This window comes from Centrocercus urophasianus, unplaced genomic scaffold (assembly GCF_019232065.1).
Source record: "Centrocercus urophasianus isolate 14NV4802_14NV808 unplaced genomic scaffold, USGS_Curo_1.0 seq_34, whole genome shotgun sequence".
NCBI lineage: Eukaryota > Metazoa > Chordata > Aves > Galliformes > Phasianidae > Centrocercus > Centrocercus urophasianus.
Window position 1 is genome coordinate 2,424,269 of NW_024884911.1, and position 144,179 is coordinate 2,568,447.

Sequence of the window (144,179 nt, forward strand, 5' to 3'; positions counted from 1 at the left end):
TTTTTAACAGCTAAATATACATGTTCCGTTGTGTATGGATGTACTCAGCTATGCCAGAAACGGGAACAGCAGACACATGCACAACCACACTTCCCAGCACGAAAATATCAAGCCATCCACCAGTGAAAAGAGATTGGGAGGTGTGGTGTTCACAGCCACCAGCACTTCTCACAGCCTTTGGGAGTGCTTTGGAAAGAAAGTACTTTATCCACTTGGATAAAGTCTTGGAGTGCCAAGACTGGAGTCTTGCAAGAGTGGAAGTAGCCCAGTAGGTGGAGGACTCTGGGTGACACTGGAAAGCACAAAGAGCAAATAGTGACAACTTTGGCTTCTGGACTGATTGTTTTGTGAACACCCCTCCTGTCCCACCACGGCACATCCACTTTTGTGGGGATGCCTGGCAGAATGGCATAGGAACAACACCAGGAGTGTTTAATGTGCGCAGAACCCAACACTGACTTCCTTGGCAAAGCTTTTGAGGTCTCCTGAGGAAAAGTACTCTTAGCAGCCAGGTGTTGCTTCCCACTGATTGAAAAAAATCTAAGGAATAGTTATAACACTTGAGGATTTTTCTGTAAGTCTGCATACCTATTCCTAAAGGAACACCTTTATACTCAACCATCCATCTTCCATTCTCACTGTGCTAGCTGCTCTTGTTGTGAGGACGATCCATGCAAAATTATGTCCCTCTTAGTTTGGTGCACTGTCAGACAACGTTTTCCCTGTTTCCATGTTGCTGCCACATCCCGACCTCAAAGAAGCGATCTCAGTGTGTCCTCTTCATAAAACTACAGTTGTGTTCCCTCCTCTGCTTTCTTTTATTTTTTTTTATGGCTGATGTTATCTTCTATTATTTTAATTACATGCTTTAAGGATGCCTGCTGCACAGATCATTGATGGAGTTTGATGTTTGTTAATATCACGTTGCGTTATGGAAATCTGGTACATTAAGACCTTGGTGTCTTTCCAAATTATTCTGAAGATATAAAAAACTTAATAAGCAACCCACTTTAACTAATGCAGACTAATAGGTTGAGAAGAGAGGAGGTGAGCCTGAGAGCTTGATTGTTTGTGGGACTGTAAGTAAAATGATTCAAAGAGCCCTTGATTGAAATTTGTTCTTTAAGGTCACAATTTGGCATCAGAATTAGGGGTAGGACTGGTGGGGATAGTAGAAACCAGTTTGTGGTCAAATCAAGTCAACCTTCGTGCTTGCATTTAATTTTTCCCCAACCAGCAATTTGTCATTAAAAGCCAACACTTAGCTAAATCAGGTGCAGATGGTTGTTTTTATCAAATGAATGATGTTTTATCACTTTAAAAGCTTTTGTTTTTAGTCAAGTGAAGGAAGTGGGCAGCACTCCCTTGTTTTTGAAAGAAGAAGAGCATATGCTTTTTAATTTGAAATGTAGCACTAATAGCATTATCCACAGGGGATAGGCTGTGCTATTGTGGGTTGTGGATAATGCATTTATGCTCAAATATCCTTTATTCCCTTCTGAGTGAAAGAATTTAACAGCATATTGTATTACCGTGCCATAGAGAGTATAGTTTACTCTTAGAATGAATTTTTTGACAGTCTCAACTCTGTTTTTGTTTCTGTTTTGTTAATTATGAGGGAATTTCTTGATGAATTTGCAATGTTCTTTTAACACCGTGCAGAAAAATGCCTTCAACCTACCATGAACGATGAAAAAATACTGTAGAGGGGAGATCTGGAGATAATGCAGTCAAGAGCCAGAGACAGTTTCAAAAATAGCTTTTCTGACACATCCCTTTTTTGCATTTCTCGGTCTCTGCTCTCTTCTCAACACAAGTTGGTGCTCATGCTCACAATGGTGCCAAGCTGAGGATGCTGCGAAACGCAGAGAAGAAAGCTTGAGATGAGGAAACTCGGTCCATTAGTGACTTTCTGTAGCAAACTCATTTTCCCCGGGGCTGTAAGACAAATGGTTTAATAACCCAGAATGCTGTGCTCTTTGCTTCTGCAAAGTCGACTCTCTGCATTCAGCTATATACCCACAGGTATCTCCAACAACCTTCTGGGAAAATGCTGAACAAACGGAGATCGCGACTTGGAAGCCCGGGGCTGGCCTTGCATTGTTTGCTTTTTATTGTAAGGCTTATCTCACTGTGTCATATGGCTAAAAACTGGAGCCTTGCCTTCAAGATAGCAATGGGAAGGCAAGAAAGCTTGTGAGCATTTGTCTTCAGGTCAGTTTTATAAATGAATATACTGATGCAGACCTCAACAGAATGCAAGGGAGAAACTCTGAGCATGAAAAAGCAAGTACAAGTCCTGACTTCTTTTCTGTCACGTGGCTTTCTGGAAATGGAAAATGTGAACACTGCTCTCACGCGTTGTCATCAGAGAATTGGCTGTGCTCCAGGAATATTGTCAAGTGCTGGACTGGTGCTTCCAGGCTGACACAGCAGGGATGGGCACAGCCAGCCCAGCTGCAGGCACATCTGGGAAATGCTGCTGAGTGCTGTTCTCAGTTCCCATCTGCTCACAAGATCTTGGGATGTAGTGTCAGAGACACCAAGCCAAACTTGCTGGAGATGCTGGAATAGAGTTAGCTTACTCAGGATGGAAAGAAAGCATCACCGCCCATGTGCATGGTGTCCAGGTGGAATGGTGGAGAAGAGGAGGGAATGGGTTTTTGAAGACACTCTTGGCTCTGAGGGCTCTGAGTGCTCTATGCCCTACAGCACTGTAACAGAAATGCTAAGTCAGAGCCTGAAGCAGTGACTGAGCACCTGGTGGGAAGGCAGGGCCAACCAGGGGAGCTCAGCTGCATGCAGTGCACCTGAGTGACTGGAGGGGCTGGAGCCAGGATCCATCCCTTCCCAGACCTCATTTAAAGGTTGGCAGTGGAGGTAAGATTTTCTTGCTGGAGATCCTTGCCTACCTGTGGCCTTCCAAAGGTAAGAAATTTTCTTCCTTTGTTTTTGTGTCCATGGCTGCTGTGTTTGTACTTGTTCTCATTTGCTGCAGCTTAGGAGTTTGCCACCCTGCTCTTATTGCTGTACTTTCCATTATGTTATAACATTACAAGCAGGAAACAGAAAGTAGGGCTGCTGTCTCTTAGGAGAGTTCAGCTGAAATCAAGCCTGAATGTGGGCTGACCTGCTGCTGGGTAGCAAGACCTTCACCTGCCTCAAGCATCCTACAAATGGAACAACAGTGGTGTGGTATCCATCCTAGTGCTGTTCTAGAAAGCATGCTAATATCTGTGTCTTCTTCAGGAAAGATTACTTGTACCTAGTTTTAGCCATTTAAAAGTTGAGGTGTTTAAGCTGGTGAGCCAGGTTTCATCTACAGGCTGTGGAGAAAAAGGGTGAGTCACCTCTACCAATGTGTCTAAAGTGGGTGGCATGATTCATCCTTCGAAAGCAACAGCCTCTCTTTCTATGGCTTAAATGAGTAGCTTCAGCTAAAAACCTAACTTTCTGGCAGAAAAAAAATCCAGTTTCATTATTACCCAAATTTGCCCTGAGCTACTTTCAAAATTCAGAGCTACATATGTGAGAAAGTTTACTTCTTGGCCCTTTCAAAGGACTGTTTTGTTCTTCCTCCTGGGATCGGCAGATCTTTGTCCTTCAAAATGGTGCTGAGATGGTTTTCTCAAGTTTCATAGAGTCAGAGAAACTAAAGCCTATTGGGAGGATAAGTAGAAGTCACTTAGCCCATCCCCAAACCCCAGGCAGAAAGCTGCAGCTAAGTTGTGTTATCCTTAGTGCTTCATCCTTTCAACAATACCTTCCAGAAGTCAGTGAGAAAATTCCAGTTGTCTTCAATGGGCTTTCATCCGAGCCTGCAGAGAAAGCAATAGAGAAAATTCAGTTGGAGAGACAAATCAACAGAGGGGAAAGGTAATAGCACAAGAGAACTAAGGGATGTAAACATGAGAGGGGGAGAGGGAAACCAGGAGAGCTGCTTTAAAGGCCCAGCAATGGAGGAACACAGAGGCAAGGCTCACTGGAGAGGAGATGTGGGCAGGGCGAGAGGGACAAGCTTGTACCCTTGAAAGAAGCGTCTCTCCAGTGCTGCAGTGTCACATCCATTTGAAAATGCCTAACTGCTCTTCAGTTTAATCATAGCTGCGCTTTTGGGTATAAGATGAATAATTAAGCCTGGGAGTAGAATACAGCAAGTGTTAATAGAGCTAAAGGTACTGCAAAGCCCTTATAAAAAGCTGTGCTTGCAGTGCCGAGTGGCTGCTGTTCTCTGCGTCCCCAATCACAAAGTGAGGAGCATGAAAGTACTAAATTAAATGAAGTGCATCTGTATCTATTCTGCTTGATGTTTTTCTCTTCTGTGTTTTGTACTACTGCATGCTAAATAATACCCTGTCTCCCACAAAGGTTGAATGGTCTAATTCTACATCTTCCTCCCACATCAAACAAGGTCAGACAATCTGCACATTGTAGAATTATAGAATTGTTTGATTTGGAAGGGACTCTTAAAGGCTGTCTTGTCCAACTCATGCAGTGAGCAGGGACACCCAGAGCTCCACCAGGCTGTCCAGAGCTGGACCCTTCATGCCTGCCCACAGGTACATTCTCTTACATTTTCATTTTAAACATTAACTTACATATGAGGGCTTAAAGAGATAAATGAGTATGAAGTGGTGGTGCTAGGGACTCATTTTTTTCAGTGCCTTCACGGTTGCTTCCTATTGCTGTCCCAATTCAATCCATAAGAGGTGGTAATTAAGCAGTGTCTGAAAAGACCCTGTCCCAGCTACATTGGCAGCACCTGGCTCTTGCAGAGGACAGTGTGCAAGGGTTCACTCCTGTGAGGAGGGATGAGATGGAGTTCCATGTTAAATAGCAAACACAAAGATCCTCTTGTAGGTCCTTGTTTTCCATACGCACCCAGTTAAACTAATGTGAACTAATCAAATTAGGATGGGAAGGAAGAGAAGTGGTTATTTTTAAGTACTTGAGAGATGTTTGGGAATGGGAGGTCACTCAGGTGAAGAGGGAGGTCAATAAATAGAAAGAAGAAAATTATTTTTACCCATAGCAGATAAGGTATTTTTAGAGCAATCACCTGAAAGCTCCCTGAACTACGCAGAATGATGAGCACTGCTCACACAGCAGCAGTAATGGGAGCTACAACTGGCACGGATCCATGGTCCCCAGCTTATTTCAAGTGAGATTTCAGTGTAATGATTTTTTTTTTTTTCCCCTTTTCGCCCCCCTCCTGTGCTTACTGCCATCGCTGGGGTTACCTCAATGATCTGACTCTCGTATGGGCATTTGTGGAATTTTTCCATTCTTGCTATGTGGATATTTCCTCTCTTCTTTGGCCTGTGTTTCATCCATTTATCTTGACTGCTCTGCTCTCACTTGTGTGAAATGGAAGAGACAAAAAGCTGAACCTCCACAGGCAGGTGGGAAAAGGGCTCCCTCCTGCAGGACTTGTGTGTGTTGGTGGTGGGAGGGTGAGACGTCACTGGGTTTTATTTTCACTTTTGGCCTTTTTGCACACTACCCCACGTGGTTTCACCAATTTTCAACATCACACTTTGTCAGCAAGAAGACAGGACCAGCGCCTTCATTTCTTGCAGTCAAATTTAGGGGAAGGCAAATGTCTTTAGATGAGGATAAACTTAGAACTTGCCTCCCACAAACATTCCTCAGGGATGTCATAGACAGGACCACAGGATGCACCAGCCTGAGTATGCAAAGAACACTATTTGATCTCCAGCCTTCTTAGAAGGGGCCAAATCCTCCAAGTGAGGAAGGTGTCTCAGTGTATCCCTCAACCTGAATTGGTATTTTTTTCCTCCCAGACGCCGGGCTTTTGAGTAATTCAGTACATTGATGTATTTCTGCTGTTTGGGGGAAGCAGCTGCTTGAGAGGCATTTTCCTATCTTGCATTATCTGCAACCTTGAGCTGGATGTCTTGCTGCATCCTCCCTGGCCACTCCATTGAAGATGGTGCTGCTTTGCCTTTGTGGTTTTCCCAAGTGAGGGCAGTGAAAGGGCATTTTTTCTTTCAAGGATCAGAGCAAAACACGGAAGATGCCAAATGATAAATATTTGACTTTTGAAAAAAGATGAAAAAAGGAAGAGCAGCATCAAGGGAATCAATCTCTTGGGATGTCCTGTGGTCTGAATGTACATTTTGTATCGCTGAGGTAGGAGCTGGGGATGTGGAGTGTAAAAATGTGAGTTTTACAAGGAAAAAGAATCATCCAGGAGACCTCTGGGAAATCACAGGATGTGTGTACACCTTATGGTTTGTATAAAATTAAATGTTTTTTTCCTCTCAGAGATATTGATCCTTGTTCTTTTATTATCATGATTATGGTTTTTTTTTTCCACTTGCTTCATTTTCCATATCCCTGTCTTTCAGATCCCTTGTTTGATTTGGTCCTATTTATCTGAACCAGGTTGGTAATCCTCATTTCTTTTCTCTTTTGCTCTCAATAATTATAGGTCTCCTAGGAAAGCTGGCCTTCAGTAGAAATTTTGTTGAAGTTTTGAAAGATTATATTAGAAAAGATTTGGATCCTGCACAATTATCAGTTCTGAAAGGTGCTTTGCCCACCTCCTCCAGTGGAAGTGCTATTGATCATGTCACAAAAGGATGGCATGCACTTACAGAGAGAAAAGTTGAGGTCTGGTTGTCTTTTCAACATCAATGATAAAATTGCATCTAATGTTCACCTCATTCACCTTAGCTCCACTGGTCTGCACTAATTAAGGTGGAGCAAGCCGTGCCAGTTAATAAAGAACACTGTAATTCAGCTTGTGCTAGTCCATGATTGCAACAAGAGGAAAAACCCAATAAATGATTGCAAAGATGGGCTTTGATTAATAGAGATAGCTGGGGCTTTTGTTCCCTGATTGTATGGCATAGACTGCAAAACCCTGCCACTATCAATGGCTTAGATGTAACACTCGAAATATCATCTCTCCCTTTAAAGCTGGGCTCTATCTTGTAAAATCCCGCTGTAAAATATTGCAGGCGATTGTCATAATTCTTTTTTTTCCTCCAAAAGCACTGTTCTGCTTGGCCAGATGAGCTGCTGTTCTGCTCCAAGGCCTTGCACCCAGGGAAGTTGCATCCCATGAGAGAGATGACTTTTTGGAGCATCACCTCATTTCCTGTAAGCTAAACACCAGTGGAGTTTACAGAATATTTTGCTCATAGGTCTATTGTAGATGTCCATAGGTGTATTAACTTTGGTTCCTTCTATCCAGAATAGCTCTTAATCGCTATCAGAATAGACTTTACATACGTCACAACCACAAACCCCGCTACATGTTCCCGTCTCCTCTGTGCTGTGCCACCTATGGACCACAATCCTGGGAAATCATAGGAAGTATGTACACCTTATGGTTTGTATAAAACTAAACAATGTTTTTCTCTTGCATACTTGATCCTTGATCTTTCACTTTTTTTTTTTTTTTGTTTGCTATCTCTGACACCAGGTGCTGTGTGATGCCTTCAGCCTCAGCTATGGGGAATGTGATGCACACCAGTGCTGGCAGACCGGCTGGAAGACTGAGGTGTGGGACAAACACTTGGTGCAAACCCATGAGCTTCACACAGCCCAGCCTGATCTGAACCAGCACGTGTGGTGAGACACTGGAACAGGTTGCCCTGTGAGGTTGTGGATGCTCCCTACCTGGGAGCACTCAGGGCTAGGCTGGATGGGGCTGTGAGCAACCTGGTCTATGAAAGGTGTCCCTGCCTATAACAGGGGGATTGGAACTAGATGAGCGTAAATGTCCCTTCCAACCCAAACCATTCTATGATTATAGCTGTGTAGACAGGAGACAGAGCAATCATGGATCAATCCTTCCTCCCAGCAGCTCCCAGGCTCTCTCAGGAACACTAAGAGTGGTCTGCGTGTACTCAGCAAGGCCAACTTTTCACACCCCATTAGCCCAGATGTGATGAACCTCACTTTCCACAGCCAATTCTGCTGATGGAGCTGACCAAGATTTTTTTATTCCCAGCTGAACAGTCTTCTCTTAAAGAAAAGCAAATTCAGCAAAATATATTTTTGGTTGACTTTTTTTTTACGGGAAATTACTGAAACACTTCCATTTTAGCATTTGGCCAATTCTGTCTCATCTGGCATGAAGTAATCAAAATCCAGCAGAGAAGCCCTCACTGGAATTACCTCTTTCAATCATTTAATGCAGTTCCCCTTCAGGAAGGCTGTTCTGAGATTCCCAAGCTGAAATAGAATGGGATGGGATGTTGCCTCTTACCCTACACTTTGACAGTGCTTTTCATTTAGCTTTGGGGCTTTCCTCCACAGCACACAAATATTGCTCCAGAAAGCTGCATTTCTAAGGAGGAAGGTTGTCTTGTACCAACTGAATCATAGACAGGATGGTTTGACTCAAGGCATGTAGGAATTAACAGTTGCCACAGCAGAGCTCCTCATGCAGCCAAGGCAATGCAGAGAGGAGTTGACGAAGGGAGACCTGTCTGGTTTTATAGTGACAGATTTCTTTGCATAATGCATTTTGGGTGAAGTTTCAGGTTTATTTTGTACTTATCTGATGTCAGAAGAGTACAGATTAAGTCTTCAAGGAAAAAAAAAAAGGTTTTCTTATAATCAGCTTATTGCAGCCTTCCATGTATAATAACACAGTTATATGGCAATAAACCTGGAATCCTACTGGAGTTTGTTGTAAAGTGACAGATTCAGGTCAAAGCTGTTAATGAGCAGCCAGGCTGATGTGTTATGCATAATGAAGAAGAAAATGACATTATTGTTTTACAGGTGAGCTCAGAAAGTTAGGATATGCCAGGTCCATTAGAGCAACTGTGTATCTTGAAGTTTAATACCTTGCCTCTGGCCAGTACTTGATAGTTCAGACAAACTTGGGCATTTTATTGCTGATAACTATTGCTGTAGATACGTGGTTTTTGGCTACTTAGCTTCCTCCTCCCTGGCAACAAACTCTAGATGTCCCATTTGACTCTTCTGTAGGTGCAGACTTGGAAGGGTGCTGATATGGGGTGGGTGTGACCACTCAGACCCATATTTTCTTCTTTGCTCTGCCACAATGAGACCCAATGCAGCTGTTTCAATGTCTGTTCTGTCTTTCTTATCTGAAATGAATGCTTTTTGGGGAATGTGTTTCTCATGCCCCTCTTGTCTAGTTGGCTTTTTGTTCCCTAATGTTTCTTTGTACTTATTTTCATTAACTGGAGCCTATAATGAATGCACAAGTAATACTGGCCTGAAAAAAACAAACAACCAACAGAACATTGCTCATCCCGTGAGGAATATCAAAGTAGTAAAAAAGCACTTTGGAAATGGGAAGAGAGGCAAAAAGACAAAAGCAATCATTTCTGCTTCAGCATTTCCTAGGAAGAAAGGGCAGCAAGCAAATACCCTAACAAACGGATGACAGGCGGGTCCTCCTCTGTGAGAGTGACCCTTGAAAACTGATTGGGAACTTCAGCTGTTGTCACATGCGTTCTCTTCTTAATTGGTGCTCTCCTGAGATGCTTCTTGAAATGAGGTCTCCTTTCTGCTATGTCTCTAAAATGCCATCCGCTCTGGTGTCTTGGTGCATGACTGAGGTCCCCCAGTGCCACATCTGAGATATTAATTCTCATTAAGAAGTAATGCAATTTGTGTCTATTTGGATACTTGCTGTGCTTTTCACTGGCTGTTCTGGGTGTGGTGTAAGAGTTCATATCTGTCTAATGCCCACTGCTTGGGATGACTGAACCCAACCCAGGCACTGAAATTAATTCAGTAATTCAGGCTAGCAAGTTGCTTTGGGATCTCAGCACTCCCAGGCCTTTATGTCCCTGAGAAGTGGGACTCCCATAGAACTCAACACCCACTACCAGTTATTGACAACTAGGGATCTGAGCCAGAAAAATATGTTGTCATGACCTTAACTCACGGTTTTGAATGGTCCTTTTGGCTTTCACATACACACATGCTCAGTATTGCAACCCTCAGTGCTCAGCACTACGCAGGACTGAGCCCCTCACTAATCCTTCTGAACCCAAGTCTATTGACTTTCAAAGCAAACCGCAAGGGCTTCTTATCTACATTTCCTGAGCAAGCTGCTTGCTTAGGCTGAGCCTTTTGCATTAGTCTTCACCAGAGTTGATTTTGAGCAGCGAACATGATTAGATTTTCATATCAAGAGAGACTGAAAGTATGGAGATGGTTGCCAAATATCCAGGAGTAAGTCAGGAGCGAACTCCCTTCTTTCTGTAGTTTGTGAAAGCACAGCAAGATCAGAATTAGTGCCTAATCCCAACCCAGACAATATCCAGGTTTTGTTTTCTCACTCTGGAATGAAACTTAACAGAACCCTGAGTCTGAGTGTCTTAGGAAGCATGAAAACCAGATCTCAGTTGTTAGCTGCATGACATTTGTATAATCTGATCCTGTCATCACATTGCAGAACAAGATTCAGCCCTAAATTACACCACAACCCAACTCAGACAAGCTGCATGTTGTCAAGAAGCCTGTCCCAGAAAACAGGCTGAAATAAGGATTGTTTTGCCTCTAGAATATTTCTGTTGCTGGCTTCTCTTTGCACCAAAATCAGGCAAAGGCAGTGCTTTCAGGCTTGACCTGAGTGTTTGGGGTGTTTTAAGATTAACACTAAATCCATGCCATGGTAGCACATTGTTGTGTATCTTTGTTGAGGTCACTACTAGTGCCTGTGAGAGTGGGGGCAGCAAAGCTGTCAGGGAAAATAAAAGCATATCTAGAATAGCACCTCCTGTCCTGATGTCTCTCCTGTTGATATAATGGTCTGATGGCTGAGACTAAAAAAATGATGAAATATTCCTATACACATGAATATACACATGCTTTTTTGTGTTTCTGGCTTCATGATATCAGGTCTCTTGACTTCCTTGAATTTAGCAGCAGCTCTTTGCTCTGCTCCTGACAGCATCTTTGAGCTCTCATGACTTCAGGTCCCCTTGGCACACCCTGTCCTAAGAGACTGAGCACTCTGCAAAGCCATCAAAGCTGAACTCCTTTTTCCCGTTTAGACAAGTCTATGTTCTAGATGAGATGAATGACAGGTATTCAAAAGCAGGTGTGGCTCAGATAACTGAAAAGTAACATTTACTTTCAGCTCCTATTTCCATCAGAAATACTGAATTTAAAATTCTCTCTTTTTTAAGGCTACTTTTAGAATTTCAGCCAAAATAATTCAGTTGGCCATTTTCTACTGCAGGCTGTGGTGCCGGCAACTCCCAACACAGCTCACAGCAATGTATCACTAGCAACATAAGGTGTCTTGGTGATTTTCCTTTTTCATTTTGTTTCTTTGTTCAGCTAAATTTGTTTGCGTTTTTCCGTGGCATTAAAATACTATTTTGAGCTGTACTTACATGGTGTGTTTTACATATGGAGATAATGGACTGGCGTTGTTCATTATTGAGCCAAAAGTGTTAAGAGGGAAGGGTCAGTGACAGGATTGGTTTGGGGAGTACGACAGTCCTCCTTGCGCAGTGAGGTCAGTAATCCAATTTCTTTTGCCCTACTGTTTCTCCTCAGGGTCATCTAACCAGATCCTTCTCCTCCGCAGGCTCTGCTGCAGTGATAATTTTTTTCTAGTAATAGTACCTTTCGGAGTTCTCTAGGGGAGGGACCCATGGCCTGTTTATTCTAGGTCTCTCCACGAGGTCAGATTTCTTTCCTGCCTGTGTTGTGAGGAAAGCAAGCACTGGAGGGCAATGGGAACCACCCAGTAGTTGCACTGCTCTGCCGCACACCACTAACAGTGAGGGCACAGAGTGGTGTGGCTGGATCCGTGAGCCTCGTGGAGATGCATCTAATGGCACGGAGTTGTTCCTGGTGGTCAGGATTGCTATTGGCAGTTTTGAACGTGAGGTTTGTTTTGTGCATCCTGAGAGCGCAGATTGCACTGAGTTGTTTTTTTCTTGTTACAAAAAAGGAAAGTCATCTTGGCTTGAAGAGTGGACTTGTATCAAGCACCCATCTCATGCCAGGAAAAGTCACAAGTTGGAAATTCAAGATGGGGAGATGAAATTTCTAACAAGTTTTCTTATAGAGCTTTCAGTCCTCGCTGTTTTTCAGGTTTATTTGATTTATAGAAAATTAATAATTCTGCTGACAATTCTGATGACACTCAGAGAAGTTAGTTTATGCTTAGAAAAAAAGAAAGATTACTGGAAGAAAGTGCAGAGAAGATGGGAGGGACTTAGTTGATGTGTGGTTTTGAGAAAGGATCTTGAACAAGGACCATGATTTGCCTGGGTCCAGCAGCTCCATTTCAAACCATTCAGGCTGGAAGGAATGTGGAAATGTCTTGTTTGTGACCTCCTTATGCCCTGTCTTATCTCCCTCCTGCCTCTCCCCAGACACCTAACTGCTATCACCTCCTGTGTCTCTGCTGTCAGACAAGAACCTGCAGCACCTGAGCCTTGTGATGCTTTCCCTTCAGCAAGGTTCATCAAGGAAAATGCTTTAGCTGGAGACAGGAGAGCACAGTCTGGGTTGCCGCTCAGCACTGAGAGCTGAGCAGTCGGACTGGGGATCTTGCAGTGTGCTCTGGTGCAGGAGATGCCATCTGCCAAACAGCCTCCCGAGTGGTGTTTTAGCAAGTGGGCTAAAAAGAACATCCTGTGCGCGGCAGCTGAAGTCCGTCACAGCTGTCACGGGAACTTGCATGCACAGCCCGGGCTGGAGGTGGATCTGGCTCTGCGGGGAGGCTGGGCATGTGGCCAAAAACCTCCCTTCTTTGCCTATGTTTCCTTTAGGGGAAGGGAAATGCTGGCTTAGCACGGCCAGAAATTGCTCAGAGGAGCAGGATAGCACTGAAAAGCATTGGCATTCTTGGGTGCAGCTCACCCAGGCAGACACTGACACCTCTAACTGAGCTTGTCAGAGCCTCGTGGCCAGCCCTGCCTTTTTTGAGGTCACAGTCATGAGTACCATTGTCCCCAAAAGCAGCACATGTTCTTGTCTGCAACAGCAAACAGGCTTTCTGAGAAGAGAAAAATAAAAGTGGGAACAACATCCCTCCTTTGTTTATCCCTATCATCACCTCCACCTTAGTTCTTGTGCACCTATCTCAGATGCTTGCAGGACATGCTTGCTCCAGGACATGGCTGTTGGAGCTACAGAGGGGAGCCTGGGGGTCAGTAGGGCCATGCCCTTAGCTTCTGAGGACGGCAAAGCTGCTGTGGTCCAGACTCTTCCTGATGATTTCATGTGAGAGCTAATTAATGGCCTCCCCACGTCTCCATAGCAACTCCATGCTGTGCTCTTCGCCCTGATCCAAATGGGCATTCTGTACACTTCTGAAGCCGTAGCATCAGCATATTAATAAGATTTGCTGACGTCCTTTGCTTTCTGCCACATTGGCTGAGAACTCTAAATTTGAATAACTTTTAAAAAGCACTTTTCTTAATCAGCTCCTCGTCCATTCTCTCATGTGACTTGAAGCAACTGATCCCGTAAGTCTTCTGGATCTCGGGGCTAAAAGTAGGTGGAGTCTGCTCTACCTGCTGGTCTTTGCCATTCTTAGCCTTTAGGATATCCGCTGTCTGGCTTTTCTTTCTGTCTTTCTCTGTGTTTTTGTTTGTTGTTGGTTTTTTTGTTTTTTTTTTTTTTGGAAGCTCCAGCTTCCACAGAGTCCCTAACTGCAGCAGGTGACAAGCATCTGCCACGAGTCAGTAGGACCACCCCAGTACTATCTGGGATGGACCATCTCAGGGATTACTCCTTATCTTCCGCTTATATGGGAGAAGGGAGTTAAGCTCCATTCTCATCACCAGTCAGATGATGATTACCCACATCTAAAAGTCTGAGGATCCCTTTCTAACACTGTACCAACATTTACCAGCCATGCTGCTTAGTGATCCTAATGTAACAGGTGAAAATACTCTCTCACTGCAATCCTCCTCTATTAATTACCCTCCAATCTTACATTGCCTTGTAAAATCTTTTTCTGGCTGGGTGGAGGACTTGGACATGACTACCTCAAAAGACCATTAATATCACTGCAGCCCTGGTGTGCCCTCTCTGGTGTCTCTTATCCCAGCCAGAAGTATAGGAGATGACTGCATTGCTTGCAGATCAAATACCCAAAAACAAATTTGTGTAATCTGGTTCTGCACCTGGTAGTCACAGGTCCTTCTTACCAGGTAAGGTTTGATGGGACTGAGCACTGCAAGCAGACTGTGTGCTCTGAGGTGCTATGAACATTTCACATTTGAAAGGTAGGGCATGAAAATTTTCTCACTGTGTAACCTGGACCCAGACATCTGTTTCTGTCATCAAAAGCAGAGGACAGTGTGGTCCAAGGCACAGTTGATCACATTATTTGGTTTTGCTTTTCCTTTTTATCTCTGACACACATTTTGAGCTCAGAACATTGTCTCATTGCACAATAGCTACATTTTCCTCTACCCTGAAGGACAAGAGAATTGATCCATGACATCTCATCTTCATTCCACCTCCAAATGTCATCCAGCCATGCTGCAACAGCTTTACTGCACAGATGCTCTACATCAATGTTGTGATGTGCCATTATGCTTTGATGGCATGTCACCAGATCAGGAACTCATGAGGAACTTCCTATGCTGACGGTCTATCTGTGCTAAATTTCCTTCATGTTCCTAGTCTGATTTTCAACACTCCAGCTTCATTATCCCAGCCACGGTGGAAATGCTTGTCTATGTCAGTCAGGTGACCCATCTCCAACCCCTCTGCTGCCTACCGTGGCTTTGGTCATGTCTGGACAGCAGTGACTTAAAGTTCTGTTGGCTCCCAATGTCTTGTTTAAAGTTCCTGGTGTTGCCCTCCTTGTCAAAGCACAGTATGATCGGGGTTGATCGTGCCCAGGCATCATTAGAAATACATGAGAGCAATCAATTTGATCTCTAACAGTCCCACAAACACCAGGCAAGATTTAGCTCATGTGTTGTTAGCTACCTACGAGATCTGAGATTTGATTGCAACTTCTCTGGCTGCTAGTCACTAGAGCTGGATACTTATCTCATAGGAAAGCAATTTATCAAATTAATTTCACTTTATATAAGCACATTCACTATTCCCAGCCACGAACAGATCCCATCATTGAATGCAGACTGCATCTCAGGCTATAGGTTGCTCATAAGCAGTAGTCAGTATTTTTAGAGTAATAACTATAGTTCTTTTTCAGTGTCAGCTCCTCAGGTCATACATGTAAATTAAAGAGTATATTTGTATTCCCTGCTTGGATGGATGAAACTGCCAGGAACATTATTTTCACTCATAATTACTAATTTGACATTCATTTCCCATGAATACTCTTCACTATTTGCTTAAAACTAGCTTCCATGCATGCCATTGCCAATGAATTTTCCCTCATTGGAAAACTGACATGGAAATGTCACAGCTATAAAGAAACGTTTGAGTGGTGGGGTTCTATAAACATGAAACTCTGCTATGCAAACAAGGACCATTAAAAAAAATAATAATAATAATAATCAAAAAACAATTGAACAAATTAAGAAAAAGGCAACCTTGCAACCTCTTGCAGGGGCTGATCAGTAAAGACAGAAAGAGATCTCAATATGTGTTGGGGAAAACACAAAGCCACAGGTTACTACCAGCTGAAATGGATGCATGTCCCTAGAAATGTGTTTGTTGAATTCACTCAGATCTTCCTCAGGCTCATGCAGATCCCCCATTTGGTGGACACACAAGGGCTGATGTGTTCGTTTATGACTAGGATTCTGTTTTTTGTTTTCTCACTAACTAGACAGTTTCTTGTATGCCCTCAATCATTAGTTCCGCAGGAGAGTTCAGTGAATGTTTATTTTCCTTAAGGTATCCAACTCCTTCTCAGCTTTGATTTGCATCAACCAAAATCTCTCAAATTGAACAAAACCTGAAGCCAGACTTAATTGCCTAAGTCCCTGGAGTCGTATGAGTAACACCACAATGCATTTAGCTCTTTCCAGAAGAACTGATGTTATTCTAAGAATCCACAAATAAGATCAAAACCTGCACAATTTGGAACGTGGCTGAACCACCATGTGAAGTCGTGAGCCAGATCTGAATCTTGGGTGTTGGGCCAAGGCCTCCTGCTCAGCCCTGCTTTTCCACAGGATGCTCCTCCAGCTCTACAAGTCTGAAGGATGAGAGTTTTGTTTATTCCTTCTGAAAGGGCAGAACTGTCACTAGCAGTTTTGACAAAGAATTTTAACTAAGAATAGTGAAATTAAGAGAAATAACCCACTACTCTCCTCCCATTGTGTTCAGGTTTTATCACCAGCTCAGCTGATCCTACATCCATTCACTCTACCCTGTATTTAAAAAAAAATATATCCAAACACACATGCACACACACTGCAAAACTTTACACAGCTTTTGGCTATTTCAGGTTTTTTGTCTGTCTGATAACTCAACCCTTTTAAATCTGTCTTTATCTTTGTAAACTGAGAGCAGATTTTCGTGAGTTCTGGAGATACTGTAATAAAATTTTTCTCATCTGTTTTCTGTTTGGTTTCGTATGTTTGTTTGTTTGTTTGTTTGGTGGACAAAGAATGTGAATGAAGGATATTCTTCATAGCTACAGAATCATAAGAAAATATAAGGGATTTTTCCTTCCCCAAAGAACTAAAATCACCCATGTACCCCTCAGCATCCCCAGATTTCCTTGGAAATACGCTTTCTTTACCTATGCTTTGGGTTTTTCTGCGGTGATGGCGGTTTCCCAGTGTTATCAGACATACCAGAACATAGGCTAAAAACCAAACTCAGATTTGCCATTAACTCCAGGTTTTCCAGTGTGAAATATAGTTTTGCCTTTCTCAATTTTATGGTATTCAGACACCTTAAAGAGCAGTGACTCAGGAAGTTTTACAGAGGTTGAGCTCTGGCCTCACTGAAGGCAACAGCCTGCTGGCAGGCATGGAGTGAAACGAAAGGAGACCTGACCCATCCTTCTCTTCAGCAAGAGCTGACACTACCTCTGGTGAGAAGTCTTCCAAAGTGAAAATGCCAAAGTGATGCCACCTCAGATCTGCATCCACCCTTCCACCTGCTGTGTCTTCTCCCCAATGAGGCCCTTGCTTTACTCTCAAAGGACTGCCATCACCTTCTGTCCTTCAGCAAAGCTCAGCATGGGCTGGGTGAATAACTCAACATAAAGCTGGCATAAATCTCAACAGGAGAAATATCTTTTATCTTTAACCATTTACTCCCACTAGGAATAATGGCAGTTCTCTTACATTTACATATAACTCTTTTTTGTTTGTTTGCTTTGAATTTTTTTTGTCTCTTTGTCTTGGCACCTGCATAGCAGAAATCTTTACAGTTCATTACAGAAATTTGCCCCTCTCTCTGCTCCTCCCTTTATTTATTTACCCTGCTGCCCCTGAGGACTAGCAAGCAACACCTCCAAGGTCAAGAGAGAGTAAGGTGTTACTCTTTTATGACGGATTATAGAAATAACAAACATGCCTGACAGTTTTATACAGCTGCTAGAACGGGTTTAGTTTTCAACAAATGAAGAATTTCCTCTTTTCTTTTTCTCTTTTGTATATTAATTACATTTTACAAATTTTGTTTTTCCCCCTTCTTTGCTTTTTCCCCCTTTTCTTTCTTTCTTTTTTTTACTTGTTTTTTTTTTTTTTTCCCCTCTTTTTTTTTTTTTTTTTTCCTCTTTTATTTTTTTACAGCAAAAGGATCAGTCACCAACGTGTCCCACTGAAAAGTCCGGGTTAGCAGAGTTTGGCTGTCATCTGGTCCGACTGTTTGAGGATCTCGGTGTTGTACAGGTCTAGAGCGTGGTTCACACGGATGATTTCACTGTTGGTGAGCTTCAGGCGGTGCTTGAGCATACAAGAGAACAGATCCAGCTGGGGCTTCCCCGGGGCCACAGGAGGTGCCAGTCTATTGATTCGGTCCCGAATATCCAGCAGCAAGAGCATGACGGAGGAGGAAGAATAGAACTGCCCACCTTGCGTGTACGACTGGTTGACCTGCTGCACGGCGCTGCGCAGAAGGTCAGCGTTGAAGCGCAGGCTGTAGCCGTACACCTGCACGTCCGAGATCTTGATGTAGAACTGGCGCTTGCTGGGGTCAGAAAGGTCCACGGGCCCTTGGCCCGTCTCGTTTCGCAGCAGGGAGGGCAGCCGTGTCCGGCTGCGTAGGTAGATGTGGACAGTCTCGAAAAAGGTTTTCCACCGGTTGCCCAGTAGCAGGGTCCAGTTGTAGCACTGGCTGTTTTGGAGGCGGATTTTCTCCCAGCGTGGGTAGCCGTACTCCCCAAAGGGCATGTTCCAGCCCTCGGAGTGACTCCCACTGAACGGATTGACATAGACAAAGAACATAGGGTCCAGGCTGCTGTTGCGCATCTGGCAGATGCGCATGGAGATCCCAATCACCATGTGGATGAAGTCCATCCTGTTCTTGTTGCTCTTCAAGGTGAGGGACATGCGTTTGCGCCACCTGGGGTCAAAGAAGGTGTCCAGGCGGATCTCGTTGCTGATGAAGGTGGTATGCACGTACAAGCGAGAGTCCATTTTCTGCAGCAGGTACTTCAGCTCTAGGTCCTGGAAGTCCAAGTCCGTCTCGAAGCTGATGAATTGCTCACTCCGCTCTGAGTCTACGTTCTGAGGCTCACAACGGCCCCGATAAAGCTTATAGCCCTTGTTGCACGAGCCACAGAGAGAGATATTGGCAAGGCTGCACATGGCACAGCTGTTGTTGCCCCCAATGATGCAAGGGATGGGACGCTGACACAAGCTGGTGCCACCGTGGCAAACACAGCTCCGCTGGCTTTCTAAAAAAGTGCCCCAAAACCCATTCTCATTGCAGTAGAGTAGGGACTGGACCCGGGTAAGCCATTCCTGTATTGTCCTGCAGGTAGGAAGAAGAGAGAATTAGCATCATAGAGCCTCACAGAATCTTTAGTGTTGGCATCTTTCTATGGTCATAGTGCTTTTAGGGATATAACTGGAGCAGAGCTTTCAGGGCATTGATATCCTACTACAACATTTGGGAACTATTCCAGGTTACTTCTAGGCTAAATCTTACATCTGGTGTTTATTCCTCCCACAGAGAACAAAAGCCCTCTAAGAAATAGCCATAAGTTAGCACTGATCATCTAAGGGCTCTGTCTTCATGCTGCTCTAAGAGCTGAGACTGGCTCAGCCTTCTGACAATGCTCCCATCAGCATAGTGCTGAGAAAGTTCAACCATGGGAACAGAGCTGATAAAGCAGTGCCAGAGGCTGAAGTGTTATCAGGTATTGCAGCATAACTCCTAGACTGGCAGGAGGCAGGCGCCCATCTCCATATCACAGGCAATTCCCTCCACTCCCCAAAAACAGATTCTATAATGGGATGACACAAAGCCAATAGTAACCTCTTCTCGTGGTGCAGAGTGCAAACCCCAGCAGAAGAGTATGCAAGTCAGGGTGCACAGAGACCAAGCTGCTTGAATGGATTCTCCTTTAAAAAAATCTGCTGCTAATTCATGTCCTCTTACAGCCTCTCATCCAGCCACGCTTACCCATTCCCAGGTCCCACCACTCCCATCACTGCTCCATGAGCACCCTCATCTCTGCATCCCACAGCCCTGCATTGGCTCCTAATGAATGACACCATAACCCACATTTGCTTTTCATATGACCGCCCTGCAAAGCTGCCTCGCTGCCCCTTCTCCCCCCTCACTGGGAAATCTCAGCACAGCAACTCCTTTCTCTGCAGCCTCCAGCAGAACGCCTCGTTCAGCCTCGTCCAGCTCCCTCCTCCCCCCCGCCTTCCCCTCAGCTAATGAATACTTCATTGTCTCTTCTGGGCAAAAAGTTCTTGGTAGCACTGCAGTGAGAGGACTGGCTAATGACAAATTAGGATTCAGTCCCTGTAGAACAGGAGGAGTGATTATGGACAGAGGCTCTCAGAGCTGGATTAGTGAAATTCATGGCACCTGCATCGCCTGACCTCCGAATAATCATTAAGCTGTAGGCTGTATCAAAGAAGGCATTAAATGATACAGCAGCAAAGAACAGCAAGATGATTAGGGGGAGGGAGTGAGAGGAGGGATAAGAGTGTAAAACAGAGGACAGCACTGGAAGGAAAGAAATAATCGAGGAGCAGAACTAGAAAGGGAAAAGGAGAGGAAAATGTGCAGGTAACGGGAAAAATAGGTAAGAAATGCAGAAGGCTTAGGGATGCTGAAATGAGCAATAACTGAAAGACAGAGAAACGGCAGGAAAGAAAAGAAGCACAAAGAAAACTGAGAAAAACACAGTGAAGGGGAAAAAAATGAAGTGAATCATCACAAAAACTCAGAAACCTTGAGTGCGGGAAGGGGCAATTTTCACATTCCTCCTGTGGTACAGGGCTGTCAGGGTTGCCTACCTATGCTCAGAGCTAGCAGGAGCTCTCCTGCCAGTGGAAAAGCCTGGTCCCTAGAAAAAGGGCCCATGACATTGCCTGGCTTCTAGGATGGTTCTGCTTGGAGCACTGCAAGTTTGAAGCTTTATGGTACAGATTTCATATGTTGATAATGACAGAGTTCTTGAGATGTGAGCTGTGCAGAAGGGATGCTACAAAAATTGGAGTAAGATGACCACATCCTATCCAGCTGGTGTGTTCTGTCCTAGGGAAGAATAAAAAGGAAAAAAAGAGAGAAAAAAAAAGAGCTCTCCTTCCTTCCTTATCTTTTACCAACTGTTGGTAGAGCAAAACAACAAAGGAGTTTTGGCTGATATTTTGCAATTGAAACTAGTAATTTTCCTGTTCCTCAGATCAACTTAGTGGAGGAAAGATGGAAGGAGATCTGCAGGAATTGTTCTGTGTGCACATCTTAGCGCTCAGCAAAGACACAAGTAGGACACAAGCGAAGAAAAGAACTACCCACCATCTGCTGATGGCAGCAATAAAGGATGTAATTAAATGAAAATGCAGAATCCAGGGCAGAGCTGGGCACGGACTACAAGCATGACAATGGGAAGCATGAGAGAGAGAGAGAGAGGAAAAGCGGTAAAATTACCCCATTTTATCCTCCAGCTTGGTCAGGGTAAGCATATACACAGAATCAGTCAGAGCCCTTGGGCTGACAGGAGGCAACTCCTTGAAATACTGCCCTTGATGGCTCAGCTCATGTGAATGTAACCAAGACAAGACAGAAGGCAGCTGAAAAGAGCCACTGTTTGAGAGCTGAGAGTCAGCAGCAGAGTTGCCATTGACTTTTATTTTTATTATTTTCCCTTTCATTAAGCCGTCATCAATTTCTCTTTCTCTCCCTTAATAAGATTGCAAGAGTTATTTTGCTTAGTGTTTGCTACCTCTGCTAATTTAAATATGAAGTACTGGAGTATTTGAAATTAATAAAAAAGAAAACAGTCTACAAAGGTAACTGGAAGCAATTTTACATTCAACTTTAATATCTGATGCTCCAAACTTAAATGAAAATAATGACATCCAGGCAGAACTGCAAGCACTAAGCTGCAATGGTTCCTTGCAGTTGCGCACGGGAGTCATGCAGCCTGGCAATGCTGGGGACTAGGAGCCAGGTGGTCGTGTTTCACCATTTAAAACCTATTGCACAAGAACAACAAAACCAAACCACCATCCAGCAGAACAGATTCTTCTTTCTTTTTCCTTCTTCTTCTTTTTTTTTTTTTTTTATTTTCTCAATTGCAAAAACAAAGGTAAGAATTTAAGAAGTTCTCCTTTACAAGCTCAGCTTTCACTGTTCCCAGCAGCACTAGCTGCTGTGCAGATACCTTTGGGCTTTCTGTACACAGCAGTGAAACAGACATCGCTGTTTTCATTCTCAGCAGCTGGGAGGAGTATTTTAACTAATGACGATATGGCTGCAGCCCAGAACACATATCAACCCCCTCCTTTGGTGTTATTTATGTTTTACATCCAGAATTTTAAAATAAAATACAGCTGTAGGTGCCCATTCAATATTGAAGCTTTAACAACTGGGGAGTGGTTTCTTTTTTAGACCAACAAACTTGGCATCAAAGAGGTGCTTTAAGTAAAATGTAAGCAAATATAGATATTTATATTTCTTTTTTTAGCTGTTACAAAAGGTTATGGAAAAGTTATCCTAATTGCAAAAATCCCTAATCTTCCTTTCTGTTGGAAACACCACCTCTTCCTTTCCCTGAGGGCAGTGGACAGCAGTCCTATTTCTTTTTTTATGTTGCTTTTGAATATATAATGTGTATAAAAGAAGGAGAGAGGCTTGCTCTTAATAGAACCTTTCCATCCTTTCAAAGCCACGGGCATGCTCAATAAGCGTCTGTTGTTCTGCACGGTAACAATTAGGAAATCAGAGTATTTCCAAGCTGTGTGAAAAGAGCAATGACATGCATACCTCTTCCACCACAGAGCTGTCTACCGAGCCCCTCCCCTGCCTAGCTACAAATGCAGAATGACAAATAAGAAAAGAAATGATAATATGCCTGGTGGTGTTGACTTAAACAAATCAAGCACATCAGTCAGTTAAAAAAACCCAGCTGCCATCATCCATTTTGTCCTCCTTTCCCCAGATTCTATAATACAAGTTGGAGGCTCCCTTTCTGCCTGGCTGACTTTTTAAAATAGAAGAGAAATGCTAAAGACATATTTAGCTAAATGCTTGGAGCAGCGTGGATCTCTGCTCTCTGCTGTTGTGGCACAACTCAAAATAAAGCCTGGACTTGCTTGTGACTCCTCCACCCATCGGCTGGTTTGTAGCAATGGGGCCAATTGACAGGAATGGGCCAACTCCAGGAAGTTCTCCAAAGTCTTCTTTTCATAAACACTTAATAGGTATTTCTCCTCATCCTGGGTAACACCATCTAGTCTTTGTCCAGTGACATCAAAATTTGGGATAATTAAAAGAGACTTGAAACCCTGGAAGAGTTTCCTGAGCTGCACCACAGTGGAACGAAAACTTAGCATGCATAGCAGCCAGTGGGCAGGATGATAATAGGACACAAAAATCAGCTCATTTTCTCTTGAGTTTGAATATATATGCAATAAAGGAGCTAAAACCCAGTTCTACAAATGTTAACCTGGCCTGACTACTTCCAGAGATGCGTGGAAGAAAAGGGCACTTGGATTCTTTTTTTTTTTCCCCAAGATTTTCAGTGTTACTTCATTCCAGAAAATGTGGAAATAAACAGCAAGCAATATTTAATAAAAATCTACAGATGCAATTCTGCAGAAGTGTTGAGAAGCAAACAAGCTTAGCCATAGGGCAGTGCTGAGAAGAGCCAGAGGGAGGTGACTATTGGACATCAATAGTTGTTGTTGGCGTAATGGAAAATCTGCCCTCTGCACGTGTAACGACATCACAGGGCTTTTGGTCAGCACCCGTTTCAAAGTTTTCCACCAAACCTTTGTACCAGCACACCCGCAATCAATTCACTTTGCCTGCAGGTCCCCGAGCCCAGCCCTACCCCACCGCTCCCATCCCCACGAAGGCTGAAGGTTACCTTTCTCTAGGCAGCTGGTGGTTGGGGTTGTGCCGACATCGGACACTGAGGCCGAAGAGTTTGCGGGCAGTGCGCTGGATCTTCTGGCGCTGGGCTTCCAAGGAGCTCTGCAGCAGTTTGTAGCGGTTCTGCAGGTCCCAGTCGTTCCCCCAGTGCTGGTGGATGCTTGCAATGGTCAGGAAGTGGTTGCTAGGTAGCCTTTTCATGAAGGATTTGAACTCATCTGGAACGCACAGGGAAGTTGAGAAATAGAACTAGAGGACTATCATGAAGTTGCAAGGAGTTTCATGTGCAGGATGGCAGGATGGAGAAGCAGCAATGATGTATGGGGTGCCAAGTGCTCTGCTAAGGGGAGCTGATGGCTCTTAACCCACTGGGATGCTATTGTGCCCCAGGAAACCCACCACTTCCATTGCTGCTATGGTATGGGAAGTGAAATCCACAAAATAATACAGTTAATGTGCACAAGGCGGAGAAAGACAAGACCACGTTCCCTGCAGCATGGGGGTATAGTCTGGGGCCTGTGAAAAAAAGCAGGGAGCTGTAATCACCCTCAGCTAGAGTGCTCATTTCAGTTGTTTTTCAGATGCTCCTAAAATGCCATTTGTTGCTGGAAGTCAAATCACTTTGGCTGTATCATTAGGAAAAAAGGGGGAAGAAAGCTTCAGAAAATCCCCAATGGAATGGTTTGAATTGTTCTAAAATGTCCTGCTCTCTCTCTCTTTTTTTTTTTTTAAAGACACTTCTTTTTCTTCATTTCAAGTTAAATGAGTCACTCTATGCAACAATGTGAACAAAACAAAATATTTTGCAGGGCTAAAGTCAGAAAAAATGCATCAGTTTTAGCCAAAGGAAAAAATCTAACCAATCTAAAAATATGCTCTTAAATGTTATTTTGTGATCGTTTTATTTCTGTTTGATTTTGCTTGATAATAATAATAATAAAAAAAACTTTATGTTAGATCTGGGTGTTGTTTTGTTTTTTTTTTCTCCCATCACAGAACAGAAAATCTGATCCTTTTTGTTTTTATGACCATTCCTGTTTATGATCCTTTTTTTCCAAACCAAGTAGGATAGTTTGCTTAGACTCTGATTGCCAGGCTGGGACATCCTCATGTGGATGAGACAGATGGTTCCAACATCCTCAGTAGAAAATAGCCCATTTTTTGATACTAGAAAACTGTTTGGCACACTGGGACCTTGAGAAACTTGAGGAGTGGGCCAACACAAACCTCGTAAAGTGCAATAAAGAAAAGCAGAAAGCTCTGCGCCAGGGCAGAACAGCCCCAACATCAGCACAAGCTTGAAAACAGCCAACAGCAGCTGGAATGGTCCCAGCTTTGTGGTGAGCACCGTGCTGAAGGTGGGTCAACAACATGTTCCCTCTGCCCTTGTAGCAAACTGCATACGGGGCTAAATCCAGTAGATAAGGGGAAGTAAAGATTCCCTATTTCTTGGAACTGCTGAGGCTGCACGTCCAGTTTTAGGGACATCCAATTAAAAATGGGTGTTGAGAAACTGGGGAGGACACAGCTGAGAGCTACAGAGGTGGTCAGGGGCCTCAGCACAGGTCCTGCCAGGTCAGGTGCAGGGATCTGCACTTCTTTAATCTGGTGAAGCAGAAGCCAAGGGGCAATCTAATGACACTTCTCAGAAGACAGTTACAAACATGAAGGAGAGAAAGTCTTCTTATTAAAGGTAGATGACATAACAAGGACACAATCTGCAGCTTGAGAAGTTCAAGCGACTTGTTGGAAAACTTCACTTAGAGGTAATGCAGTGCTGGAATGGGCTGCCCAGAAATGACGAAGAATCTCCTATTTTAGACCAGTGGACAAAACCACAGCTGACCTGATTACCGCTGGTGATGGTCACTGCTTCTAGCCACAAGTTGGATCAAACACCCACCCCAACCCACAATGCATTCAGTGAAAAGACACAGCCCTCCTTTCCAGTAATGTTATCAATGCTATCTTTCTTCCTTTCCTCATTATTTAAAAAATTTTATCTTCATCTCACTTTCAGAAGGAAAAGAGAAGAAAAAAAAAAAAGCAAAAAAAGAAAGCTTGAAAAGGCAGATATCTAACAAGAAGAAATAATCCATAGTGTTACATAGAATTATCAAAGCAGATAATTTAGAGCCTATTGTACAAAGCTCGTATATGTGAATTCATAAGACTATATATATTTGCATAACAGTTTTCCTATTATTTAACAATCTGCAATTCATTCTTAACTGCTTAACAAAGAATATCTCTGCATTAGTTGGTGGGATCACTACATAGATGGTAAATGGATGATCATGTCTTACTTGTCACACAGTGAAACTGAGCACCTAATAAAAATAATTATCACCATTGTGCTATCATGATCCACGGGATATCTGCTTGTCTTCTTCCCCAAAAGATAACTGGGAGATGCTTTTTTAATCCCTCAGCTTTTCACTCCATCAGTAATGCTGCTTTCAGTGCCCTTCTCCTCCCCAAAAATGATTCTCTCCCGTGCAGTGGTCCTCTGAAACTATCATCATGTATAATTGCTTCTGTTGACCATGCTGATTACTTCTCATACCTTTCAGCAGTAAAAGCCTTGCATTTGCTTCCCACCCCTTATAAATCAATTTCCTCAAAAGCCTGTTTGTGCAGAAGACCAAGCTTTTTTCCCTCCGATGATGAATGTGCTACATTTTTCATAGAGACGGGTAAGGGAGAAATTTCGGTGCTGTGTGCACATTTTGATACTGCAGTGCAACGTTGGGGGAAAAACAAATGAGCACAGAAATCTGGCAAACTAACAGCTGAACGGTGTTGTTTTGTAAAAAGGGGGAAAAAACAAAGAAAAAGAAAAGACCATCCAGAAAGTAATTCTTCATTATTTATTTACATTCTAGCCATCTCCAGGGGCTCCCCAGCCAAGCTTGTGCTAAGCCTTGTACTTTTCTGTATAAGAATAGTTCATTCTTAACCCAGAAGATCCCAATTCACCGATCAGGTTATTTTCCTTTTCTTGCTGCTGTATTTCTTGCAGCAGAGGATATTGCTGACGGTAGGGCTGGGACTACATCTCCCAGAATGCCCCACCTTTCTGCTGAGTCACTGCACCGCTGGCCATGACTCATCACTGCAGGCAGTGCAGGTCTGCAGTCCCACCTCTGGAGGAGCTGCTCTCCCATATCACACCATCCATTTATTTCCCCCTGCATGATTTTTGCTTTTATTTTCTATTTTTTGGTTGGTTTTTTTTTTTTGAATTGATGTAGGAATCCAACACAGATCAGAAACAGAATACAGATCTTTTAGGCTATCAGCATCTTCCTGCACAAATGTTATTTGCTTTCATGTGCATTTCACCCCACTTTATTGAGAAAGCCTTCAGATGTCATTAGAGATTTTTCTTCTGCTGTTCATTATAAAGAAAATCCTCCAGTTATTGGGAATTTTTATTAAAACAAAGAAGCCAAACACTAATACTGTAGTCTTTTGTGACAGCAACTTTCATCTCAAAGAATGAGTTCATGCATGATGCAACAAAATGATGAACGAGATGCAGCAGCTTTAAACATAGAGATAATCACTCCATCTAGTCCTGAAAAGCCTCCAGTACTGGGTGGAATATGGCCACAGTGCAGCAGAGAATTGCACTGCAATGTGTCACTTTAACATGGCAAATGAAAAACACCCTTTCATGTTGAAATCTCAAGGCATGGGAGACTGAATATAATTATCTACTGCAGTCTTTGCTTAGATCAATTGCAACAAGTGCCCAGTGCAATAGTAAAACAGTCACTGGGGCACTGTAATTCTTTGCTCTCCATAGGGCAAACCGTCAATGTGTCTGGGTTAGAACCCCTGCAAAAGGATTTGATGAGTGGTGGCCAATGTATGGCTCTTGAGCTGCTTGTGTGGAATTCCCATACCAGAGGTAGCAACAAGTAACATGGGTTTTGTACAGTACTGAGCAAGCAGAGCTCAGTTTCTGCTTTACCCTGCTGTTCCCGCTCCATCCATAAATCTGCAGAAATAACCTGAAAACCACTGAGCCCTTCAGCTAGTAGGCTGCTTCTGGAACTGCCCCGGACTGTGGATCCCCATAGTATGTGCCCTGCAGCAGTCATCTATCAGCCTTGGGCCACTGGCTGCTGCTCTGACTGCTCTCCCAAGCACAAGGCTATTTTGTCTCATGTTGCATGAGAAATGTAGCAGCCTTCATTATGGGTTTTGCCAGCATCACAGAATCAAAGAACACCTTGGGTTGGAAGGGATCTTAAAGATCGTCCAGTTCCAACCTCCTCAGCATCAATGCACTGACACTGACAGCACTGGGAGAAAGCAGAGGAGGAAGAGAAATGTTCACACCAACAGACATCAGTGCTGTAGGAAAGAGAAGTCATTTTCCCTTCTCTCTGTCTCAAATGAGGTGTCATCTGGCCTGTGCTCTCCCCGTGAATTGCCTTTCACCAAAGCAGAATAAATCATTCATGCAAATCTGAAAAGCAATTTCTGCATCATTCATATTGTGGAAGTTTCTCTGTAGGGCTATTAAAGAGAGGTTCTGAGCTGGTTTGGATTGAAAAATCAGATTTTTAATTTAAAAAAAAAAAAAATCTTCCATGGAAAATATCTCTTACACATATTATTATGCACAGTGTATGTGGTCTTACATGTACACACATAGAGAAAAAACAAGAATCCCTCACTATCAAGATCATGCTTTGGGGCTCGAGATCATCTATTTTTTATCCAAACCGTAACACTATACTGGAGAAGAAAATGATTCTCAACTAGTATAATTTGTTTGAAAGAAATCAATTGGAAAACGTGTTTTGCTTGGTTACCTGAATTCTCCAGATCTTTATAGGCTTCTGTCCAGGTCTTGGCCATGTTGGCTAGAGTGTACTCCATGATCTGGATGTCGGTGATGGGGCAGTTGCACTGTGGGAACTCCTCTGCGCATTGGCAGCCACACTGGCTGTTCCTACAGATGTACTCGCCCTCCCCATTGCACATGATGTAGCTCAAGGCAGACTGGACAAACTTCTCTTGTAGGTACTGGGGGAAGATGATCTGGAGACCTGGAAATGAAGCATGAATGCCGGGGGGGGGGGGGAAAAAAAAAAAAAGGTCATTTCAGGCATCTGCTCTGCTTTCAAAACCTGTTTCATTAACAGCATGGGGAAGTGATACTGAGGAATTAAAAACTGTTGGGAGATTTCTCTCAGCGCTGTCATGGGTAAGGAAGATGGTTAGAAAATATACGCCTTGGGTGCAAGCAGTAGATGAGCTGAGATCAATTCCCCTCTTCCTCCCAGTCCTGGGTCCCACTGTGGTATGAAGCAGCAGAGAGCAAAGCATCCCTTACCCCATGTATTGGTTGTTGTGCTTTGCAGCCAAGCACTAGCTCCGAAGTGATGAGCATCATGCTGTTCTGGGAGAGACTAAATAGGTTTGGTACCACAGAAACAAAAACTATGCACCGAAAAAAAAGAAAAAGGAAAAAAAAAAAAAAAAAAAAAAAGAAGAGAAGAGAAGAGAAAGGAAAACAGAAGAATGGAAAATAATACGGGGAGGGATTTCTAAAAGAGCCTTGCAGAGTTAAGTGCCCAGCTCCCACGGCATAAATACAGGAGCCGGGTACCTGACTCTTTCCAGCTCACTCCCTGCTAGGAGGGCTACTTGCCAAATCCTATAAAAGTGCAAATGGATTTAGTGCCAGGGATTTCAGTGGTGCTCGGAAGGTTTACATTAGCTGAGAGATCAATCCCCAGCTCTCTTTCTCTGCAGCAAGTGTTTGTGCATCCATCCATCTGTGCAGGCACACGTGTGGGCGGATGCCTGCTCGGGTACCCGAGGACGTGATGGCAGTTTCCCTGCGTGCCCTGTGTACAACACATACGCCTTTGCAGCCTCTCCTCCTCCAGCCGCCATCTCTGGGCTCCCTGCAGACAGCCCTGGGGCTTTTGAGGACTCACAGCTGTTTCTCTGCGCCGGGGCTGTCAGCATCACTCAGGGTGCGTGAGGCAGGGTGGAGGCTTGCGGGCTCATCCCTTGTAAATGGCCCAGGGACGGCAGAGTGGCAGAGAGGAGTTTATGGCTCGAACAGCAGCGCTGAACTCCAGCGCAACGAAGGCGCGCGGGTCAATTACCCATCTGTTTGTGTTTCTGCAGCGCTGAATTACCGTATCCGTTGCTGACAGCTCATTGGAGTGGAATGAAAATAAGGCAATAATTCAGAGGGTGAGAGCGTGCAGGAAGGGCAGGAAGGGCTACGCTGCCGTCCAGGAGTTCAGGCTCACCTCTGTGCTGGGTCTTGTTCACCTCAGGCCCCTGAGCACCACACAGCCCACTGCCCTCTGGTTCCACACAGACACCTCAGCCTTGGCAGGGTCCCCCAGGCCCAGCAGCATCAGGGGGCATGGGGAACCACGGGGACATCCCTTCTCCCCCTGCTGCTCACCATGCCCGGTTGCAGCCCTGTCTGACCCGATTTGCAGCTGGGCTCAGAGCAGTGGCAGCTGCCAGGCGGGATGAGCATGGGGCACAGCTCAGCATGTGACATGAGGCAGGGCTTCAGGCTGGGCCTTAGGAGGGGAGGGAGCATGCACAAGGCTGGGCAGATTACAGCATCTCTGTAAACATCATAGAGCTAGTCTGGGGAGGATCAGGGCAACAGCAGCATTTTGAGGTTTCTTTGCTCTTTCCTGAGATGTATCTGAATTAAAAACGTAGCTTTCCTCCTCTTGACTGCAAGAAGGGCTGACGTTCAGACTCTTTTAGGGATTTATCTGAAGCAGCCACCACAGAAGGATGATCTCTTTTCAAACCATCACACTGACATTAGGGATGGTTCTTTCTGCCAGGCTCCAACACCGAGGAATGGAAAGAAAGCACTGAGCTGCTGGAGAACTGAGACCTACAGAAGAAGGTTGGAGAGCCCGAAGGCTGCTGCACTCCCTGAGCTCTCACGCTCACCGAAGATGGGGCCAGGCTCCTCGCTGTGCACTGACCCTGTTTATGCATGGTCCAAGTCCTGTGAATAAATCTTTCCACTTTCTGCTTCACGGAGGAGCAACCTGCCCTGGCCTCAACCTTTGAATACGAAGCCCAAAAGCCCACAGGCTCTTCAGCTCACTGTGTTTTCTGTTTGAATTTTAAGTCAGCTAAGAGCATCAACATGCTGTCTGGTTCCAGCTACGAATGGCACAGGCTTTGCAGACTTTTTCTGGAGTGGAAAGGTGTGAAAACAAGCCAGTAAAGATGCAGGGGAACTACTTTCCATTGGAAAAGACATATGCAGTGTGTCCCAGCACATGCAGAAACATGAATAACTTGTAATCTCCAAAATAAAACTCATGGTCACATCCCACACTGCAAGTATTTGATTTTTGTTTGTGAAATCTGTGGTCTCTGAAAAATGTTTCCAAGATAACCTTCTCTTATAAGAAATAATTTCATATTCCCACGGCAGTGTAAATGACCCTTTGTTTAAGTGAGTGTCAGACTCAGCAAAGCACCTGTATAAATACTTAACTTCAATGGGGCAAGGAGTTCTGCTGAAATCTGTGTAGATAATTGTAGCACTTAAGAAGAAGCACATAATTACATGTTTAGGCCTGGAACACATGTAACACACAAATCCAACCACCCAGTGAATCATGCATGTACCTACTCCAAACTCAGCACTCAAGCAAATGCACAACAGAAATTCCATGTTATTCAGAGATCTTCAAGACAAAAGTTTCCTTGCAGAAAAAACCTCTGCCAGCCCCAGCCCTAACAAAACAACTCACGGTGCTGTATCATTCCCTAGGTATTATCTTTGACTCCTACAAACATGCAAATAAGTTGCTATTTATTCCCTCATTGTCATCTACTGATTAATCCTGTCTCAGCAGCCAAGCAGGGAGTTGGCCTTAAAGACTGGGATCATGAACCAATATCATGAGGTGAACACCTCAGTGCAAGCCAGGTGCACAAGGAATTGGCTCTTTCCTTCATGGCAGCCTTGGGAGCTGACAGTGCAGGAAGAAGGCACGTCTGCTGTTGATTACTGATAGGGAAAATGTCTTGGTTTTGAAGATACCATTGGTCAGAAGGGGGAATTCTGAAGTGTAAAGTTCCTCTTTAAAAAATAAAGAGGAGCACAGGTTTGGTATAGGTTTGGCTTTGAAGACTGCAGGCAGAATATGAAGTGTCTGACAAGGGAACATGTCCTTAATTCACCTAGAAAATCTATTAGAGAGAGATGTTTGGCTTTGGACTGCATACAAAAGGCTTCCTGCATTAAAAGAGGTAAATTTCCCCTGCTCTAAATTAGAGCTATTTGAAACATTTTCCATAGAAGAGTTCTCTGTTGAAAATGCAGTTTCACTGAAGCATTTTGTGAGAATATGTTGACTCAAAAAGCACTTTTGACAGGGAAAGGTCTAAGTGTGTTTTTCATACTTCCTTCATTTTGTTTCACTGAAAAGCTGAAATGTTTTCGTTGTCATTACAGCTCTGCCCATCTTGGTGAAGACTTTAATATTAATTGTGACGTGAATTTTAATATTCCATTACCATATTTGATGTAACAAACTACCCAGTGTGCAATATCTCCTGATTTATGTTGCAATGTTTAAAACAGCACAGGGATTTTATCTTGTTGAAACTGTGCCATGTTGCAATATAGACAGAGATGGTCAGACCGCCCAAGAAGCTGCCTCTGGAATTTTAATTCTGCACTACTTTTCTGACTGTTGCTTTTTTGCGCTCTGATTTTCCAGTTTCAGCCCATCAATGTTTGGCAGGAAGCAGAAATTCCCGTTTTCCCACTCATTGCTGTAGAGGTCCATGTTACCACAGGTGTTGGGCCTCGCACTATGTGTGCTGTCCAGTCCTTCCCTACACCTCCAGGCTGGCTGACCCCCCCAAACCCTGCACGCAGGTCTGGAGGTAGCAGTGGGCCCAGCCACCGAGCCCAAATTGCACATCTTTGAACACACGACTCTTACATACGGCTGCAACGAGGGACAGAGATGTTCCCTGTCATGAAGATGCTGCTCTTTTGTTGAGCCAACCTCAGAGCCAGAGGAAAGGTAGTGACATGGATTTCTGTCAGCAGCCCTTGCTTGGCTGCTAATCAGATCGGAGGAGACATGGTCACGATCCATTACCAACAGTCCTGTGACTAATTCCTAATGAGTCCTCTCAGAGCAGAGGAAGGATCCTGGGTAATTACCCCAAGAGCCGCTCTCCAGATTAGAAAGAAAACATTCAGGTGTAGCTTTAAAGATCACTTTGTCCTACTAAGAACAGCTTTCTCCTTCCCTCCTTCCATCACTGTCTCCCTTGGATTGGGTCTGACCCCTGGTTTTGCTGTGTAACTCCATGAAACCCAATTCTTGTTGACCATGAGCTCCTGCTGCCACATCCCTCTGTCTGCTGCCTTGTCCTCCTTACCTGCCCTCTCTCTTCTAAAATTCCCTTCTTCCCTCTCCTTCTCCCTTCCAGCTATCTTGCTTTTTCTCTTTCTTTTAGGATCAGACAGCAACAGATATCTGCTGATTTACTTACTTACCCACTGTCTGCCCATGAACCAAGCTGTCAGTCTATTTAGCTCTTTACTTACTTAGTTGATGTGTCATTCTTCGGTTTTCATTACCAACAATCATCACCACAGTATACAAAAAGCCTCAAATTGCTTATTGTTAATTAGGTTAAGTATCAAAATTCAGTGATTTCAAGAAAAGTGAAAGCAACCTGCCTATTATTTTTAAGGGCAAATAATAACAACAATAATAATATGACTCAGTAAATTAAACCCAGTTTCTTTGAAACCAAGATTAAAATAGCACTTGCCAAATTACACTTAAAGCTGATGTAATGTAGCCCATTCATCTGAAAAATTAGAGTTTGTGCAAGTACAAAGATTCCAGAAATAAAAACATCTGGGCAAATGAGCAATTAAATCCCACATTTCCTTAGTTTATAAAAAAAAATGGAAATAAATTTGGGAAATTATGCACCCATTGAATTTTCTCCTTCTACCAAAGTTGACTTCTTGATAACCAGCATGTTTTATTTTATTTATTAATTTATTAATTCAGTTGTGACTTCTGACTGTAGACTTCTGAACTAGCTCCCCAGGCTGGGACTGAAGCCATGGCTTTCAGCCTTCGAATAAAACATCTATGATCTTTCCCCAAGATTATGTTCTTTAGAAAGTCCCAAAAATTGATCTGCACTGCTTTTCTGCAAATAATCAGTTTGGGAGGGTGCGTGGGAACTGCTGAATCACAGCCTGAACCTCTGATTGATCACCTGAGGCGAGCAATGCGTCAGCCATGGGAGCACAGGTGAAGGCAATTCTCCTGTGCTGCTGGAAGGGGTGGAGCATGGCTGCACCTCTCCTGGACCTATTTAAGAGCTGCCAGGGAGGAAGGACCTCTTTCTGGACATCCCTCCTTTGGAGTTTTACAGTGAGCCCAGGACACGGGTAAGTCATTCTATCTATTCTCTTTTGGTGTAATAACCTTCTTAGCCAAACTCTCTGGTATATTTCATAACTGTAATATCTGTACATTTATTGATTATACAGAGGGACAAAGTGAGATGTGGGCAGTATGTCCCATCAATATTAATGGAAAAAAGTGACATTTATTTGTATTGCTGTATGCATAATCCACAGAAATCTGTCAAAATTTAGTATAGGAGGGAACACCCAGTTTCTTTGCTCAAGCCCAATCTGCAGCTTCTTCCACCTTTAGCTTAGCCCTAATTGTGTATGGAACTTGAACTGCAGAAGGTGATCACAGAAAACAGGGAAAATAAAAGGTCAGCCCGTTCTCATTGCATCCCCACTCCGTGCCCTGATTGCCCCTCTCCCTTCTTCCTGTGTCCTACCTTGCAGGTGGAGTTTGCTTTCAGTGCTTTGCAGAAGGACAGAACTCACAGAGTCCAGATTGTCGTAGCTGTTACAGCCCAGGGGGCCAGTCCGAGTTTCTGTTACCTGCAGAGGATGTAGAAAAGAGAGAACAGAGTGTTGCCTTTGGTTCCAGCACCACATCTTCTCCAGGCAGGTTCAGACTTTGTGATACATTGACCCATTGCCACCAGCTGATGCAATCCAAAATCCATCTTATGTGATTGAGAAAATATGTTCCTCACTGGACAGATGTGGCTAATGCTTGAGGTACCCATGAGCTGGAAAGAACAGAGTGACTTGTGCCTGCTTTCCTTATGGAACAGCATGTTATCCTGGGCTTGGAAGGAGGAGGATCTCCAGTGGAGAACACCAGAAGCCAGTAGAGAAATTATTCCCTGGCATCTCTTAATGGAAAACAAGATGCAAGATGGATTGCCAGCCTGCAATGGCACCTACTGCTCCCACAGCATATGCGCACACCATCCTCATTCTAAGGATAGAAGGAGGCACAGATGACCTGCAGTGCTGCTTCTGTGGCTGTTGCTGTTGGTTTCCAGCCATGGAGGAGAGCTGCCCTTCCTGAATTCACAGAGGGTGATTATCTGCTGTCACTGTTTCAATATCTCAATCCGATTTCCCATCCAGGAGGGAACAGACTCAGCCATGAGACACCACAGAACAATAATAAGAGCTGAAACCTTTCAGAAATGGCTAACAATGACAACTCCATCCACATTCACCTTCCCTGGAGTGAACTCCGCAACAATAAAATCCCTCCCCACTATAGGATGATTGCTTTCAGAGAAGGCAGCCTTTGTCTGCAGAGCCATTTTCCCTATTTTGTATGCTCTGAGCAGCTCTCCCTCCTTCCTGCTCCAACCCCCAAGCTGTCTCTCAGTCCATTTCATTCCAGATGCCTCAGTAATGCCACACAGTTTTTCACCTTTTCTTGCAGTGAGTTCATCAGACAGATGTTTATCAGTCCTCTAGCCACAAGGGGAAAATATTCTTGGGTTGCACGGGTGTCCACTCCACAGACCTGCCTTTCCTTTCCCATCTTCATTGCTAATCTGGGTTATCTCTTCCCTCTCTTCCTTCTAGGAGTCACTGGCACGCATAGTGGAAATCTCCTAGCCTATGTAACCATCACACTGAATTCCCACCTCTTTCCAGACATTACTTGTCTCAGGAGTTCATGTTCAGAATTTCTGCTTCCTGCCAAACCCCTGCATTAGTGGTTTGGGAATATGTAGCTGGACACAGTACCTTGATTGCTCCCGTAGAGATCTGGATCTCGTGGAGTCTCCTCATGGTGCCATCACGGTCTACAAAGTAGGAGGAAGCGAGCTGGTGCAAAGCTTCCACGCTCTGAGTAGCGTTTCCTGACTTCCTGTCGAGGCGACTTTTGTCCATATACATGGTCAGGGCCTCCTCTCCTGCAGTGAGAAGAAAAACAGCTTCCAGTAGGGCCAGGAAGCTGCCAGGCAGGGCAGACAAGATATTCCAGGACCTGGTGTAGAATATCCTTGTAGGTCCCTTCCAACTTGGGATGTTCTATGGTCTATGATATCCTGTTTTACACCTCTAGGAAGAATATCTTGACACATAAAACACTTATTAGATGGATCCACCTTTCCTCATTAGTATTAAGGAGCTAGAATCTCCTTCTCTATTCAACCAATGCATCCACTATACTCATAGATCAGCTCTGCTTAGTTCAGTAGATGATGCTTTGAATGTTTATCAGTCAGCAGAGCTTCCGCACAACTGCTGGAAAGGATTCAGACCACTCGGCCAATGTGAGGAATGCTTTTCTCTGTAGGATTGCATCTAGAATGATGCACGCCTGGCAGGAGCAGAGGCTATTTATGCAATTCTCTACACTGGTTTCTAGTAGAAATGAATGATTTAACTTGTGTATAGGTGGGTACAGAAGACAAACTAATAACTGCATGTACCTGTTTAGCTTCCAGTGGCCATGAAAATGGGTAAGGATGGAGGGGCTGTGAAGGGGAGCAATAAGAGGGAAGATCAAATGAGAAAGTTAAGCTAAGCCAAGTCTCCTTTCTGCTTTGCCTCCTGTCCTACTGTCTCTTTTGGTGAATTTAAGTAGAGATAACGTGGGGTAAGGGATAGCAGGTGACTTTGAGTCAGTAAGCACAGGCAGTTTGGTAGCGAGGCAGTTAGATCTGATAGCACCAGGCATCCTGAATGTTAGCAGAAACATGAATCTAAAAGAAACATGAAAAGGACACAAAGCCGAGAAGTTATATTTACTTCAAAGTTCAATTTGTGCTTCGTGAGCTAAATGAAAATCCATCAGAAGCATAGAATACCATCCTGTCTCCTTGATGTGTGAAGCTCTGATTTTAATAAATGAAAAGAATAGATGCTGAAGGTAGGAATGTGCATTTCTACATAGCACTCTTATGGAGGTTTGATAAATGAGCCACTGATGAATTCATTGCCCCTGGAAATGATGGCCTGGTCAAAAGAAAAAAAACCCACAGTGCTACTTCTTAGGCCAAGAAATATTTTGCTCTCCAGTTTTGCAGTTTTTTTTTTAGTCTACAAGTGCTTACTTTCCTTAAAAGCGGTGATTAGCTGAAATAGTTTGATTTGCCCCAAAAAATTTGTTTTAATTACATTAAAACAAACAAACAAACAAAAAAAAAACCCACAAAACCTTGTAATCCCTCTCCTTCCCCTGGACATGTTCCTGACCTCATCTGGAAACCAAATGTCTGAATTAAAAACGATTCTGGCTGAAAATCAAGCTATTTTTTATTGGATTTTTTTTTTTCCTAGCAATTGATACGTCAAGGATTGAGATTTTGGCTTTGAGGTGAAAAGTGGAAATTTCTGATGGAACAAAAATACTTGTCATCAAAATAATGGATTGGTTGAAATCTTGCAATTGGCTTCATGAGAACGAAGTGGAGAAGTCTGGCATGTAACGCTCTTTCATACTCTTACATATTATCTTCTGACCGCACTTGTGGCAGAAACCGCACCATCATTATTGACTCCCGGGAAAATATTTTCCCTGGAAAATGACTAGGCTCTGATTTCCCTTCTCACTTTAAACATCATCACGCATTGAGCAATGCATGGAGCCCTTGGCAGGGATCAAGGCTCTGTCGCATCCACACAAACCGCAGAAAGTTCCTGTCCTGGAGGCCTTAAATCCAAGTATCCAATGAAACACAATAGGTGCATATAGCAAACACTCAGGAAAGCACACAGCAATGAGGTGACAGTGATTAGTGTGAGAAGCAGCAGTCACAGAGTGCCAGGTGCCTCCTTGCTGTCAGCGCATTTCCAGGTCTCATTGTCAAGGTGGATTTTCACAGGGGGATTGAAGGAAGGTCAGGCTTTGTGAATTTTCATCAGGCAGCTTGTTTGCCACTGGAAGGACAGCCGTGTGGGAGAGGTTTGGGGGAGCAAAGTGGTGTGCTTTGGGGCAGAAGTATTTCTCAGCTATTTAGCTGTGTGGAGATGCTGCAGACATTAATAGGGCTTCACCTCCACTGCACATGGCTGCAAATGGAAAGGGAAGACCTGGAGTGATGCTCCTCAGCTGCAGCTCTCTGAGGAACCTGTGGGATTCAGGCAGCACCAACACTGGGGTTTCACCAGGAAGTGGAAAAAGCAGCTGTTTGTGGAGAAAAAACCCTGATTCCTCCTTCTGATAGCTGAAGCACAACACTCAGGAGCTAAGATATACTAGCTAGAGAAACGCTGCGACTGGAGATGCATTGGACAGAGAGCAAACTGGCTTGAACTACTCAGGCAGTGACACCAATTTCAGAGTTCAGAATCAGCCTTGGACCCCCCAGACAGCATTGAGTAGGCAACGAGCCACTGCGACAGCTCCTAGACATCAGAAAGGAGAACCCAATGCTTTGAGATGCTGCAGATGAAAGGTTTTACTGCAGAAGTCATCTCTTTCGCTCCCTGAGTTGTCTGAGTTCCTCCATTGGGAGGAAGAAAGAAGGTGAGGAAAGTAAAGCCCTTGAGATTTGATGCTTTTCCTGAAGGACAAATTCAGCCCCTAGGAGGGAAAGGTGCTGAGCAGAGATAACACAGCTGGAAACCTATTCTTTGCACATGTGTGCAGACCAGGAAAAGCGCAGCATCCCCATGGAGAGTGCGCGTGAACAAGCAACCCTTAGATCAAGAGAGGTTAATAGACTTTTGCTGCATTATTAAGTCTTAATTTCTCGTTTATTAAGTGGATGCTATGTTCAAAGTTGTCTTTCCTTCAGGGCTTTCCCTGCAAATTGGCTCTCAGCTCTGTGCTCTCCATCCTGGAGCATGGATGCCCTCGAAACGACCCTTCACCAGTTTCTCTGTCAGAACTAAACTAGAGTACAGCTGGATTTTAGACTCTACAAGGATCTGGATGCTCCATGAAAGGCATGGAGCCTGTTCCTTCTGTGGCCAGGTGTGAAACTCTCTGTGTTTGCCCTGGGCTGGCCTGATCCATCACCCAGCCTCCTGGGGTCGGTGCAACAGATAGCACTGAAAAGTAACAAAATTTCTTTTGCATTTGTCATTCATTTGCAACATAAGACATCAGGCCATGTTGCAAACGCCTGTAATCCAAAGCAGGAGTCCTGGAACTTATTTATTTTAGGAGATCTCCCGGAGGTCTTAGGAGGGTCAGTGCGTGTCTGGTTTTATGCCCCAGAGGTCTTGTTTATCCCACAGACTGTGCTAAGAGTGTGCCCTCCTTGCATAATGTGTGCTCAGCCTCATCTGCATCTTCTGTAGGGCTGCCACTGCCAACCTAAATTCTTTTTTTCCCCCAGTGTTGCTCACTGTGCTCTGGGCTGATAGAGCAGTTTGCTCTCCTCTCCAATACCAGTTCTCGTTGCAAGTCTCTGCATATTTAAAATTGTTGTGTTGTAAAATCAGGAGAAGAAACAAGACACTGTGAATAATTCACAACCTCACCCAGGCAAAATTAAAAATATATTTCAACATCAAAGGTCTTTCTTATTTCAGATTTCCAGCGATGTGAACAGGGAGACAAGGAAAAAAAGGCATGTCAATGGAAAGGAAAGTGATCCCCAGTAGAAAACTCTCAACACCTTCCTAGTTTCCTACTTGGCTGCTTTGGGCTCTATAAAACACAGTCCTAAAAACTACTTCCTTAATGAAGAGGTTTTTATCCTTACAGCAAGTTCTTCAGGGCCTGATGCAGGCACCGCTCATGCACTTCAGTGCATGGAGACCTTCTCCCTCACATTTCTTGCTGATGGAGCAGCCAGTTTGAGCGGCTGGGCAGGAGGAGCAGCCTGAGGTTCTTTGAAGGATGCACGCTGCACAAGAGGTCATTTGCCTTCAGTGGAACTGTGCCAATTTACTTACCACCTCATTTGTGCATGAATCACATGCACACATCTAATCTCATCTACATCTCATCTGAGCATCTGCAGAATGCTTTGGGAATAGGCAGACGGCCAAAAATTCCTCAAAGTTCACTACAAACTTCACAGTGTGGCAAGGGTGGAGGTCAAGAGCAACAGCAACAAACTCTACTGAAATTAAAACCATTTACCAGTGCAGCAACCTTATGGATACATGTTCTCAGAGGAAAGGAATTTAAATGCATGCCCTAAAACAGTAAAGAACGATAAAAATGATATAATGAAAAAAAAAATCATCATGAATTTTTAAGAGGAGATGCTGATTTTCACCCCTCATATTCTCAGTACTCAAAATGTTAATGCAGCAGCAACAGTAGTGCACTCACATGGTTAGTGGCCATACAGTTCTCTGCCTTCTGTCACCACTAGACAAATTCTGCCTGCACATACAAACCTCTCTGCAGTCCTTGTCCACTTTACATTTCAGTCGTGATTTTCCAGCAGTCGGGTCCACGTTGCTGCTTTCCCTTCTGCATTCAGCCCAGACCTTCCTGGCCGCCTCTTCCCCTGCTGCATCCACTCCCCGCCCAACTCCTTCTCCTGGGGCTCGTTACAATCCCTCCAGTTCCAGCTAGAAAGCATGTCTTCCCTCTGCATTTTGTTTCATACTGCAAAAATAGGAATCAGCCCACTCTATTGCCAAATTAAGGACAGGGGCAGAGGAGCGGCAGAGAGGCTCCTGCTAAATGAAGCATGTTTATCTTGCTGCACACCAGCACGCACTCTGTTGTCAGAGGAGCACAGGTGCACACGTATCACAGATGCTGAACGTGCACGCGTTGCTCTGTGAATTCATTTGCAAAGGTTTCGGGGGATTTTTAATCCTAATGATGAGCCAGTCTTGGGCTGGGGGTCTCCATGTGGCATGGCCAATGGCCTATGGGTGTTGCCCAGAGCCTTTCCTACCCATACCGACACCGCTGCAAGAGAAGAGCCCGGGCTGTCCACCTACCTCCCAGGGTGGCAGAGATGAGGATGTGGGTGCCGTACTTTTTGATGATGGTATCGATGAACTGCTGCGTGGTGGGTCTCCGGCCCAGGAGGCGGATGCTCCTCTGGAACTCAGGCATCAGGGGCAGTGGGTTGTGGAGCAGGTCCCTTCGCTCAATGGCTGTGTTCCTCACCTTCCAACGGGCAAACTCCCTATGTGACAAGACAGGAACACAAGAGGAGTGAGGTGCTGAGTCCGGAGGGGCAAGGAGAACCCCTGAGGGCAGGGAAGGAGGATGGTGAAGGAGATGATGATCCCACTGGACAGCCCCGCATGGATACACGCACGGGGCTACAGGGCTAGACAGAAAGGGAGGGGAGGAGAAGACAAATGAGACATTACTGCAGGGCAACAACGCACTTGGGGGATTGAGGTCTGGGCTGGTGAAGTGATGGCCTTGGAATCTCCAGAGGAGTCCTGCAGAGTGCTGCATTTCCCTACAAAGAAAGCAGGCTGGCCCTTACACCCCCACATACTTTGGGGTATTACATCTCTCCCTAAAGCAGCAAATTCTGGTCTCTGTCACCAAATCATAGAATCACAGAATGGCTTAGCTTAAAAATCATCCAGTTCCAACCTCTGTTGAGAGTTAATTGGCCCCCACCAGCTCAGATTGCCTAGGGCTCCATCCGTGGACGTGGGATGGGGCACCCACTGCTCTGGGCAGCAGTGCCAGCACCTCACCGCCTCTGAGTAAAAAAGAACAGGTCAGTTTGATATACTTGAGACCTGGATCGGTCCAACCATTTCTACATCCTCCTGTCCTCGCATTCACAAGCCATCCTGTTATTTAGAGCTACTGCTCTTGCAAAACAGACGGAAGGAAATGCATTGTCTTCGTCTGAAGGAAATGCATTGTCTCCAAACATCTTTCAGTAACAGGAAGTACAGCAAAAGAACAGCTCGAAAAACAGCATATTTACTAAACCATCTAAAAGGATCAATTCAAATGTAAGCAGGAGGACTGGATGAAAATGAAAGTTTTGTTCATTTTTCTTTCTTTTTTTTTTTAAGTAGGAATTGATTTTCAAATCCCATCTTTTAAACTGATAGCAAATGGTAAAAAAAAAAAAAAATAAAGTTAAATGTTTGCAGGAGCATCTCTTCATTGCAAGTATCCACTTTGAAACAACACAAAGGCAAGTGTCTTGAGAAAACCTTACACACCTGTGAACTAAAAACCAGGCCTCTGAAATACATCACCAGCTGAGCACCTGGAAGATGAGAAACCTGATAATGCCCTTTGAAAAATATTGAGCAAGGCCTTCTTAAAAAGGAAAGAATATTATTTATAACCACTCTCCTACAATGCACCTGCGCTATCTTAACCCATCTCCCAGATAATCAAGTCACAGACTTCTCTATCCCTTTTCATTCAATTATTCCTGTAAATGGGATTTAAGACAAAGATGCATTTAAATAATAGGAATGACAATACCTGGCACTGGCACGGCACTTTCTATCATTGTTTGTCAACCAGCACCTGCAGTCCCACTCTACTGGAGGAGAACTTGACATGCAGGCAGATCTGGAGGTACCATCAGTGAGCTGCAAAGCCAGCACAGCTTTCTGCTCAGAGGTTGACTCTACACCCAGCCAATTTTATGTGTATTAGGTTCTTTCACTTAACGCAATTATGCATGTATTTATTTTGATTGCATACCATCACAACACCCCAGGCTGCCTAACAGCAGTTACATTCATTAAAATAGCAAAGTGGTGGCTTTTTACTTCAAAATGTCTCCTTCCATCTGAGCTAATGCCCCCTCTGTAGCTCCTAGGCTTTCACAAGCCAAGTAAATAGCCCAAAGCAGAACACCCCTCTGATAACATTCTAGAACTCAGTAATGTCAAAACTTGAAATCTGCAGAAGTGCAGGTTTTTCCCAGAAAAATATCTGCCAAAAGGCCAAAAAAAGAGGGGAAAAAAAGGAAGGGAAAGGGGCAGGGACAGAGCAAACCTGTACCTAAGATCATGAGTGCAGAAAACACAGAATATTGGCTCAAAAACTGTCTATAGAAACAAGTACGTTAGCCATGAAGTTATTGCATGGAGCATCGCATTCTTCTACTTTATAAAAAACTCCAGTACTTGGTTTCTGTGGAAGAGACACATCTGGGGGTCCCACAATTGCTTTCAGTGATAAGTAGAACCTTAAAAGTAAAGAGAGCTTCTGTCTGACACTGCAGGGTGAGGGTGCTCTCATCATTCATGATCCCAAACCTGGCTCTAGAAAGAAACCCCCTCTGCACGAAGTAGGAACGGTCCCTTCAGGACAGAGCAATTCTCACTGATGGAGCAGTTACACTGCATGGGAAGATGCAGATCTGGATGCTAAAAGATAGGCAAAGTTTTATAATAAATAGAAATTCCCATGTTCCTACCATAAAGACTGTAAGTGTAAGAAAAATGCCATCTGTGCTTCCTCTCCAAAGAGACCATTTTTAGACCCTGTAAAATCAAATGTACTTTTGCTCTCAGATTGCTGCTTCCTGGAAGTGCTATCAGTAAAGTCAGGAGATACTTAAACCCTCCATGGCCAGGATGCTTTCAGAAAGGGAAGTAAGAATACTTCATGCAGTCAGAAAAAATGACAGAAATTTTGCTTTTCACACTCTCAAAATATCTATTCCAAAGCAAAAAAAACAATGCAGCTGAAGCATACAGCTGTTCAAGTAGGGACTTACTGATATATCAACACCCAAACCCAAGGAAAGCCCATAAGAAGCCCAAGGAAAGTGGATGGAGATGGACTGGGCAAACAGCTACAGTTAAGTTTGTGTAATAGAATGCAGTAGGCAGTACAGATGGAAGAAGACAGGAGAAGAAAAAGACAATTTGGTAAGCAATGTTTTCAGGGGAAGAGTTCTTTTGTTGTTTTTTCTTTTTTTAATATCAGACCCCATGTAATCTCTTGACAGCAGTGGCAGGAGGCAGAAGGGGGAGAAATCGCTGCCATATCAGCAACCCTGCCTGCTACCAAGGGACAATTCCAGCCCCCAGCAGAGAAGTCCTGAGCAGCACCCACATCCACACTGCAGCATCATACTGAAGGGGAGGTTTTCTACCTCGTTCTGTCACATGCAGACCCTCCCCAGCACTCCCTGCTCTCAGGGCATACCATGGAGGTGAAAGCCCAGTTCTGTTATCCTCTCTGTTGCCTAGATGTGTGGCTTTCATAGCTGATGAGAAAAGCTGAGCAAATATGTTATGATGAATAATTTATGCAACTCAACTAACTTAGATGTTTATCTTCAGCACATGGAATATCTAACAGCCAGCTGCAATTCCCTCTAATTTATGCATTATTTGGATTTACTTAGTGACATTCTTTAAGCTGCATTTTTTTAGGCTACAGCATAGTATTTGTATTTTCTCCTTGTGTATTGTTGCTTGGTTGGGACTGGTCAGTCCCAACCAGTCAAATGATGCAGTATTGTCTAGCTTCCCCATTAGTAACCACAAACACCTTTCCACATTTTAAACTTGGCTTCCTCAGTACCAGAATATTTTATATACAAAGCAATACTCTGAATACTAGCAATCTTCCATATAAACCATAGAACTCCATGCTGTAGGATGCACTTGAGGACAAGATTATGGTACAATTTTGGAAAACAGACTTGACATTAATGAATATGGCCGGTGAGATGAGTGAGAATTATTGAAGTGACTGAAAAAAAAGGTTTACAGGGAGCGATTTACTTCCAGCCTTGGGGGATAATCCAACCAGTGACTCCTGAAATCTGTGAAGAAACACCTCCAAGAACAGGTTTTCTATTAACTTTCAATGTCAGATTTAATTGCATTTTCTACAGAAGCAGCTGCTGTTGGCCAAAGCAGAATCCATGCTACCCGGCCAGGCAAACAAGCTCTCGTCTGATTGTCACCACAGAATCCTTGAGTCTCTGAATCCTTGGAGGACTCATCAAGGCCTCAGCTTTATGGATGCTGTGTGCAGAGAGGCACTGAAATTCTTCCTTCCAGAAATCCTTCTCAGATGCCATTTCACTGATCATTGCTTCTCAGCAGCATCAGTGCCACTGCCCGGAAAGCGCAGGTGAGGTTCCACAGGTCTCGAGGCACTTTATGAAAGAGAAAAATCGTTCTGTTGTTTGCTAGCTTTCCAAGTGAAGAAGTTGCAAAGAGTTGGCTGGTATTGTGATGGTACCTCCTGATGATGGTTGGGATTAATACAGTCTTGTGACCCTCGGGGGAAATCCCTGGCCAGGACCTGAACTTCTGCCAGTGGGAAAGCTTTTATAGGCTTCAGAAAGGAGATAAACCTCTTAATAAGGAGGAGAAAGGATCTGTATCCCTGATGTAGAGACGGGATAAGGAGGAACTATGAGCTAACGTCTGAGTAGTGGAGGAGAGGCACTCGTTTATGTTCTAACGTCTCGCCAGTGTAGACAGCCCTTGCTAATGGGGAGAGTACGCAGGAAAATGCCTGCCAGGTCAGTGGAGAGCAGTCTGCTCCCTTAATATCTGGTGAAAGCACTGAAGAGTCTACTCTTAATGGCTGGAAGGGGTAGTGTCTCACTGCTAGTACCTAAAGGAGGGGAGAGGAAAGCAAGGGATGAAGTACATGCAGTAGCCTCAGGGAGGCAGATGTGCATATTTCAGCCCTTCCCCCTTGTCAAGTAAGGGGATGCATTTGATTTGTATATGGCTGTATCTGGGAAAATACTTTCCTCCTCCCCCTCTCCCCCCCCCTTCCTACAGTCTGTGTTAATGAGCTAGCCATCAAGGCCATGCATGTCAGACAGACAGAGTCACTGGAGAGGCCCTGGCGCTCATTAGCACTATGACCCCTCCAGGAAAACACACACAAAAAAGGGGGGAAAATGCTGAAGAGACAAGTCAAAAGCCTAGAATGGGAACATCACCCAGACCCCCACTGCAGCAGCAGAGAGGATAGGAGAATCCAAGGGCAGGAACAGGGAGGGAAGGCTGAAAAGAGAGGCCGTCGGAGCAAATTAAATTCCCCATCTTCAAACAGCCAAGGCAACCAAAGGACGTAAGTGAAGAAATAAGTTCAGTACAGACCTCAGGGATCGTTGCTTGAAACCAAAAAGAAATTAAATGCATTAAACAATGAACGAGACAGAGTCTGTTCAAAAAAAAAAAAAAAAAAAAAAAAACATGAAAAAAAAACCTAAACACAGATGGTGTATAAAAAAAAAAAAAAAAAAAAAAGATAGAAAAAAAAAACCAGAATAGAGAGAAACTGAACAAAGTCCGTAACTATCACAATATCATCCCAATGCCTTCTGTTCCTGTGATGCTGCTGCATATGTCAGTGGGAATTGGGCAGAGAAAGGGCACCAGCTCCCTCCTGCTCAGTGGTTCTTTATCTGTGTTGTAGAACATAGCTCAAAAGCTCCAATGGTCATAGAATCACAGAATCATATAATCATGAAGGTTGGAAAGACTCATCAAGCTCAACCACCAGCTCATTCTCACCATACCCACTAATAAAATAGTTATTTTGTGTGCCATCTACCCACTTCTTGAACACCACCACTTCCTGGGCATCCTGTTCCAATACCTCAAGCCCTTTCTTTGATGAAATTTTTCCTAATTTCCAACCTGAACCTTTGCTGGCATAACTTAAAATCATTACCTCTCACCTCTCTGGTGAGCAGACAGAGCCTTTCTGAATGAGGCAGCACTCTCTTCAGTAATAGCAAGTAGTAAACATTGCTTAATGCCCTCCACCTGCCCTGCTACACATACAGTGATGTCAGTAGGAGGCCAGGTAAGAGACAGAGAGCTCCCAGAGCCTTCTTGTCCTCTTGGGTTTTGGTGTATGCACATCTCCCTGGGCTCATGTTTACCCCTTGCTATCACCCAACTACCTCAAAATCATTCAGGCTGACATTTTGGGGCAAACCTATGTTGCAGAGAAGTGTTATTAGCTGTTTGCAGCCAGAACACAGGCAGTATTCAGACTTTGTCCAGGTAAAACAGAAGTTTTTTGATAGCATCAGGAACTGAGCCCAGTGTCCTCTAAAAATCCTCCTGGATGCTCCTACAACAGAGCTGGGATTTCTGTTTGTTTGCTCTGTTTGTTTTTCCTTTTCTCAATCTAATTGTCCCAGCCAGGGGCTGCACAAAGTACCAGTTATCTCCAGTCCCCAGGGCGATTGCTCGTCCAGGCTGCTGTGAGCCCGACTGCAAACAATGCCATGGAGGCAGGGCAGAGCAGGACTGCAGCACTGTAATGCTTATCTTTTACCACCAGATCTGGCTTAATGCAAGCCTGTGCTGGCTATCTGTGGTCATGGTGGGCATGGTGATGTTTTATTTCCAGTCTATGCCCTCAAAACGCCAGACAGCCCCAGGCTGAGCATTGCAATGTTCCTTCAGTAGTTCCCTCTGCAGTCTGGCCCCTTCTCTATCTAGGCCAGCATGAAGAAGTCATCCTTCAAAGCTGAGCTTTTCAAAGGCCCTACAGGAATTAGTTTCCTGTGAGGGCTTGGCACTCATCCCCCCTAATCTGTTTAAGAAAACTCTAGTCCATAGATTCAAACCAGTTCCAAATTAGACAGAGGATGAAGACTTGCCATAAAAGAAAGAGGGGAAAAAAATATCTAAAGAAATATGAAAAAGGAATAATTTAAGCTGAAAATCTTGTGCATAACATTGTGCATAATAACCAGGCCAGCAGACAGGCTGCCATATGACAGCCAGCAGGTGAATAAGATAAAGAAATTTGATATTGATCTATTGATTAATGCCGTGCTGTCCATGCCAGTTTTATTTCTTTAGGAGTGTACAACTGCACAGGACTGAACCCAAGGCAAAGTCCATCAGTGCCTGGCTGACTCCAGATACGCATCTAGAAGAAATAGAGTGCTTTGAATGACTGACAACTTCATGTTCCTCAGGACGGTGGAAGAACCTTCTGCTGTTTTTCCTTGGTCTTTGGCCATATGGTCTGGGCTGAGGTGTCTGAGACCTCAGTATCTCCCTCTGTTCTAGGCAATCACTTCAACCTGCTCCAAACAGAGTTTTGTCTTTTGTCTCTCTGCTATTTTTCTAAAATTAAAAAAATAAAATTCTTCAGGGGCTGAAAATGTTGCTTTTTTTTTTTTTAGAAGGAGAGAGAGATGAATAATAAGTCCAGAATGACATGAAGTTTGCAAGAAACAATGAGAAAGAAAATTACTTCAAAGTTAGGTGGATTTCATGTGACCTTGAAAGTATCTGGGTAAACAGATTGTTCCAGCAGTGAATTAAAATCCAATCAGACAAACATGACTCTGAGCCTTGTGTTCTCTGTCAGGATGTGACTACACCTGGATCTCTCAGGAGACAGCAAGTAATTGTTGGGTGCTGGAAAGATCAATTTATTTAAAAGACGGTGAAACAGGAATAAATGTATTACTAGAGACTCAAAGCAGAGTGATTCAGCATAGGTGAGTATGAGTTTGAAGACGGGTCATTCATTTTGCTCATTATTAAGTTGGCTCAGTATTAAATTTCAGCGTATCCAAGATGAGGCCGTGATTCCAGGTTTAATATCCGAACAGCTACCATGGCAGACAACCATAAGCAAGGACAGTAGCACTATCCCACCCACTGAATGAGGTCACTCCCAAGTTAGATATTTCTGCACTCTCAGCTAGCATATAGCAACTTCCAAACTGCTTCAGCACAGAGTAAACTCACCAGTCACTCTCGTCTGTTATCTATTGATCCATTCTCATATTCCATATGAGTCAGCTGGTCCAATTCCCTTCCATCACACCCATCAGGTTACAGTGCAACTGCCTGTGGGACATTTGTTCCACTCAACTTTCACCATAATGCACTTTGTGCAGAATTCATTGCAAGCAGCACAAACCTCAGGCATTAGAGATGCCCTTTCCAACACCAGCCTACTTAAGCTTCCTCCACCCTGGAGATTTGCTTGTAAGTAGTTCCCATTACTGTTAACACCATTTCAGCTGTTTTCAGCATTGTGCTGACGGCGCTTCTTTTGAGCCACTACAATTTACATAGCAGTTGATACTGGCTGCTAGAAGCTGGAGTGACATCTCTATGAGAGCTTCCAGCGTTGTTAGCACCGCTGCAGCTTAACAAACATTAGCAACAATAGGAAGAGGTCTGTTCTGTTGCTGTTCTCTTCCTAAAAGCCTGCCTGAACCAGACGTGGTTTGTTAAGCTACTGAAGAAGCTGTTCTAATGGGCTGCCAGGTCCTGTGCTCCAAGCACTGAAACAGACAATACAGAGACACCCATTCCTTCACTGTGAATTACGATAACAATCACAGGAGATGAAGCCAGAGCTACTCTCCATTAAAATATCTGTGGTCGCCTAGAGAAGCTTGTCTACCAACCAGACACGCTGAATTCTGCTGTTAAGACTATGATGACTCTGAGTTTGTTTTTTTCACAGTGTGTTCTCCTGGATTTATGTTTCTGTCCTAAGACCCAGAAATCAAGAGAAAGCAGATGCTGGGAAGTCAAGGAGCTGCCACAAACACACTGTTTTGACCAGCACTGTGAAGCAACAGATGGAAACATCTGAGTCACCAGTGGAGTTCTGAATGGTCTTGAGGAAACTTGGGATAATTAATGCAAAATTAGCTTCTCTTTCTTCCAATTCTCTTCTTCTTCTTGTATGTTCCTTTCCTCAGCATATTATAAAGGGCTGAAAGAAAGGTAAAGCATAGGATGGTGAGAGACCTCACTAAGTTTGAACATGGGAGAAAAATGAAAATTAGTCAGCCTGGTAAGAAACAACAATAATAATGAGATAACTTCATGTTGAAGTGTTTGTTTGGGCTCCAGTAGGACAGAGGTTTAAAATCCACAGGAAACCCTCCTTCTATGGCTAAATAGTACTTGAAAACATTTAACTCCACTATTTCTTAAAGCAAGTTTCAAATGGAAGAAAGGCAGACATTCTCATTTATAGAGCAGACAGAAAATCCCCCCAGGAAGGACTGCTCTGTGCCATGCCCTGGTGAGCTCTCCCTGTCCCACGTATCCTCTCACCAGGCCAGGTCTGCCCCGCCACAAAACTCACCATTGCTCACCAGTATTCTGATGAGCACAGCGGTATAAATCAAAGACTGCAACAAGAACACAGTTTGGAACAAGTTGTTTCATTAAATTGCACTTGCTTCATTTCCTGAAGATACCAATGTTTGGACTTCTGGTGATATTTTCCCCTAATTTTAGCTACAGAAAGCTGATAACCTCAGCTTGCAACACCACAGCCCCAAGCTTCGCTCTCTACTTATCGTGATTCACAGTAAACTCAGATGAAAAAAGAGCGTGATAAATGTGTTCTTGAACTTTAATTTCTCATGTTACAGGCACAGGTACCTGACTACTGCACTACTGGCAACCGAAGCACGGCATTTGTCAATACTGGGAAAGCAAGCACCAGAAATTTAGCCTTGATTGCCCTTTTTCTCAAAAAGCACAGAATTTTCTCCAACGCAGCGTGAAACCATGTTTCAAAATTTGAACTGTTGTTAGAAAATGGAGCCATCACCCCCCTCCGGTCAGTGGTGCTACGCTTTTGGCAAAGCTTCAAATTTGCCGTGCCAGGAGAAGAAAAAAAAAAAGTGTTGTTTAAACACAGAACCCCTCCTCCCTCCTACACCCAGCTGTGCCCCCCAGCATGTCCCAGCAGAGCCATCTGGGCACTGTGACCGTGCCTGAGGACTTAGCCAGAGCAGCGATGGCAAAGCTGTCCCCTCGCCCACCCCTCAACCCTGAGTCATTCTCAGCTGATGGAGGAGATGCTATAGTGGGTGCTGCTGGGTGACTTGGATGGCTAACGCCAGCCTGTTGGCAACACCATCTGTTTGCATCAGGGACTTCGTACTGCAGGCTGGGCGAGGGGTTTAATCCAGGTTAAATGAAGGGAAGGGATTCTACCCTGGGGAATGTCCTTCAGGTGGAAGACAGTGCTCCTGGGGTTTCCTCTGGAAGCTCTGCTTGGGCTGGGTGTACGTGCACAGCAAATTGTGACCTGCAGAGATGCAGCAGGGTGGGGATAATGGTCACATGTGCCCCTAAAAGCACACCCAGACCCAGCACGTGGTCACCAGCCTTAGCAGAACACAGAAGATGGGAGGGCTCAGCCGCTGGCTTCCTTCAGCAACCCCCTGTGCAGAAAGCACTCACAAAGATGTGGGGAACGAGAACAGAAGGGAGCAAAATCTGTTCTGCCATCATAGAACAACACCACCTTCTGCTCCCACACCAACCTTTGCTACTTTATTCCTATGATGTTGTAAAAGTTGGTTGGGATTTCAGGGTAAATGGTAGTTCCTGCTCACAGTTCCTCGGGACACTCGTGACTAATTCTCCATCCCAAGCTTCATAGCTCAACATCTGCTCGGTTTCCGAGCTGTGCTTTTACATCCAGACTCATTGCCAAGGCTTCCAGTTTCAACAGTGACATCCAGAAAGCCGGGATATATACAGGGGCTATTTGCAGAGACTGCCTCCTCTCACAGAGTTCACAGAACTCACAGAATGCAGATGGTAACTGGGCCTGAAGTTACCAGTAAAGGCTGAGAAATTAGGCTGCAGAGAAGGACTGCAGCAAAATTCAAGCCATCCATAATCAGAGACATTTGTGCTTTGTTCAAGACTTAAAAAAAAAAAAAAGTCCCCAAAAGCCTGTGACATTTCAGAATTACAGAAAAATTAGAAATTTTCTCTAGGAAAAAGGTGACCCATTTCCTCAGACTACATCCCTCTTTAGCAAAAAAAAATAAAAAAACCACCCAGAAACCTGAACACAAGCAGTGAGAAAGCCTTGAACATTCCCCAGTCACTCCAAAATCTCATTTCAACCAAAATCAGTTTTGATGTATTTAATTTTCATTTCCAGTCATGCCATTTCAATCTCAGACATGTTTTGATGGAGGAAATAAAAAGGCTACAATAAAATAAAAATTCACAAACTCGTGAAGAAAGGCAATCTTTTTGCATGCTGCAAAGTGGCCTGCAATAAAAAGACAACCGTGCCTTTCGTGCAACGTTTCATAAAGGAGAAGCTTTATTTTTGTCATGTCCTATCCAGGGAACAGGGTTGAGTGAAATACCTTTGTTTTCTGGGATCTGTTTGTGATGCTCAGATGAATTTGGTTATTCAGGCATGTGCTTAGCAATTTCCCAATCTCATCATGTTTCCTTTAACTGTTACCTGTGACTGATGTATGGATCTCAAAGCACTTTTAAACAAATGCGTCAATGCAGACAGCAGAACCAAGGCGGCGAGAGACGAGCAACTCTTCCAAGGAAGAGATGCACCATGAAGCACAACCATGAACAAAATTAACCCAGGTCTGGGGCCAGACTAAAGCATTTCAGCAGAAAGAACTGAAGTAGCAACCTGTGGACCCAGCCTCATAGTGGCGATGGAGAACAGAAGGGCAGGAGGTAAATGTCTTCAGAAAACACCACTGCAGGTAGGACAGGAACAGGTTGCCCAGAGGGGTGGTGGTGCCCCATCCCTGCGGACAGCCCAACTCGGGCTGTTGGGGCTCTGAGCACTGATGGAGCTGTGGGTGTCCCTGTGCATTGCAGGAAGTGAGACTCGATGGCCTTTAATGACTCCTTCCAAGTCAAACGATTTTGTGATTCCCAAATCCTGGAGAGGACACTGGGGCCTTATGCAAGCAGTGGAGAAGTATGTGCTACTGCCAACAGGGAGCTGGTGGATTTGTTTGTAGTAAAAGTGAGAGGGATCAAATGCACACCCATGACATTTATCTTCTAGATGGTAATAGGACTCCAGTGCTGTAAAATCAATCTAATGAAATGCAAACCACTTCCTTTGGGAAAGTGATGCTGATTGCCAACTCTGTTGTCTCCCAGTCAGTAAAGGAGAGCATGCAGGTTGGTCTGAGAGAGGAGGCTGCAGACCTGCAAGGCCTCCAGCTCACCCACGTTGCTTCATGCTGTCTGAATTCCTGCCTCTTTATGACTATACCAAAGCCATATGATCCAGGAGGCTGATTCAGTGTAAAAAAGGAGCCCCAGACTGTTTCCTCAGCCAACTGAACCTTTGGTACATCCAAAATAGCTGGGAGGGTTTGTTCTACCAACTCTGTAGGTAGAAAAACTACAGGGATGGGAAAGAGTTCAGCGTAAGGGCAGTAATGCAAATTGCTAACTGCCCTGCAATGCGTGCAGAGCTGCTTGTGTGCCTGCCTGCAGGAGTCACTTAATTTTGCTGCAGAGCAACATACACATGCATGCTAAGGTCCACATTTCACATTCAGGTCCTGGGGAACCTGAGAGGAAAAACTCCTGGACCTCAGCGCAGGCAGCATCCAGCCTGAAATGCAAAAGCAATCTCAAGGTCCAGCAGGGCTCTGCTCTGCTGCATCAGAATCTGGGGCTTGGGAAAGGCCCTGAATATGGCTCTGCCTTTTTTAAGGAAGCCTCAGCATTCAGTGTACGTAAGGAGGAAAGAGAAGTCCGCTGTGTGGGGAGTTGTTTTAGTTTTTCAAGGTTACTAGGGAGTGAAATTGAGAGTGAAGGGGTTGTTCTGCAGTAAGGGCTCTTATGCCTCAGATTTTCATTTTGGCTTGGCAGGTCTTTGCTTTGTGCCTTTGTCATGGCTCAGGAATCCTTTGCTGAGGCTGGGTGGGAGCTTCTGCGAGGTCAGCTCTTCGGTCAGCTCTTCCCCTCTCACCCGCACCGCTCTTTCATGGTAAGCTTTTTTTGGTTGAGTTGAAGTCAGGATGTCTCCAAGGCAAGGCACTGGAAACCCAGTCTGGGGGTGATCAGAAGCTGAAAAGACCTCCCCTCATGGCTAAAAAAAGTAAAAGCATCAGCTTGCAGCCTGCATGTCAGCTAAAGCCATAGCTATGGCTGAATAAGGGTTTATGTGCTATTGCACCTCTGAGCCTCTGCTCAGAAATAATGAAGCGGACCCCAGGATTCTGAGGCATATGCATATGTATATATTTACCTACTGAACAAAACAGCAATATCTGCAATGCTTTTTATTTGCCTGCTGTGTTTTGAGATTTAAAGACTCATCTTTTCTGGCTTTTCTTTGCAATCCTAAAAGACAGCCTATTCTTAATTTTTAAATGGAAGCTGTGAGTTATACAATTACGTGACTCAATCCTGGAAGTGCTCAAAGAAGAGGGAGGAAAAAACTAATATGAATCCCCTCCCAAGTCTTATAAAGATTGGAAAAAATAAAATCTGTGAGATCTAGAAGGGAACTGGGACCCTAGTTTCCTGCTCTCAGAAGGATATCAATCCCAGATATCTGTACAGACTGGGAAAAGAACTCTTTGAGAGCAGTCCTGAAGAGAAAGCCTTTGGGGTCCTAAAAAAGAGGAGACAAAAAGCTGCACATGAGCCAGCAATGTGTGCTTGAAGCGCAGAAGGCAAACAGTATCCTGGTTTGCATCAACAGAGGGGTGGCAGTGGGCAGGGAGGGGACTGTCCCTTTCTGTGCTGCCCTTGTGAGGCCCCAGCTGGAGTACTGAGCCAGGTCTGGGTCCCCCAGCACAAGGTAGATGTAGAGCTGTTGCAGAGGGCACAGAGGAGGGCCACGAGGATGCTCAGGAGCTGCAGCACCTCTGCTGTGGAGAGAGCTGAGGGCTGGGGGTATTCAGCCTGGAGAAGAGAAGGGAGGGAAACCTCATTGTAGCCTTCCAGTACTTAAAGGAGCTTTTAAACAGGAGTGACTTTTTACATGGGCAAAGAGCGACAGGACAAGGGAGAATGGCTCTAAACTTGGTCACCCTGAAAGTAATGCCTCCTATTTATTCCCATAAAAAACACAACAGCTACAAAGAGCTAACATGATCTGATAGAGCAAAGTCTCTGCTACAAAATGCTGTCTTTCTACATTGTCACCACCATTAGCTGTGCATTTTCGCCAGTGATAAACAAGAGCCTGCATGCCATGCTTATCAAAATCTGCACTAGTGGAGGTGACCACTGTGCACCTCTATGAACACATCACCCACAGCCTCTCTGTGCTGGTATCTACTGTTTGGTCTCCATCAGCGTTCAGCAAATATCAATGAATGTCAATGGGTGCCATTTTTTTGCACAGAGGAATTGAGTGGCACCCCTTTGCTCCATCCATACTTGCATGTCAGAGACCATTCTGTCACACAACCCCTCTGCTGCCATCCGTCACACAGCAACAAAATGGAACACTGGTGGGAAGATTCAGCCTCTATTGCCATCCCATCAACATTCATGGTTACCTACCAAGCCCCAGCTGCTTGCTACTCTGCTTGCTGCTTCCCAGCTAAAATCAGCAGTCTCCACAATGAGCTGCCTCCATCCAGCCCCAGTTCTGGGATGGATGCATCCATTGGCTCCCAGTGGGAGCTGCTCTGGGCACCCACTCCCCACACCTTCCCAACACCCTGCCCCACTGTCCCCATGCCAGGGAGGGCAGAGGAGGGATGGATGTAGAGCCTCAATCTTCCTGAGCACTGAACCATTGCAGGCCACTCGCTCATCAGCAGCACCGAGTTTCTCTGACTGATTGTTTTCTGATTCTGTTTGGCATTTTATCCCGGCTGCATAGAAAACTTATTATGAAATCACGTTGGTGTTACTTAGATGGTACGTGTGAGTCACTGCAGCGGGAGGGCACTGAGGTGGCATGGCTGAGCTGACGGCCAGGCCCAGGGTTTGTGGAGATGCAAACAGGAGCCCCTCAGCCAGCCCCAGGTTGTCCTGGGGGCTGTTGCACTTCTGACTAGCTCCCCGCACCACAAATTACTGTTCTAAATGCAGATTACTTTTACACTAGATGACTGCAGGAGTCCCTGCTGCCATTAAAAATCTGTTATTCTTTCCCTTGCACAGCCCCAGGCTAGAGCTTGCCATCCAGTCACACCTGAATCAAGACCAACAGCCTGTGGTAGAGCTAGAGAGGATTATTATTCAGGTTTTTGGATATTGCTTAGGTTCAGGGAGCAGCCAGCAGCTTGGAGATGCACTGTGCAAAGAGATGGTGTGTACTGACCAGTAGGATTGGGGCTGGGATTCTGCCTGGCAGAGAACTAGATGGGAGGATGGGGCTCACAGGATCCTTTTTGTTCAAGAAGACTCAAGTTAAACCTCTTCTTATCAAGCTTTTTTACTCACTGTGCTGCTATTTATGATTTATTTTCCGTAACCATTCTATTTAATGCTGCAGCATGGTTGGGGAGATGGTTTCTGTGGCAGCTGTAGAAAGCAATGGCATCATATCATTTACTGGGGAGCTGACAAGAAATGGAAAGCTCACACTAGTTACATGGATTCTTGCTTTGTTGCCCAAAAGTCAGGAGCACAGTGTGAAATGGCCATGATTCTGTGGAGAAACTGGCAAGGAGATGCTATGGGGACTTCCAGCTAAAGCAAGCTCCCTGGGGAAGTGGTCATAGCAATGAGCTCGCCAGAATTTGAGAAGCATCTGGACAAAGCTGTCAGACTTACGGTTTGAAATTTGGGTAGTCCTTTGTGGAGCCAGGAGTTGGACTCAATCATAGAACCATAGAATCACCAAGGTTGGAAAAGACCTATGAGATCATCCAGTCCAACTGTCCACCTATCACCAACAGTTCTCACTAAAACATGTCCCTCAACACAACATCTAAATGTTCCTGGAACACCTCCAGGGTCAGTGACTCCACTACTTCCCTGGGCAGCCCTTCCTGTCTCCCTGGTCAGACATTCCAGTGTCTGATCACTCTCTCGGAGAAGTAGTATTTCCTAATGCCCAACCAGAATCTCCCCTGGAGCAACTCGAGGCCATTCCCTCTAGTCCTACAACTCGTTAGGCCTCAGGGGTCCCTTCCAACAAGGGTATTCTACCATTCTAAGATGCTCTTGCTGAGAACTGCTCTCCTTGCACTGACTTTGAGCATCACTTTTCTACAAAAGGACCACATGTCCCCTCCTGGAGGAGCACCTGGGATGTTGCATTGCCATGGCACAGACCGGGATGATGGTCTCCATCCAGGGTGCAGCATGCCTTGAGAGCTCATGGCCCCACCACCTCACCTCTGCTGGGAACACCGAGCTCTGCAGGAGCCAGACAACTCCCAGCAAAGCACGATGAGTCTGCGAGGCTTCTTCCTACACTGGGATTTTTTATCATGCGCACGCCACGCTGCAGCTGGTTCTGGGAAGGTCTCTGCCCACACACTAAATAAATTCTGGTGCGGTGCGCTGCTTCTCTATGGAAACCGTACCCTGCATTTCTCTCTATAGGATTTTTCTCATTTCAGGCTCCATAATAAATTAACGAGAAGATGTTTTCTTTACACCAACCATAGGAGAGACTCTTTTCTGTACTCGATTAATCTTTAGTGATCTATATTAAATATTTATCTGAAGAAACGAGGCCTGTATTGCTGCAACATTTTCTATTATGAGACTTTATCATATCAAAAGATATTTTCCTGGCGCTGACTCCTTCACATGTACCCAGACAGAATTTCCAATGGAAGGGCACTCTTTCTTTTTGTTTCTTTCTCTCCCAGTGACCTTTTCCCTCCATAACAAGCTGCTGATATGTTAGAATTTACTGGGTTATAAACATTTTTTATCGAGTAGGAGGAAGCTGGGTGATTTGGCACCAGCTTTCCTAATAAAACCCAAGGGAGAGGCTGCGATGTTTGACACCAATAAAGGCATGGAAGAAGAAGCTGCCTTCTGGGATGCTGGTCACGAATGCCAGCGGGAGGCAGTGACTGTTGGTCACACAACTCTGCTCTGCTGAGGCTCTGCTGGAAGGAGGCCAGCTCGCTGGCACAGGCGAGGAGCTGGGAGGAACCTGGTAAAGGGCTCCTCTGTTCCTCCCCAGCAGTACAAAAACCACATGAGAAGGGGCAGTAGGGGACAGGGATTCCTCAACACTCTTTTCCTGCAACTGGGAGGTGAAGAGACACTGAAGAGTTGAGATGTGGAAGAAGGAATGGGGACTTTCATGTTGGGGTCAGGCACTGGTCCTACAGGAGTGTAGAGAACTCAGATCAAGGTTCGATCTTGAATCAGTGGCTGAATTTTTCCTGCCCAAGATAGACTTGGCAAAGGTATAGATAAGCAGAACTATAATTATTCATATTGATGTAGAGTCAAAAGGAAACCCAGCCACAGGACTCTGCCTGTGGGGCCAGGAGCTGAACAGCAATGCAGCAAAAACCAGGTTCGCCAGGAGCTCACAGCCTAATACATCTCCACCTCCCAAGGGAGCCGTGATTTAAACTGGTCAATAACTAACCCATTCCTCCAAAGCTTGAATAAATCATCTGCTGACTAGATATAAACACATTATAAATGCTTAGCTCTGGTAATATATGAGTGAGCTGTTATTTTGACAAATAGCTGGTGAATAATATATTTGATGAACTGCATAATATTTTACTAATGATTAATTTATTCATTTGAAACAAACAAACAAAACTCAGTCTTATCCTCAGCTATTAAAAACAACCCTAAGTAAGGGCTGCAAACAGCTTTGAGATCCCTGGATGGCCTGTGTTTTCTACCATTCCCTTTATAATTGTGTATTTCTAGTGATTTATTACCAGGCATAACAAATCCATGTCTTATGCTATGGACAGTCTCATTTAAGGTAGCGATCCCGCTCAAAAGTTCCTGATTTTATAATGCCCACTAAAACCTGAAGGAATGTGGCACTTAGATAGTTAAGCACCATTAAAAAAAGGTACTCAAATGCCTTTTTAAAGTGGGGACCAAGCTTCTCTGAGGCATCATCTGCTTCTTCTGTATGGAGACAGAAGTGCTGTGCTTGGGGATATACTCAGTAGGGCTGGTTATGGTCTGCAAGGTTTACTGAGTATTGCCCTGGACGTAGTTCTCCCTCACTCTTAATCCCATTCAGAAATATAATTTCTGTGAGTTCACAGAGAAGATAAAGGACCAAAGAGCAAGAGCGCTTCCTCAGAGCCGCTCTGCAGAGGCGGGCTGATTGATTACAGATTGGATGCTGCTCCAACTTCTCTTCCTAAATGAAAAATTGAGAGCTTTTAAAAATTGAATAAAATATGCCATGCTAAGAAGGATTTCCACTGGCACGAGCACAATAGGAGGTAGTCGTGGGTTGCTCAATATTTCTGAGCGCACTGGCTAATCCGTTACTCCTCAGTCCCTTTGCACTGTCCCCATGGCACCTGATGGTAACTCATCTGTAATTGGGATGGACTTCAGCTTTGTGTCCCCAGACAAAGCCTAAATCGCTCATGTTCGGGAGAGATCTGACTGCAGTTGTGGCTGGAGCCATCCAGGAGATTACACTTTCTCGCTGCTACTTTCATGGCTGCAGGATCTGGCATCGCTCCATTCTGGAAGGATCTGGAACAGCTTGCGATGTTTTCACCAGACAGAATTTTGTCAGAATGGCTCATTTCTTAGATCTCTCTTTTGCTGTAGTCACTAGTGACCCGAGAGGTTGCGACTTCACAAATGCACTGAAGCCAATTCATCAGCCTCAAACACTTTGTGCCAACAAAACAAAACATGTTGACAAAACCTCACTTTGAGGAAAATATTTCCTTCCCCGAGGCAATATTACTACACCTAAAACACAAAGGCTTTGTCATCCTGCCATTTGCCTTCCCTCCTCCTTCTAGAAGCACACTGTCTCTCTTTTACTTTCAGCATGCAATCCCTGCCACTGTGAGAAATAATCCCACCCCAGTGGTACAAACACTTGCAAGACTTTGACAGATTGCTGAGCAGCTTCCATAGCAGACAGCAGGCAGCAGCTGCGCTTACAGCATCTTTACCTTTGATGCTGACCCACAGTCGTGCAGGAGACAGCCACCAATGGAGCTGATATGCTTAAGTGGGGAGATGAAGCACTATGTTTTTTCTAAAGGCATGGTGAAAATATCTAAGTCCCCAGGAGTGAAAACAATACACTTGCTTTTATGCCTCTTCTGCGGAAGAAAAATCAGTCCAAATACAGTTGGCAATTATCTTGTAAGCTTATTATATATAGTAGCATTCAGCCTCTTCCACGCTCTTTATTCCTCCTTTGTTGTATGCTAGAAGGGCTAGTAGGACTTATTCTGTCCCCTACTACTGAGCCATTTCACAGAAGAATATCTTCAGATTTCCTTTAATCCACCACAGCCACACAAGATGCTCATCACCCCAACATCTGAGTGTACCTCAAACACTACAGCTCCCATCTGTGAGGCTCTGGGCACATCTACAAGCACGGTGTGTTTGCTCCCTCCCTACCTCTCCAGTGGGCATGACCCAGAAACTGAATGTGCTCAGTCTGGGTAAACACAGCTGGGAAATGTGAGCCCGCTGCTCAGTGGTGACAGTGGCAGTCCCCCTTCATCTCATCACAGGAGTAGCCCTGTCTTGATGCATGTGTGTGCAAATGTTCCAGGAATAAAGTGCCCCAGGGTGATGCATGTGCTTGAAGGAAACATTAGAGCAGGTTGTTGCAACACCCTTTTAATTAAGCTCATCTGAGATTATCACACAATTAGCATTGCTAGCATCCACATGCGTCTGTTCAGCGTGCCATCCTGTAGTAGGACGGAAGGCTCCAGAATGTGTTTCTCTTTGTGTTTGCAATGCTCTTGCTCCATGACTTGTTTTCCCTGCTAACGCAGCCTGACGAGATTTACAATTATGAATCGCCCCACAAAACTACCTTCAAACTCAAATTTAATAACCTAAGTATTATGAAGATCAATATTATGGCTATTCTCATTCATACGATTAGCACTAATATCATTCTAGGAAATATTTATGCTGCCGTAGCGACTAGAGAGCTGGATTAAGAGCAGGTCCTCAGCATCCATACAGAAGACAAGGCACTGTTCTCTCCGGCTGTGTCCTCAAGTGCAATACTCAATCTTGGAGTCTCCACGGGTTCAGATATTTTATGTAAGTTAGCTAACAAGATAACAAACCAGCCTTACAATCCCTACAGCCATATTGCTAACTGTTTGAAAATCATGAGTCAGCCTCCAAAAAAGAATTAAGGGATTGGTTTTAAAATTCATGAGACTTTTAAAATCTGATAAACTTCAGGTTTGCTTTTTCTTTCTTTTTTTTTTTTTTTTTTTTTTTTTGCCTTCTGCTTTCTGAGTATGTAGGAGTCATATTATCAAGTTTCCCTCTGCAATTATGAGGGCTGTAAACTTACTTTAAAAATTGAGTTGAGACTCTTACATAATCACAGGACTCTGAAAGTGTGGGATTTGAAGAGACACTAAATAGTCTTCAGATACAGCTTCACCATGTGATGCAGCAACACTCGGCTGCTGGAGTACGGCACAGATTTCAAATACCCAATTCTTCCCTGAAACAGTCGGGAGTCTTTTTGGGCAGGAGAGGGAAAGTCGGAGATTTTTGCAGAGTGAGAAAAACAGGAAGGGATGTCAAGTGCAAGGAGAAAAACCTCATCTCATATGGACTGATCTTTAACTAGAGATGAAGGTAGCAGCCTTCTTGCCTTATTATCTTCTTGTCTTCTTATTCTCTTAGTCATGCAGCACACAGTTTGCCCTGTGTACCAAGCTCTCTTATTAGTGTTAGCCAGGCTGCGCAGCTGCACTCCCTGGGGAGAGCCCCAGACGTTTGGAAGGGAGTAAAAAGTAATGTTCTTGCTGTTTTTTTTGCTCAAGAGCTGGAAGCTAACACTGAAATATTTACTGCTGCATATGCCATAGGTGGGTTTTCTTTTGCTGAAATGAATAGAATCAGTGTAGAAGAAAGGAGAGCAAGGTTGGGCAGGGGCACGTGCACAGTGGAAACAACTTCTGGGATACAGTGACATATAGTGCTGGGATTTACCCTGTCCTTCTTCCACCTTGGGTAGCTGTGGGGAGGCAGAGTCTATCTGTGGATATGTGCCTGAGTTCTCACTTATGCTGAATCCTCTGAGTGCCCCACAGTGCTCTGCTATTGAAACCAGTGCTCAAACTCATCCTTGTGCTCCGAGCAACCTGCCAGAGGCTACTAGTCCATGCATCCCTTGCTGGCAGTTTCTAAAGGAGCATTTTTATGGCAGAAATTACAAGATCTCTAGTTATATCAGCAGCAGGGGTCAGTGTCAGGAAGCTAGCCAGATCTATCAGTAAGTCAGAGAGGCCCAAACTATGAGCTACAGTTGAGTAGCTCTTCTGCTGCTTTTTGTGTTACTTATCCATGGAAACAACAGACTGTTGCAGTACCAAGCACATCAGAGCTTCTGGACTTTGGGGCCAGCAGGTGTGCTCTTCTCCTTCACCCAACAGAGCCGGCAGAAGCACAGGGCAGCCAGCAGCCTGGTGCAATTCTGCCAACACCCAGCTTTTGTAGGAACCCTCATTTCTGGAAGCAAATGCTTTCATGGCCAGCAGAAACACAAGCAGGCTGACCTGGATGGGAATCAGATGTAATAATTTTCCCTCCCAGCTGCTCTCCCTCTGCTGAGAGCCGGCTGCACATTGAAGCAGATGTTGCTCGCACTTGGGTCGTGTTTCCAAGCTTTCCTTTGCAGTCGTAAGGGCTAGAGACTCTTCCCTCCCTCCCCACGCTCATTTCTTAATTAAAGCTTAAATTCTGATGTCGTCACATGACTGCGGGAGCAGGGCCCCAGGCAGGCTGTTAGTGTTCTGTACAGTCAGCAGGGTTGTGATTTAGATGCACAGCAGATACTTGGGAGAATCCCATCCCTCAGCTTGGATCCTTCTGGAGCCAGAGCTGAACGCTGACCTCTCAGGGCAGGTGGGAGGCTTTCCTTGTGCAGAATACAGGATTGTCAGGGTGGAACTTGGAGAGCACCATGGGTGTGAAATGCAGCCTGGCTGTCCAAGATGTGGAGCTGCAAGGCTTAGCACTGGCTCACAGCATCTCTATGGCACACAGTGGGCATGGGGCAGGAAGGCATCACCTAAACCCCATTCCCTATGAATCTAAACCCTGCCTCCACCCCACTACCCAGGAGAGGAGCAGGGGTCACCTGCCCTGGGCTCTCTGGGCCAGATCAGGCTGCACTCAGAGCAGCCACATCATGGACTTGGTTGGATGCTGCTGGGAGAGGAGGGCCTTGCACAAATGGCTGGCCTGAGCCCTCCTTTGTCCCTGCACCAGGCAAAGCTGATTCTTGGATTTGTTTTTGGAGGTGTCCTTGGGTTCTGTGGCTGCATTTAGTTGTTTAACACAGGAAGCCAGCCTGCGTGGCTCTGCCTGCCCCAGTGGGACATGTCTTGTTCCATTTACAGAGGCTGGTGGGTGGCAATCAGCAAAAAAAAAAGGAAAAAGGGAAAAGAAACCATACTTTGTGGAACCCATGGGAAACATTAGAGGGATCCAGAAATAGAAAAACCCCTATAATAGGTACAGTCATGCCATCTCCCAGTGCTACTGGTGCCAGAACAAAATTATCCCATGCATCTAACAGGATTTATTTTTTTTGCTATTTTTTTAATGTAACATCTTCTCTGCTGAAATAAGCATCTGCCTAATGTAAAAGCAGAATTAATAATCTGATCAAAAAAAGAAAGAAAAAAAAAAGGAAGAAAAAGAAGAAGAAGAAGAAAAAAAGAAAAAAAGAAAAGGAGCAAAGGTTTCTCCTTGGCTTGTTAGCCTTCAAAATGTGTTCCCAAGCCACTGGACTGTCATCTGTGAGATGAGCATGTAGAGTGAGTGCTGTGGCAGCAAGCTGGAGCAGCCTTGGGGGCCATATGGGGGGAGCCCTCCTGCCATCACCTCCAAGCAGAAGGGAGAACCCTGCACAAGGTCCCCAAGGGGCAGGATGCTCCCTGCCAGCCCAGCAGGGCACAGATCTATTTGGAAGCCTCAGTGACTCGAACTGTTTGTCCATGCTGACTCTGTGGTTGGCTGGGAGGATGGCTACAGTGTTTGACTCTGGGTTCCTAAGGGAAGTTTTGGTGCTTGTGTTTGCCACTCTATAGAACTATGATAAAACTCAGCTGATTCAATGAAGAGTTTCCTGCAGTCAGCAAGCAGGGCAGCTAGTTAGTGCTGTGCCCTGCTTGTTGTGCAGCTCCTGTGCATGCTTTCCTGCAGAACTCCTCCGTCCTCACTACCAGCACCCTATCAGGACACAGACTCATCAACTAACAGTGCTCCTACACCATTCCCCACAGCTGTGAGCTGTCAAGCTGAGATGAGGGTCTACCTTTCCACAAAGCTTGCTGGGATGTTCTCTGCCCAGATCTTAGCAGCTCTGATCATACCAAAGGTTGGTACAATTTATCCTTCCATTTGCCCTGTGTTCTCAAGAATATCAAAGGTGCAAAAAAGATGCATCCTTCTGTTGACTCCTACAGCTGCCAAGGATGCTTGCGAGCCCTCGCCATCTGAATCCGCCCGCAGCCAGCACAGCTGCTCCTGCAGCCCTGCCTCCAGGGCTCAGCACCACACAGCTCAGCCCAAGCCATCCCCTGCCACCCTCCTCCTGCCTCTCTCCTTCTTATGCAAATCTATGAAAAGCTTTCAGTACTGCAGGGAGGCACATTATGCAGGGAACGCCAGCGACAACGCGTGTCCCTGAATGGCATGAAGGATGAAGGCTATGGTTAAAAGGAGATGCTGTGAGATGGGATGGGCAGGTTTACCCCCAGCTCTGAAGGGCTCACATCTGCCAAGCTGCTGCGTTAGAGCCGGTGAGACAGGAATGTAAATCGTGGCTCTCTTGTGAAGTTGCATCAACTTGTAGTAATGTCATTTTCAGATTAACATTTACACTGAAGAGAACACTGGAAGGCTTCATTGTTTACATGCACTATGGAAATAGATTTAAATTTTTTGGTTTACACACATTTATTTACAAGGCATTCGCTGATTACAAACCAATGTACATCACTCGTTTACATGCATAATGTAAATTATGGAGATTTTGTATTTTTTGCCATGCAACTCCGTACAGATTTCCATTGCTCATTCCACACAGAGGCAAGAGCCTCCTTTCATCTCAGCTCCCTCTGTCCTTCAATTGCTGCACTGCTTCTCCTAAAAAAAAACAACACCTTGCCTCTGACTGGAAAACATAAAAGTTGATGTCCCCTTTAAACAGATAGCATAAAAAACTAATAGGAAAACCTTGTCAGCAGAACTTCAGCATGACTAAAAAAGCCAAAGCAAAGATTAAAAAGCCTAACGGTGCCTATCAATTTGTACCAGCACAGAGCATCACCTTAATGCTGTTTGAGAAGAACCTTCACGGTGCTTTTTGTGATGCTGCAGGCATCCAGACAACTGGAACAGGACTGAAAGCTTGCCAGGTTATGTGTGGGAGAGAGGAACTGTGACTGCAACTGTGCTGGATGCTTCGTCTCAGTCCATAGCACTTGGGTCTCAGCATCCAGCTGAGTTTTGAGCAAATGTGAGCCTTCCCATAGCAAAGCTGTCATTCTACAGCTGTGTGTTGGCTGTGCCTCCCTTGGCGAGCTGTGCTGGGGGAAAAATGCAAATATATATATACATATATATGTATATGTATGTATGTGTGTGTGTTTCTTTACTTTAGGATGCCAAAAGCTGAACGCAAGGGAAGGCAATGCTGGACCCTGGGAAATTGTTGGACTCAAGGTCTCACAAAGAACAATAAATATAGCCAGACTGTCTTGGTTTCTTTTTCCTCATTGTTAGTTTCAAGGACTGAAGGACCACTTGCAAATTCAACACAATTTAAATAAGAACCCTGACAAGCAAAGAGCTCAACAAAACGCACTCTGAATCAAGGTGTTTCCCTTTTGACATTTCTTAAGTGGCAGTAGTTGGCTTTGTGCTGGGAGGTGAGCTGTTATGCTTTAAGAAATGGGAAAAAAAGAAATACTGTTTTTCACTGGATTAAAAGATAAATAAAGCAAACAGCAAAGCTTAAACATACCACTGAGCCTAAAATGAAATGTTTTGATTTTTTCATTTTACTGGAAATCTGAACAAACATCGGTTTCAGATCAGCCCATTTTTAATGTTATTTTTCTTCTATACAACCAGTGAACCACAAAATCAATTATTTGTACATCTCTAGTGACCAGCAGATTAAATTCAATCCAATAGAGAAACAGCACAAGGAGTCAATGAGGAGTGGAGAGATGGAAGAAAAAAAATGGACTGAAACAAAATGGACTGAAACAATGGTGCAGGCAGCTGTAATAGGGCTTCTCTGCCCACACTTAGGATGCCATTTCACAACTACTTCAGCACAACTCTAATCCATGCTGTTGCTGAAAACAGCAGTTTCATCAGTCCCTTTCTGCCTCTGTCCCTGTAGCCCCATCCCTTTAATAGCCCCTGGGAACACAATGAATGAGACTGGAAAAGTGATCCAGCTGAAAACGAACTTTGTTTGTTTGTTAGTTTTCCTGAAGGCTTAGTTTTCTGCCAGATCAGTCCCTCAGCTGTGGAAATCATAGCTTTGCATGCAACTTGCCCAGAAGGTCTGGCCAGGGAAGCCAAAATTCCTGTGCTAGGAACTACAGAAAGCAGTCATTAAAAACTCATATGCACCTAGTCAGCCTGAACATAGGATTCTCCTGTCACCTAGGAATAAGGACAGGCCACACACATCCAGCCAAACAAGCAGGACGTGCAGCAGCCCAGCCCTGTGCTGCTGTGTGGGGCTGGGGGCAGTGGCAGGGCTGGCCGTGCTACAGCAGATTCCTCAGCAACAAAAATGAGTGTCTTTTCCTGGAAGTCAACAGATTCATTTATTCATTTCACAGAGAACCAGGCTCAACGGCAGAAAAGCATCTGCATTTCTAAGTCAATTGTAGCCTGTGCTGTGTGCACAGTAAAGATCCTCACTTCATGGTAATTCTCTTCCTCTTTGTCAAGGGAATTAGGGAGCATGTAGCTGCTCAGATGTGTGGGTTTTCTAGGACTAAATAAAAATCTCTAGCATGGCCAGAGCTGCACTCAGTACTGCAAATCCCTTTATGAGCACCCAGTTTAGTGCCCACTCTGAATTGGAGAATCGGGGAAATCACAGAGACATCACTGAGATGGGACCCTTGGGGTCTCCAGTCCAATCTCTTGCTTACAGCAAAGCTCATCTTGCCCCTTTCCTGTGGTAACAGGAGTGCTTTCTGATCCAAGCAGTGCCCTAGCCACAAATTCAAGCCAAGCTGAGCTTCATCTACTTTCCAGCCCTTGTGTAGTATCTAGCACCCAAGGCTCTCATGACTAGGAACAACAACAAGGATGGTGATAATGAATATTCAGACATCCCACAAACCACTCTGAGCATCTGCCACCCTATCTGCATTAGCATCAGAGTGCACAGATAATGATCAAAGCAGCATTTTCCTGCCAGAGGCCCCCCTAAACCAGCCTTATTAGTGTGAATCAATGCTGATTAATGTGCCTCCTTAATGCAATTGTATCTACCCCTACTGTCCATAATTCAATATAAAACACCTCCCTCCTATACTTGTCTTCCTCTTGATAAATCATGCAAGGTGCAAACCTTGACTGAGGGCACCAGTAAAATCAGTGGTCCAACTTCTGCTAAAAGGAGTCCTAAAATCTGCCAAAATGCAAAACACTGGAGAGAATGAGTCATTGGAGACTGTAACAGGGAGCTGCTTTGGGGCTAGATGGTAGATCTGGATCCAGATCTATGAAAAAATAAACTGTTGCACAGCAATTCTGCTCATGCAGTGTTAGCCTTGCTAACCCAAACGGGCTCTTCCTTGCTGTTGACAGACACGTGGACATCACCCGCTATGGAAGGAGGAGTGCTGCAATTTTTAGCCTGATGTTGCACCTGTAGAAGTCAGAAAATGCTGCCTATTGCCTTACACTGCTGTGCAACATCGACAATGGCTTCCTCTCTCTGGGTTTTCAATGTAAATGACACAGTTCTAATACACTGTGACCATGCTCCTGCACAGCAAGACACTGGGGAAATCACCATTAAACAAGTGACAGTGTTTCAATTAGCTACAGGCAGGGTCCTCTTGTCTGATTTCACATCTACTCCAAAACCTTGGCCACCACGGCTGTTTTAAGATCTGCTGCTGATGGCCATTGGAGAAGATTGGGGGTCAGGTGAACCCACACTGAACAACAATTGCCAGATGGAGCTGTTGGATTGAGGAAAAAAACAGCCAAAGAAACAAACAAAAAGTCTGGGAGAAAAGGAGCACTGAAAGAGAAGACAATGTAGGAAAATTCCTGTGCACCAAATCAGCTGCTATCCTAGAGAAAGGAGTGCTACGCTTAACACAGAAGATGTGCCTCCCTTGGGCTAGTCTAGTGCAAAGAGCAATTGAGAGACATCATTTGGGAGCAAAAAGGCCTCTATGTTGGAATTAAACAGTTGACAAAATCCCAACAGCTTCACAGATTCCTGAAGTCAATTTAAGGAGCCTGCAAAATGAGATTTTTCCCCTGTGGCTCTCAGTACGATGACATGTTCTGGAGTGTGTGTGCTCAGAGTCCAGCTGTGAATCACTGCAAGTGGCTCCACTCATTCACCAGAGCTAGCCTGATTCTGATACTGCTTTAAAAACGCACGGGCCACCTTTCCAAGTGATCAGTCCTGCAAGCAGAGCTGGATATGAAAAAAGAGCCCTCTAAAGCTCTACCTAATGCCTCCACTGCTTGGCTGGAGGCACGCACCTCCCAGTCATAATATATGGCCAAGAAATGCATCCCCAGATTTTCTCCCTCTTTTGAAGAGGTACAACATCATGTCCTCCCTATGCAAAAGTTTCTTTGATAAGTAACTGAAATAGACCTTCAAGCCTTTTGCAGTCTCCTACAAACCAAAGGGGAATTTTCTCCTCACTAGCCAGAAATCACAGGTTTCACATTAAATTTGAGCAAAATTTTCTCTCCTTTATGAAGACGGAGACAACAAAGTGGCGGCACAGGCTGCCTGCTCGGGGTGTGAATTCTCCTTCACAGGAAACCTTTCATGAGAGATTGCCAAAAACCTTTGTCAGATGCAACACAGGTATGGCTGACTCTGCCTTGGGGGAGAGGCATGAATTAAATGACCTCTCAAGGTCCTTCCAGCCCCGTTTCTCCGTGATTCTCAGAGACAGGATCCCAGACTTGATGGATCTCTGCCCTGACCTACACTGACAGTCCCTGGATGCGTCTGAACACAGACATTGCAGGCATTTCCCTCCTGCTACAGCTCCTGCAGACTGCTGCAAGGCACTGAGGGCTGAAAAGCTCTTTAGCAAAGGGCAAAGCCACTTCCAGAGGCACTGCATGGGGCAGGGGTGCGCAGCCTCGATCAGGGTGCAAGCTGTCAGCCAGGGGAGGGGGGGAGCTGAGGTTACGCATAGCCAGCAAAGCCTTTGTGAAAAAAACATGTATTCCCTGATTCCCTGCTCCTCTGTGCAAGCAAAACCTGTGAGGTGTCCTTAAAGGAAGCGTGGCAAGATAATTTCTGCTTTCTGGAGCTGACATCCCCCAGGCTGTTTTGAATGAAGACAACAAGCCAGGACAATATTTTCCAACCATGCTAACCTGCCCTTGCTCTGTGGGCTGCTGCAAGGGGAGGGGATGCTGCACTCGCTGGAGGCCATGGGACAGGCAGAACTCATTTTTCTTCTCCACACATAGATGATGTCTCGCATGTTGCTATTACTCTGCAGATGCTTTTGGCTTTCTGCCCACGGGAGGACGCTACCGCATGCACTCGGTTTTCTGCTCCTCTTGACCCCAGCAGTCTGTGTGTGCATCTGTGTGCATGCTGCCAGTACGCTACTCACCAACACTTTCCCACCTACTAGTTTGCGTCGATATGTTTGCAAGTGTCTTTCTGAAACACAACAGGACTATATAATTATGTAAATGTGCACATGTCTATGAGAGTTTTGCAGTCTCTCTGGGTTTTAGCCCAAATCTCATGATACTTGCTGGCTTATTCCCCTTCCTTCCAAAGTGCCTGCTGCTGCAATAGGAGGCTCACATGAGCACTCCAGCTTTTCATACTCAAATAGCAAAAAAGATAAGTATATTTCTAAATATCACAGCTGCCAAGAAGCACTTGAAACAGGCAACAACAAAGGCTTCAAAACCTAGAAGGCGAAGGAAAATCCAAATTCTGCTTATTTGCTGTAGTTTTTTAATTGAATGACTTTCAAACCAAGCTCACGGTTCTGGGGACAAGTCCAACCCATGCACAGGAACCATCTGCAGAGGGCTGCAGTAGGCAGCACACAGCTTAGGCACATGCACTGTGCATCTTTATGTGTGTTCTCGCCCACATGAACATTATGCTGTTGGCAGTGCACATGCATGAATTTGGTACAGAAACTTGGGACACTGACTTGAGAAACGAGCTTGTGAGCCTGTGAATGGATCTGCCCCACAGATGAAGTGCAGGAGTTGAAGTTCTCAAACTACATGACAGCAATACAGACAAGTCTCTGAAGCAACCTGCATTGCCACCAGAGGACTGTGGGGAACCTAAGAAGCATTTCTGGGCGGAATGGGTACAGTGATGCATCCCTCCATTGACAACAAGCCTTGATCCCAAGAGAACTGGCTGTGTGCCCACCACCTAACAAATCCTCAAAGTCACAGGTGCTGTAGGAAACCAACATACCTGTATATTTTATATCTGGTTGTAAATCCTTGACGATGTCTTTCCACAAAGGATAAGTAGCTCCGCGAGTGGTGGAAAGGCCCCCTGTCTGAAATAAGCCAATCAAACTCCTTGGAGACATGTTGGTTGGTGGCAGCTGGGTCCTGGTGGGAGGGCTGTACTAGTATATGGTCCCATATAAACAGGAGGTAGAGGAACTCAACAAGCCTCCAGTTCATGCTTTTCTGTCTGCCTTTTTCCTCTCATTCTTGCTCCATTCTGTGGAGTCCTGTTGAAAAAGAGAGGGAAGAGGAGGAAGGAAAGAGAGAGAAATGGAGGGGAGGGAGAAGGGAGAGAAAGAGAGAGTTTAAAAATGGGAATTGCTTTGATCCTTTGACAATCATCTCTCGGGGTGAAAACAGACATGAAAAATCACTTTTTAAAAGCCTTCAGTCTGCCTGTGTGTTAGTGCTTGAAGTATTTGGCAGCGTTTTATTCATGTATTTAAGTGGTGCCTTTAACCTCCTGAGCACATACCACCTTTGAAATAACCAGGTCCTGACCTGAGACATCCTCACCCCAGCTTTTCCATCATCTCCCTCGTGCAATGCTCTGCAATGCCGTGGAGATGAGCGAGGGCTGGGCGCAGAAGGTGGCCGCACCCCGGGCTACAATTACCCGGTTATTGTCCCTTTAATGCTGTGCCAGAGAAACGTGTCTTCTGCTTTCATGTCTCTCTGACGATCTGTAATCCATACTCTGCGCAACCTGAGCAATCTATAAAGACCCAGCTCTCACTTTAAAGTGTTGCCAAAAAAGAAATAAAATAATTACCCAGGTTTCAGCGACAAGCACATGCAAAAGCAGGCACACACACACACACACACATGCACACACAACTATAGAATCCAGCCAAATTTTGAAAGCCAAAAAAATCACCCCAACCTGCTTTGCTGCCTGGGTGCCAGGGAGGTGTGTGTTTGGAGGCGGGGGATAGGGGCTGCTGCTATTTGGGCTCCTGTAGGACCTTGAGGCTCTTCCCAAGATCAAGGCTCTGTGGGGAGATGTGCTGAACATGCATATTCAACATATTTTACTAGGGAGCTGAAGGGGATGCTCCCCAGCACCTGGTGCGGGGCACGCCATCCCCCTCCTGTATGAATCGTGGCTGCAGGCAGCCCAGCTCCTCGCCCCAATGTGTTCAATGTCTGAATAGACAAGACATATGATGAGTGGGAAGGGAAACAGAGGGGTGAAACACCTCACCAAAGGTTACGCAGCAAGCTATGGATACAGCTGGAAGAAAGCCCTCGACTCCTCAATTCCATTCCCAGCATTTCAGCCGTTAGATCATCCACCTCCGCAGTAATGCTGCTGGCACCATGCCCCTCTCAAAACAGAGCCATGTGCTCCATCGGTGCAAGGGAGCAGCTTGGTTTGTCAGCATCCATGCCTGGCAGCAGCCCCTCCCCTGCGGCTTGCTACACGCAAGGGAATGCAGTACAGCAGCAGCCCCACATGCAGGTTGTGCCCCCAGCTCGCTGGGGCAGAACATTCACGTGGCAGGGTGTTTGTGAGGCTGCTCTGCTCCTCTCTGCACATAGGGCATGTTCCTCCTGCTGCCCTCCCCTTGTCCATCTGCTCCATCCTTGCTGAGCTCCATCCTTGCAGAGATGTGGCAGCATGGTGGGGATGCCCAGGCAGGCAGAGTGGTCTCAAAGCTGTGTGCCCCTCTCTGGCCATACCAACCTAGCCAAAGGTTGTCCTCAGGACAGCTGATAGACACCCACTTTTGCAGAATATAGCGCAGAGAGCCAGGACAGATATACATTTGCAGCACTGCATGTAGACATGAGAGCTTCAGCACTGCAGGCACCATTGTATAGACCAGAGGGCACCAGCTCTGCAGCCAATATGGTCATCATCTCCTTTGCTCCGGGAGCTTTCACTGAGACCAAAGCAATGCTGCCGCCCATGGCAGCGAGCACATGTCTCTGCACAGACATATTGAACCTGGGAGTGTAATGGGGAGCACGAGACTGGAGTATGCGTGTACTGAGCGTGTGGGAGTCTGCACGTGTGCACAGCATGTGCTCACAGAGCTGCAGCGAGCTCAGCAGCATTTGACAAAAAGGAGTTGTGTAAGCCTGGTTAAAAACTACGATCAGCTGTTGCGCTGCATGAAGAAATGAAAATAATTAACTATGGGAAAGTCAACAAATGTTTGCTTTTTTTCTGTCGGGCACATATAAACTTCTTTCCACTTGCTGATAGAATATTACTGTTATTAATAATAATGGCAACTGTAGCTCGTAACCGAAGAGGCTGTTCCCCTTCTGGAGACATTTTTAATATTAGCCCTCACCACTGCCTCTCATTTCTGCCATAAACCCGACACATCTCAGTGCTTTAGCCCATCACTTCTCAGAAAGGAGTGGTTCTACTTTGCCTTACAAAACTGGGCTTGGAGAGTTTCTAGCCCCACATTGAGGAGAACACAGTGTACTTTCAGGGAGATATGGTACATATCTGCTTCCACTCACATGTGGCATGAACCTGAAGTGGCTATTTGGACATGCTCTCACCTACATCCCATGCACTTCCAAATTCCTGTTCAGGGGAACGTTTCTCTCATTTCTCTGTCCCGCTGCTCTTTGCACACCCATAGCACCCTGCCATCCCAGTAAGCAGCTGCAAGCCCAGCGTATTTGCCATTAGATGGGTGTGTAGATTTGCTGCTGATAACAATCTTTACACATCGTCCAAACTCCCTTGCTTGTCTGTTCATTAAACTCTTCTGTAACTACTTCCTCCATCAGCCAGCCTGGATCAGTTTTCCTTTAAACATTTCACTTCCTATTGAATTTCTATTGCAGAGAGGCAGGGAGCTCTTACACACCAAAGCGGAGTGACAGCCTACCTCCATTTCCCAGCACAGTACAGGCACAAACTGAAACAGGAGAAGAATCAAATGAAGTGGGTTTCAGAGAAATCCCACTGTGTCCTCGCATCCACAAGCAGCATACACTGGGGAAATTTCAGCTTACAAGAGAGAAGCAATATTCATTAATTCTCCCCACACACCTCTTCATCATCCTCCCTTCTTTTCTTTTTAGGTTGGATGAGCGGCATTGTGATGCCTTAACCAAGACTTCTAGACATGACAAGCACTTGCCTTGAGATGCCAAGAAATGGTCTCCTTGCTGTCTGGAAGCTGGCTGGATGTATCAGTGTTGAGAGCAGGCAATGGTGCCCGAGGCAGTGAGGATGGTAGAGCACAACTGGGTCTAGATGACTACCACAAAACCAACTTTAATTTTTTAGTAGTATCTTTTTCCCCCCTGTAGCTGCTGTAGAGATGTTGTTTCACGTTAAATATTAATACACACCATGGGGCTGGTCCCTGTGGAAGCTCTAAAGCTTACTGAAGTGGGATTATTCTGCGTCTGAGGCAATAATGTGAGGTCTATTCAATCTAACTCCTAACAAGTTTGAATCAGAAATTAATTTGTTATGTGGTGTTATGAGGCTCCACAGATACAAGATATGTTCTGAGGATTGTGCAAGGCAGCAAGACATATGGGGGAAGAAGAGGAAGGAGGAATGTCTCCAAGTATGTAGCCTTTGGTAGGAGACCTGAGAGTAACTGAAAGCTGAATCTGGCACAGACACAATCTCTGTATTAAAGGATGGTCTTGCTGGAAGTGGATTTTGATCCAGGAATCTGGAATCATTCTGTTCAACTCTGCCCAATACATCCTCCATTATTTTGGGCAATGCCCTTAAATGCTTTCTTTTGCCTCACTTTCCAACTATCAGTTTGGACACATGGTATTATTTGTTTGACAGATTTGCAGTCTTGTTGGAGAGGCCATCATCTGAGTATAGCACTTAGCAAAACGCTGTCCTGTTGCATTAGGTGTTCATCTCCTAAAAGCAAGGAGAAGCAACCACCCCTTGGTGTCAGCAAGCTTTGCAAAGCAGCAGTTAGAAAAATCCAAGCCAATAAAGCTCATTCCCACTCTGGAGCATCATACAGTAATGCAGTGATCTGGGTTCTTATGGTTTCATCTCAATGAACTAAACGATGAGATTATCACATCTGTTAATAAACATGATCAGTGGGTGAGCCAGGACACAGGCTAAAGTTCACTGTAAATAAGTGCTGGATACAAAATATGAGAGGTACTGATTCCAAGTCATTTTATGGTCAGTTTCCAGCACTGTCCATCATGAAGGCATATCTGTCAGTGCCAGTGTTACAAAGCCTCTTAATTAGGCAGATAAAGATGGCCTTATTATAACTCGAATTCAGCCTGGAACATTAAATGTTCCTTGTCTTATAAGTATTCAGGATTCTTGCAGGAAAAATAGGCAGGTGCTTTCTTTAAAGTGCAAGTTGTATTTGAATGTACACTTAATTTCATTGTGATTGATATCGGTGTGTTAATTATATTCTATTTTGGGCAATACCTTTGCTGTCACAAGGCAGTGTCTTTTATCCAAGGAGTTCAAATTGAATTAGAGACATTAATTAAAGCTCTCAGCACTCTAGTAAGGCAGGCAAGTGCTGTTACTCCCATTGTTTCTTGAAATGAGAAGAAAGGAATAAAGCTGAGTGTCTACTTAGCCACTTAAAAGGTAATTTTTCTTCAGTGAGATAGCTCAGAATGATAGATTTTGCACAAAATGATTCTGCAAGATCTTTTTCTTATCAGGAAGCCTGTGTAGAGTGCAGGAACTGACTGTTCATTGCTTGTTCTAAACACTCCTCTTCCTCTGCCTCCTGGGATTTTCTACCTTTCTTCTAACCTCTGTACCTTGCACTTATCCCTTCTATTAGAATCAAACTGATCTTGCACATATCCCTTCTGTTTTCTCATGTTCATCACTGTATAAACTATTTCCATCAGAAATGCAGACTCAGGAAATTACTGAACACAATATTTGCAGCAAAGAAATAAGTTCCCTATCTCTTTAAGCTTCATGCACCAATAATTCATTCTTGTGTTCCACATTTCGTTCTTGGCAGGTTGAGAGAGGTTTCTGCCTGCTGCCATTTACCAGAGGGAAGAGGCTAACAATTGCTATTTGTATCTGAAACACTTCTGTTCTGCAGCAACTTCACACGCTGCTTTAGGATGCTGATAAATTAGTAAAAGACTGAGGTGTCAAGGGAGAGATGAAACAGCTTCTGTTAGTTTAGAGCTCGACCCTGCGAAGTGAGGAACATCTGACCTCATTTCAGCAAACAGCTTAAGTGTACACTTAATTTTAAGTATGGGAGATCTTCTAGGTTTTATTCAGCAATTCCTGCTTTAAGGCAACTTGCACACTCTCCTGCCAGACAGACACATACTGCCCTTCATCTTTAGGGTTTAGCTCCTGGTGGGTCACTGGTTGCAAACGGAGCAATGTATGCCCTGCATGTAACTCACAGATAAAAGTGCTGGATGGTGGTTATTGCCCACGAGGCAGCATTAGCTGTCCCTGGAAACACTGGCCAGCAATCCAACCAAGCTGAGGACATCTCTCATGTGTCAGGGCCATGGGAAAACAGGGAACATGGACAGAAAGGGATGAGAAGCCAATCTGTCAAGGTTTGTTAAGTCATACAAAGTTCTGAAGATAAGTCTGAGCCATGGGAACACAGAATTTGGCCATCTCTGTCTTTGAAGAATTATAGCTCAAACTGCAATGGCTGATACCCAGCTGCAGACAGCAGTGGAGCTGCAAGTCAGTGGTTGCTCTGAGTTTCTGATCAGTGCCTAAATTTTCACTTATTCTTTACCGGTTTCAGTTGGAAATATGTTTGAGCAGTTAGACCTGGGGCACATTCATCAGCTGGGAAATTTAGGGGTGAGGGATGGCAAGAAGGAGTGATGAGAAATTCTTCTCCAATAATAACAGCAGGGTTGAAAAACACACTTCTGTTTTGCCAAATTGTTCATGCTGAAAAAACATAACGATTAGACAGTGTCAGTGTTGGTTTTCAGAGCACCAAGAGGACACACTTCCAAATTTCTGTTTGAAACTACTAGGAATAGTTTTTCCCCTTTTGATTTGTCCTTCCAGACTCTTAAGAGAGAACAGTTAGAAAAAAATACTTCTTTTGACCCCTGATGACTTAGAGGAAGAAAGGTCTTTTTCTTTTCATTTTGTCAACACTTTGCTTACAACTTGTCAGAATACTCAGTGAACCACAAGATCACCCTATGTATCCTTCTTTATTAACGCAGTACAACCAGCAGTCTAAAGGAAGCAAAGCTTTTGTGCAAAGCCACTAATTGCTCCCTGCCTAGAATGAGCTGAGAATCACACTGGTAACAACTAGGTACCTTATTTCAGCTCATTTGTCCCTGCACTTCAGCTAATTATAAACTACCATGGTTATTACGATGAGGTTCAGAGGCAGCTTGAAACCGAAAAGTGCTATGGGTGCAACCTCCCCCAAGTCACGCCATCAGGTGATGCTGGACACCATCTCCTGCCACGAGCACACTGATACGGAAGGAAGAATCCCATTTTGAAGACAGTCGTGCCGAATCTGAGACTGGAACAACATCATGATAGGGTGCTGTACAACCAGCAAAGCGGTCCATGCCCCAAAAAGCTTACAATCTAATTAGAAGACCAAGGACACCAGATGGCCAGGGACAGATGGGGAAACGCAAGGGAACAGTGAGATAATACCGCTCAGCGTGCTGCGGAGCAGTGGTGTCAGCACACCAGCAGCCCTACTGTTGGCAAGGTTTTGATAGCTATTGTCATAAATGAGAGTTATAAATAGGGAGGCTGGATAATGAGCTAGCTTTGTAGATGTTTGTGAGGAACTCCTCTCATTTGTGAAGTGGCAGAGATAGAATGAATATAGATGATAATAATAATGATAAATCGCACTTTTCTGAGCTGCTTATTAGGAAAAAATATGGTGGGTGGTGAGCAGTGATTTCTATTAAACACTGCCCCGAACTTGAAATTATTTCTACTATTATTAAATTATTGTCCAAGCTAGTCCACTTCCCCATAATTTCATTCTAAGCTACACAAAAATGCAGCTCTGCTTTCTGTCTCCCTCAGTATTTATACACCTTATATCAAAGTCCAGCAATCTCGTAAGTGTTAATAGGTTTTTATCCTTGCAGTAGCTTGAGATTGGGAAATGCTGTTTCTCCCATTCTGCAGAATGGGAATTGAGACACGGGGCAGATTAATGACTTGCCCCAGATCATTTCATAAGTGCACCAAGAATTCAACCCAAATCTTTTAAGTCTCAGCTCTACATCTCCTTGCAGTTCCCTTCCTACGCACCTTCATGCTACTGTTCCAGAATTAGCTAAGACTTTCCACAGAGCTGCTTAGAATTTTTTTTGATTGCTCATTTTTATGTCAGAAAAATGCCAATTCATCAGAGGCAAAACACTTTGTAGAAATTTGTTGATTTAAGGGAAAAAAATGCATTTTGATAAAGTCAGCTTTTCTTTGGAACAGACTATGTTGAGTTTTCTATTTGGAAAGGACTGGTTCAAGATTGTGTTTTGGTTTTCATTTCATGTTGAATAATACGTATCCAAAATCAAAATGAAGTGTTTTCTTAAACAGCATGTTGTGACTGAACAAAAATAAATTCTGTAATTATGCACAAAGGAAATGTCCAAATTCAAATAATATTTCTGTTGTATTTTGGAATAAAAATTTGCAGAAACACCTGAAGACACTACAAAATAAACTGAACAAAAATGTCACCCTTCCCTATCATTAAAACTGAGAAAGACAGTGATCTGAAAACTGAGTTTCAAGAGGCCTGGATCAGAGTCCATAAACCCTGATTCTTGTCTTCATGCCTACTGCTGTCTGTGTGCCGGTCTTTCCTCTCTAATATATTCATTGCAACAATTTGGACCTGTAAGCAGAGAGCCTGAAGGAAAAAAAAATCAATGCCAAAACTGCCTTGAAGAGTGAAAAAATAAAATGTTCAATCCAAAAGGTCAACTGTTATCCCACACCTGACATTCTTTGCGATATTTCTGTTGTTCTGAAGTTCATTCCTGGGCAGGCACTGTGCCACCACAGCCACATTGAGTGATCTCATGGAAATGCAAGCAAACAGTGCCTATTTCGGCATGCTAGGAAGCTGAGGTTTCTTAATGATCCTTGCAACTTATATACCTTCTTGGTGACTCTTTTTTTTTTTTACCTCTCAGTCAGTTCCTGACTTGGGTCCTTTGCATCTCTCAGCCCAGGCTGGGGGAACACTAGGTGTTAAAATCCTTCAGCCATGGCTTCTCCTTGTACAGCTCCTGCTGCTGGGGTAATGACAGCCCTGCCTGCCAGGATGAAAAGCCCCATTTAGCTCAGTGCTTCCTATGGGCATCAGGTTCTGCCACTGCTCCCATTGGATGATGCCAATTGAACCAGGGGCAGCTGAAAATGGGAGAATAAAAGGAAAAGCTGTTGGCTGCAAATTCTGGCCAGAGGCAGATTCATTTCTGTTATCACATTGAGTCAATGAAGAATTTGGCGTGGCCATAAAATCTCCATAAATTTAACCACACCAGTTCTGCAGCCAACATCGGAGACCCTCATGTAGGAGTCTTGCCAGGGTGAGACCTGGCTGGACAGGGCTGGCATAGCTTGGACTCTGAGGGGGAACAGAGCTGTATCTGGAACCAGGGTTAAGATAAATGGCTGCTGACATGGGCTTGAAACCTCAGCAGTTACACGATGAGTACTATTCAGTGAGAGGTGTGCCACATGATTCACTACTGACATTAGGCTCTAGGAAGGATACTTTAGTCCATAGGACACTGCTCTGAGGATGGTTCAGCTTCAAGTTCAGCTCCTGTTGCCCTGCTTCCCCTTATAGGGGAACAAGAGTTTAAATTCAGACTATAGCTGTGAGCTAAAATATGTAACAACCCCAAATTTTTAGCAGCTTCTGAAATAGAAAAAGAAGCCTTTGAATGCAGATCTCCTGCAGCAGGTGTGCATCCATGCAGTACTCAGCAGTTGCAGGTTCTACTGGAAGGTCTATTGAAGTCAATGAGCCTTAGGTTGACTCTCATTGCAAAAAGATAATCAAATATCATATTAACTCTTAATTTGGAACAACATATTAAATTAGAAGCACAAATTAACCTGAAACTGCTTTTATATAATGAGAAGATTTAAAATCTGTGCATCACAAGGGTGGGAGAATTCCTAGCCAACGCTCTTTTTACCAGTTCTGAATCCCAGAGCCAATCTATCTGCAGTGCTGCATTTCAACCTACTCCATAAGCCCCCGTTCTGGGATTTCACTGAGAAGGAAGGATGAATGGATAATAAAGCCATTTCATACTTCCTAGTATTAATCTAGGAAGCACAGAAGGGTTGTTAGTATCTAGACCTTAACCAATGCCAAGAACTGAAACATCCCAGAGGATACTGAGAATCTGCACTGGCATCTGACCATCACAAATAATAGCCTCTTCCATCAGCGCATCAATCCTGCTATACAGCCTCCCTAAAAACTGAAGAACCACAGCCATCAGTAGGATTTGATTCCAGAACCACTCAGGTCTGAGCATCATTAAAGCAGTTTGGTACCCAACTGTAAGGCCACCTCTATCTGTGAGTTTTATTTATTTCCTTCTCTGAGACTGTTCTGCTCTGTGCTAAATCTATCTTGTGACCACCTGGAGCGTTTGAGAGTCTTGGCTGTGATGCTTGTCTGTTTAGATAGACTGCAAGTAGAGCTGGTCAAAAAATTTTGACAGAACAGTTTTTCGCAGGAAAACGGAGTCCTCTTGAAATCGAAACATTACATGGGAACATGTCAATTTTGACAAACTTTTTTATGTTTAAAGTGTCAAAACAAATCATTTTGATTTTCTCTCTTCACTTCAGTTGTACTGAAATGTTTCATTTTGAGGAGACAAACACATTATTTTTATGTTGTTTCAATTAATTTGCTTTGACATTTTTACTTATTCTGTACGGTGTTGATATATGTTTAATACGTTTAAAATACATTATATAGTGCATGAAGCATTTGATGGTGTTTTAGTTATAACATTTATTAACACTACACCGTGCCAAATATTTCCTGTAGCATTTTAATGCTGCAGAAGCAGAAGATATTGATGGTCTCAAATTATTATTATTTTTTTTTTTGCCTGAAAAAATTTGTTCATAAGAGCAAAGTTCTTATTCAAAATGGAGTTTTAAATAAATATGTAAATAAATAAGTAAAACCACACAAGCAACATAAACACAAACAGCAGAAATCTGAGGGTAAGGATTTTGTGAGGAAATAGCATGTCCATTTTCCGAGCAGCTCTGTCAGTTCAGTGATTGCACAGCACAACTCAGGTCTCTTCTGCACATAGGAAAGCCAACCTCTCTGTTTGATTTATAAATAAAGAAATACATAAGTAAGGAAAATGCAGATTTTCCCAGAGTAGAATCTGCGTGTAATGTTTTCACGAGCGTCAGGGACTTAAACATCTTAATACCATTCACCTCCTTGGGGCCTTTGGCTTCTAAACCACTTACGGGCTTTTGAAAGATATATTCCTCCTCCTCCTTGCAAGTCTACCTGTTTGGGCCTTTTTTTTTCAAATCTCTCTCTCCTTTAGAGCCCATTTTTGCTCCTCCATATGTAGCAGAGGGGAGTTGCTCCCCATGCATTTGTGCCGTCAAGCCGGCGCAGGAGGAGGTGGAAGCGGGTTGAAAAAAAAGGGCAAAAGAGAAGCGAGAACGGGCACAACACAGAGCAGAGCCTGCAATGATGCAGCTCCATCGATCCTTCATTTCATGGATGGAAATGTCCCCGATGGCCCCTGCGCATTTGCTGCTGTTCGATCGGAGACGGAGGGCAGCGGGGCTCGGTGCTCCACGCTACGCCCTGCGCTGCTGCCTGCAGGCTGGGAGACAAGGCCGAAGAATGAGCATCCCCTGTCTTTCGAGGTTTAACATAGCAGGGGCTTTTCTGCCTGCTTTCCCTCTTTAAGGGAGGTGTCCCTACAGCCAGGCACCGCAACTGAAATGCTGAATCCCCCCGTGCAGCTGCTCAGCGTGCATCTTTGCATGCAGATTCGCCTGGTTGTCTACAGTTGCTCCAGCTGGTCTGTCACTACAGATTACAGCTTTTTTGCTAATAGCAAGGCAGTGCTCAAGTCTGAGACTTCCATTAAGGGCTGATGTTCCCACCTCCCCATCCCACAAATGGCTCCCTTCCAGCCAACGCTTCTGTATGCTTGGCCTTGTTGCTGCAGTGCAAGAGGAGCAAAGTGCCTCCATTTGTTTCCGTGTTAGACAACAGTGGAACAAGTTGAAGGCAGAAAAAGATGATAGAGGATGAAGAAATTTGAAAATTGGGACTTAGTAGCTTGAAGGGTGAGCTCATCCCTTGTCACCTGCACATTCATAATATTGCAGCCCCATCCCTTTGACAGCAACAGTACCACCGATCACTGAATTATCCCCTGGTCCTTGAGTCCTTGAGAGAAATGCTTCATGATGCCAAGCTGCACTGAGGAGTCTCTTTGGAGAGGAAGAATGCTCCTGCAGGGAGAGATTGCCCATCCAAGCCAGGTACTGGAAATCATTAGCCCTTCATTGCCAGAGGATTTGAAGGCTGCTGACAGATCGAAAAGAATTGGCATGGACACTTGACCTTTCTCCATTGCCAGGAGGAAATCATTGACCAGGAAGAATAGCACATGCTCTACTCATCTCTACAAGGGAAAGGAAGAAAGTCTGGAAGAATACAGAGCTATTTGTAAAACAAACACTACAGCTTCAGCACAACCTGCGCAGTTGGCCAGTGGTGCACTTGTGGGCATGCTGGAGCAGTGACTTTCAGCTTGGCTCACGTCAGATGGCATCACAGCTCCTCCTGTTCCAAAGGGGACATTCAAAATGAGGGTCTACGCAGAAGATCCCTTGTGGATGCCAACAGATTCACACTTCTGCAGGCTGGGAACAGGACAGCACATGTTGAAGTGCAGCTTATCATTCATTAGCACAGTATCCTACCAAAGAAAGAGCCAGGTTCCCTGCAACACCATGCACGCAACTGAGTTCCCCACTGCTTGATAGATCCCACACACCTCTGCATCCTTCCCAAGTGACTGTCTGACAGCGATCCAGAGAAGGCATCACATGTGTTTCTCTAACAGCCTGACTCCCAGGAAGACACTGTGCAATCAGCTAGCCAAAACCAAATATGAAAAACACCTCCATCACTGGTCATGACTAATTAATTCTGCTTTGACATTCCCTAGGGTACCTACCAGCTAGTAAGAGCTGCTGGAGGAAGAGACACTGCTGTGGAAAAGGAATAAATAGATTTTCCTCAACTGCAGCCATAGAATTAGATAATAAATAACTAGATAGATAAATAATTTTCTGTGAATGGCAAATCAAATGCAGAACAAGAACAAGAACGGCTAGCTGGCTTTTCCCTGTGAGATCGAAGGTGTTTGGAAGGAGTTTCCAAAGAAGGATATTTAAAGTCTACTCTGCTTGTGAAGGCATAAGCCTGAAGTCATCTATCATGTCTAATGTGACTGTTTACAAAGACAGCCAACTATTCTTGGACATTTTATTCTTGATATAATATTCTTGGCTCAAAGTAGCTCAAGGAAGCGTCTTCCTAATTTACATCTCAGTTTTCTCCCTTCCCCTGCCTGGATTGCAGGCTTTGTTCCCAGAGTATCAGTACAGTCCCCCCCACCAGCTGCTGTGTTTTTGGCCTCTATTCTCCAGGGAGCTATAGGTACCAGCCCAGATATGGATTCTTCAATCTCATCTCCTATCTGGCCCTTAAATGCTTCTCCTCCTTAAATCCATGCGCTCTGTTCACATCACTTCATTAACCATACAACAGAGACTCCAGAGACAAAAATGTTAATTCTGCACAACTTGAGGACACCGGCAGGAGTTCCAGCAGCATCCCGGATTCAGGTACTGACCCCATAGTGTGCATTGTACCAAGCAGATGGCAGTCTAATCCCTGCCAGCACGCAATGCCCAGCGCGCAGAGAGCACCCGTAACCCCTGTCTGATCAAATATGCATACTCACATCTGATTTTACTCAAGCACTAGAAGTCCCTGTGCACTAACTCATCCAGACAAATCAAATGCGAGACATCCAGACTTCAGGTCCTGTCACAGCAAAGAGAAAAAAGCTGTTGCTTCCTCTTCGCTCACATATCTCTGCCCTGTAAGTCTGTGCTCTACTTTTGGCCCTTTAGGTTCCCAGCTTTCAGACAGGCCTATGCTTTCCTTCTTAAATGTTCAGTTTGGATCCTGTGTTCCTCCTGCAACCAAGGCTTCCACTCCCTGCCCACCTTGCTACACACCTTCAGCTGGAATCTATTCACATCTGTGCCTTCCCTCCTTCCTGCTTCTCTTCTCCTTCATCCATCCTGCTCCTTGTTCAACCCTTGCAGCAGGCACAGGCAGGACACGTTATTAACACCTGTCACTTCATTAGTCATCTTCTGCAGGAGGAGCAGGAGAGGAGAAAAGAGGAAAGTGTGCAAAAAGGGAGAGGAGGGAAAGTCGAATTAGAGGAAGAATGATGAAGAAATGAAGGTGTGAATGAGAAAGTGCTGGAGAAGAAGAAGTATGAGAAAAACCTAATGGGTGAGAAAGGGATTTATAATTAATCTGCAGTCTAGTGAGAGAGCAGAGGAATGGAAGTCAAGACTCTATGCTTCTCCAAAGGCTTCTACTACTGATTACTCCGTGACTCCAGACTAATCTTTTTATTTTCTCTTTTATCTCCCACTGCTCTGTACCCTTTGAGTATAAGTTATTTGAGGTATGGATTGTTTTAAACTCTGTGTAGCACAAAGGAAACCGTAATCATAGGCACTGAAGACGCAAGATGTTATTTTTAACACGCACTAAAATCAGGCACAAAAAAGTGCTATGGGATCGACTGACAATGCTTATTAATTCAGGCTGAATCCATTAGATAGTGGTTGTCAGGAAAAAAAAAAAGCCAGGATAGGAGAAATCTAAACGAGTCCAAGTACAACTGTGTTATTTCTAAACTCTCACACAGCGCTGTTGACTTTTACAGTACCTTACTCTCTTCTAGTCTAAACCTACACTTAACAGAGAATTTAAAGTAAAACAGTTAGATGTACAGAAAAATGAGTGAGCTAATCCTTATTTCCAAAATGTGAGAACAGTTCTCAGGAAATAATCTCAAAGAGATCAGATTTACTTTTTCCATTAGAAATTGGTGCATACAGATCTTTTATTTTGAGACTGTCACAGCATCCTTTTCTACCTCTTCTTCCTCTGAATTCTTGCTTTCCTCTTCTTTTGGATCCTCTCTGTTTTTTTAAGCACAGCTCCCTCTAACATGTAACCAGAGGCATCAGGTCTCTACAGAAAAACGGAATGAGTGATATCCAAATGCATCTGACATTAAACAAAACAAAATGCATGGCTCACTACTATCAGCAATCCCTAATCCAACCCACCAAAGAGTGCTTTGAATGAGATGAAGACAGCAGGAACAGAAGAAGCATGTACAGGGGATCCTGCTCTCCTATTCCTTGGGCATTCACAGAATCACAGATTCACAGAATGGGCAGGGTTGGAAGGGACCTGAAGGATCATGAATTTCCAATCCCCCCGCCACATGCAGGCCACCAACCTTCCCATTTAATACTAGACCGAGCTGCCCAGGGTCCCATCCAATCTGGCCTTGAACACCTCTAGGGACAGGATTCTCTGCCTTCCATTCCCACTCCTGAGCTCTCAAGCACGCTGCTCTGCTCCCATCCACCCAGTGCCAGTCTCAGTCATAGAAGTACTGAGGGAAGCATCACCTGCTTAGGTTCCTGCATCCACTGGATTTAACACTGAATTGTATTCACAGATAGCTGCAGACAAACAGTAATGCTGTGCAAGCACAGCAGAGCGTATGTTTGTCCCCAGCCCTCCTGGCCACATCTATTACAGCACCTGAGGTGCCCCAGCACCAAAGAAGTATCCCTGATCTCTGTGACAGAATGGGTTTAGGGACTGCTCTTTGCTGCTCTCAAGGCTCTGTGCTTCCTCCCTTCATCTCAGAACCTACTGCATTAACAGGGGTGAAGATCCATCTGCTCATTACCTTGACACAAGCTGCAAAGGCAGAGACAAACCCAGAGCTGCGCCCTTCCTAACACAGTGATTTCTTCCACCATGAGCAGCCTGGAGGAGCAGAAGCGAGAAAAAAAAGCTATGGGAAAACATACTGACTGTTTTCAAAACTAAAAACAAACAAAGTAATGAGAAGCACTGCAGGAGAATCCACTGGTAGGAAGGACTTCTGCTCTTCTTTTTAATGTAAGCAGTTTTATCATTAATTGCTATTTACTGCAAATGTTGGAGTTGGTAAAAAAGCTAATACAATGCACTGAAATAGCAATCTCTATTCAGGTGTCTCAGAGAACAGTATGTATGTGCATGCATGGATACGTGCACTTGCATACTGCCTTGTGCACAGTGTGTAAGCAAAACTCTGCATCTGTGTGCAGGAGAGGGAAAAAGGTACAATCAACATATTCTTCCCTTATATATTCCAGCAAAAGGCTAACTTCATTAGCGGTCTTAGGTAATGAGAAGATAAGTAAATGCAGGTCAGACTACTAAACACAGAGCCATTTTGCTGAGGTGGTACGGAGTCAGATGCAAACCGGAGCTGCTTTTGCCCAGATGGAAATTTAAAGACTCAGCACTGCTTAACACCGGTCTTTGGGGGACTATATTTCCTGAGGACACAGGTTGCTGAATTCTTCAAAAAAATCCAGATTTTTCCTCATGCCAAATGTGGAGCCGAGTTCCCTGAGTAGTTCATATTCACCCTGTGAGCCGGGGGGCTCGGAACCGCAGCTTCAACTGAAGAAATTCAGCTCCTATGAACGGAAACGCACGCATTTAAAAAGCTCTTCTGGAAGATACCAACCTAAGTGACCTGCCCAAGGTCATATGTAACACGTCGGTGACAGCATCAGAATTGAACCATCTTGCCACGGTGCTGCTTTATTCACACAGCGCTGTTGCATCCCAAAAACAGCCGCTGCTCCCGGTCCGCTGCTGCCTTCCACTCCTTATCGCAGTCTCCTTAGAGACACATCTGTCCTGTGCTCCGTAAACCATAATATACCCATAGTCTTTTATTCACTATCCGTCACTTTGCAGTTTTATTGCAGATCCCTGAGTTATCCAGCCTAGCTTACAATCTGCTTATTCCTGCCAGCCATTCTCCTTTCTAACCCACACCTCACATTTCATTCTTGTCAGTGTTTTAAGCCTTTCAGGTACTTGAAATGCAGGGACAATTCTCATTCCCTGGGGCAAATCCAGCAGAATTTCACCAAAGCCAACCTGCTGGTTCCTTTCTACCTTTTCTCTATTTTTAATGCAAATGGTTGGAAATCAGAACCTAGCAGCAGTCTCTGCAGTCACATTCGAACCAGTCCTTCAAGAATACTAACTCACAACTGCCATTTTAAAGCTCCGATTCCAATTCATGCTGTCTTTAAATTTTACTTCCCCCCTATTTTCTGCTCCCTTCATCAGAAATCAATCTTCCAATAATGCAGGTAAACTGCAATCCAACCCACAGCTACTTTTTGGCTTGCATCTTTCTCATGCATTTTGCAGAATGAAAACTCTGTTGTCCATTCTTCTCCTTTCCAGCCAAGCCTATAAGCACAGTAATCATCACACCTACGGAACACCTTGCCAGCAGATTTGCACCTGCCTGTCACATCTCTATATTGTTTGCAAGCCAGGAAGCAAAAGAATCATTTTTTCTTGATGTGGCAATTTGTCTCAGCACTCACACCTGCTTTTCCAGTGACCTTTGTGTTCCTGCCTACCAGCTCTCCTCTCCCTCCCAGCTCCAGCCACATATCTCTCCTGGAGCTTTATTCCATCTACAGTATGTGCTCTCCTCACAGCCATCAGCTTTTCTTCCTTCCCACCTTTCTGAAGGAAGTGCACTTTAACTACCTGTCCTAGAGCAGCTGGTTGAGGAAGAGAAGTCTCTTTGCACACCTGGTGATGCCTACGGCCACAAGACATGTGGTCTTCAGAAAGCATCCCCTGCCAAAGCAAAGCACCTCTGTCTGTATATGACAGCCTGCTTTCCCTTTGGCAACAGGAAAATAAGACTGACGTGAAGGAAGGGTATGGAGGAGGGCAGGTCTTCCCACCAACACAGCCCTGGTGGTGGTAGAAGATGCTGGGCAAGAGACAGGATTCTGGTCAGCACACAGCACCATGGGATGATCCACATCTGGGGAGCACCTTGGAATACTCTGATGCACAGGGCTGCAGCATGGGATGGAGGAGATGGGACACAAAAGAGCTCTGTCAATGCTATCTCCTCTACCAGGGCAGTTTGGTTGAAACTCCAGATGCACCAAATCATTTATCTGTGCCGCAGCCTTCCTCTGTGAGCCCGGGGAAATTCTTTAAGGTGATCATTCACACACACCTTAGAGACTGATTTTTCAAGTGTTCGACATCCCACTGCGATATTAAAGGCCCTGTTTTCTCAAACGTCCCGTTATTTTGCCACTGACTACTTTCAAAATTAGTAAAGGTTAAGAGTGAGCTCCCAATCCTGCAAACTGAAATGCTTCCACTGACTGTAATAGGATTTGAATCGATCCCTGAGCTCTGTGCTGCACTTCCCCTTCTACAGAGCAGTGGTGACAGCATTCCCTGCCTCTTTTCTTACTCCTCTGTCTGGACTGCAGGCCCTCAAGGGCAGAGAGCTCACATCCATACAGTACCTTGCACAGGAGACTGCAGGCTCCTCAGGGCTCCGTGCCGTCCTGCAGATAACAGCAGCAATAAACGAAGTTGAAATGTGCAGCTCAGGGTCATTGCAGCTGCTTACAACCTCCCATTTTATGTGCTGCTTCAATATCTGCTGTAATCTTTGAAATTACTTATGTGGGAGTTGACACAGAAGAGGAGATTGTTGGATTGATATTCTGTTTGGCAATGATGAAAACCTTTTTAAGAAATACCACCTTAACCCAGCACCCACAGAAGCAATTTGCTAATCTCTTTGCTGACTTAGCTTCTATCAGTCATATTACCAAGACCAGCCATATTACCACAACCAACTTTATTACCTGGCCAAACATATTATATTCTTCCCAGGCAGAGAGAAAATGTCCTTCCTGACCCCAGAAGATGGTCAGCCTTTGCTTTGAAGCACCAGATCTGATTACCATTGCCCTAGATTGCAGAGCTGCAAATGCTATTAATTGCTACAAAGTTGTGTAGCCCTTTACACTTCAAATCCACCCAGACTTTCATCTCAGTGACATCCTGCAGCAGGGAATTGTGTAGCCTCACTATAGGCTGAAGAAAGGACTATTTCCTTTTAATTTGCCTTAAAAGTTGTGCCCTTTAATTTTGATGTGTCCCTTGTTCTTGTATCATCAAAGGATTAAAATGTTTCTGATCACTTTTCTCTCTAACCTTCAGATACTTTTGTGCTGGAACCCAAAGGTACCTTCTTACTCCTAAGCTTTCCCAGACTAAATAAACTATTCTTTCCAGTCTTTCCTCATTTAACTTGTTAATATTTGTAAAGCAATTTAAAATATATTAATACAGTTCAATTATAATATCGTTTCTATTTTTCATCCTCCCTTTTAATGTCTCAAGTATCCATTTAATTTGCCATCAATCTCCATTGATTCTCCTTCTGATGATATGTTAGTCTTTATAATATCCTGGGGAATATTTCTTCTGCCTTCCTGACCAGCATTTTGGAACAAAGAAACTGAACTCCATCGGATCATAAACATGATTCACTCTGCACTCCACACGCGTATGGATTTGCAGTTGCTTAGACTTTGATCTTGGAATCAGATTTCATTATGCCCATGGTAATTGGAAATGTGTCTGTGTGATTCAGGTTGCAGGATCAGGCCCTCTGCAGACATGATGGCTCTGGGTTGGTGACAGTTCAGCACGTATTTGAAAGCCTATGTTCAGTATTCCTTGAGCAATATTTAAGCCCTCAGTAACGCATTCTGCAGAATTCTGCATGCCATGGAGACAAGGATGTGATCTGGTGTCTGTCCAGCCACAAACAGGGCAGGGATGGCAAATGAAAAATGGTTACTCACTCTCTCTCATCCTACAGAAAAGTTGGAGGCACCCAAGGAAATTATGTGGTAGCAGATATATATATATATATATATAAAAAAAAAACAACCAAAACTGAAATTCTTTTGCACACAACCTATGACTATTTCCTTTACTGCAGGATGCTGTGAAAACCAAAAGCACAACAGCCACACTGACAAGAGCTGGGCTCCCACTGACACCGCACGCAGCGGTCGTGGGACAACTGGTGACTTCACACATCCACAGCCAGATGCACACAGCACTCCTCCAGGCTTCCCCAATCCCTTCAGGGCCCACCACTGACCCATGGGACACAAAGCCATTGCTAAATCGACCCTTCACTTCAGCCAGAGTGGCAGCTCTCAGCTCTTTCACTGTTATCCCCTCTCAGTCTCTTAATTGAGGGACTTCCATTGGCCTCTGATGGTTGTTTTTTTTACTTCTTGGAGCACCCTGTATTTATTTTTCCCATTCTGTAAAGATGCTCTGTTCCAGCAATTTCAACAAATGTTGCTTCCTCCCTGGTTTTGGTGAGACCACTTCCGAGCTGCTCTCATTTTTAATGCAGTCTGACCCATCTCCACTGCCAAAATGCACCTCTCCTTCCTCCATGTCACTGCCTTACATCCTGAGCAGCACTTTCACTTCTGATCATCACGTTTTACCATTAACTTTCCTCCCCAAAAAGTAAAGAAGACTATTGATACATCTATCTATAAGTGTACTATATATCTATATCTCTCACTCTCTCTCTCACTCTCTCTCTCTCTATATATATATTTATAAGAACCCAAATTTCAGCTAATAGGCTTCTTTTAGCCAGCACGACATAAATACTGACGTAGAATCCTAACTGGTGGCTTTTCCCTGCCTGGTTACATTCAACTGCTCACTGGCCTAAAATACAGTGCAGTGCAACCCACCCTCATTTTCAAATACGTTATAGTTCTCTTCAGGAGAATGGAAATGGCAGATAAACACATTTATCAGCATTCTCAGACATAAAACAGTGGAGCCTGGAGTTGTTTTGCAGAAACAACTCTGAATTTGGATGGCATGACATAAGCAATTCTAGAAATAGCTGCTGGTCTTAAGGCTACATTACATGTGTCCCCATTGCTGCTTTCTGTCCGTTCATGGTTTCAGTACAAACAATATGTTGCCTTTGTTAATTCTCTCCTTGGATTTCCTCAGCATTTCTCAAGCGTTCTTCAGTCTCACCTCGTGTCTCATCATCTCTCCCTGCTCCCTTACAACATGCAGCTGATTTTGACTGCAAGTCTCTCCCCACACTGAGCAGTGCCAAGAAATGCCTGGATAATTCTTCCATCCTCATACTGTAGGCAAGGAGGTGACCCGAGCCAGGAGGGACCTAAAGCCATATATGTACCCCAGCATATGTCTGAGACTTTTGCTACCCGCTCGCCATCTGTACCTGCCTGAAGAGCAGTCACATGCAGAAAGCAGTCAGGCTGCTCCAGCACTCAGAGCCTGCCTGGCTGCTGTGTATTCCACCCATCCCAGAAGTCCAGCTAGAGATTCACACCTGCTTGTCTTGGTTTTCCTGCTCATCCTGACGCACTGGTGTCCTCCCCAGGGTCACAGCTCAGTTCCTTCCATGGTTAGTTTTAGCTTCTTTGCACTTTTCTAACTATTGCTCTGAACAAACATCTTTTATTTATTCTCCTGGTCCTGGCAGCATGTCTGGAATGTATTGCTTACACCAGGCAATGGTTCTAAAGCTTGCCCTTTTGGTCTTCCATGCTGCTTAGCAAGTCAGTATCCACAACTGCAAGGATAAATTATCACAAAGGTCTCCAATGTTTGCAGTGTATCTGACAACCTCATACATTGCTCCAGCAGGTAAAGAGATGGCTAAATGAGATCAGTTGTGCCGACTCAGTATTTCTGGCCAAAACTGCATCCAAAACCATGACGGACACGGCGGAATCCAAAAAGCAGGCCAGGTTCTAAATCACACTCTAAATCAAACCCCACGATAGAGATCCTCACTCACCACGAAGCCAGTTAACTCCCCCAGCTTCGGCAGGCTGTGCTGACTTACAGCAAGCAGTTCCTGGCTTTTCACAGGTACTCGCTGTGCATTTCAGCTGCAATAGGCATAGATAGAAAAGTCCCAGCTACAAGAACACCTGCCATAAGGCTCCAGGTTTTTTCTTCTATAAACATGGTCAAAGAGCATGCTTCCTCTCAGGAGAGCCACGAGACAGGTCACAAGCATGAAGGACTGCAAGAACCAGAGCTACTCTATGGTCTTATGTCCCCTTACCCTGCTAGAAATCATACAAAATGAGAGAGCAGAGGGGAGTGTGAGAGCTCCCTTTGCTCCCGTGCTGTGTTTTCATTTCCAACAAAATGCCCTGGAGCAAATTTTTATTTATTTATTTATTTATTTATTTATTTATTTATTTATTTATTTTTGGAGATGCCCTTGTGTGTGAGAACATCTTATAGGTTGGTTTGCAAGGTTTTGCTTCACTGTTTGGTATGTATCAGCACAGAGCTGGCTTTGCTGTGATTTGTTAACCCGGGAGAGGAAAGGTGTCACTGTGATGGTTTTATTCTATTCAAAAGTGCTCTCTGCTAATGCACACAGAAAAAAATTGTAGGGATTGAAAGCTGCACTGGTGATCCTGGCATTTGAGCTATTTCTTCCCAGCATTTCTATCACTAACACCAACACTGCACAATGACAGTGAGTCTGGCAAAGGCTGCTCACCCTGTCCTCCTCTGGAGGCCACCATTTGAAGAAGACTGTTTAGATTCTTTGCTCTGCTCAGCTGCTGCTGCTTCAACTTACTGCTGTTGCCACTGTAAGGGGTGAACCATCAACAGCACAACGACACGGGAGGGGGAAATGGTGTGAGTGAGAGCATGGCAGCTTCTTGTGTCAACACCCAGAGATGTACCATGGGCAGGGTGGGGGGGCTTGGTGGGATCCATGGGGATCCAGCACCAAGCAGGCCTGGCGGGGGGCACGGCAACAGTGCTGAGAGTAGGTAAGGTATGCCTTGTAGGCAACTGTAAGATGGATGTAGAGCACATGACTTCAGAAAAACAAATAGAAAAAATAAGTAAGCATCTTTCTCTGTCTCTCCTGTGATGCTGCTCGCAGGCCTTCCTGCCTCCAGGCTGTAAGCAAACAGCTCACCGTACACAGGTCTGCATCCCCAGCCCAGCACTGAGGGAACCCAAGGCCTGACACTCAGTTTCTTTCCAAAGGGACATGTTCATGTCACCTTCACTTAGGATCTGATCCAGCATCCCTGAAACAAAGTTCAGTCTTTCAATTTTCTCCATCTCATTCTGCATCCCCTGTCTTATTTCTGCTCTTTCTTGCACCCCTCCCATCCACTAGTCATAGCACTTTTTCTTCCCTGAAATGGAACAGTTCAGCTCATCATGCCAGCACAGCTGTCCCATGCCTACTCTCAAACCCAGGTGAACACCACCTCATTCATCGAGTCCATCCCTGCCCATGCTTGACTCCCTCTGGACAGACAAATCCAGCAGCCGTACCCCATTTCCCATTCCCACACTGACCACAGGCTGCAGCCTCATCACATCAAGCTCTGCACCTCCGCATGGCAACACCAAGCTGCACGGCGAGCAGGGAAAAATCCAGAGCACTCTGTGCTGCCCAGCAGAGCTGAGATGCTTTGCCCCATCCCAGCCCCATAGGGCAGCCGTCAGAGCAGGACTGTGGGTCTACGAGAAGCCTGTTCCCTCCTTGCATGGATGTCCTCCCTGGGAGGAAATGGGCCAAGGTCCTTACAGTTGTTAACAATCTCATGGTAGTTTTACAAGAGGAATGGCGTAAATCAAACCGTAGGACACCAGCTACCCAACTCTGGATAATTTATATTCTGTCTCACTAAGTTCATCTCTGCACTTTCAATGCGTGAAGTGATTTTTCACTTCCCCTGTAGTATTTGCTGGCACGGAGAAGCTGCTGGGCTCTGTCCCAGAAGTAGCTGCATTTCATCACCGGGTAAAGGATTCCTGCATGCATGGGGCCAGATCCTCAGCAGGAATCCTGCACCCGCCAGGATCTGGCCCAAACTCATTCAGCTGCACCTGGGCTCCTCGGAGAAGAGAGCCCTGTTGTTGTTTATCGCTTCCCCCACCCTCGCCCCCAAGTTATTAGCAGCCCTTGGCTCCCTCGCACTCCGGGCAGGGAGAGGCAGTACGCCCTGCTCGGCTCCGCTCGGCCCGGCTCGGCTCCGTTCGGTCCCACTCGGTCTCGCTCGGCTCCGCTCGGCTCCGAGCCCCACCGCTGCGTGGAACCACAGCGCCCCCTCCTGGGCCAAAGCAGCGCCGCCCGCCCGGCGGCCGCGGAACGGCTCCGCACGGGCGCAGCGGGTTGCGGATCTGCGCGGCGGCGGATGGAACTCTGCCGCCAAGGTAACACGAGAGAGGTCCCTGCGTGGTGCCAGTCCACAGACGGCATGCCGTGGGTTTTGCAGTGCCGTTTCCTGAGCTTTTTTAATGCTAATTTTGGGGTTTTTTTGGAGCAGATGGAGTAGACCTCCCTGCATCAGCTGCTCCACACCCTGGTGTAAACTCCAAAAATCCATATCCAGCTCGGAAGGCGGGCAGGGAGATGATACAGAGGGAGCTTGGCTGGTGCTGGTTTGTGCAGCCCTTTCCCAAGCAGTGCTCAGAGCAGGCACTGAGACTGTGCCCGAGCAGAAGAGGAGGCTCTGAGGTATTTCTGCTGCACAGACAGCAGCAGTCAGAGCTCCATGAGAGCGTGCAGCATCAGCCTCATGCGTACTTCTAGTGTAGTAAACAGTGCAGGTGAGGAGGGAACAGGGCTACACACTCCACCAGGATTCTGTGTTCATCTCCTTTGGGACACCCTTTTACCTACAGCACATCTTTTCAACCCTGTGTTCCTCCTCTCCAAAGTTTCACCATAGACTTCAATTGGCCTCATCACAATCCTGCTTTGGGAGAACGCCACAGCTTCCTTCCTAGGCCCTACAGAAAGGGGAAGGGGAGGAAGGTCAGAGGGGAAGGGAAGGAAGGTCGGAGGGGAACGCTGCTTAAATACCTCTAATGCACTGACATCACCTCTCCTGTGTGCACTGTGCCTGCTCTGACTGAGGGGGCTTGCAAAGGCAGATTTGTGTTTGCGCTCTACGGATGGGAATTGCTCTGAACCTGGCTGAGACTGAAGCAGAGTCTGCACTGTGCGCATTTAGCTATAGATTCATGTGTGGTTTTGCTCACAGATGGAAAAAGCAATGCAACTCCAGCAGAGCTCTTCACATTCTCAGAGTGGTCCTTCAACAGAGAGGGAATGACGGCTGTGGGATTGCCACTGCTCTCCCAAGCCATTCCCTGCTCCCTGGCTGTTGCCCTGCTCTTCCAGCAGTGAAATCAGTGCTGAGTTTCTGGGAACATGCAAAGAGCACTAAAACAAACATAGACTCACAAAACGCTTTTTCAGCTGAGTGGCAAAGGGCTTCGGAGGCAGACAAACCCCAAATCAATGCCTGGAATCAGCTACAAAGGACAAGATGATACCAAAAGAATAAATCACCTACCAGGAGACCTGCAAGGAAGACAGCGTGTGCATGCTTGTGTGAACATCTGAATCCTTGGTTCACATAATGAGAGTCTCAGCGCAGTCCTGCACGTTACGGTGTTGATGTGTAGATCAGCACAGTGTGTGTGTTGTGCAGGGGAACTGCGGGGCTGTGCAGCTTCCATGCCAGGGTGAGACCGAGATGCTGTGCTTAGCATGGGGTGAGTTCACAACGCGTGTTTTGTGTGCTTAGCGTGTGCAAGCGTGCAAGGAAAACCCGACTGCTTGTCTGTGTGCAGTGTGGGAGGGAGAGAGCCTGGGTTTGTCTGGCTGTCACTCACGAGAAGATCTGATCAATCTTTCTCTTTTTCAAGGCATAAAACAGACATATCCTTTTATATTTCTTGCAGCAAAGCATCGCCTCCTTTTGACTTGGTGTGTCTGCTTCTCAATAACCCTCAAATACTTCTTTACAACTCCCAGAAAAGCAGCTTAACTGCCATTAACAAATTATTGTTATGCATCCAGATGAGCAGCCAGAGTAAAGCATGAAGGATCCTTCTGTCCTACCTAGTGCAGATGTCAATCACAAGGCTAAAGCCACACATTAATGCTGCCAGCCTTCATCTGCTGCTTGTTCCTCTCCACAAAAAGAGAACTGTATACAAGAAGTGACCCCCCCCCCCTCCCCTTCTCATCTCTCAAGTAAAGCGCAGACGGATTCTCTGAAGCCAAAAGATATGTTCACACCTACAGCACCATTCTCTTTTGGATTTTAACCCCAGGCTGTGCCGGACCCTGGGGATGATGACATGGTGGGGAAATGCCCTCTGTCATCCTATTCCCCATGGGCAAAAAAGGCAAACTTGTGCTCCACGACAGCACTGAGGTGGGAGAATCCAATCTCCTGAGCTCTGGGATGCGGCCCCTCTGCCATCGCTGCCCTCCTCTGGCTCTGCCGCTGTCTCCCAGTCCCCACTCCAAGTAGAGGCAATCAGCCCAGTGTGAGATTCGAGGCGACAGACTTTCCTTTTCCTCCGCGATTTGGTTGTCACTTGCTAAAACGGAGCGGTGGATTAAGTGGAGATGACACCATCTCCTTGGGGACGGCCCCCCCCTCTCCGGGATGTATCGATATTCGGAATACAGATGGAGCCTGGCTGCCTCCCACCCCCGGCTCGGTGCCAGCATAGCCGGAGCTGAGCCCCCCCCATTGCCGGGCATCCTCCAAAGGCTGCGTCCTTCCCAGCGCTCCCAATGCTCCCATGTGCCGACAAAGCTCGGCCCCACTCTTTCCCCCCGCCCCCCCTCCCAAGTACTACACAGGACCTCTGCCATCCATTCCTCCGGGAACTCCGTGCTGCCCAATGTGGGGTGCGGAGCAAAGGCAACACTTGTGCGGGGCTGGGGGCGGAGGTGCCGCGGGCGTTACACAACGCGGCCGAGGCAGGACGGGGATGTCGGGGCAGCGGCATCGCTGCAGCCGCAGCGCCGCGTTCGCCTTACCTGATGCTAATGTCCCTCTCTGGCGGAGATCTGCACGCCCGTGGGTTTTATTCGGCTCGGTAGGAACTTGTGGGAGAGCTTCTCTGTCCAGCTTGCATACTGGGTGCTGGGTTGATAATGCAGGCGTGAAAATCCTGGGGCTCTAGCAGTCCTTTTCATGCTCAGACAGAAAATCCCCCTCCTTGATCCAGATCGCGGGCATTAAGGGCAGAGGAAAAAAAAATCCGTTTTATTCTTTCCTCTTTCTTTTTGCTTTTTCTTTTATTCTTGCTTCACCCCCCCCCCCCTTTTCCTTTTTCCTGTGCCCCCCCTCTCCTCTGCTGCTCAGTTCGTAGCCATCGGGGGAAGGAGCAGAGGCAGCAGGGAGAATGGAGAGGGGGTTAGAAATAAAAATGAAAAGGGCTCCAGGAGGGAAGCAAGAGGCTGGGCTTGCCACAGGGGGAGGGGCTTGAAGCGGCCTGGAGAGGATGAATGGGGAAGAGGAAAGCAGGGAGGAGCCCCAGCCTGGCCATTTTATTCTAAGAAGTGTTTTGTACATAATTAGGAAAGGGGGAGGGGCGGAGGAAAGGGGAAGGGGGGGGGGGGCGAAAAGGAGGGACTTCAGCTCCGTCCAGACGGAGCCTGGGCCGTGGGAAGGGAGCATGAGACGGGGAAGGGCCGCTGGGGCTTGGGGGAATCTAAACTTGCCTGCCTCCCGTTTTTGGAGAGGAAGCTGCAGCGGAGCTGATTACGATTCCAGGCAGCCCCCATCCACTAAATATATATTTTTTCCTCTTCCCCTACGTTCCTTTTCTTCCCTCGTTTTCACCTTCACGGATCCAGGCAGCGCAGGGCTCGATTCTCCGAGCAGGCTGGATGGAAGGAAGGAAAGAGGGTGGGAGGACGCGGGGGGCTCCGCGCTGGGGCTGCCCCGCCTCTCGGGGCGGACGGAAGGATCCGGCCGGGTGCGGTTCAGCACCACAGACAGCTCCGTCCCGGCGGGAGCCCCTCGAGCTTACAACGGGCAGCAGCGAGCCGAGCTGAGCCGAGCCCAGCCGAGCCGAGCCGAGCCGAGCCGAGCCGCCCCGGGAGGCAGCGAGCGGCCAACTGCTCTCCCCCAAGCTTCCTCCCTCCGTTTCTAGGCTGGGTTCGCCTGGCAAAGTGGGTGAAAATCCCAGTGCGCAGCTGGAGAAGGTTTGGGAATGGGATCTGCCGCTCTTCCACAGCTTGCCTTTGGTTCACATTAACAGGATGGGCCTCGGCAACTGCCTGAATGCTTCAAAAAATACATGAAAGACGAGAAAGGAACGAGTTGGAGACGGAGGTGCCTCAAGGGCATCGCTCACCCAGACAAATCGCTGCAGCCCGGCAAAGCCCAGCGCAGAAAGAGCATTTAACATTCCCTACCATTGTGTGAGGTTTCTAGCAAGAGACCTCTCAGACAAATCATTAGCTGCGCTGTGTTGCCAGAAGGGAAACCACTCAGCCGCTTTATGCAGGGTACATGGGACAGGAAGGGCAATGGAAGATACCTTCCTCCCATCTCCTTTCTCTGGCCTGCAAGGACAGTCAGTTCTGCCCTTCTCTCACCCATCCCCTGTGGCTGCAGAACATTGTCTTAAGCTAAATCTTCAGCAAATCTTTCCTAAGCAGAATTAGAAGCTGTTTGCTTAAAATCCAGGCTGTTCTGATAGGGTTGAGGCTTAGCTTATCTCAGCATACCCAAAGCTTTTGAGTTTTACTTTTTTTTCCAGGCAAAGTTCAGCTGCAAAGCGTGCTTCTTGGCAAACCACCCCTGATTCCATCATACTGGCTTGTGTAAAAAAATAATGAAATAATTCTCACGGATCTTCCTGGTACAAGGCCTCAGGGGAATGGCAATACACCATGACAGAGGGGTTTGAGAGATTAGCTCTTATACAGACCATAAATCTGCAAGGCATTTGTTTAAACAAATAAATAGTGCCTGGAGTTATCACTAGTGTGTGTTTTCGTTGTTGATCATGGCATTTACCAGAAATGGGAGGGAGAGCCTAGATCTTAAAGAGAGATCTGAGATGAGGATGTTTAAAATCAAAGCAAAATCTCCAGGAAGGAACAACTGCTGTTGTCATATGGGATTTACTGATTCATCTAACAGAACAATACTGGGTATCTTTCCTCGTTGCCCCAGGGAAGGTTACTGTGTGATTAGGTCTAGCAAGACCTGGGACAACTCAGATGAATATTTCATATTCCTGCGAGGAATCAGTGAGAGAAAACAGGTGAGCCCAAAGGTCTCAAGGATCTAAAGAACAACTCAAAAATTCCCTACACTGTAACACCTTCTTCCACAAGGTCAGAGTCAATAAAACCTCTGATCAGTGTCCTGCCTGAAAACAAGAATTACCATCAGTATCATGAACTTATAAGAAAAGAACAAAGCAAAATGGAAAGAGAAGTTTTGCTCATAATTTTCCCGCCCCAGACTCTTGTCTCTCTTCCACCCCAATTCATAAACACACGATTCCCTCCTCTTTTCCAAAAGCTTTTACTGTCTCTGTATCAAAAGGGGATTATTTGGTGCATTGAGTATTCAACATGTTCTCTTACAGTATTGTTGTGTTCAATGAGCTTTGCTCATCTGAATGGACACTCACTGCATAGTCCACTGGTTTAATTTGCTGCTTTGGAAACCTAAGCAGGTTACAGCATATTTAGCTATGTGTCTGTTCTTATGTGTCAAAGATAAGGTTTCTGGATGCCATTTGTAAAAACAAAATTATTTCACTCCAGTAGCTTTCTCTTTTCAGTCATCTCTTCTATGATTCTTCTTTTTAGTTTTTGGATATTTCAACTCGCCTTCTGCTTGCAATGAATGAAGCCTGGATCTTCACCTCAGATCAGCAAAGCTCCATTGAACAAGAATCTTTATTTCTTTTTTCCAGTGAGGAGTTTTTCTGAGTTGTTAACAATTTTAGCGTGTCCAATTCTCACTTCTTCTCTTCCAACAGTTTTCTTGAAAGCAATGATTAGGGTTTTTTAAATTACAATCTTCTTCCCATGAAGAAAATAGAAACTAGTCAATCAAGAGAGGATATGAAGGCGAATGGAAATTTGTAACATGTGGTGCAAAAAAAAAGTCTCCCGTTTGCAAATAGTAGGCAAAAAGAAATGGTGGTGAGGATAGAGAAACAGTAATTTAGACTGTCAAAAGCTTAGCAAGACATTGCGTGAAACTGAGAGATCTGAAAAGCAGAAATAAGTGTCCATGTTCAGGTGAGTTTCCACTGCATGCTCCAAGTGTTATTTCCTGGTGCAAAAGTTATCTGTATGTGCCAAGTGCAGATGGTGAGTACTTCGCTTCTATTTGTGATTTTAGGACAAAAACTCACTTCAGAGTCCCCTAGCTTGGTGAAAATAATCAGACTCTACTCTTGAGTTTTTCTTGTGCTACCAGCAAACTTCTTTTGACGTATCCTCTTGTATTATCCTCCTTGAGGATGCAGAACGTATTCTTGTCAATGTTTTGCAGACTTCCTTGTTTATTACAGGCTTAAAATGGATTAAACTTGCTTTATGAGCATGATATTGGTATTCTGGTGCTCTCCAAGTGTCTTACGAAATGTATTTCCTATCTCCCCTGCAAACAATACCACAATAAGTACTGATCTTACTTAGACCATGTTCTGTGTTTACTGCGTAGATATCCAGCTCCTATGCACTAACCATATTAATTTGCTGTTGGTATCCCTTAACAGGTTGGTAGGTGTCTCACTTTCACGAAGTTGGATGGGTGATACACGAAGCTGTGTGGCCAGATAAATACCAGGCTGTTTTGATGGATGATGGAAAAAGACTGGGATTGGACTCAAAGGTCAGAGTTAAGAGGCAAGGAGCTGGCAGAGACTTGTTTGCACCATGCCCAGTGCAAAGTTAAAGGTTTATAGTCAAAGCTAAGCAAAAATGTTGTCAGGTCCCAGGAGAGTGGGAAGAAACTGTTGGCAACTTAATTTTTCTGAAAGGAGTTCTAAATAGCTGGTTCCTCTGCATTGAATTGAATCATCTTCAGTGCAGTTCCAGAAGCCTGAAAGGCACTGAACTCACTGAATTTTCCAAGTGGGTGCTTTTCCATCTTTGCACTTCACCTAAATTAACATATCCCCAAATTATCTATTGAGATAAATCACTTTCCAGTTTCAAATCAGCAAATGAAAAGATACCACAGCTTTAAAATTGAACTAGCTGTCCTAGGCACTCATCTTTCAGGATACTTGTTCTGAGCACTGTGAGCCTCTGGGGCTGCAGAATGAGGTTTTCAATCTCCTGAGATTTAGCTTTCTGATGAGCTTTTTTTTTTTTTTGGTATTTTTACTACTGGTCTTGGGTAGAAAGCAGATGGCTTGTGAAAAAAAAGAAGAAGAAGAAGAAAAAAAAAAGTGCTAGTAGTTTGTCACTGAAGCTTAAAATAAGACAGAGACCACTATAAGGTCAAGTCTAGGAAGACACAGTGGGCAGAAAAGAGTAAGAACAGATCATTTCCCAGCTCAGAAGACATGCTGATATGAAAGTTCTTAGCCAGGGTTAAATGAAACAAAATTAATGATAGGATTCACTGGATTAACATGGAATTATAACAGAACAGGTGTTTGGTTTCAGATATTTGTCTAAATATTTTCTTCAGTCAATGGAAAGAGTTTTAACGTGAGGTATTATCTTGTTATCTTAGACAGTGTCTTATATATAAGATGAATTTCCCTCTGAAACTAGCTCTCTTTGTTGACTCCAAGGGGAAAAAAAAAATAGCAGCTTAGACTGAATTGTGAAATTTTAGTTGGATGAAGTCAGACGAGTTGAGTCTCATCCTCTGGAGCTTGCTGATGTTCATTGGAATGCAAGCAAATGAAACCGTATCTGCTGAGTTTCCCAACTTGGTCACAAATCTATCCTTTTTATTAGCACTCTTTCATATTCACCATTGTTACTATTGTGTAGTAACAAGTACAAGCCATCAGTATTCATCACCTGCAGCTTAGCTTCCTTCTGAACTTGGACTAAGGCTTTTGAAATCGAACTACTTGTAACTCCCAAACCATCACGAGCTGCACACTGCACAGAAGGCTTCAAGCCTCACGCTCCTTCTATCTGCAATCACTTAGCACTTCAGACCACTCAAAAAAAGTGTTGGTAGATGAAACCTACATGCAGTCAAATGCAAGGACTGGAATGTTCAATTGAGGTTTTTTGTCTTATTCTTCACTCCAATGTATCTAAATCTTTGCACTTGTTTCATTCCTCTGGGAGCCCCAGAAATGTTCATTGCCAAGGGGATGGCAAAGAAAGAGGCACTGTTATCTCCTCATGTTTGTGAAACAGGCATGAGAAAAAAATCTTTTAGCCCAACTAACAGGGATTGCTGGAGGAATTGGACCACCACTGGCATATGCATTCATTATACACTAATTCTGAAGCAGGTCTATTCTCATTAAACCAAGAGAAGAAACCAATGCACGTCTAGCAGGGCTGTTCTGTACCATCAGATGTTAGTATAGAATAAGAGTACCACTCATAGCAGAAAACCAAGTCATAACATACATACACATCTGACTGTGTGACTTAATTTGATACTGGTATAGTGTAACTGTGTAGACAATTTTGGGGGGAGAGGGGAACGGAGCTTTTATTCGGTTTTCTTGAAGAGAAGGCACAAGGCTGCTTCATCTTTCTCATTTTAACTCTGGTCTGTAAATACTGATAAAGACACAAATCAAAGAGGATAAATTTCATTTTCTGGAGCCTGAGGATCTGTAACATTAGGGCAGGCAAGGCAGTCCAGCACATTGCAACAGCTTCATGCAACCAAATTGCACTTTTTTGTCAGCACTAGTCTAGGTCAGAATGAACTATCTCCAGCATCTTCTCACAAACAAATATACCTGGCAAGCTGCTCTGTTGGAGTCACACTTTGCCTCAGGTACGCAGTGAGTCACAAGGTTGAGAGCTGGTGCACACTGGCACCCTGAGGAATGGGATTATTGTTATCATACAGTATCCACAAGCCCTGAGCAGTATTATTCCTCACTTACAAAAGTGAATTTTCATCTTGTTAAGAAAAAGTTGAGGTGGACAGTTTTCAGGAGCTGTGTTGAAAGATGTCTACAAATGTGCTTTACAAAAAATCTCTGCATAAACACAGCCTCGTAGACTGTTCTGGTTAGTGATCAGAGTAGAAGACAAACCAAAACATTTGAAAGTGTGTTTTAGGAAACACAGAAAAGTTATCCAAGAATGAGCCCTTGTGTACCATATACAGGTATCCAGAATGAAGTTCTTGGTGAGTAGTGAAGAGCACAGCTGCCAGATTGTTTAGATATAGCTTTTATGCCACAGTTTCCCAAGCAGCATGTTAGAGTGTGTATAAAAACTGCACCTTGTTTATTTTATTTGGAATCTTCCCAAAGCAAAGACTTGTACTTACTCTGTGTAGGCACACCTCTCCCAGAGCACTCCTCAGCTCAGCTGCTGCCTTTCTCTGCTAGCAGTAGAACTGCTGACAGTGAACTTTGCCTACGTGATTCTTCACCTCCTGCAATCCCAGACATGTCTGGGAGGCATCATGGCACAGCTTAGGGTAGTATGGTTAGCTTACCCACGGTTAGGGTAGTATGGCAGGTTGAGGTTGGACTTGATGATCTTGAAGGTCTTTTCCAACCTGAGCAATTCTGTAAGCACTAAAACAATTACAGATTTCTATGAGCTTTCTATGCTAAGTACTCCATTGACTGCATTTCTTTTGTACCAGGTTATTTCCCACCTTTCACCATCTTGGGATCCTGTTTGTCCATAGCAGCTCCTGAGCAAGCCCTAGGGCACGGTCCTCCCCAGTGTCCAGTGCTTTTACAGTAGACTGACACCTTAGGTTCAATCTTTAGAACCAAAACTGCTTTTTGGTTGCCAGCAATTGATTTTGTGCACAGATATTCAAGACAAATGACTATGTCTGTCAAATGTTTCTGTACATAGTGTTCAATTTTCTTTTTCCAGCTTTTCTTTTGCTCACAACATCTCCAGAAACAATCAGTTCTTTCCCTGCCAGTTTTAGACCTCTTCCCTCCGAGCCACTCAGCATTTAATTTTTCCCACATCTCTTGAGGAAAATCAACCTGTTCACCTCTGGGGGGAGTGACCTATCGCACAGGAAGCACAGGACCAACTTGGACACCTGAAATCTATTTCTGGCTCTACTGCTGCATGGTCATATAACCTCAGGAGAATCATTTCACTCTCACTTCCATCTATGCAATACAAGTGGTAACATATCAATCTAATTCTCTCATCTTGTCAGAGTTATGGTTGTTTCTACAACTGTCACACAGAAGCCAGAACTGAGCTAACTGCAGTTATACACCCAGCTTTTCGTCTACAAGCAGAGCGGAGCGGAATGGCAGCAGACATTTACGTATTTGTACTGGCTTTACCCAGCTAGTGTGGGAAATGGCAGCGCTGAAAGCATCATGGTTTGCACTCACGTCTCCATTCCTGCAGCTACCCACACCAGCAAGACTAAGACAATACAGGAATGCTAACATGCACCACCAAAGCATCATTTGGCTTTGTAGACTTTCCCTAGGGGGAGATGCAGGGCTTGCCTCACAGACCTCAGTATCACAACAGGTGAAATCAAAGGGAGATGATAGTCACCCTGTGGTCTCCCCTGCAGTTTATGAGAAAGGTCGTGTTTTGCACAAACCTAGAAGCAGAAGTAGGGACAAATTCAGATATCCCCAGCCTCTGTTAAGCGTCGTTAATCTCCAAATCATCCATCTTTACACATCTGCTGACAAAAGCCACCATAGAGGGGCAAAGTAATTATTTTTATTTCCTTTCTTTCCTTTCTGCTTCACCAATAGCTGATCAATATTGTCATTAAAGCTCCAAGAATAGGTTCTGTTGGTTAATCTACACCTTGAGTACCACACAGGAAAACAAAGGAAAACAAAAACCCCTCGATCACATTGTTCTTCCATCATCACCAGCCCCTTTGTTCAGAAAAAGGGGCACATCCGTGGATGTCTCTTTCACAAATGACACAGCACACAGGTCTGAGTTTTCAATAGGCATTTAGAGTCTAGGAGATATATCTCACCAGTGACAATCTGTAGGTAGGTCAGATTTAGAGGATGAACTGGCGGAGGTATCCTTTAAATAGCTGGCTTATTGTATACTTAGTGTATTCCTTTAACTGGCTTATACTATCATTAAGTCTTCTATGGAGGAATGGAGCCATTGTGACAGTGCAACGCTGACCTAATTAGCTTTGCTGAGGATTTATTTAACAGGTTTATTCTAACAAGTTTTTTCTCTAAATGCCTGATAACTGATTTGTTATAACTCTTTTTAACGAGTCTCTGTCTTCATCTGTTGAGTTTAATTCTTTTTGCTGCCTCCCGGTAAGCTTTCGCAACTATATAGAAGGCTGACTGTATGGTGTTTAGGTTTTGATAAGCAGACATTCAATTCAATGTGCTGAAGCAGGGAATATACCAATATTCATGTGAACAGTAATGTGTGGAAGAAGGAATTTCATTTGATTTTTGAGTTTTAGTACAGTGTCTTTCATCCCAGTATTACAAACCATCACATTCAAGTCCTGCCTGCTAAAAAGTAAGATTCCTACTGATTGCAAGAAGGTTTCTCATCAGACCCAAAGACAGAGCTCCCAGCTGCTGTACTCACCAACAGAATGGTAAGAGATAGCTGGAGAAGTGTGGACAAGCTAAGTCCAAGCATGGTGTGCCCTGATCATGTATCCACTGCACACTGATGTTGTCTGCAGTGACAAGGTGAGATGCTCACCTTGCATTTACAGGACCAACACAAGGTTATACTGACCCCAGTGCTGGAGTGAGATGAGTTCAATTTCTCCAACAGGCCAAAATATTCTACTGCTCTTCCTGTGGTATGGTAATGAACATTAAAATGTGAACTCAGTGATCACTTAGCTGCTTTGTATAGCTCTAGATAAATTTATTTGGAAGGTATTTTACTAGCAATAATTTAGATTCACCCAAATGAGACAGTGTTTCTATTTTTTGTTGTTGTTGTTTGTTTGCATGTAAGGAAATTCAAGCAAGAGTGTCAGAGCATTAGTCAGAATTGCCCCACAGATCAGCAGAATAGGTTTTAGCTCTCCCAGTCCAGTTCTGTAATCATAGGCTGTGTTCTACACACAAAAGAGGAATATTTTGTTGTTAAAACAAACAAACAAAAAAGAATTTAAAATCCAAAATGTATGACAGTTTGTCAGATGAACAAGAATGATAACTAATAATACATAATGAGATGAATATTTAAATGTTATTTATACATGATACATAATTATAGCTAGTTAAGGTGTTAATGGGTTTTATCCACATTGCTGTAGTAAGTACCACTTGATTCAGTTCTCAGTAGACAAATTTCTCTTTATATGAGCTTACTCACAATAACATTCAACCAGGATGTGCTTCAGCTACAGAGAGCATCCTGAAATTGATGTCTGGTGGCAGAATGTTGTGTCATCTTTAGAATGCAATTCTGAACAGCAAAGAGAGAAGGCTCAGGGACAAGCCAACGCTTTTGCCTTCTAGAAGCTGTGAATCTGCTGTAAGAATGAAGCAACGCCTCTGCAGAAAGGCAGGAAGGAGTGCAGGGATGTCTGTGTGCACACAGGTAGACAGCAAACTTCAGTCTCCTGTATTTATTTCTTAATACAATTAGATGAGGTGGAAATACTCTTATTATTTCTATAGACAAGAATCTGACAGGCTGAGGGGTCTCCAGAGAAATAGAAGAAGTGTTCCCAGGAAAAAAAAAATTAACAATTTCTTCTAACATAGCAGGCCTTTACCTCTGGACCAACCACCTTCTAATGGAAGCCTTCACTCTATAGTGCCTTAAAATGCATGACTTTGAATCATCAGAAATACATGAAGAATTAACCGATGTAGGCTTAGTGTGTAAAGGAAGACTTGACTCCCCAGGGATAACTGGCAGTCCTCATTTTTGCCACCTCAGCTCTGCCAGTGTTTCTTACAGAGGGCCTGCTAGAAAGGTTTTACAACATAAATTAAAAGGAAAAGGAAAAATTCAAAATAATTCTCCATGAAAATGCTACTAAAGAGTTCTCAGCATGAAGGGATGTATTTTCACCACACTGTGATATATCTGCTTTCTGCTACTAAAGATAACCTTTTCTTTTCTACCCCTTAGAGTCCAAATGGGGAAACATGTCTAATAACAGAAGGCTCTGAGAGCAATCCATCAAACACATGGTTCCCCCAAACAAGCCATATTCACCGGAGACAAAATGTTCCATCTCAGCATTTGTTACAAACATACAAATTGATTGATACCTACAGAACAGAGCTGGATGTACATTTTCTGATAAAATGTGCTTGTTTGTTTGTTTGTTTTTTTCATTCAAGAATGCTAAGGTTTTTTTAAAACACCAAACTTTACAGGGAAAAGGTTTTCCTTCAGTAAACCTTATCAGTCACTGGGTGGTACTTGCAGTAAAAACAAAGGGAAACTTTCAGCTTGGCAACACGGGATGTGCAGGTACATCCAGAAGGCCAGATTCTGGGATTCTAATTTAGTCATTAGTTAATTCTTAAACAATCTGTCTGCATCCAAATACCAGACAGAGTTCTCCCTCACATAGAGCCTGTAGGAGAGGGCATGGTGGATCCACCTTATAGTTTGCCTGTCCCTTCCATCTTCTGTGCTCACTCCTCTGTCCTACTGACTAACACTGAAGTAAGTTATAGGGACAGAGCCAGAAATGGCAGTTCCCTGTACTCTTGGGCACAGAGTGCAGATAGTGGGATTTCTTGCCAGCTCCTCTGCATAAAAACCACGTTAGCGTTGTGGAATACATCTTAATCTACAGCTTCTCCTGCTGATAACATACTGCAGAAGTAATTCGAGACCTGACAACTCCATTGATGGCAAAATTCATTCAGCTGGAGCCCAAGCCTGACCTTAGCCACAATACTGGGTGGACAGAGCCTGCTGACTGAAAATTTGTTTTGACATCTCTTATGGAGTAAGAAGGAAACATCATCTCCCCAGTTCTCCAGCCTGGCTTGCTCTCTGTAAATATAAGCCTCCTCCGTAGAAGAAAGCCCCTTCTGCTACCACATCTCCTCAAGTTTCACCACTCATTCGCACCTCTCCAATGCAGTTTTGTGCTCACTGCCCATCACCTTTGAGTTAGTGACAACTGTCCTAGCTGCTCTCCACAGGCTTAGATCTCTATCTGCAGCAGCAAGGCGACCTTCTACCAATGGGCTTCTGTTGTGTCTGCAGAGATAATAAAAGAAGATATATCTTGGCTTCCCACCAGTTTAACATAGTTGTTTAATACAGTAATTCCATGAGAATGTACATGTTGTGAATGACTTACTGTTATTACATGCATTTAGGGCAGCCTGAAGATTCAAAAACAGAGATAAAAGTGCTATTATCCAAGGGACCCCTTTGCCCAGAACAGTGTTTATGAAAATCATTTTGTTCCCTCGCAATTTGATTTTCCATTTTATTAAAGTGTAAAGCATGTTAAAAGGAGAGTGGAAATACATTTGCTTGCTGGAGCCACCTCAATCAGATCAGGAGAGGGCATGGGATCATCCCTCCAATTTCTCTTCTACCTTGTGAGAAGAAATACAGTCCTGGAAACTGGAAATAAAGGTGTGGGATTTAAGTGATACAGATATTTTCTGCCTGCTGCTGGTATAGTATCAGAGAGGTTGAAAAGCCAGGCTGTGAAGGTGGAAAACAGCACTGGCAGATCACAGCTACCAATTTCAATTATCACCATTGTACCACTTGAACAGTCCCCAGTGTGACTCTGAACAGCCAGCCTCTCTTCTGCAAAATGGGACTTTTTTTCTTTTATTTTCTTCTGTTGTTTTAGAGAAAAGATTGTTATAGTCCGAGTTGTCATTATAACCAACGCTTTTACTGGAGCTCCAGAATGTCAAGGTTTTATCCATTTGCTTTGAATAGATGCTTCCTTCGTTTGGAAAGAAGTAAGCAGTACATTCATACCTCCTGAAGCCAGCAGAAAAAATGATAACGAATATGAACCTTCCTGAGTCAGCAAAAGAGGGCACACTCCACCTCTCCAAATTCTTCCTTATTGTTTTACTTAAAGTCATACGTTCTTCAGTCAATATTGGCAACCTTGGAGAAAAGAGTTTTCGTTTTGGAATATTTTAGATTCTAAAGATTCTTCTTTATATTTAGATAAGAAAATCCTTAGTCTACATATGTCTCTTCTTATGTGTCTGAGCAACCCATGGTCCAACAGCGCCTTGATCTCTGCAGGAGCTCTGAACTGCTCCCAGATTGCAGTTTGCTAATTTTTTTTTGCCCCCAATTTTTCGTTTGAGTAATTTCATCAGTTCCCATCTGAAACAAGAATATTGCTAAGGCTTCTTAATGGCTGCTACTTCTGCCTTCTGAAGTTTTGTCAGAGCAGGCAAAACTCATCAATATCACCCCACCTGCAGTGCTCATCTTGTCATCCTCACCAGCAATGGAAGGCTAATCCATGCAGGAATGCTTACAGAAGAGTAGCAGCAACATTTTTTGCTGCTATTCTTGTAATTAATGATCGGTTTATGCTGGACTCCAACTTTCAGATAATTTCTCTGACCACGATGCTGCCGGTGACAGCACAAAGAAGTTGAAAGGGCAATGCTGTGTATTTGTAGTAGAATTAGAATAGAAAAAAAAAAAATAGTGCAGATATCCAGATAATAGTAATTCCTGCTAGAAACTGAATGGTGATGTAGCAGGTCTGTTCCGTTTCAGATTGGAGAGCTCCAGGAAAAAATCCATGTATTGACACAATGTCCATGATAAGTTCAAGCTTTCAAAAAAAAAAAACCAAAAAAAAACCCACAACATTTTTCTCTACAATCTGTAAGATACTTTCTATAAAATAGAAAACATGAAAAGGGAAAGGATATTTTATGTTCCTTCTATTTTCTGATCCTCCAAAATGGTCACGTAAGATTTTCTAGCTTTTATTTTCTATTATGAAGATTGGAAGCTTGATGTTTATATCAATTAGCTAACAGATGAACTATCCAATAATTATATGTCACCAGAATACGTCTTTCAGAGTAGAATTGATATTATGAGGTTCACAATAATCTGATTAAAATGGTACCAGTGCACATTACTGATGAAGTCCTTTTTTTTTCCCATTACTTTCTCAGGATGCCTTGCATCCTATTGCAAATAAACCAAATTATTAGATTTTCCCCTGTGTATGTGCTCCCTTCTCCTTTCTAACACCACCCCTCAGACTCCAGCAAACACTGCTGAGCTCTGCCCCAGGAGCTGCCTCTTTTCCAAGCTGATGATTTCCTTTTCTGTGGGGTTTGTTAAAGTACCTTTAAGAATCACTATCTTGATCTAGCTGCTCATGGCAGGGGTGCTGGAACTAGATGACCTCTGAGCTCCCTCCCAACCCAAGTCATTCTATGATTCTATAAACATTATTTCGTTTTCTTGGTGATACGGATCAGTCAGCACCCAGAGACCTATCGTAGCTTTAAAATGTTGCCAAATGCTATTTGCTATTCACCCAAATGCCAAATCCAAATGAGCGTCTTCATAATATTAATCTAATTGCCACAACTCTATCATTTTAGTAGTGGGTGAGTAAATCTGTGCTCCTTGCCTCAGTATGAAAACATCACACAGGGACAGGATGACCTGAGATCCAGAAAATAAGCAGGATGACAGCAAAAGCTGTCCTCCCACCAAGCTGTGAAGGGGGAAGTGACAATGTCTGCTCCAGGAAGCTCCAGCATTCCTGGAGAGTCCCCTCCTGCACAGCCAGATATAGGATGATCTAACCTGTCTGGCTTTTCCACCCACTGTATTTCTTAAACATTGATTAGATTTTGCAATCACAGATCAATTGATAATTTCATAAAACTAAGTGAATGGTTGTCAAGACTAATCAGCCTGGTATGGTGTGTATGCATCGACCTTCAATCCCAGGAGCACGTGTCAAAGATAAAATGCCTCTTTGCAAAGCCTCTCCCTCCCACTCTCCCTAGGCTATTGCTGTTTATGAACCGAGCTTTTGTTTAATTGGTTACAGCAAACAGGGAAATAAATAACACCAATACTCAGTCTGTCTCTAGTGACTCCCAGATGGCCATGGTGAGCAAGCTTTGCTCTACAAGCAGCCCTCAGGAAAAGTTTGTAAGCCTGCTATGAAGGGAAAAGCACACAGACTTCCAGCTCCACTGCAGAGGACTGCATTTCTCCTGTACTTTAGTAAGGGGAATGAAGTAAGAATCGTGTGAAAATTTCATTTGTGCCTTTTCAGCTCACATTGCAGCGCTACCTGTCTTTTCCTCTCCTGTTCCTCAGCATGAACTGCAAGGACATGACACAGGCAATGCTCTGTCCTCCCTCTTTTCCCTTCCCCCTTGACCTACAGCTGCCCTTGAGGGAGTATCAATATTATCCGACATTTACAGACATGAGAAGGGAGAAAGAGAAGTAAATCACTAACAGAGAAACTGACTGAAATCTTTTCAGAACATCATTGTATTTCTTATCTGTTTCCATTTGCTCAGCATTTCACACCAAGTAAATGTAGCAATTCCTTTTCACTTGCATCTCCACGTATGCTTTTCTTACAATTTGTTATTCCTGGAGTTTAAAAAACATACAAGCCATGCAAACCCCTTCCTACTGCCAAAGATTTCCGTGTACAGACTTCAAATTTACAAAACATCTTAGTTGTGCATAGCATCAGTACTCAAGTCCCAGACAGATCCTCCTCTTCCAGCAGATACTCAAAGCATTCACAAGGTGGTAATTATGCAGCCATTGGTCCTTTAAAGCACAAAGTCCTATTGGACCTATTTCCATGTTAGCTCACAGCTCCCAGACTGTTGTAACTAGAGGCTTGCACAGTTTCTGTGAGTCCTCACACAACATCTCAACAGCAAAGCAGTTCAATTTCACATAGACTGGAAGAGAACAGTGCTGGCTGACTTAGAATTCCCAGCCGAGGTTCCCACACAGTGGTTTCACAGTCACCTCTACATGGCTCTCTAATCACGGAAAAAATAAAAGCCCTTTTGACTTTGGTATAAACATGGCATGAAGCGTGAAATTAACCCATGTTGTACATCATTCGGAATAACCACACGTGTGCAGATTCTAGTTTAAGTAATTAGCCAAATAATTAATAATCTGCTAAATAATTAGCACACAATTAGGCGTGGACAAAAATCAAGTGCCTAATTAAGTATGTGCTCCTTGAGTTTGAGTTGCACTGAAAAAGATCAGAATGCAAACTATATTTTAAGCCCATAATTGCACATTCTGGCTGGTGTGGCTTTGGAGTAGCTTTTCTAACGAAGGAACATGTCCCTCAACCTTATTCTGAAGATATTTCTCTTGACTAATAGCAGGCCAGCTCTAACTTTTTAGAGCATCTGTCCCCAGGAACTTCCCAAGACATAAGATTTACTGTTCTTAAAATCCGCCTCCAGAAACCTATAGTGGACAACCAGAACCACATGTCCAAAAATGCTGCATTGCATTCATTGTGGTTCTAGAGGGAAACACTATGCATGATGGCCTCAATTCCCTTACCCGAGTTGTCTTTCTCTAGGTGTATCATCATTCAATCTACTTCAAGCAAGACTTCACCTTAAGTTTGCTATGAGCAGTGGAATGGGTCAATAGCTCAGTGTCCAGATGGAGATCAGGGCTGAATGGTGTCCCTCATCTGGGGCTGGGACCAATGCACTTTAATATCTTTATCAGAGACCTTAACAGTGGCATGAAGTGCACCTCAGCCAGTTTTTTTTTTTTATAAGGAGGGAAGCATCAGCACAGGTTGCCCAGAGGAGGGTGGATGCCCCATCCCTGGAGACATTCAGGTCAGGCTGGACCAGAATCTGAGCAACCTGTTCTACCTCCCTTTCCACTGTAAGAGAATAGGACCAGGTGACTTTTAAGGGTCCCTTCCAACTCGAATGATTCTGTGACTCACTGGATGACCTGGGGTTTTCTAAAGTAGGAAGGAACATATTCCCTGAAGATTTTTTTTTTCTTGAACTCACTTCTTTCCATTTCTCAGAGTTGCACAAGAAAATGCTCATTAATCAAAATGGGAGGAAGCTGTTTGTGCCCCTGATGAAGACTAGCAGTGCTAGCTCTGTGAGGTAAAGCCACGAGAATCCAAAAACCTTCTTCAAGACGTCAGCAGATGGCCACCTGGTAGGACATTTAGTGTTATGCCTCACCTCCAAACCTCACTGATGAATTGATGCCTTACACACCTTCTTCTAGCCTTCCAAAGAACCATCCATCACGGGAGGCAGGACAGCAGGCAACCTGGCTAAGTGGCACAATAAGCAAATCCTGTCTCTTGAGAGGTGTGTTCTGTGCAGCTTCCAGCACACATGCAGGTCTCCATCTGCAGCCGTGCTGAGCCAGCCCTCCCCTGGATGGGTGTGGGGAAGGAAGCTTTGGCTGCATTTTTCCCCCTGAGGCTGATGTGATATATTAGGTGGAGGTGACACACGGGTCAAGTGAGCACCTGTTCTCCCGAGGCCTCAGGGAACCTTACTAACATGGGAAGAATTTATTTTAACAGCTAGAATCTGGGGGAGATTATCACTATACATTCTCTCCCTGGGAGTTGTAAACTGCTGGAATTCACGTCTGCCCTTTGGGATGCTGAACAGAAGAGAGGAAAGGTCTCTTTACAAGGGCAGGAGGAAGGGCTTTGGTTCTATAAAGCCAGGCTCTGTGTTAGCTTTCAGTGTGGATTACAGAAGCTGATGGATATCCTTGGTATCTTAAGGGTGACAACAAAAACTCTCCACCAAGAAAGCTGGAGTACAGGGCTGAGCCCATTTTGTGTAATCCAGAGGATTTGTCATTTTGTTAAGACAAGAGATAACTGCCATTTAACAGTCACTTGGAAAGAAGCAGCTAATGCCTCACGTCAATATCCAAGGAGCATTTGGATAATGCCCTCAATATTACACTTCAACTCCTGTTTAGTCCTGAGGTGGCCAGAGAACTGGACTAGATGATTTTTGAAGGTCCCTTCCAACTCAACTATTCTATACAAGAATTGAAGATCCCTTCTAATTTTGCAGTGCTTGTATAAAGTTAATTGTTGTCCTCGCCTTCCAATGTCGTGCAGCACAGAGCTGGTGTTTGCACCTTCACAAGGGCCACCTCTAGGCTCAAGTGGTGCTGGAGACTAGAGAGGAAGTATTGGTTTTGGACATCATTTTGGGGCAGGAAAATAAACTAGTATTTGGTCACACAAAAACACTTTGAACAATTTGAATGTCTGAACTGCTTTCTAGGAAAAGGGAATGGAGAAAAGACAAGCACAGGCAGGATAGGGGGGAATCAGCATTTTCCCCCACTTGTCTTTAAAATGTTGCTTTCAGCTGTAGCTTGAGATGACTCTTCTGATATTTCCTTTAATCTCTTTGTCTTAGTCAGACTAGTTTTAGTAGTCAAAAAAGCTACTGTTTCTCTGGCCCTAAATGAAAGTTATTCTGTTGTTCTGACTAAACATTTAACTAAAAAAAAAAAAAATAAATAATAAAAAAAAAAAATAAAAGTGGGTTATTAGCCAGCCACTGCTGGAATTGCTGCTCTCCTTTCATTCTTACTTCTGGTACTACTGGCATCAATTCAGAAGATGAACAGAGGATTTCAATCTTCTAAAGCTGCCAATCCTGCACCTTTCAAAAACACCAACTGCAGTTTCTATGATAGCGATGAATCCCTGAGCTGGTGATGGCAGAGCCCAGAGACAGTGCCAGAAGCAGAATTCAGGGTGAGAAGCCTGAGCAGCTCTGTGGAAACCAGTCATGCCCACCTTGTTTTCCACTGAGATCAGCTGAACTCATCCCAGCCTCTCCTGATCCCTAGATGCAAGCATAGGCCACATCATTTGGCCCAAAGACTTTGATCATCAGGAGCCTGGCTCATCCAGCTGTTGGAAAGAGCTTGGAGCATCATTCCCTCCTCTGCGTCCTGAGACAAAGGCAGGGAGAGTGGGAGCGATGTGTCTCAATACAACTTCTGCCAAACAAACTTCTGCCTTTCCTGCCAAATGTGCCCACCTCGAAGGCATAACACCCTTACACCACCTGCAGCTGCTGTTTCTGCAGCAGAGTCACTTGCATGGAAATGGCTGGTTTCCACCATGGGAAATAAATAGAAGTCAATCTCAGTGGTAGAGATTCCTCTGGGAAGAGGCACTGCACAGAGACAAGATGACTGGATCACTCAGACTCCTTTACCAGCAGCAATCTGTCCTCCTATCCCCTGCAGTCAGTGGGTCTGGATAAATCCCTGCACACCCTAAAGCCTTTACTTGAGGCCATATAAACATCACCTCACCCCAACTTCTGTGCAGTTGTCCCACTGATGCCAAGAAGGGATAGCCATGGTAATTAAAAGGTAGCAAAGCTCCTCGTCTGCATGAACAGGGGACGAGTCAATACAGTTCAATCTGCTGCTGAATTGACTGCAATCAATTTCTCTTTCTGCCCATCCAAGGCTGCAGCTGTAAAGCACTCACAATCTGATCAATGGTGACCTTGAGAGCAATGAAGAGAGACAAAGCCACACTGCAAACTGAAGGAGGACAGAGTGAGCCTTGGGAGCAAGCAGACATTAATGGGAAGGTAGAGCATAGCCTTCTTCTAGAGCAAAGCAGAGGTTCGTTGCAGTTGCGTGGTATCAGACAGGGAAGCATGCAGCACATAGGGATGCATTCTTCCACCAGCCCTCCAGAAAGAGCAACATGATCACCCCACTAATAGGCTGCGTCATGAGAAAGAGGGCTTCACTACAGGGTGGGACAGTTCTTATCCAAAATACATTAGAAATTGATACTGATGTATCACCACTCCTTGTTTCTCATCTCCATGCTGCAGGAATAGAATACTCAAAGACAGCGCCAGGCGTCCAAGGCAGCCCAGCATCTACACTTGGCTTTAGGATGAGTCTGCCCATCTCAGGCAGCTCCTGCTGAGATGTCCAAAGAAATAAAACAAGATTGTGTCTTAGCACTTTCTCTCACACTCCCGACCAGCTCCATCCCAACCCAATCACTGGTAATGAATTAATAATTAATCAATCACTACCTGATTTCATTTTCAGCTTGCAAGATGAGAAAAAGAAATGAGATCTTAAAATAATACTCTGCAATGGGTTGTGTCTGTCTCTAGCAAATGCAATTTAACTGCCTTAATGAAATGCTAATTGGTAGAATATATATATATAAAAAACATCCTGAATACTACTCTAATTAAATTTCCTTTTTCCAGATCTGCAAAGCAAAATGCTCAGCGAAGAAAGAACAGTAAACAGGCGCAAAAGCTGTCCTTTTCAAGAAGGGGTAAAATTACAAAGAACAGAACGAGGGTTCGTAGGGAATAACACCATTGTTGTTCCTAATTGTGTGCGAGGGTTGCGTGCGCATGTGGCATAGCAAAATAAAAACGATGTTTATGGAGAGCTGCCTGCTTCTTTGCTGATGGACTGGAGGCGCTGATCCGACAATTAAAGCATCGTCTCAGTAATAGCCATAAATAAACAGGCAGCATTAGAACAGACTTGCAATAAAGATGATATTAAAAGCAGAACAAAATGAGAAGCGGCGCTGAATGGGAAAGGGTGAAGTGTAAGTCATGTTGATTTGTTCTTTCTTGCAGATAAGGAAACAATGAGATGTCCTTACCGTGGACCCCCAGCACTCAGCAAAGCTGTTATATAAAAGTGAAGGACAAGGGGCGATGAGATTGTAAGTAGCTTTTAATCAGGAAGAGGGGAAAAGAAAGGGAGTAAAGTGGACACAGCGAGAGCTGGTTAGAAGCCTTCTTTGGAGACTTGTGTAGGAAAATATTGATTTGTCAAAATCTCAGGTTCTTGCAGGCCAGGGTCAGTTCCAACCCATCTTCTGTAATTCTTAGAAGTTCTGAATTGCCAGAAATGTGACACTGTCAGGATGTCAAGTTCCCAATTTCAAGCTGGAATAGCTTTTCATATAGAAATTATATATTGCTACAATAAGAGGAAAAAAAGATTTAAGAAAAAAAAACAAACACAAAAACAATACCTCAATTACCAACACAAAGTGCCAGCTGACCTAATGCAGCTAACCGTCCACTCCCCACAAATTACTGACCTAGGAGCACTTCTAAAGTTCAAAGCCTTCATTCTCTTTTGGAGAGAAGTTCTGACACTCCAAAAGCTCCTGAATGGGAGAGCAGAGCAGCATCCTCTGCTTTGGTGGACATGCTGCAGTATGAACTTATCCTTAGCAATTCCATCAGCAGGACATCATCTGTCACTCACATGTAGCATCAGGATTCTCCAGCAAACACCATCACTACCAGCAGCTTGAGCCTGGTAGTCCCCATGGACAGCACAGTGCACTTACTCCAGGCCCTATCTATAGTACTATCTTGAAACCCAACGTGCCAGCATAGAGACTTTAAACGCCTTTGTAAATAGCCTTTCCAGCTGAGTGTAATTACCTTAATTAAAACCCCACCTCATCCTTCTGACTGGAATGGTACATGTAATCACTACATTTATCTTGACGATCTCATTAGCAGCAGGATCAGAAAGTCCTTCAGCACCTCTGCTGATGGGCTGAGACCTGGATGAGTATCACGTGAGAAGTCGCACATCTGCCTCTGGGGAGGAGTATGTGGGCTGATGTTTTGGGCTGGATGGGTGGACGAGGTGTCTTCAAGTTCTGTTTTATTCAAGCCTTGCTAATTTCTGGCTCCTCCTTTCTTCCATGGCATTGGAATCTCCTGAAACTCCAAAGAGCGTGTCCTAATGCCTTCAAAAGTTAAAGGATACTTAGGCTTGTTATGCATGTGACTGCTATATAGCAGAAGATACTTTTGTTCCTTGGTTAGAGCAGGTGGAGGGACGGGGGGAAGGGTCATTGGACACTAGTCTAAACAGAGCAAACCAATTTTCTTTCTGTGTCCCAAGGAGTTGCTTGTGGGGCTTAGAAAACAGAGAATACCCACATTGGATATGCATCCTGCTTACCTTGTGTCTGCTTTTTATAGATACGTCATGCAAAGCTATCCACTCCTTTCCTTTAACTGTTGCTATCAGGCTCACAAAGTCCAGAGGTAGATTTGACCATTTACACTTGGTGTTAGATAATGGGACTGCTGGGGCAGCAGATTATTCTAAGAAGACCTTTTCTATTTCCAGCTCCCATATCCTTGTTCCAGTCAAACAGAAGGGGCACGTCAGTTTTTGGGCTGGTGAGAGCTGAAGTGAGGCAGCTGAAATCAGGATGAAGGGATCTGGGAGACTGGCTGCTTCTTCCTCCTCACTGGGTGTTCAGGCACCGGCACTGCTTCTTCCTTGCTGCCATGAAAATTGCCTTATTGAATTTTTAAATAAACTGTGCTGGTTGGAATATCTAAAGAGCCTTTGCACAGACCCTGACAGGGTCTTTTTTTTTTTTTTTTTTTTTAAATTAAAAATCTTGGCCTCAGGCGAAATGGAAATGTCTTCAGCTTTGCAACCAGTGCTCGTGTAACATATCTGAAACGCAGTTTATAAACTGGTGATTTGATGGGATTTGTTCCTGGGGGCTGTAATGAATGGATTTGCAGTTTCTTAGAGCCCAGGATGACATGACACAAATTGCTACCAATGACCATCACAAGGGACGAGGGGAGAATGGGCAAGGGAAAGAAAAGAGCAGTCCAGTTCCAATCGCAGAGTTACACACCAGAATCACATTGTCTTATGTATCCTCCTGTGTCTTTGACCCACCAAGATGTCAAGTCTGTGGTGGGGGCAAAGCATTTAGGAAAAGAAAGAAAAAAAAACAACATTACCAAGTGGAAAACTTCTGTAAGTTGCAAAAGCAGTGATACACATGCACCATTCACCTGATGGAGAAGGGAAATTAAAAACTAAGAACCTGCTGCTAAAGGCTGAGTGTGATCAGCCACAAAGAAGCTGCTGAGGAGAAAGAGGACTGAACTGTGCTTTTAGGCAGCTGTCCCCACTCTCTGAGCTGGATCTTCTGATTAGCTAAGGCCAAAGGGAAACCTGGCTGGGAGATGGCCTGGGAAAAGAGGGAAAATAGAGCAAAATATCTTGCTTGCCTTTCCTTCTCAAGGATACAATGCCACTGGCCTTTGCTGAGGATGAATGGATGTTGAAATCACTAATGTCCTTGGGTTAAATGGGTAGAGAACACGAAAGGAGGGAGCCACTGAGGTAAGGCTGGGGACTGAATGTTGAGCAGAGCAGGGGTAGAGCTAACAACAGAGATCCAATGAGGCCAGAGCTGTGTAGAAGAGAAGCCGAGCACTGAGCCTCTTTTCTGAAGCCATCCAGAGCATGCAAAGACAAGTGCTGCAGAGATTCATCAGTCATTACTAATGCAAGGCTAATGCAAACTGTGAAAGCCATACATCATTGTGCAGGGCTGGATCAGAGGCTTCAGGGATGTTGTCTTGGAGATAGAGCCCCTCGACTGCAGATCTTTCTCCTCTGCACTTACAAACCAGGCTCAGCTTTCACCTGGTGGGATCATCTCACCTGGAATAAGAATGGAGGGAATGTTCAACATCCCCAGAGGGATATCCCACATCCTAACTATTTGGATATTGCACCTTGCAGCAAACAACGTGTTATCCTCACAGCCCTGTAATTCACACTTGTCTATCCCACAAGTATCACCTTATTTTTTCTCCACGCAGCTAATCCAAATGTACCCCTGATCTCTGGCAGCCCATACCTGATTAGTGCCAACCTGCTCTCTTCACCCCACCACCTGACACACGGACCTCCTGACACACAGCAGCGTTCAGCAGAGTGCGTGCAGAAGGAAAGCACAGACTTGCAGCAGGAGGAGGAACGGGCTCGTAGGCAGATTGCACAATGCTCGTGAGGTCAAAAGGATGTGAGCTGAGGGGTATGGGAGCTAAGCTGTAGGGCAGGGAGAGGAATGCGCTGAGATGCTGAGCACTGCTCTGGGAAAAGAAGCAGGTCGGAGCAGAGCTGGGCTCCACGGTTTGGGGCAGGCCTGGGAAATGTTTTTGCTCTGCCTCTCCCCCCGAACTGTAAATGATTCTTATCCATCATTATTATGTCACTGTGCATGGGGATGGCCTAAGGGCTCTGCAGAGGTCAGCAAGCTGATCTATAAAAAGGCACCCAAGAATCAGCTGACTTTGTTGTGCACAGAAAAGGAATGGGTGAGATCTTTAGACCTCTGGAATCAAAAACTACTTGGACTCTTCGTAGCCTGAAACTGCAGTTTTCAGTATCCATCACTTTTCTAACAGCTTCGCAGGATCTATTTGATTGACTTCTCTCAGGGCTCTCTCAACCAAAACTGAAAATTCATTGAGAAATCTTTTTCGTAAAAGGAGATGCAGCCAGAGTCAGTATCTCCTTCGCTCCGAATTTTTGGGGGAAGGGAGGTTTGGACACTGTCCAGAAGCTATCACTGGTGTGAGATGGAAAATGACAGTTCTCTAGTTTGCGATGTCTTTTCTCATGCTGTAGCTTAGCAAATTATGGGATTCAAAGGTTTTTTGTTTGCTTTGTCAATATATGACAAAAAGAAAGGGAAAGGTTTAAAGAGCAAGTTTCACTTGATTGAAAGAGATTGGTTTTCTGTATGTATTTTACTTATTCTGACTTTGCAGAGGACTTGAAATTTCAGCCTCACAACTTGCTTCGGGATATGACCATTTTTCAAACTTACAAAAATGTTTGGAGACAGATAACCCAGCACAGCTGTGCTACCCTGGAAAATGAGAGGCCCTTTCTGTTGCCTTACATGTCCCCAAAGCACTGTGACAGACTGGTGAAAGGTGAATGTGTTCTTTCTACTACCTCTCAAAATGTCTTTTGCTGGGGATAAGGTGTTTATGCAGTGGTCCATTGTGATGCCTGCAAAGAGCTTCATTTCACACTGCCAAGCTGTATTTAAGGGTAGTCAATGCCTCCTTATGCCAGGTCCTCACGAAATATTTCATCTGGTTGAATCCAAAAAAGCGTTGTCTGATGGGCAGCCCAGTGACCATATACCTTGTGAGTCATTTTAGGATCCCAGAAACAGAAGAGTCCCTTCCTTTCACAGCTAAAGTGCCTTAAAGCCCCATCAGGAGAAGATCCCACGTGGATAGAAGACCATCGTGAAACCTATTTTTCTTGGGATGCTATATGACTCTGCCCTCCACAAACAACGAGAGCACCGACAAGCACGTTGGATAGGGCATTTTTCAAGAGGGATGGAGAGAGGAGAGGTAAATACAGAGAGTGTGCAACCAAAGGGCAGAAAGACTGTGTGAGGGTTTCGTCATTCCCCTGTCTAGAAGATATTTCTCCATTGACTCTATTTAAAGTCAGCCTCAGGCTTGTGAGCTTGGAGAGCTTTTAGCAGATGAAAGAACTCACTCATCAGGCGGAGTTTTTTGAAATATCTTTTTTTTCTTTTTTTTTTTCTTTTAGTCCCCAGCTCTCCCTGGTCTGTTTTAAAGCTATTTCAGCAATTGTTGAAAACTGTCAGATGCCTTTGACAGATCAATACCTTACCGTGGAATCTGCATGGCCTGTTAGCCAACCAAAATGCAAATGGGGGATACATTTAAAACACGAGCCCCCAATTTGTCTTCCAAATGCTGCTGGAAAGTCATGAAAGCAATTTAGCTGTTCCTGGGACTGCACCTTGTCTCGAGCCTCACTTCTGGCAAAGCTGCTGTATTTATTATTTTTTTTTTTGCCATGAGGGAATGTGAGTGTGTGTATGTGCACACGCTACGGGCATCATTTTCAAGCTGCGAGCATAAATCTTCCTTTCTGACAGAGTGAGATTTATGGCCCTGCCATGAGGCTCACAGCACCTCCCAGCCCAGCGACACGGCTTAGGATGGAGCAAGGGGCAGCTCAGGCTCCCTTTGCCTTTCCCAGATGGCGTTAAAGTTTAGAAACAGAGCATCACCAACACCTCACACTGCAGCAATCATGAAAGCCATTTAGTGAAGGCTGAGTCAATAAAAACATTCCCTTCTCAACAAATGAATGCTTTTATTCTCCTCCTTGCTTTTCCTGCTAGGAGCTTCGTGCGAGGGGAAACTGCTGGATGGACATCACAAGAGATGAGCATCTTTGCCTTGGCTCTGGGTAGGAGCAGTTGATCTCCTGGTAGCACAGGCTGATGTGCTGGTCCCTGTTCCTGCTCCTCAACCTGACCGAGCAAGTCTGCCTCCAAGCACTCACCCCCAGCCTGCAGCATCCATCCATCGCAGCCTGGGAACCCACTCTGAGCCTGCTTAACTGGTTTTATTTCTTTTTCTAATAGAAAACATTTTTTTCCCTCTTCTTTTAAACTTTCTGAAAGAAAATACTTGCATTGTCTGAAAATAGTTCATTTCCCCCTGAAAATATCCCTCCTCCCATAATAAACCTACAGTTTTGATTTAAAGCTACCTGCAAAGGTGATTTTGTCTTTAATGAGAATTTGAAATGCTCTACGCAAGACAGAAAGCCTGACCAGCCCATTCTTCAGCTGAAAATGACTACTTCATGCAGACTCATGCATGATAATTTACAAATATACTTTTTTAAACTGGTTTGGAAACAAAAGGCCCTGTCAGCTGTTATCTACCCATGGAGCTGTCTATTTCTAACAGCTGGGCTGAACCCACTGGCAATGTGGATTGCTTCTTCCCCCAGGGACCTGGGAACGTGCAGATTCTGCCGCATGGGACCTTTCCTGGCATCCAATGCAGGATGGTTATGCTGGAAATGATTTTGCAGTGGACTGGGTTCCCTCCAAAAGAAATTCTTTCACACCTATCAGATTTGGTTAATAAAATGAAACGGGTAAATCTTCACTGTAAGATTATTTGGAGTGATTTTTAGTTGTTCCTGCTCAGCAAGTGATTAGTTTTCCACTCCCTGCTTTCCTTGAAGGTCTGGGTTCTCCCTCTCCCTGCAGTCTGTTCTCGTCTGGCTCACTGAGGCAGCCAGATGGTGTAATTTGCAGGTACCTCCACAGCACTTACTTGTCTGACATGCCCGAACTGATTGAAACATGCACAGAAACATTTGAAACCTCATTGAAAGGGTCTGGATAAAGTCCTGGAATGTGATAGATCTGTGAGGCAGACCAGGCACATCCAAGCACCCCTGGAGACTACACAAAAATCCAGGGGAAAGAGTTTCTGCGCGCACATCTGTGCTTGGAGAGAAGGTTGCTGTAGATCTTTAGATGGCTATTTCCCAGTAAACAAATACACCGTGGTTGCTCATACTGCATTTGTAGGTGGATGTGTGCATAGTGGGTGTACAGAACTCCCCCATTTTTGTGGATCTCTGAGCTACGTGCATGTATGCTTGTGTTGGGGTTGAGTCTGGTGATTCTAAAAGGTCTTTTCCAACCTTAATGATTCCTATGACTCCCTTGAGGTCAACACTATCCACACACTGCAGTTCCACAGTTTTACCTTTTCTCTTATGTCTTTGTGCCCTCAGTGATGCCTGAGGACCTTAGAAGTGTGTGGAGAGAGTTGTACATGGAAAATGCACCAAAGCAGTAATTTTTTCCTGGCCATCTCTTGCTTCTTCCTTTCACGGTACGCCATCAGATGTGAAACAATTGGTAAAGGGTCAGTGTGCATGACAGTGGGCCAGCTCCTGTGGAGATTCCTTCCAGTGCTCGAAGGAAGCTTATAAACAGGAAGCAAAGTGACTTTCTACACGGTCTGATAGTGATAGGACAAAAGGGAATGGCTTTAAACTAAAAGAAGGGAGATTTAGGTTAGCTGTTAGGAAGAAATTATTTCCTCAGAGAGTGGTGAGACCCCAGCACTGCTGCCCTGAGTTGCAGGTGCTCCATTCCTGGAGGTGCCCAAGGCCATGGATGGGCCCTGGGCAGCACAATCTGGCAGGGGGCAACCAGCCCACGGCAGGGGGCAGAATTAGGTAATCTTTAAGGTCCCTATGATTCTATGAGATCTGCAGCAACCACAGGGAACAGAGCTTGCTGAGAGCCGTCTGAGCAGTGGGCTGCAGAGAACTGACTTAAAATGCTTCCAAAAGCAGGAGGAGAGTCAGTGCTCAGTGTCTGGATCAGTGCATTCCAGGGAGGATGCCTGCTGCCGTATGAATAAAATCTCCCCTGGAAGTGTCTATGAACTGCAGTGGCTTTGTAAACAAACACCTAGCAAGAACAGAATGGAATCTAGCACTGACTTAAATACAGTAAGAAAACATGGCAGGAAAAAAAAATATATACTAATTGTATTTTATTGCTGAAATGAACAATAAAGCAGCAGAAAAGCCTTTCTCATGCTTCAGCTAGGGCAGGAGGAGATGAGCAAGGGGCGAGACATGCTCACACAGTGCCTTGCCATGCCGGGGCTGGCAGCACCCTGTCAGCACATTGTGAGAAGGAGCTCCATCTTTCTTTCTTACATGGCCTGACAGCTTTTCAGAAGAGATTTATACAGGGACAGATCGGAATATCTGTCATAGCAAACCACCGTGATCAAGAGAAATGAGGCGCTGCGCCTCCAAGCTGGGACCTCACGTTATTTTAGGGAAAGGAGATCTTGTTCCATTGGAGGGCACAACTGCAGGAGCTGCCATGGGAGCAGAGGGTCCCTGGGCTATATGTGTATGAGTTATCAATGCCAGGATTTATCTGACTATGTACAAACATCTGGAGAGTACAGACCTGCACCCCTGTGGCTTGGAGAGCCTCCCTTTATGATCAAGGCAGAGAAGCTGTCACTTCAAGAGCCCAATTCGTCTCTTTCTAAGGCAGACATCTAAAACAAGTCATATGAATTGTGCTGCCGAATTGCTTGTTTCTCTTTTCCTACTGCAAGGGGAGTCTAGACAGCTCGCTTGGCTGAAGGTAGTTGGAAGGGAGAAGAGACAAGGCTCAGCCCTGATGTGTAGATGGGCCATCCCATGTTATCTGCCCACAACACTGCAAGACCAACACTGCATCTGTAAGCATGAGGGGCAGTGATGCATGGGGTGTGCATCTCACAGGGTGGTCCGCCATGCTATGAGGTGCTGGGGTGCAGCCAACATATCAGGAATTTCAAACAAGTCCAGAGTGATGAAATTTCAAATTTGCCCAGATGGATTTAAAGGGGGGGAAAAAAAAAAAAGTGATGGAAGTTCTCTGATGGAAAAATCTCACCATTAGCATTAGGCAGCAAGTCTGCTTGGCTCGCCCCCTGAGCCACTCTGCTGTGACAAAGCCACGGGAGCATTTTACAAGGACAAAGGTTGCTGGCTGGTGAGCAGCAGCGTATTAACATGGAAATGACAGCAACCCATGTCAGAGCACGGTGCCCATGCAAATCTTTCTTAGGCTATTAGCAGTATGTGGAACGCATCCTCTGATATGGGACGCTATCGCGCAGGTACCGGGTGACTGGTTTGCAGCCTCACAGTGCTGTATGGCTGCTCTGAAGCAAACCTGCTATGCCAAATCACTGGGGGGGAAGAAGGAAAAAAAAAAAAAGAGAGGAAAAAAAAGCAGATTGCAATTCAGCCCCCTGCTTTTGCAGTGAAGCTCCTCCAGACCCCAGCTGCGGTGTAAATTGAGATTCCGCATGAATGCTGTTGCCTGCTTTCACTGCTCGTTGGGTGCAATTTACTTGTCTTATCCGATTTACGCCATGCACTCAGGTTTGGAGCATAAATATACAAGCTCATATAACTATGCAAGCTTTTTTTTTTTTCCTCTCCTGTCTCCCATCTCTCACAGCAGCTCAGATCCATCAAATTCAGAGGAAGAGACTTCAATTTCAGTGATCTTCCTTTTCTCACCCAAAGCCCCACTGATTTCTGTGCTGAGGCCTCCTAACCACACCAGTAGATTTTTCTATTGGTTTTCATTTTATCCTCTGATTTGAAGGGTTTAAGTGGGAATTAAGAGATACCTCGGCTTTGAGCACAGCCCCGCTCCTAGGGGTGAATTTCAGCCTAAATGAAAAGTGCATGCATTAGGAATGCGCTCCCCAAGCATGAATTAATGTTCTCAGGGTGCTCCTTAACAACATGCAATCTTCCACGCAACAGGTTGCTTTGCTTGGATTAACAACCTGGAGGAGAAGGATTAATATAATTGCTACTCCTAACCACAACCGCAGAAAATAATCACAATGAAGTTAAATAAAACCTTTGAAACCTGTCAGAGGTTGTTCTGCACTATTTTAATCTGTGCATATCTTTCAGGAACTTCTCTGATGTCAAACAGGATGTGCAAGCATTCCCTTTCTCTTCCCTACTTATGCTCAGGTCAAAAAGAACAGGAATTTTTCAGAGAACAACACCTAAACTGACCTTTCCCAGCCCAGTTCCACATATCAGAGAACTGTAAGGGTCAGAAGGGACAACTGGAGATCAGCTAGCCCAACCCCCCAAATATCTTGGATCATTCCATGAGAACAAAATGAAGAAGTCTGTCTCATCTAACCCAGGATCATCTGTTCAATAGTGGCCAAAAACTGTCACTGGGACTATACCAGTGTGAGTGTAGCTGTATTTCCCTTGTACTCAGGCTCTAGCAAACAGCAGCTCAGGGACTCCCTGAGCCAGAGGTGTTATCTTTCTTTGGTTTCTGTGCTCTTGATGGATTTTTTCTTCCGTGAAGGCTCTAATAGCTTCACAAAACAGAGTCAGGTTGTAGAGCTGTGTTTCTTGCGAGTGCCAAAAGTTTACATAGGTTCCAAAAGCAAAGCATGAAATCACACCACATTTCCATCTCTGGGTACACTACCAAGCAAACACATCTTGACAAGGAAATAAGAAAAGTCTCTTTTCAGGAGACATTATGATTTCAGTACAGTTACAATCAGAAAGATTAACGCAGTGAAAGGGCAGTACAGAAATGTAACAGCAAAGGAACCAGTGAGGACAGGATGATATCTAAAAGGAAAAGTAAAGGTACTCACCCGTCTCCCAAGATCTCAGCTTACAGGAAAAACTCCACAAAGGAGGGATCTCCAACCAGAGACCCTTCCAAGAGGGGCAGCCAGCCCTTCAATGGGATCTAAGAGAGGTGCAGCCACGCTCCATCTCTTCGGGTCACACAGAGGAATTGCCTTCACCTGTGTTCCCAGGGCTGACTGTCTTTTTCCCAGGTGTTCAATCAGTGGTTCAGGCTGTGACTCAACAGATACATAGTTTTTTGTTGTTGTTGTTGTTGCTTTTTAGAAAACAAAAAACATTTATATGTATTTCTGGAATAAAAATGTTCTGTGCCAAATATTGCAAGAAAAGCATTTCCCTGCAATCAACACCCCATTTGAAAATGGCTCACAGTGCTCCTCCACTCCATTGCCACAAGGGCTGTTGTTAGTGCTGGTACCTGATTAGAGACAAATCAGATGTACTACAACGTATTTGTCCTGCTGCCCAGAAGTGGAACATCAGGAGCTGCTGGACTGTGACCAGTTGAGTAATTCTCAACAAATACATGGAAATAAACATAATCATCTTCATCACATTAATCACAGTCTCACAGGAAACCTTCATGGATTTCAGTGAATTCAGAGCCAGTCTGTTCATTATCCCTCATTCTCTGGTGGCCCTGGGCAGCCAGAGCAAAATTCACCCTTGTATAAAATCCAGCGCAAGGCCAATGCATCACCTGCATGCTGTTTGCATGCTTCTGTGCTTTTGACCTCCACAAGGTGATGTGGTGGTGAGGCCTTGTAGGATCTGAGGAGCTACACACGGTGAAGAACAAGCAGAAGAGCACCAAGTATCTGCTTCTGAAGCCTTTTCCACCCTACAGGTCTTTTCCTTCGCTCTTTGTCTGTTGAGACCCTTCACTTGTTACATAGGCACTAAGGAGTAACCCCTTCACTTACATACGAGGGTTTTCAACTCCCACAAAACATTCCCACTCCAGGAAACTTGTTTTAACACTTGCTTTCACCAGTACAGAAACAGCAGTAGAAAGCCAAGCCTGCTGGCTTCAAGAGGAAGAATAAACCTCCATTCTGCAGCAAGCACCATGGGCTCTTTAAAGTCTTCCCAGAGCAGGAGTTAGTCTCTCTCTCTTTCTTTCCTTGATCGCTTTGTGCATGTTTTCGTAGACTTGAACTTCTATTCTGAATTACTTTTGAAGCTGAACCTGTTACAAGTCTGCAGATCAGATTCTGGTTCATCTCATTGAATCACAGAACCATGGAATAGTTCTATAGGAATAGTTGGAGGGGATCTTAAAGATCATGTAGCTCCAACCCCCCAGCCATGGGCTGGTTGCCAACCATCAGATCAGGCTGCTCAAGGCCTGAAAGCCTCCAGAGATGGGGCACCCACAGATTCTCTGGGCAGCCTGTGGCAGTGCCTCACCCTTAAGTAAAAAATTTCTTAACATCTAGCCTGAATCTTCTCTCTTTTAGGTTAAAGCCATCCCCCCTTGTCCTATCACTAATAGACTGTATAAAAAGTCAGTCCCCCTCCCACATGTAAGATCCCTTTGCTCTTGTTTTGAGCTTGTGCCAATCGTGGGCACTGTCCTGCAGCAAAGGCAATGTCAGTCCCTTTCCAGCCCCACCACATACTAATTGTCTGAAAGGAGGTTGTGATGAGGTGAGGATCAACCACTTCTCCCAGGTAACAACGATAGGACAAGAGTTGTGCTAGGGGAGGTTTCTGCCTTGCTTTTGCTAGGAGAGACAGAGAGATGCCCCTCAGGCACAATGAAAAGGACCCAACTAACTCTGTGATGACAGCACAGTAAAATTTCCTGGGCCCTAAATATTTTATCATCATAAAATAAACATAGATCTTCTCATCATGAAATATACATTAAAAAATGTTTAAACATGTTAATTATTAAACCAATATTGATTCATATTGGATGAAGCATTAACGGGTGGAGTTTGCAGGAGGAAAATTGGCAAATGTATTTAATGTCGAAAGAACGCTTGCCACATATCAATATTCATCAGGCCTAACCACTAATAATCATAAAAGTGACATACAGGATTTATAGCTCCTGTGTGTGAAGGCAAGCCTGTGCAAAGCGACAAACTGAAGTATTAAGATGGGGGAGGGAGGGGCACAAAAAATCAATTTTTTTTCACCAGCTCTTCATTGTGATTTTATGGATAAACTGGGGATTTGTGTATGAGACTGAACAAACAGGCTCTTGGGAGGCTGTTTTGGAGCAGGTTATCAGGAGGGTATAATCCGGTGCTCATGATCACAACTGGGGTAAGATTGCTTTGTGGAGTAACTGGTATCACAGTACAGAAGGAGTTAAGTGTGCCTCATATATCTTCTCTTTGGACGTTTATTAAAAAAAATCTTAAGTGGATTATCTGAAAGTGGGGGAGTGGGAAATGCATCATTTGCCACCTTTAGCATCGGCAGGGTTGAAGGTGAAGCTGGAGCTTGGGGAGTTTTACAGTGCAAATCAGTTATTTTGATTTGGGGCTGTAAATACTTCCCTGAGGAGAATTCCTTGCTCACTGCTTCTGCACAAATATTTTTTTTGCAGCATTTCTCCCATGGAACATCTAGTTATGGTCATACTTTGTGACTGCAACACAGACAGACGTGGAAGCTACTGGAGACCATAATTGCCATTGATACAGGAGGCTTTCTGAAGGTCCTTAATTTTATTTAGTTTTAAATGCAAATGCCCATCCAAACCACTGAAGAAGGAGCCCTTGTATGAATAACCTGTCTCAGAACATTGCTGGCACTGTCATCTGGCATTGTTTTTCATTTCTATCTAGATATTCTTTTCCTTTGGTTTACCTCAAAGTGAACACGTATACAGAGACCTGACTCCTCAATCTGCAATACTGAGTGGTTATGTGAATTTAATAGTAATTTTGTGATATGCTTGAGTCTGATGGAACTGTAGAATAGCAGAGTTCAATGTATTTAAAACATCTTCCTGAGAAGAGTGTCTCCTTTTCTGATCTTTAAACAAAAAGCACAGTGAGGTTCACTGACTGCGTTCAAGGACTCCAATTTAAATTTGTTCAGTCTACAAATCAAAAAAGAAATTTGTTTTCTTAACAGCCACCTCTGCAAACGCAGTATGGTACCAGGGAGTTAACAGGTGCTCTCTGTCTTGCATGCCAAATTTATTTAATACTTCTTATTGCTGTGAATTCAGACTTTGAAGGACTAATACAAGTTAGAAACAGCAAACTGACAGAAATCTTTGCTTCTGAGACTTGGAGAGGATTCATATGACTACCAATGGACAGAGTCAAGCCAAGGAAACTTGCATACTGCTTCTTGGTTTTGGTGTCAGGGCTGGTACCTGACTGAACTGGCATAATTTCCTGCTGATGTATAAGTTATTGCATAAAAGACAAGAATGGTGAAAAAAGGAGTTCGGACGAGGAGGATGTGACCACTCAGTTGACCAACTGCAACCTTGAAAACAGTGATCTTTCAGGTCTTTCATTCAACCCCTTTACCCACCAGCCCTGACTGCTGTCAGGAAAGATCTGCTATTCCTTTTTTTCCTCGCTACAAAACATATGCCAGTGTGACAGCAAATGTCAACCTTTTTCTGTGGGACAACACATTCAAAGGCCAAAACCTTTAACATCTGGCAGCTGTAGTGTTCTGTTGAACAACAGCTTTATTGTCAGTGTTTATCCGCTGGAGAAATGCTTTTTGAGCCTATGCATGGAGATGATACACTAAATTGTCCATTTAATTTCCACTTACTGTGAGATTCGGCATACATTAAATAATATTTGATCATTAAAAGCATGTTTATGGACTCTCATATTGCTATCAGTGATACGTGACTAATACATAGTAAAGTGCATTTTGTCATGATCGGTTGATTTCAGAGTAATTTGTCATTGGCAATTGTTAGTCTGGGGGTTCTCTTCCACTCTCTCCTAATGCGGCTCCATAAGATGTGCCTGAAGGGAGTCCTGCTATGATGATGTCCTTGTGCAGTGTCCTTGTATACAACAAGGAGTGGTGCAAGGAGAGGCCCAAAATATGGGACGTGTCCTGGCACTGTTTTCTGGACTGACTCTGACTTCACTGGGAGCATCTAGAGAGCAGGAGGGATTTCCAGAGTGAAGAACAGTGCCATTCATGTCTCTAGCATCCAGCTGGATAACATGACATGCCTCAATCAAAACCAACCTTTAAGAGCTGTTTGGACCAGTTTCCTAAGAAAAACATGCTCTGTTTTGGGTGTGAGAACACCTATATCTCCCTATTTCACCACACTATCCCATCCAATTGCATTTGAACCAATTGACCAATTGCAATCAAATGTAATATACAGCTAGTAGCCTCAAACACATTAAATTCTCACAAGTTTCATGAAAAAGTTAATTCCATCTGAGTTCCTAATTAACTACACACCCAGGAATTCAACCACAAGATACATATTCATGGAAAACGAGCTTCGTTTCCACCGATCACAGAAGTAGCTGGCATCTTGATGGGATTTTCTCCCACTGGAAAACATCAATTTGTCAAAATCAAAACATGCTACAGGAACAAACACTGCTTTCAGTAAAATTTCATTTGAAGACAGCTGTTTAAATCTGTGGTAACAGAATATTTAGTTGGTTGTTTGATTCGTTTTTTTTTTTTTTGTTGTTGTTGTTGTTTGTTTGTTTGATTGTGGGGGTTTTTGGGATGGGTTTTTCTTTTTTTCATTCTTAAAATATCATCCTTCCTGTAAAGATATGCTACCATTCTTGTGCACAGAAAATAACTGCATGTTGGGGGTGGAAAGGGGGGGTAGGAGGTGGGCAGGGAACCGCGGGTGGTTTGTAAAATATTATCTTCTAAATGTGTACTGAAATAGAATGTCTGAGTTCTGACCATAGCACTAACAAAGAACTCTCCTGTTCCCAACTGCACTATCTGTGGTAATGAGTAGCTAAGTAGCTAAGTATTCATCAGCTGTTTACCCACTGTATCTACATGGTATGTAGTAATGCTCATCTAACACAAACACATCTGGTGTTCAGGCAGAAAGTGGAGCCAGGTACTCCAGTTCTCTTTGCCTTTGTTTTTGGCAACCTAATGCTCACGTCCCATTGCCAAGCTGTTAGTCTCTTTGGTAACCAGCAGAAGCAATGTCCCTCTAGCTGATGTGCTACTGGCAAGAAAATTCAGATCTCTCTTTGCTTGACAGTGGCCTTCCTCAAATTGCTCCTATACGCCATCACAATTATTTCAGCTTTTTCTTTCTCCTAGACCAGGACCTTCTCTAACCCAATAAAATCAAACTAGCTCTCACAGTGAACTGGACATCAGTAAAGAGTCACCCAGCACAGCTCTGGGTGCATTTGGAGAAGGGGTGCAGTCCTGGGGGACTAAAGCCACTCCCTGTTCTATTGTTTAATAGAATGACACAAAGTAGAGCTAGATCTGCCCAGATCAGGGTTACCCAGTGAATTGGGATCCCTCTATTTCACCCTCCTCCATCTGTCCAGTTTTGTGGTTATACCACCTTTTTTTGGTCTATTGAGACTGTGCTTTTTGGACACAGGCTGTGTCACAGCCTAGGCAGCAGTTAGTCCACTGACAGCTTGATTTCAGTTGGATCACTAGATTTTGCTAAAATAAACCCTAACAGGCACCATTCAGCATGGCAAGCTTGCCCATGAGCTGGGATGTAATGACATGGGACACACTTTGCAAATGCATCTGTCTTCTGGCCTAACAGCAGCCACATTGTATGGTGTGCAATTAGGAGGTCACAGAAATGCTGTCACTGATGGCTTTCTGTCTGCCTTTGGAAAATGTTCTCAACACATAGCTAATAAGTAGGTTTCTTTTATACCACTTTGGTAGTTAAGGACAGCAGGAGGAAACAAGCAGAAGACCCAGCTTGGCACTATTATTCCTTTTAACTTTGCTTAGCAAATGATTCTGAAGTGCTCAACACAATAACTCCCCCTTTTAAGCATAGGTTTTCTACTCCTCTTCCTCTGCTAGGGTCTAATTTTAAGGGAGCACTTTGGGATTTTAATAACAGAATTATACACTTTCCCCACAGGTCTTTAATCTCTTGATGTTTATCCCATCAGTTGCATCTCTGGCAAGCCTTTATCCTAGCTTGTTTGTCTATTAAATTAACAGTATTTCAGAAGAAGAGAAGCCATTTGCAAGCAGTAAATCACAAGGCAGTGGCATCCACTTAGCTCTCTCGCTGTTGCATCACTCAGTGTATTATACACTGTTCTATATACTCAGTATATCACCAAGTTCTTTATCTTCCCTGCCACCCCCGCCCTCCACCTCCATGCTGTCTGCAAAATGCACAAACCTTTCACAGTAAGGCGAATCAAAGGAGAAGGAGGCAGGAGAGGTTTGTGCAAGCAGAGAACTGGGAAACTTTTGAATACTTTGGATGGCACTGCTGGAGATGGATTTTGGCTGGGGTTGCCAATGGAAAAGAGGGAGAGAAAAGCCCTACATATCAGGGTATGTCAGAGTGGGTGAAAAATACTCACTAAGGGTGCTCAACAAAACCTCAGTGTCAGAGAGAATGCAGCAAATACAGCGCCTGGAGGGAAACCACCCTGGGAAGGAGGCAAGCCCTGCTAACAATGTGTAGCCAAATACTGCAGTGCAGCAAGTTCAGATGTCATACGATAAAGAAATAGAATGAGTTGGACTGGCTGTCAGAAATGGGAATCATTGTCCTGTTATGCACAGAAACCAAATGTAAGTGTGGAATCTTGAATGGCTCTGGATATCTTGATGTCCGAAGGAACCATTCCATAGGAAAACAACTGGCAGTTGAGGTTCCCATCCATTTTCAGAGCTTGACGCTTTGTAACAGAATCACCAACGCTGGGAAATACTGACTTTTTCTCCTTGGACTCTTCCCATTCTGAGAAGGGTGTTAGTTCATTTTCACTGAAGCACTGAAAATCACGAGGTTCCTAGCAGGAAGCAGGCTTGGTGCATCTGCAACAAGTGGGAAACATTTCCATGCAAGCACTTGTAAGATGTCTAACACTGTTTTCCTCCCATTGTTTTCTTGGATGGAATTCAGAATGTTAAGGGCAGTGTGAAGCAATAATTTGGGGGAAAAAATCAGAACAGGTTGTACAAAGCAATCTGTTCCAGTGATTTCTATTTTATTTCCCTGTTGACTTCTTGTTTCCTACCCTCCTTGTAATCACCTTTTACAACACATTCATGCAGAAATCCCATTTTCTAAATCAAAACTCTCCTAGAAGGAAAAAAAAAGAAATCAGAAACAGTAAATTGTGGTCACAGACTGCACAGACTCTTTGGAAATTTTATCTTCCCTCCCTCTTTGATATGCCATCAGAAAAATAAATAAATAGATACAAGAAAACACCAACACCCTACAGCAAAATGGAAAAAAAAAAAAAAAAAAAAAAAAAGGTTATTCTACCCAAGTGAGCCTTTTTCTATCCATCCAGCTGAGGAACCTTGACTAGCTGCTGTCCTGTTTTCATGGATTTTAAGAGGTCCACCTCCCCTTGTGGCCATGTCATTTGGATTCCTCTAGTTATCTGCATGTTAAGTGAAGTGATTTAGGTCATGCCAATCCCTATCAGCTCTTTGAAGACTTGACTATTGACGCTGCATGCGATAGATAACAATGATTGAGGTGATACCTGGTTGAAGTTGATCACAGGTGATGAGTGATGAGAGAAGAATATAGATCTTTTTTCCTGGCTGGGATGGGAATAAAAGGTGCAGAATATGCTTCCACTGGGCTTGTTCCCATCTGGAGCCAAGCTTGCCCCTCTCAGCATTGCCCAGAGCTGCTTTGGGTGAGGGATCCCCAGTTTCAGGATGTTTTTCTGGGGCTGGAGATTCAGCTTCATTCTCTGCGCCCCAGGTCAGTTCCCTGACCATCTGTTTCTAAAACTGTTCTCTATTTGTTTGTTTGTTTATTTATCTCCTTTCTGAAATTCCTCTTTGGATCTCATAAATCTTCCTTATGGAAAGATATTTACAATAGGCACATTTCCAAGAAACATTCTGACTTCAACAAGGCAGCTTTTTTGTTCCATGGGGAGAAGTTTGTCACTGTTTTTCTGGACGACTTCCCTCCATGAATCTTGGAAGCTTTGGAGTCCCCTCCAGTAGGATGTAATTGGAAGTAGCTGCTTTGTGTGATAGCCCGGCTTTCAGAGTGTGGCCTCCAGTTTTATAGCTGCAAATAACTGCGGGCAATTTTGCCTACGCTTAATTTCAACATGTTGTTTCCTCCAATTTTTAAGTCCTTAATTTTCAGGAAAGCACAGAGCTGAATGCTCATGTGTTCTCCTGTAAAAACACTTTGTAGCCAAATGCGATGACATGATTCCCTGCCTCCACTAACATTCATGATTTTTTGGCTCACAGAGTGGAGATCCAGGTGATGCTGGGATCATCAGGTGATGTGATCACCAGAAAAAAAGACCATCTCTTGGTTAGGTTGATTGATAGATCTCTGGTTCCTGAAGAGCAAATGTGTAACTCATTTCTTCTTCACTCTTCTTCTTGGTAAATTTAGCAATCTTTTAAGCAGGGTTGAACATAGTATTAGAAAATACACAACTGCAGAGGAACACAGATGACATTTTGAGTCAATCCCATTGGTCCAAGTGAGGACTGATCTGCTGATGTTGGATCCAAATGGTGTTCTGCAGCCTTTTCTTCAAACTCCCCGGTCACGATGAATCAGGCTGTACATGAGGAAAACCTTCTTCTCAGAAAAAGTTATCAGGCACTGGCACAGGATGCCCAGGAAGATGGTGGGGTCATCATCCCTGGAAATGTTCAAAAACCATGGAGATGTGTCTCTGATGACATGGGTTAGTAGGCGTGGTGGGGATGGGTTGGGGTTGGGCTTGGTGGTCTTAGTGGCCTCCCAGCCTTAATGGTTCTGTGATTCTAGGATTCCACCATTTTCCTGGGCTATTTTTTCCCCAACATTTCACTCTTTATAGTGTTAGAAAGCTCATCTAAATATCCTCTATAATTTAAGACCATCTTTGAGCCACTCCAAAATTAAATTGCCTCATGTTTAGAAGAGGATAGATAAACCTCAGATAGTAGATCTTATGGCTGTACCAGCTGTTAGCCCATAGAAACCTTTGCAGGGGCCTCACTGCTGTTCCTAAATTCTTAGAAAAAGATTTTCCCAGGAAAGTGAGCTAGTGCTTTTCCATGCTCCACCATCTGCGCTTGCTGGAGACCAGCACTGTTACTGGCATCCCGCAAATCTGTCAATAGGAGACAAAACCATTAAGAAACCAGCAGAGATCACTTTAAAATGCAAACAAAGCAGAATAGGGAGACACTTCAGGCCACATCCCTAACTACAGTAAATCAGTGAAACTCATGTATTTCAAGCAAACTATGCCAATTTGTGCCAGCTGAGGATTCGGTTCTTCGTCATTAACTCCTCCAGCGTTACACAGCCAGGTTTCGGAGGCTTTGAATGACTTCCTGCTTTGAGTTTACAGCTGTTCCAGCAAGGCCTTTGGTTTATCCCATTAATTTATCATTAGCCTGTGTAAACAAAAAGAGCAAAACAAAAAAACGGATGGGAAAAAAGAAAGCCAAGCAGATGCATTCACTTTTCCTCCTCTTCTGACAGACTATAGGTAAGAAGCATTGCCAAAGTGGAGATCTACTGGGACTTGTTTCCTATTTAAGATAAGGATGTTGGTTGAGATGTAAGGCATGAAGAATCTCAATTCAAATTAATGAAAAAAAATAAAATAAGCCTTCAGCTCTTACCCGAGAGTCTTCTTTTTCATTAAAAGAATATTTCACTCTACATTTCAGTGTTTTCCCATCATTCTGATTCCACCTGGAATTGAATGCAGATGTCCTGAAACACCAGCAAGGAAGCTAATACTTACAGTATCTCTGAAGCATAAGAAAGCAGGAAATGATAAATGTGTTTTAAAAAATTTCCCACTCTCTTGATCTCATCCATCCATTTTGGCTGATTAATAGGTGTTGACAGTTTGAAAATGCTTCAGGTACATAAAAAAAGGGCAGAGACCTTACCTGACCACAGCCTTTGTGTCAGGTTGATTCCAGCTTGCAAACGTTGCCCTGTAGTTGATGCTGAGCTACACGCTGTTATTCTTGGGGATATCTATGCATCCAAAACATCCACCATCTGTGCAACTAACATCCACGTGGACAAACCTTTCTGGATGTTTGGAAATGGAAAAGATCTATTATTCTATGTTTTCAAAGGAAAATGTAGAAGGAAAGCTCTTCCCTTTAAGCTGCTTAACTTGTCTAATGAACAGTTCATTTGTTTCTGCCTTTAGCCACTGGGTGTGTTGCCAGTTTCTGCCCTTCAGACTGATTTCCCACAGTAGGGAATGGATGGAGAGTCCCAAAAGGGACTGATTGGATTTCATGGCTACATACCCTTGTTACATCAGTGAGAAAATAAATGGGACAAAAGTTTTGCATTCCTGCAAGCACTCCTGTGAATTCTTCTAGGCATTCTTTGTTTTGCCACATGATATTGTTTATAAAGTTGACTCACAGTGCCAATAACAAGGATCACACCAGTTCAAAATTAAACCCAAAGATATCCAACCATCAAAAGTACGTGTATTCTACTGATCTTGTTCCTGGTAACAACACAAATGCAAGGATTTCATTGGATGGAAACAAACCAGGATCAGTCTTCCTGCAAGCAGTGGCAGACTCAGAAATCTCCCTCGGAAGATAATGATAAAGGCAGCTTTCCTGTCTTTTTGGCAGAATTATCTTATGCTCTTCTACAACCTCAATAGGTGGCATGTGTCCCCAGCACAGGAGTAAACTTTGCTGTTTCTGATTCTTGTCATGTTGTCTTCCATAGGTAGCTTATCAGGCAGACAAACCAATATTCCTTCTCAGTCATAAAGGAAGTCTGGGGCAGATTCATCTTTCCATAAAAACTCCAAACATCTATTTGACCAGACTTCTGATAGAAATACAGACTACTGTTTACATGGCTATATTAGAGTGCATACAAATCACATATACACAGCTGCTGGTTTATGAACACACTGCTTTGCAGATTTGTGCTTTTCCAAGCACGGTGTCAGGGAATCTGTCCTGTCACACCGCTCCTTGGTGACAGATGCTCTGTGTGCTGCTGCAGCCTTAGTGCACTGACAGAGCCTCTGCAACATGGAGACAGCAGCAGCCATTCTGGCTGCGGTGCTCACAAGAAGGAGAGCTGCTGGGCTGGTTGAAATAAAGTGGCTCTTCATCAGGCTTTTTCTCTTTGAGGATGCCAGTTATACAGTGAGAGCTGAGATCTGGTAACTGCCTTCACTATAGGAAAGGAAAGGGGAAAGGAGAAGCATGATGAGACTAAAATCTCTCTCAAGGCCATCATAATCTGCTTAGCTGATTTGATGGATTGGGTAGGCCACATGTCAGATGCCAATGCTGGTGCTGAGCAGGGTGTTTGGACTGCAAAATGGCAGAATATTTGATATCGTTGAGATGGAACCTCTCTCATCTCACTCATAGTGGTGATAAGTCACATAGAAATGATCTAGGATGATGCTTCTGTTCTTCTTTTGAAGTCACAGAATCACAGAATTGCTCAGGTTGGAAAAGACCTTCAAGATCATTGAATCCAACCATGACCTAACCATACTACCCTAACTCTAACAACCCTCCTCTAAATCAACCCTGAGCACCACATCCAAAAGTTTTTTAAACACATCCAGGGATGGTGACTCAACCACCTCCCTGGGAAGCCTATTCCAGTGCTTAACAAACCTTTTCTGTAAAGAAGTTTTTCCTGATATCCAACCTAAACTTACCCTGGCACAAATTAAGGCCGTTTCCCTTTGTCCTGTCTTCGAGTTATGCCTAAACTGAGGCACGAGTCACTGCTCACACAGTGCTGAACGCTGTTCTTTACCTTGTCACACTGACCTGAGGAGTACACTTAGGCACTCACCATTGCCTGTCTGATTTGGAAAATTCAGGGCTGGAGTGCAGCACTGCTCACTATGCCCCAGTTTCTGCTTTATGCTGTCATTGCATGGGATTAGCATGACCATAAACAACGTCTCCCACTTCAGGAGTTTTGCAGTGAGCCTACATTGAACATAGAGGTGATAGAGAAACCTTGTGTTTGAGATGAGAAATAAGACCAATTCTCACAGTTCTTGTTGTACAGTTCTTGTTGTAAAAGCACTCCAAATCTGGGCTGAATTTTCAGCAGTACATCCAGATCAGTAAAAACGTTATACTGGAAATCTCATTCTACCCAGATAGGTTTTCTTTATGGGTTTTCCATATTTCTAGCTGTCAAATATATTTAACAGATGACATCAAGAGCCTCTCCACATAATATTCTGCCTCTTCTTTCTCTAAGTGGTGAAAAAATGAGGGAAGTTAGGAATGCATGAAATTGTAAATCAAAAATTGCTACTGGTAGTAGTAATATTCCTGTTAATTACTGTAATATAACTCCATTTAGGAACCTTGCCAGGGACTTTGGTTTAGGTCCTATTCAAGGTGAGGAAGCAGGTGGCAAAATCATTTTCCATCTCAACAAATTTCCCCATTCCCTGTTTGTAGCACACATCAACCTGGCCCTTTGATGTGGTACAAGATACTTTGCCTCCCAGGAGAACTGGGGGCCAGATGCTCTGACACAAAGTAGCTCCATTACATCTCTATTGCTTTCCACAGGGCATCACAAATTTAAACTGGCCAAAGACTTTGCTCCTGAGAGCCATTGGCATGAACCGAAGAAAAGGTGCAAGTGCTATAGTTTTTGAAACAGGCTGTCAAAAGAGAGGTGGAAATAGCAATGAGTTTTCCCCTGTGTGACAGCCCCTTTGGGATGCAGAGAGAATAAACTGCTGAAATTCAGAAGCTCGCAGAAGTTTGAATGAAGAAAATATTTAGCAACGGGACAATTATAATGTTTGCTGTTGTTCAAAAGTTTGTCTTGAAGTGAAAGCTAAAGAATAAGTTTTTCTGCCTCACAGAATCATAGAATCATAGAATTCTTTGAGTCAGAGGGGACCCTTGAAGGCCACCTGGTCCAAATCCCTGCACGAAACAGGGACACCCACAGCTCCATCAGTGCTCAGAGCCCCGTCCAGCTCTGACCTTGATGTCTCCAGGGTTGGAGCACTCATGGGAGGTTCTGCCCTCATGCATGCCACACAGCCTTTCTGTGCATCCTCACAGGTGCACCCACTGCTGCATGTTTCTATGCACAGGCATTTGCCACCATGCTGGGTTTTACACCAGTCCTTACCCATTGGCTTGTGTGGCTCACTCTAATTTGCATATCATAAATACATGCTTACCTTGCTTATGTGTTTATAGAGATATAGATTCTCTCACATTTGCATAAGCATGAAGGAGCTTTGCCTTATAAGCCAGTCTACTTCAGAGAAGATAATCTAATCTGGCTGGGTGGACAAACAGTCAGACAGCACAGCATGTATTTGGGCACATATATATAATTTCATACAGCCTGCTTTTGATTGCTTACATATATATGCTGTCACTGAGTGCACTTGACTGCACTGCTATGGCTGCTCATGTTTAAAACCCATCTGTATGAATCACATCTGTGCATATAGCAGCTTTCTAAGTGCAGACAGCGATGAAATGGCTCGGGACCAGATGCTCCATATCCCTCCACCAATTCAAGCACAACTTCATAGTGAGCACACAGTAGAAGCCTTTCCCTGCAGAGCTCAAGTTTTGCCACTGCATTTTCTTTTTTTTTCCACCAAGGGGATATTTATCTACAGGGAGGCTGTGTGTGTACAGGTATATTCGTGATGGAGAGAGATAGGGACTGTGGATCTGGTCACTTGGGCAATGCCCAGCTGCCACCAGTGCGTTGGCAGAGGCAGCTGATAGCCTCCCATTGGGTCCAGCTCAGTCCCCATGCAGTCAGTGAGCGTTCAAACACACTGCATGTGCACAGCAATATGCGTGTGTGTGAATGCACTTCCCTCTAGTGGGCAAATGCATGGCAGAGCTTGGAATTTTATTACGGATTCCGAATATTCCCCCTAGCTTGAGCAATGAAGTCTTAGCGCTGAAGGTCACAGGCTGAGGACATCAGCACCTTCATGGTTGATGTCTGAAGGCTGACTCAGCTCATTGGCAGAACAGCACGTGTGAGGCTGCAGCTCAAACACTTTGCTGTGTCTCCATATGATCCCACAGTTCTACATTACAGCCGGTGTAGGATGTGAGCCATGATCCCCATCACAACCCACATCACCTGCTGCAGGAGCCCTGGCAGAGCAGAAATCTCAGTCCTTCCAGTCAGCCTCCAAAGCGAATCCTCAGAGCACCATTTGGAGGGAGGATCCCAAGATATTTTTTTGATCAAACAAGATCAAAACAAGCTTGTTGAAATATTCCATTTGATAATGTCAAAATGTTTCATTTTGAGAACGTCAAAATACTGCGATCTAAATGTTTAATTAAGTGGCACGTATGTGCAGAATATTGCTATTATTTCAGTTCAATTTTAGTTGTTTTTTTTCTAATATTTCCCTGAACCTGTAGCAAAATCGAATAGGAGGGCAAAAAAAAAAAGTCAAATCAAAAGATTTTCTTTTGATTGTTAATTGTTCTAATATTTTTCTACTGTAAGTGGCTCCACGCTTGAAAATATTTTCAAGCACTTTTTAATTAAACTATCCTTCCCAAAGAAAATTCGACATCACTATACAGCTCCTCTGTTCTTCTCAGCCAGTTCTATGGTTTGTGCTTTTTAATCCATGTTGAATTAAAATCTCGTGTTTCCTGGCTCACGAATTACTGGGCTCGATAGGCCATCATGTTTGGAAGATTTAATCAGAAGGCTGAGAGTCCTCCTTCACCCAGTTCCTCTGCCAGTTCTGATGGGGGAAGGTGGGAGTAATGAATGCTGATTGAACCTCACTCTGGGAACGAGTGAGGAAAAAAAAAAAAAAAAACCAACAAAAAACCCCTATCACTCTTGTGTGATTCAATTACCTCTGAGAATTTTTATTTTCTTGGGGATTTATTCATACGTTCACGATGAATTCAATTTGTGAGGGATGTAAGGGGCAGTGACGGCACCCACGCCGTGCTGCTGTGGTGCGAGGATGCGATGGTGGAAAGAAGCCAGGCAGCAAGAGAAAGAGGAGAAAATCCTTTCTGTCAAGGTGACGTGAGGGACTTGAGCAGAGGGATGGGACCAAAGAGAGTTCAAGGAAGGAGGAACAACAGGAAGGAGAGGCGGCAGGGAATGCAACCACGACCCGCACTGCCATTTCCCAATGCTTACTGTAATTTCCATAATGCAAAGCCTGGTCAAAACATTGTCAGATTTGTGTCAAATATTATTGCAAATCAAAGCCTAATCCTGGCCTTGAGGAGAGGAGATGAGCGGAGAGGCAGTTTCTAATTCTGTGTTATAACAAACAACTTGGAGTTATTTAAAGAAAATAATGGTATTTTTAAGCAAGCTGAGTTATGGGTATGGAGCTCTTCCCCTGCTATTCATTTATTTTTAAGCAAAGAGAGAAATGAGTGGGAAAAGCTGTATTTTATTCCCCTAAAAAGAGGGCTTTTTTTCCTGAACAAGATTCTGTGGACTCTCTAATGTGGTTTTGTTTGTGTTGGTATTTAATTCCCTAATATCACAAATGAAAACCGCCAACTCTCTTTAATTATAGCGAAACTGTTCCTCTTTGAGTTGCAGAAGTGCTTCTCATCACAACCACTGTCCAAACACAATCAGGGAGAAATGCTTCATTCCATGGTCAGAACGCACAGCTAATTCCCTGAATTTTTAACGTTTGTTTTTGTCACACATCAAAATGCAAATGTGAAATTACCCTTGGATCAAAATTGTCAAAATATTATTGGGAACAACATAACGCTTGATTTTTATGAGCATCTTCTACTTCAACAATGTCAAGCTATTACAATGAAAAGTGAACATAGCAGGAAACATCAAATAACATTTGCTCATTGTTTCAATATAAGCCATGTGTTTAAAGAGTGCGACTTCAGCAGTGTCACCAAAATGAACATTTTCACCACAGCCAATAGAAAAAGTCCCACTTCTACACAATGAAAAGACAAACTATCTGTTTACACTTTCTTCTGTCGAAAATGTGATGGAAATTGAAGCATTACTGAGACATGCTTTTGTTTTAACAGAGTTCTTTTTGTTTCAACAGAGTTAAATTTTTGTTTCAATAGAACATGGAGAAAAAAAAAACAAAAACAACAAGAATTCATTTTAATTATAGATCAGACTTATTCTCCTAAAACTTGAATAATTGTGCTGGAGGTTATGCACAAGGGAAAGGGAAGGGCTGGGAGCCCAGGCAGCGGGCAGCATGAGCCAGCAGGAATGGGGTTGAATCTTGTGCTTGGTTTAGTCTGTATTACATAGAATCATAGAACCATTAAGGCTGGAAAAGACCTCTAAGATGACCAGATCCAACCCCAACCCATCCCCGCTGTGCCTGCTAACCATGTTCCTCAGTGCTACATCTGCCCTCTTCTTGAAAACCTCCATTTCCTGGCAGCTTGCATGATGCCAATAGGTGTTCAAAGATGGAGGTGATGGTACAGTGTCTCACCAGTTTTGCAGATATTGCTCTTTTAAGTAGCAGGACTCCAAAGGGATCTAACAAATGAGATGGGGAGGCCCAACCAGATGGCAATGAACCATCCTTTGCCTACCTTGTTGTCTGCTCCAGCAGCAGCATTTGCTTGTTGTTCTTTAACTTGTTGTCAAATTCAATCAAGGCAAGGAATGACTCATGAAGCTGGACAATAAAATATTTATAGGTTCCTCCTCTGGGAAACAGGGAAAAGGTACCAAGGTGATGAGCAGAGCAGAGAGCACAACTCAGTGTTGTGTGAGGACCACAGTGAGATTGGTTCAATTTTCAAGGGAAAAAATGGAACAGAACAAAATTGACCTTAAATTGATTACTTTTAATACATGAAGATTAGACAGAGAAAAAAGAAGGGGGTTGTGGATAAGAGCAGGAGAACAGTACTGAGCTGAAGGAGCAGTATTTGATGAATTTTTGTCCTCCAACGGTGGCATGGAAAGGTCTCAAGGGGCTGATGGAGGATTTCCCACTGATTGCATTTGGACTGAGGTTGTGATGAGGAGCACTTCTGTTACCTACCTAGTGAAGGAGGACGTTTTTTACTGTAATTAAAAAGAGTTGGCAGTTTTCATTTGTGATATTAAAAAAATAATTATTAATGCAAATAAGCAGGTAAAGCAGCTCAACAAAGTCCGTCTGGGTTCTTAAGCCTGACACGGGGCCAAATGGCATGAAAAGAACAAGAGCTTGCAATTTCTCCCCAGAGGAAAAATATTAAAAGAAAATAATAAACCACCCAAGCAAATAACAAGTCTGAAGTTGGGTGAGTGTCTTATTTTCACAAAATGTTTTGCTTCAATTTATCAGTAAGAAAAAAAAAACCACGTGCGTTAATAGCCCAGTTCAAAGTGAAAAGGTTCTCTAAAACCCTAATGAGAAAGTGGTCGAGTGAGAATGTTAGAAGAGACATTTCAACACTGCGTAGTTTTAGCAATAGGAGGCTTTGTTCCCAAGCTGAAGGTTTAGCTGAGTGGCACAGCAGCATTAAAAGTTTGAACTTAACCAAA

At 44.3% G+C, this 144,179-nt stretch overlaps 1 protein-coding gene across 3 annotated transcripts; it reads right to left on the reverse strand.

Moving 5' to 3' along the window:
• Window positions 1-17,613: 17,613 nt before the first annotated feature.
• Window positions 17,614-96,659, reverse strand: BRINP1 (BMP/retinoic acid inducible neural specific 1). Of its 3 annotated transcripts, XM_042830741.1 has the most exons (10): window positions 88,071-88,152; window positions 85,397-85,476; window positions 84,497-84,660; window positions 70,293-70,560; window positions 40,724-40,914; window positions 35,603-35,772; window positions 34,315-34,420; window positions 28,269-28,505; window positions 23,435-23,657; window positions 17,614-18,852 (listed from the first exon to the last, which is right to left on the reverse strand). In XM_042830741.1, the coding sequence occupies exons 4-10, from the start codon at window positions 70,508-70,510 to the stop codon at window positions 17,712-17,714; spliced, it is 2,286 nt and encodes a 761-aa protein (XP_042686675.1). In that variant the 5' UTR covers window positions 70,511-70,560; window positions 84,497-84,660; window positions 85,397-85,476; window positions 88,071-88,152; the 3' UTR covers window positions 17,614-17,711. The 3 variants fall into 3 exon arrangements, with proteins under 3 accessions (XP_042686675.1, XP_042686676.1, XP_042686674.1); XM_042830742.1 differs by lacking the exons at window positions 84,497-84,660; window positions 85,397-85,476; window positions 88,071-88,152 and adding an exon at window positions 96,488-96,659; XM_042830740.1 differs by lacking the exons at window positions 84,497-84,660; window positions 85,397-85,476 and having other exon boundaries at window positions 88,071-88,154.
• Window positions 96,660-144,179: the final 47,520 nt, after the last annotated feature.

Bases quoted from the DNA above. Each gene is read 5' to 3' on its own strand.
- BRINP1 (XM_042830742.1), bottom strand. From the start codon at position 70,510: ATGAACTGGAGGCTTGTTGAGTTCCTCTACCTCCTGTTTATATGGGAC. The intron at 40,915-70,292 runs GTATGTTGGTTT...CTTGTCACATAG, and splicing joins ACCAGATATAAAATATACAG to GGAGTTTGCCCGTTGGAAGG. The intron at 23,658-28,268 runs GTAACCAAGCAA...TGTGCGTTCCAG, and splicing joins TAAAGATCTGGAGAATTCAG to ATGAGTTCAAATCCTTCATG.